This window comes from Enoplosus armatus, chromosome 1 (assembly GCF_043641665.1).
Source record: "Enoplosus armatus isolate fEnoArm2 chromosome 1, fEnoArm2.hap1, whole genome shotgun sequence".
In the NCBI taxonomy this organism is placed as follows: Eukaryota; Metazoa; Chordata; class Actinopteri; order Centrarchiformes; family Enoplosidae; genus Enoplosus; species Enoplosus armatus.
In genome coordinates this window covers 15,252,568-15,395,130 of record NC_092180.1, presented here as the reverse complement: position 1 = coordinate 15,395,130, position 142,563 = coordinate 15,252,568, and the positions used below count along the sequence as shown (strand labels likewise).

Below are 142,563 nucleotides of genomic sequence, written 5' to 3'. Positions count from 1 at the left end.
AAGTTAAAAACAAGAAAGTTTCACATTTCTCCCTGGCAGCACTTCCTCTGTACTGTCACTGTGGTCCTGTCCCAAACAACACCTCTTCTGATCAAATGCTTTAGGTAAGTAGGTATAAGCTGTTAGGGTGAGGGGTATGTTTATGTACCCAAATGATGATGGAGAAAGTGTTTTTATGCAGTCTGACAGAAAAACGTCTGCCTGTAAAGCTCTTTCAAAGAGCGATGATGCGCCTCTTATGCTAGGTCGAGTAATTGCTGCCACCCAGCGACCGTAAACAGTTACTGCACGTGGATTGACGTGACCTGTCAAAATATTAATTTACCCTGGGTACAGTAGCCTATGTATATCTTTTCTTGCATAGTCAGAGCTGCATCTCAACAGGCCCAAAGAAGTCTGGAGAAGATAAAGAATGGTTAGAAAAGGGAGGAGACACAGTAGTCATTACGTAGAATCAATTAATTAGGGATGATTGGGGTTTTGCACACAACAAGAGACATAAACTAGACTGTTCAAACTCACAGCCAAGGAATGCCTCGTAATCTCCAAAATCTCGTTCATCTGGACAGTAGTATGGAGATCTGGCAACGCGAGATTTGTATGGGCTCACAAATGCGCGAGCACTCACTCGTACGCAAGACGGCCACTGCCACGGCAGGTTCTGTTCACGTTACATTCAGAGTCCTCGTAAAAGGAAGCACTTCAATTTATCAACGATTTGAAGATGCAGCCAGCTATACACCCTACAAAGTTTTAGCCAATGTTTAAACGTTTGTTAAAAACGTGTATACACTCACTCTAATCTCGACTAATAGTTTATTAAATGGTATCATAACTCACAATATACCACATGCTACAACAGTCACTGCCCTGAGCTTTATATTCCGCCACCTCGCCGAGGACATAGGCAATGTTCGACCAAAAAAACAAAGTCTGAACTGTACTTCTGCCCATTAATAAATAAAATGACCACCGTCTGATGAGGTGGAAAATATTACAAATTTGGCTTTTTTAACGAATCATCAATTAATACCAGCGGAAATGTAGCAGTTGACATGTAACCTAGTCCTCCCAGTCACTAAATAACAATTGAAGAAATGTAGTTAGTTTAATATATATTAATATCTCGGATGGGTCACACATTTTTAATCTGGGTGATAGATTTTATAACCCAAAGAATACGAGTCTACCCAAACGCATCACCGTTGGTTTTCTACCGCCCCCTTGCTCTGCCTGAAAGCAATTCACTCTGATGACGTCACTCGCAGAGTTGTCATGGCGTCTTTGGGACCGAAGCTGCTGCTGCAATTTAGCTAAAATCTGTCGACAGTCTGTAAATCGAAATGGAGAAAAATGCGACCCTGCATCGAGACACTGACGGGAGCTCTTTGTGTGCCACGATCGCGGGGGAGATGGGCGATGTTACGACTGTCGTCGGAGTGAAAGGAACAGACGAGAAATGCAAGAATAGTGAGGCTTCTCTCAGTAACGTTACTTTGGTTAATGTTAGTTGTAATAACAGCACCGCAAATGTTAGTGCTCCCAGCGCCGTTAATGTCATTTCCAGTGCTGGGAAGTCTGGCGTGCCAGAAGTGATCGAAGTCCTCCCCGTGCAGGAGGTTAAGAAGACGGACACCGAGGCGAGCGGATCGTGGTCGGGGTCCGGGGATCAGATCAGTAACGGGATGGGGCATGACTCGGTGCTGGCTGCAGAAGATAGTGAGGGTGGTGCCTCAAAGTTAGTAAACAACAAAGTCGATGGCCCGTGCTCACCTCCCGCTAAGGAGAGCACAGATGTGCGGGCTGATGTTTTGGCTCGTGGAGAAAGTGAGCCGACAAAACTTGCCAAACCGACTCATCTGTGTCCGGACAATGCAATGACAGCAAACGTCAAGTCGGGGCTGTCCGGTGATCACACCTTATCGGAGGGATTGCCGAGTGGGAGTGACCCCGATCCCAGCCTCGGTGGAGAGTCCCGAAGCATAGATTCACTCGAGTCCTTCTCCAACCTCAACTCCTGCCCCAGCTCCGACCTGAACAGCGAGGGACTGGAGGACAGAGGATTGGCCCTGGCCCTGCAGAGCGAGTACGGGGCTGATGGGACAAAGACTGCGTGCGCTAAGGACCGGGCCGCCGGCCAGTCCATATACCACATTAAGTGGATCAAGTGGAGGGAGGAGAACACGCCGATCATCACCCAGAACGAGAACGGCCCCTGTCCATTACTGGCAATTATGAATGTCCTTCTGCTTGCATGGAAGGTGAAGGATCAATAGAAACTTGATTCTAACTTAATACAAATAGGCACATTATATAAAGGCGCGCTGAGCTCTATCAGCAGTTATTTTATGTGATTACATAACATTTAGATTTGCTAATGGTTAACATACCCATCTAACAATAGATATATCACTGAGTGCTAGTGCATCTCTATCCCTCAGCACTTCCTGTTATAAAATTAACCTCTGCCAAGACATGTGATTCCTCAATTTTAGCATTAGATATGTATTTATTTCAACATGTCAGTGCATGTTGAATGCTGGCAATGGGGTATGATGTGTTTTACAAAGTGTATCACATGAGTCCCAACAGCAAATAGTTTTGTCGTGTGTGGTTAACCTGTGTTGCAGTGCTTTGTTTGATAAATGGGTAATGCATTAATGTACAATGTGTGTTCATGTGTCTGTGTTGCAGGTTAAGATGCCACCTATGATGGAAATTATAACTGCTGAGCAACTGATGGAGTATCTTGGTGAGTGTTTGTAGCTTTTAAACCGATTGCACAAGAGCACAAGTGGATGCTGCACTTACCTCATTGAACCTGTCCCTCTTCTGCATGGCAACAAATGCCTGTTTTGTAACTTGCAGAAGATAACACATTTATAAAGTAGTTTACTACAATAGCAATATGTTGGCCTGATTTTACAGGGTCACACCAACTTGAATAAGTGTTGCCCCATGAGTCCACACTTGTAAACATACTAGCCGGTAAACCTACTGGCACTGGGTTGCAACAGCTTAGTAAACATTCTTGTGTTTCACGTCCTCTCAAATGAGCGGTTACATGAGCGGTTACATTCTTAAGGTCAGATATATATATATTTTCAGAGTCAACAGAGGAAGAGACCAGAACAGGGGAATCCCCCATGATCCAATCTTCGGCTGTTGCAAAGGAAATAGGAGCTATCTCCTCTCTCTGGCTGCCTCCTGCCCTTCATAACTAAAATGACTCTACAATATCAAAGTAGAGTATGTGATTACAGCAGGGGGTCTTCAGAAGTAGAGCCAGTCCTCGCTAGTGTCTTCTCTCAGCTCTATCAGTATCCACTTGCATGAGTAGACTAACATAATCCACATCCCAGCACTATATGTGAACTCTTTTATGGCGTAGGTCTTGGCCTTACTGGAATTATTGAACTTGTTTGCATCTATTGGCTACCATGGCTCCAACAGTGCTCTCATCTCTTTAAATCATAGTTAAATAATGAAGGAATTTCGCATTTCGTGTTGTCAGTATGTGCTTTTTCCCCCCTCCAGACCTCACTTTGTGCTTGTGTGTAATTACAGCACACCGAGTTAATCTAATATAATGTTCAGAGTCTGCTGGATAACTTCTAAACTCAGCACTGTTTGTCATAACACACAGACACAAACACAACAACAAACAAGATGTGGTGTTTTCAAAGTGGGTGGTGGTCGTCACTCAGCAGCTCAGCAGCACACAGTGTGGCACGAGAGTGATGCAGACAGATACAGATATTAAGGGGAGAACCAGGGGATGAGTGAGTCCACAGTTCACTGGAGTACAGAGCAGTGAGGGCTTTTCCCTGTCGTGGACATACTGTAGTAAAACCACTCAGCTGGCTGGCCCGCTGCTGGAAAAAAAATCTAGGATGACAGCATAGAAATCAAGTCAGAAGAGATTTTAAAACTGCAACCAGCAGCTAGTCTGTTGTTCAGTTCAAGAACGCATCCTAAAACTCAAGTTCATGTGTTCCACTGCAGAACACAGCTACAAAGAGTCTATGAGCCTGACTAGTGTATTTCATAAAGCATAGGTTTGTGTGCTAATTAAGAGTCAAACAAAACTCTGGTCACATTAACTGTATTTTGTGCATAGATAGGGTAGTTTAGGATTGGACAGTTATTTCTCACAGCAGGCACACAAAGAAATAATCGTGCCTTTCTAGGTCATTACAATTATAAAGCACTAAGTACAAGAAAAAAAAGCTTAAAGGCTTTTTTTTCCTGGATACACTCCATTCATTCTATTTGCTTGAGCAAAATACATATGAAAGCTTTTTTCTTTTTCTTTTTTGTCCATGTGTTGCTGTTTTTACTTAATGTAGCTGATGATGACAAGAGGTCGATGGCATTCCTCTACGTAACACTCAGGAAAAGTATGTGTTGACAGTGCAGCATGATACTCTCGCCAGTTCCTAATAAATTAATGACTCTCAGAGAAGCATTTTGAAAAATACTTGCACAAGAGTTTTAAAAGTAAAGAGTAGACTGCAATAAAACTTAAACAGCAATAACATGAATATATTTGCATAACGTCCTTTGTTTGTTGTTTGTTGTGCAGTCAACATATCTGCCAACATCTCTCTCCTTCTGTCACTCTGCAGGAGACTACATTCTGGAAACCAAGCCTAAAGAGATATCAGAGGCTCAGCGGCTAAACTATGAGCAGGTAAGGCCTGCCTAATCACAGTGGAATATTATTATTACACAGGCTTTGCTTATGTGTGTGTGCATTACTAAGCTGCTGACTGTTCATGGTACTTGAGGAGCACAGGGCTTTTGGGATGAACTCACTCCTCACTCTCTCTCCTCTCTCTCTGTAGGAACCATAATTGTGCAAGTTTATTATGAGCTCCCACTTTGTCTCATTGACGCACTCAAAATATCTCCGCCGTTCTCGCGGCCATTATTGATATATTTTCACTGCAGTAAACAAAGTGAGGTGCACACTGCTCTGATGTGCCACACACACACATTCAGTTTAGCTGCGAGCCTACTTTAAAGCGGGTTTGCACATTTGCATCGAGGTAGCAGATAAGGTCAGCGGATGTTCTGTAATATGGAAATAAGCATCGAGTTGATTGCAAACCACATAAAACTGCAGCTTAGCTTTTTCCCCACTGCTCTATAGGTTACATAAGATGTGTCTTGCGAGGCCCAGGGAACAACAGGGGTCAGGAGTGTCAGATTATGTTGTTTCACATGGCTGTGAATGCTTAGAGACGCATGGCTGGGTTCAGCTCCCGGCTATTACTGAGGCTGTGTGTGTGTGTGTGTGTGTGTGTGTGTGTGTGTGTGTGTGGCTCACCACGAGAGGCACTTGGAGATGTAGCTCCAGCTCCTGCTCCCTTGCTTCCTCCCATCTCCACTGCCTCTCCTCCTCTTGCGTGGCAGAGCACCAGCACATCTGTGAATGATTTGAAGCCACACTTGTCCCTCATTCAGAGAGGAGAAAAATAATGTGCCGTCGCCTCATACGAGCTCACTGCAACAGCCTTTCTAAATTTAAGTTGAGCTGAAATACAACCTCTTAAATAAATCAGTGGTGTCCTCTGCATGCACAGTTAAAGTAAGGGAGTGGTTAGAGTTCGTCTTGCATAGTTATTATGGCAGTCTAATCCTAGACACCGGCATGGGAGCTCTTTTGCATGTGGGTGTCCTCATGTCCGAGTGCTGTGGTTGACACAGTATGTGGAGACTACAGTGGGCAGGACTCCGGGATGCTGGAAGCTGGGATCTAAGAGAGAGCAAGTCTGAAAAGTGTTTATGTGTTTGTCAAACAAAAGGTGTCCTCTTCTTGATATCTTGGAGGGAGAGATGCTTTTTCACTGCTTATTGGATTGTAATGAGACCCAACTGAAGCCACCCTGACTTTGAAAAGAGCTGTAGGAGTTCATAAACAGAGTTAGTTCTATTTATAAATTCAGCTTAAAAAACATCATCTGTCACAGGAGACTATGAGGATTAAAATAGCAGTTGCATGGCTGCTCTTTAGCTATTGTTAAATATTTACTCGCCAGAGCTGTGGAAGTGAGAGTGTAGTTTTGCTCTGCTTTTGTCTCAGTGGAGCTCAACAGCACTCTTACAAGGCAATTCATCCATGATGGCTGTTCAACCACTGGAGGAAAGGGGTTGTCATGTTTAAGAAGCCTCTTTTGTTTTATTTTGGTGTCATTCACAGTGATGGCCGTTGTTCACAAATGTTTCTTAAACCTTTTCTTTTTTTTGCAAAGCAGATACAATCCCAACATGCTTTTCAAAGCACTGGTTGACGATGAATGAATGCAAAATCTGTTTGGTACACACCCTGGTAATCAAATTAAAGGCCCTCTAATTATCAGTCTACCTCTAACTGAGACGAAAACATGATGAGAAATTGCTGATGGTGATGTCAGAGACAAAGAAATGGTTTGTTTTCATGTTAGGACCACGAAAGCTCATAACGGGAGCGACTGTGCTATCAGTCGTGCAGGTTGTGGTGTTGGACACTGATTTAGTTCAAGCAGGGTCCACCTAATTAGAAGATGAGAGATTAAGCTATACACAAGGTTATCAGTTAGTTAGGTACACGTGTACAATGTAATGCAATCCATTACAATAGCTCCATTGCAAAGAAATGTATCGGGGTGGGGGGGGGGGGTGCCTTTATTGCAAGGGCCCTGGCTGGTACACATTCTACCAGGTGAGCTACCGGGGGCGCCCCAAGAAATGTATCTTTATGAAGCTTATAGTCAGTTTACGTTGACTGTGTCACAAAGGAGTTGGTTCACCTTTGCACACATTTTTAGGCTGCAGTCTATGTTGCTGTCTTGGATTGCATTATATTGAGAGGTGTTCTGTCCTCCTTATGTACGTAAATAGTGGCTGACAAACATTAGAAAGATAAGATTAGCTTGATGATTAAGCCAACAAAAATGTAGAGCAGTGACAGCTGCTGCAGTGTGCCAGGATTCATAAAAGTATGACCCACATTATGGGACATTACAGCCCTGTAAACCGTTCATTATTTACAGCTCCCACTGATGGGTCAGGGCATTATTTACTGGTTCACTTTTGTCCAGTGATTAATAGGTTGTTTTTAGGTTCATAGGTCTGCTGTATATATTTTGATACTTTTTATAGACATGAATGCTGACAAACTCATGAAGTTTGCTTCAACATGCACACACATTACAAATATCATACGACAGCTGCTTCCCCTAAAATGATTTTATTTAGCAATGGGACAAACTTTTATCACAGTATCAACCTTAGTATTTATTTCTCAATCAAAAACAGTTGCTCAATTGTGTTGCTTGGCAGAAAAAAAAAAATATTCACTTTCTTTTAAATAATCTTTCATAGCTTTATCATAGTTTGATTTCATGGCTGCATGTTTTCACTGCTACATGTGTGTTATCAACTGGGACTCTCTCTGAAGAATTGAAAGCTCTGTGAGAACCAAATCCCTCATCTTGGCACTGTGATGCCATATTCTGTCAACTACCAGTTAATTTCAAGTATTCAGGATTTTGTTTTTTAGGTAAATTTAGGGTGAAAGTCAACAGAGAGAGAGAAGCAGAGAGGCCTCCCCTCAGACACTTACGCTGAAGAGTGAAAGTAAAGATACGGAAAAGCCTCATGTTACACTGTAGAAATGCATCCAACACAAGCACAGATGAATTTCAGCAATGCAGTGCTAATCATCTGATCTCCGGGCGCTCATCTGCTGTCGGAGCCCTCTGCCCTAAAGTGAAGAGATGTGCTCCATTACACCGCCCTGCTAATCCCGCCATCACTGCTGCTCGTAAGCGTCCTAATCCACACACTCTGATGGGCCAGCTGAAGGCTTTTTACCTCCGCTCTCTGCGCCAAGCGTCGAAGCCGGAGTAGCTCACCCCTACAGGACGTACAGTATCTACCGTAAACTGCACACTGTACTGTGAACACATTTATTTTGAAACGACTGATTATGTGACATTTGCAGTCATTATACCCCTCACTGGACATGAAAGACGGTAAAAAAAACGATTCAGCCTTTGAGAAAGTCCACTTGAAACATTTTGAATGTGACATTTCATACTACGAACACACACAAAAGATTCACATTAACAATCATGATGTTTTTTTGACCAATAGCCAGTGTGTGAGCTGGTCAATATACTGTAGTTGAAATAAATATCTTGATTATCAGATTAATGACGTTCATATCACAATATGGCAAATGTATGAAATAACTTTATGTGTAGTGCATTGAGCTGTGTTCACACCAGACAAAACTCACACTGATGAAATAAACTCTTCCATAACTCATTCTGTAAGGTTTTCTTTACATTCTGCTTGGAATTATTTTGGACAGAATTAAAATGATGAATCAATATGACAATATGAAAGTCAATAAACGGTGATATTGAATTGTCATCCCACCCTGTTTCAAAGCTGGTAAACTGCAAATACATCTGCAGTTTGTAGACTCAGGTTTATCAGGTTTGTAAAGTGATTGGCTTTGCTCTTGGGTAATTTGTCTTTTTATCTCTGCCTTCTGTAGTAGTTTTATAGAGTTGAAATCAAAAGGAAATCACTTACAGCTACACTAGTAATAGAGTCGTAGGGCTCAGCTGCAAGGCTCATCATGATCTCAGAGTGAAATGGCAACAGAGGTTTTAGAGCCAGATGGGAAACATTGCTTTGAGGCTGAATGCAAGAATTAGTCTGTTTCGTTAGGTCTCAGGTGTGTGGGTGCATACATGTGACACACTGTACATGGCATACATATGATGTGATGTGTATTTTAAGTATTCTCTCTAATGCTCATACAGTTCAATAAAAGGTTGGTCCGCTGCTTATTCGAAATAAAGACATTTCTTTCTACATGTTTATATTTTTGGTAGCCTTTTAAACCTTTCCCTCTTCAAACCATTTGACATGTAAGCACATAAATGACAGAACTGATTAATTTGCTAAGCAAGGCATACAAGATGTGAAACAGGAGACTTTTCTAATTACGTTATTTCTTAAAAATTGCTACAAAGCAAAGTGTGCTGATATTTATTACCTATTTAAGTTTAGATTAAAATCCTGTTTTGTGTCATTTTCAAATTTGACCAATAAAATCAGTCTCACACACACACATTGGAAGCATGTGGACAGAAGAAGATCAAACCACCAACTTTACAATTAATGTCCAGTTGAATATTACTTAGTTCTGATTTCACTACCTCACATAACAAAGTTCTGATCAGTGTAAAAAGCAAAAAGCTGCAATGGAGTGGTATCTTTCTCAGTTCTGTTTGGCCGGAGAAGACAAATCCATTTAAAACCAATCCAATTAAAACCCACAGGAACCTTGTGGTAGATTTATTTTAATGAAACTTGTTAACACCCAGCAATTCGTACAACTGATGCGATTCTTCTCCTCGAGAGCATGAAAGCTGCTTTAAAAGAGAAAAACCTGCTGTGAGCTTTTGTGTCCTTGACACGTGGTTAAGATGAACTTCTCTTAGTTACTTGTATCCTTCTGTGTATGTGTGAGTGTGTGTGTGTGTGTGTGTTTAAGTTGTGTTTTGGGTTGATTTCTGTGGGGTTTATATGTCAATAAAAATAATGTATCCAAAAGAGAAAAACCTAAAGTAGGATATCTCTGTAAATAGTATGAGGTTTAGGGGAATCACAGTTGCAACAGTCAGCATTGACAACGTACAATGTGGAATTAAACACATAGAAAACACTGGAAAGATGGTGAAGCGCTGCTGGAATTGGCTGCAGAGATTTGGAGAAGATTCAGGCAGAGGTGTGTGTATGTGGGGGGGGTATCATGTGAAAAAGTGACATCAGTGCATACCTTCTACTACAGTGAGTCATCTCCTATCATCTGGACATAAATACATGACAAATCTTTTAAATTTGATAGTTTGTAACTTGCCAAAAAAAGTGAATAAAACGTGTTACCCATCTATTTAACTGAATTTATAGTTGTTCTGCTGAGAAAGTGTACTGACCTCTCTGTGTGCGGTTTGTTACAATGTGGAACAATTCTGTAACTTAATGTTTGAGCCTTGAGAAAGTATTTAAGAGGGCACTGATTTCTGTGGACCAACTTACAATATAATGCAATCATCTAAGTTAACAGACTTCACCCTTAAAATGGCCACAGAATCGAATCATCTGTCTTATATGACTGTACTAAAAATGGAACATTTCAGGGGCGACCTGGTCGAGTCCTGCTGAGGACCTTTAGCCGTTTTCAGGCAATGAGTATGTAACCTTGCTGGCTTCATCTATCTGTTAAAGTGATGGCAATTTGTCATTCAGACATAGGTGACTTTTAATGTTCCTTGCGGCTGCATTCAGACATGAATGCACATTTACAGAAACGTATTTTGCCGCGGAAGCCTTAATTAATGACCATTGTGTTGCATGTCATCTCTCCTCCTTCTCCCCTCTCATTTCCTGCCATGTCTCTACTGTCCACTATCAAAAATAAAGGTAGTCTTTATTGCAGGGCTATTGGATTGCATTATATTGTCAAGTGTTCCTGATATTTTGTCCACCTCTTGGTAATATTATCAAAGGGAAACAGAGCCTGAGAGCTTGCACAGAAATTGAATATCAAATGGTTCCCTGGCAGAGACTTTTCTCTTCCTGTGGTTGTAGGCTGATTAACAATAAGCAGAGCAAAACCAAATAAGTACAGAAAATATGAAAACACTCAACTTCAGTCACAGTGAAGTAACTATAAAGCAGAAATATTTGACAAAACCAAAGAGTGTGTGGAAGCATTTTTTTGTATTGTGCAGGAATAAATGGCACCTAATGGTTGCTTGTAACAGTCGAAAAATCAATCCCTGATAGCTCGAGCTGTGTTGACTGTGTGCAGACAACCAGGAGTAATGTAACACAGAACAACAGCTTTCAGTACATGAAGACAGCTGGATTGGACACAGCTTTTGGTTCTGTAAAGTGTTTAGAATACACAAACAAATATGTCTTCTTTTTTAAAAATGTATTTGTTTAAATAAACCTCAACGTTCACATAGTTTAATTCCTCTGCTTCATTGTCATCACACGGTTTTTAACAAAAATCTTGAATCATTGTCCTCCTTGTGTCCCAGAACATGAGTGATGCCATGGCAGTGTTGCACAAGCTGCAGACGGGTCTGGATGTGAACGTGAAGTTCACAGGGGTGCGAGTCTTCGAGTACACCCCAGAATGCATTGTGTTTGATCTGCTGGACATCCCTCTATACCACGGCTGGCTGGTTGACCCCCAGGTGAGATGGACCTTACTCATCACTGCCGTTTCTCTTTACCTCTTTGAAACCAACTTGTTTTATTGTCCTCCTGTCCATCCTCGACACGTCTCTGTCGAATTCACTACGAATGATGAAATCCTCTACCTGCCAGATTGCTGTCCCACCTGTAGTTTGGTTCATTGTTGATGTCTAGTTGTTTGTCTGTTTTGTATTAACCCTAACACATTACAAACAAACCAAGAGGTGTAATCATGAAGTCATATGCACTGACAGGTAACTCATTTAGTTTACTGGTGACTGAGCCTTACTGAGCTTTAATTGCGCCTTATGGTTTTATTTATCTTCTCTAGTGTCACAAAGAGGTCAGAAATAAATAGGTGGTTATGAGCATTATTAGTCATGATTGAAACTTAACCTCACATGGCATTTATGCTAGAAACAGGATGAAAACCTGGCATCTTGTGCCATATGGGCTGCATACAGTAGGTGCTGTAAAATAGTCTCTACATATTGCTCATTTAGCTGCCAAGCATACATGTTATCATGGTTACCAAATAATTTTGGATGATTATACAGGAGATCACTTACTTGACAGTTCCCACCATCAGAAGATGGGTTAATAACAGTTTAGCTTTTGAATTCATACTAATAACTACTACTACTACACAGTCCTGTGGTTGGACCGGTTTGAGTTCCCAACATAAACTAACATCTCCAGAGATCTCTTGGAAGCAGACCAATCCTTTTTAGGGGCTCTGTGTGCTGTAGTATCATTGAGTGCTCAAATGACAGCGTTCACACCACCCTAAATAAAGATAATTAATGGGTACCAGAGTAGGAATCAAGTTTACACAGCGAAAGTAGTTTCAGTATGAACCCCTTGTCTCCCAAATTTTTCTCTCTATTATAAATTTTGTATAAATCTACTACGGCTTTTAGTAAAACAGCAGCAAAGCTCTGTGAATGTTCTTTCCCACAGTTTTTTATCTTTGTTTGCAGATGCATGACATTGTCAAAGCAGTGGGCAACTGCAGCTACAACCAGCTGGTGGAGAAGATAATATCCTGCAAACAGTCAGACAACAGCGAGCTGGCAGGGGAAGGTGAGTGCTTTCTCTTCACTCTCTCTACTCTCTGACCTGCCTGACTCACCTCCTGTCTCCCCCTCATCTCTTCTTACGTACTTGGAGGTGGAGAAAAAAGAAACAAAGTCGTGCATTTTCTTTCAATTTTACATTTACACGTTGAGGTCGACTACCACCATCTTCTTTGTTTCATATCCAGCGGCACAAGTACAACATTAATTTAGTGGCACATTCATGACATGAGATGTGTTCACTGGACGTCCTGCTCAGAACCACAGACCTGAGTTCAAATAAAACTAGGACATGTGGCTACTCATCAAATGACCTACTTCCTCACAGCTCACAGTTTTCTTACCAGCTGTCAGTAACTTCTCCACTAGCAATATTTGCTCATCCAACACTGAGCTTCCTGAGTAGTTGTCAGCTGGGAGGCTGCCAAGTCAACACATCAAGGCCTCAGTCGATGATGATATTGATATGTGAGATTCACTCCATTCTATTGTATTTCTGCATCTGTAGCCTAGAAATTCCTTTAGGACTTGATTTAAGTGGTTTGATGTTGATGCTACCCATCACTGCTTGAAGAGATGAATTTGCAACCACCACAGGAACATCTGAGAAAACTAAACATCTCTTGAGTTTTGTTGTCATGGTTTAATGTGTGTTAAATATTTAATAGTAAGTATTCAATAGTTGGCTTTCCTTTCTCTAAAAGCTGTGGCTCATTGTAGGATCGACTGCCTCTCTGTCTGTTTGAGTCTCAAACTTGATTTTGTGGCTGTTTGCTCCAAATTGAATGCTGCTCTGTCTTACAGATGTCTCTCACCATCTGCCTCTCAGCCTATATTGAATTCACTATAGTAACTGTGAACTGTTCCAGCAGCACAGAGGCAGAACGTTCAAATAGCAGCGACAGACATTACGGCAAGGTTTCCAACATGCTTTCCAAATAGTGAGCTGTGTTCATGAATGAGTAAGGACTGCTCGGTTGTTGATTGTAGTGCGGATGACTCATCCAGCGGTCTGTGGTCTAACGATGAAAATATTTGTAAATCAAAAAGAGTTACGAGTAACAAATGAATGTCATAAGATAAATAAGTGATTATTAACAGGTGAAGATCACCAAAATAAAAGCATTGTAATTAACATAATATCACTCAGTTTGAAGTCCATTTTAAATCTGTCTGTATATTCGATAAAAAATACATAGGCTCAAAGCATAAACAAAGACACAATAAAATATTCAAGTAAGACTCATCATGGGTCCATGTTTCTGCATTTGCTAATCAATCACAAATTCGGTCTCTCCATCTTCGTTTTCCTGTATGTTTCTTCCTCCCCCTTCTCTCGGCTTAGGCATCGTGGCAGAGCAGTTTCTAAGCAGTACAGCCACCCAGCTGACGTACCATGGCTTGTGTGAGCTCACATCCACCGTACAGGAAGGAGAGCTCTGCGTCTTTTTCAGGAATAACCACTTCAGCACCATGATCAAATACAAGGTAAACACCAACACCTTCACAGTAAGTGTTGCCGTTATTTGCATGAGTTTGATTGAGAATAATGTGTGGAGCTCAATTTAGAAATTGCAGCAACTTAAATAGGTCAGGATGTGTTATGAACTGTCCCTCCAGTCAGTGGCAAGCACCTTGAAGCCCTTTACTTTTACAGGACAGTGACAATGTTTTGTATGTAATATTTTAATGGTGTTTTGACAGAAGCCTCCACCAGGTAAAAGTAGATTTCCTCCCGTTTCATTTCTAATGTTCGCACAGATAAAACTACCTTTTGCGGGGCACCTCGGCATACCATTAAGGCTGAGTCCCGGGCCCTTTGCTGCATGTCATCCTCTCTCTCTCCCTCTTCTGCCTTTCTTGTCTCTCTCTGCAGCTGTCAAAAATGCCTGAAAAATAATACTGAAAGAAAAAGCTACCTTTTGCACTCTTAAAAAGACTTCCCTATGTTTTGTCTGTGAGGTAAAGATGACGAAGTTGCTTTAATTAAATGCTTCTCTGTGGGCTATAGGCAACATTTGTAATTATTATTTGCAGCAGATTAAGAAAAATAACTAGTTATCAAGTGTTACCATCTACCTACCATCATTTCTTCTCTCTGTTTCTTCCCGCTCCGCTAAAGCTCAGTATTTATTAGCATAAAAATGTTCTTCAAACTGAGGAAAGCTACGTAGTTGCACGTGACAGATATTAGACCAATCACGACGTGCCTTTAAGAGGTCCCATTCAATACATACACGTCTGCATCCCATCTCTAGCACCCCCTGCCCACAGCTGGCTCGCATATCACTGCAGCTCCGACAGACCTTTCCTGTTATCTACAGGAAGGGAAGTGGAGCCTGCTCACTTTCATTTTGAACAGTACTCTATGGCTGCCAGTGTAAGCAAAGCTGCATGGATCACCTATAACCCCCAGACAAAGCAAGTCCAAGTTCTCAAGCTGCAGACTTTTACATGGACATGCACACACAATCATACATGATAAACAACCACATACAGATTGTGTACTATAATGTGACACTGATAGGATGTAATGTGTATGTGCTTGTTTCCTAGGGCCAGCTGTACCTCCTTGTTACAGACCAAGGTTTCCTTACAGAGGAGAAGGTTGTCTGGGAGAGTCTGCACAACGTTGACGGAGACGGCAACTTCTGTGATTCTGAGTTCCGGTTGCGGCCTCCGTCTGATCCAGAGACTGTGTACCGAGGCCAGCAGGATCAGATAGACCAGGTCTGAGCACTGATACAGGCAAGACTAGCAGAACCAGCAATTATCCACTCCAAAACCATGATGTGCTTAACCATTATGTGCTTTTCACACCATCAGTGTACCACAAAAAGGCCGGAATACAAGGCCAATAATGTCATATGGTCTTCACTGTACATCCCTTTAGTTACTTTACAGAAATTAGAGAAACACTGGAGGAAAGGCGAGACAAAAAGAAACCAAACACATGACATCAAATCCCTGGAAACAACCGGAAAAAAATCAACTGTGCACCATGCCAGGCTAAAAAAAAAGGAAAATAAGGGAAGTTCCTTAATAATAGATGTGTTATAGCTCCCCAAACACACACACGACAGCCTGAAAAGCACATGGCAGGGTTGCATGGCGCCCCCCTTCGTTCTCATCCATGCTTTGCTGTACCATACCGTCTCCACATTGGCCCCTAATGCATTGGCTCCCGTATGTCTCCCGTGCATTTTTTACTGGTTTCACAGCTGTCTTCTCATTGGTTGGCCAGAGTGGTCCAGACACAGAGCTAGCTGACAAACTGTCTGCGTTGCTCCCACACATACAGACTAGACAAGAGCATGGGGGCTATTACTTTTTATTCTCCCTGCTTACTCAGGCCCAGGCCTCCTTATCTACAAGAAAAATCTTTTCAGGCTATTGTCTGCACTCATAATCAATTCAGTAAGATTGGAGAAAACTTTGTAATGATCCCGGGGGGGAATTGGGGACTTTGCAGTGACAAAGTACATAACATAATAGAAGATTCTGAGTATAATACAATGAATAACACCAGTATGAGCGAAGCTTTGTTAACTGCCCCACAACTGATGACTACAAAAGGTATAATGAAGCAAATGAAAACTAATGAAGATGCACAAATGGCTCAGTTAATAATGAACTGTGGTTGTGGATTGCGGCTGTGCTTGCGTGGGGATTGGTCTGTGTGCAGTATAGGCTGAGGAATGACCAAGTTCAGCTGTTGCATAATCAGAGCACAGCATATACAGTTAAGCATCACATTGACGGCTTTGCTCCTAAATCATCAAGTCTCTCTCTCTCTCTCTCTCTCTCTCTCTCTCTCTCTCTGTGCATGGTCGTGCTTGTGCGTCAGGACTATCTGATGGCGCTGTCACTGCAGCAGGAGCAGCAAAGCCAGGACCTACAGTGGGAGCAACTCCCTGAAGGCATCAGCGACCTAGAGCTGGCAAAAAAGCTTCAAGAGGAGGAGGACAGACGAGCCTCCCAGTACTACCAGGAGCAAGAGCAGGAGCAGGCGGCGGCGGCGGCAGCAGCAGCAGCACAGGCACAGGTGGGGGGGGTGAGGGAGATGGGAGCAGGTGGGAGAGGGAGGAGAAGTAGGACTTGGAACAAATCTGGGGCATTTAATATAACATGGAGGGAAGATGTTGCCTTTTGGAAACAGATGGATGTATTCTTTTTGTCTTGTAACGCTGCCACCCTTCACTGGGAGGTATTATCCTTGGAACTGCTTTGGTGCTTAGGACAGTCATGACACCTTGTTGCAGATATGTGAGACACAGTATATTGATTCAATGGTTTATATAAAGCATATAATTAGAACCAATGTGGCGTTGCACTTTTTTAAGAAGCTTTTGGGTCATGTTAGCGTCTCTGAAAGAGCTCTCTTTTCTCTTATTTTTAAGAATCTTTTTACTTATCCTTTACAAATATGCATACCTTTTTCCATCATATATTTTTGAACAGCATGTAAAAAAACAGAATGTAGCAAAAAAGAAAGAAAAGAAACAAAAACAAAAAAACCTTTTTACACACACCTAAATAATGTATATTTAAAAGAAAGATTGTCAACAACTATCACATATACAAAATATTAACAGATATAACAGAGCATGCCTTTCACCTCTTATAAGGTTATGTTATATCTTATAAAGTTTGGTATTACATTTATATTCAAACATGACCTAATACTTCATTCATGAGGATCACCATATCTTAAATAAAGATTGAATGGTTTCCATGGTTCCAGATGTCTTCGTAAAAGCCAAATGTTTAACCCAGACAACTCCAGAGCAATAAGTATCCTGTAATATACACATATCTCATATTGGGCCCTGTTTGTGCAGCAGGGCCAGCAGGAGGCTGCAGAGGGAGACGAGGCAAACAGAGGAGGTGCAGGAGCAGGCGGAGCAGCAGCCGGCGCTGGGACAGCGGCGGCAGCAGCAGCAGCCGGAGCCACACCCAGCCCGGGAAAACAGTCCTCCAGCGGGGAGCGCAAAGCCAAGAAAGAATCGAAGGATAAAGACAAATGTGTTATTTTGTAACATACAGCGCGTCTGTGTGAGAGTGTGCGCGTTTGTGCATTTGCTTATCTGTGAGAAAGGGGACGGCATTTGTTTCTCCACGGACTGGACACACAACGCACAGCCCCCGCTTGGCGACAAACAAGGGAAGGAGACGTTTGAGGAGAGGTGCGACAAGACTAACAGAGGATTTGCTGTTTCCCAAACCACTGGTGCCTGCTATCCTCTATCCTCAGTGGAACCTGGACATCAGAGGAAGGGACACTACTACAACAACAACAACAACAACAACAACAACAACTACCCCTTATCTTTCATAGAGTCGGCCAAACTTTGTTACAAGTTGCACAGTGCACTATATTTGTGGTGTGGGGTCAAGTTTATTCGGGGTGGTATGTTTTATAGCAAAAGACATAATCTGCAGAAACAAAATGTCACACTGTCACCATGCCCCCCCCCCCCAAAAAAAAAAATCATTCATTTTTCATAATTGCAGCTTATAAGCTTTTTTGTATGTATCAATATTTACAAAACATAGACACATTTTTTTGGTTTTAGTTGAGTTTTTTAAGTTGAAGCCAAGATTAACATTTTATTTATGCGTCTGTGTAAGAGGTAGCTTTTGGGAGAGGTTTTATTTTTTTTCTGTAAGGTATTTGAGGTATTTCTCATAATATTACCTGTTGGAAATCAATGTAACACTATTTGTGTCCCCTCCGAAACACATGTACCCAAGGGTTAATTAATGCCAGATAGCTGCCAGATACTGTAGCTACGTGACAATACTCATCACAGCTTGCCCTGTTCAGATTTGCCTTACCAGAGTATGGCAGTGTTGTATTCTGCTCTGTTTGAATGTGAATGTGTGTTTGTTTTCATGTGTATGGTATGTACAGTACACGTGTGCTATGTTGGTATAATGGCATGTGCTATACATGTCTCATTTGCTGAGCATCGCTGATGTAACTAAGTTTCAATTTGGAAATAGCCTAAACTCTTACGCTGTATTAGTTAAGCTACAAATTTGAGACATTTAATGTCTTCTATGCTGTGATTCTATTTCACAAAAACTATGTTTGGGAAGGTCAAACTGAGAATAACATTTTAGATTTTGTGTCTGAATCTGATGTTGGTTCTGTGTGAGACACAACGAGCTTTTGGCAGATTAGACTTGTATTAGATGGCACCCAGTTTAGAGTGTATGGTAGTTCTGAAAGGCCCTTTTTTTTTTTTCTCACAGTCTCTTCTGGCAGCTTCCTGAAGAGATGCTGTGTGCGTGCAGGCACCATCATTTTCTCCTCTGTTAGGTTCTGGATGTAGAAGTTCCACTGCAGCCAGGTTTTTGAAAAGAAATACCACAGAATTCAGTAATGTGCATGTAATCTTCTTCTAAAGTAGTTCAATTCATATTTGTGGACATGTACTATTCTTTTCCACAAACCTGAATGTAAACCCCAAAATGTGTAACATCAAGATTTATAGCATGTTACAATGTTGGGATTCTGACTTGTTTCATGCTGTAGACATTTACATTAACCCCTCTGTCAAATTCAGGAGGGGGAAATGCATCTGTTATCTGTGGAGAATAAGGCTTGATAGTGATAGTTCACAAATGCAGATGTCCTGGGGGGTCATTGGATATACATTCTGAATACTGAAATTCTGTGGTATCACCTTTTGACTTGTGTGCATTTCACTGCAGCATTGAGCATGCAAACACATGATGTACATATTTACCTATTGCATTCTTATAATGGATTTAGCTAGTGGTTTGTGCCATTATTGTACCATGGGACTGCCTCCTGAGAAACTTTTCTATCTATACATTCCAAGTGGATGCCTTGACTCTAGCCTTCTGTTACAGACTGAGGGGGACAGTTGTCACAGGAGGTCTTTTGCAGTGCTTGTAAAGTGGTCTCCATTATTTTTGTTCAGTGAGAACAAATTCAATGTCAGGACAGGACGATTACATGGAGGCAGCAGGCTACCTACTGTGTGGGAACCCCTACTTATGGGCTTCATGTGATGGCTGGAGTTTGAGCTCCATGTTTGTTTGGCCCTAACAAGGCTGTGTTTTGTATATATATATAACGCCTTACAACATTTCAACATAATTTATAGGACAAAAAGGAAACAGGCGTATTACCAGAATGAGACAATCCATGCATTTTTCACACGAACATCAGAATTACTCTCAGGCCTTTTTTCTGAAGGGACATATCCTCGAGTGTCTTTTATGTATTGGCACAGTTCCTCGGCCTGTAGTCACTCTCTCAGTCACACCTTTTAAGTATCTGTATGTATACACACAACAACTATTTTGACACTTTGAAGGACTTAACACTATATTATTTAAGACCCTCATTGTTGAACTTCTCACTAAAAAAAAACAATGAATCAAGCTGCTCTTCTTGTGTAAACTTGGACTACCTGATAAAGAATAAAAACCTCCTTGGACAGGGTTAAGGAACATTGTTAATTATGTACACTTTTCATTGACTCCTAAGCAGTTTTTTTTTTTCTCCATGCAGCTTCAATAAATAACACATCATCATAAGGTGAAAGCAAGAAGGCAGCAGGGAGCCTTTCTAGCAACATTGTGCAATTTTTTTTTTGTCTGTCATTTGAGTTTCACCTCATTTGTGTCTCAGCCCATCAAGTGAATATGCTGATTAAACATTCCAGGGGAAGTTTAAAAAAAGGAGACTTCACTTCGGGCAGTTTGATGGAAGATTTAATGTTGGTTGGTGTTTGTATGAGTGAAAAGAGCACGGAGTGACACATGCCACACATTTTTATTATTATTATTATTATTATTTCAGATTTACTACTGTGCATTAGCTTGCTATCCCTAGTCATTATTACCAGAATTTGATATTTTTGTTATGTGTTTGTTTCACCCTAGTTCCTAAGATGAATTGATCAGAAGGATATTGTGTGTTCAGTGTCTCAAAGTGGTTTCTTGTCTGCCTTGTGAAAGTGATGGTGGGGTAAATGCTGTAAAATTGGTGGTTGTTGAACAAATAGTCGTTGTAATTGGTTTTGCACTGTTACATTGATATGCACTAACAGAAGAGAAACATACCTCATTTTATACAGAACATAAATTGTGCAAGAGTGCTATTGTTCTTTGGGTACCTTTTAAAAAAAACTGAATAATGGCCAAAAGAATTATCTCAGCCAGGTAGCGGTAGCTTAAGCCAGCTCAATAATATTAATTTGTAAAAAGAAAAAAAAAATTGAAAGGGCTGTTTAAATGTTTTGGCTTAAAATGAACGAGTGCATTTGTTTAAAAAAAAAAATAGTACCGCGTCAATAGAACTTGCTGCAAATTGATATATTCAGGTTAGTGGTACACCTATACCAGACAAAAGGCTACCAGTGCAAAGGCCTGAGTACCAGCACACTGCTCATAGATGATGAGGAAGATATGAATTACAACAATACATAGATGGGTGTCATTTGAATTGTCTAACGCAAGCAGTTTCTCTACAAAGTGCAGAAGAAAATATGTAGACAACACTGGTACTCGACCCAATCAGCAAAAAAAATGGTGTAGGTGCACCCCTAATTCAGGTAGTTCTTTTTCCAGTCCAGAGTCCATTGTTTAACTACACAACTTTTCAAATATGCTCAAACTTTTACAATCAAAACAGGGGGAAAGGTTGCTTTATAAGGCTCGAGTGTTGTCATCTATGTAGCAGAGGGAAATGTTCATTCTTGTCGTATGAGACACACATCCAGACTGCTGAACAATCTAAAGGGAGACATTTTCTTTAATGCAATATCAAACTCCCAGATTTTACTTTGTGGTGCATGTATAGTGTGGACTGAAAAGTTAGGCAGAGTAAAAATTTCTTATTAACTACCCCAAGAATATCATTTCCACTGTATGGCCCATTATGTTTATATTTCACATGAAACATACAAGCAAAAGGAAGGTGTTTGTGAATATGGGAGGTTACTCATTTGTGTTGATTTCAATGTTCATCTATTTACATAAATGACCAAATAATGTATGTAGCCTTTCACATTACAGTCACATAATGTATGTGGTGATATATATATAACAAAATGCCTTATAGACGAGGGACATTCAACCTGATTAGAAGTACCAGGATAATAAAATACTAAGATCAATAGTTGGCTTGTTGTTGTTTGTAATGAGCTCTGATCACTTTGAAGACAACCTGATGTATGTTTGATCTCACGGATCTTCTAAGAAATGTATGAAGTATAAAATTCAGTGTCAATGATTTAGTACAACTTTAAATCCACTGCATCCGATTCCTACTCCTAGTAAGCAATCAACCAATTTACTTTTAAGATAATTGTTTTTGCTGCATGCCTTTATTAAATGGTGAGAGTGGAGAGAGATAGGAAATATGGGGAAAGAGAGTAAGGGAATGACATGCAGCCTTTGAGCCCATGAGGTACAAACTGAGTCTGAGTGTCCTTGAAATGTCTCTAAAACTCTGAAATCTGTTGTAAAATTAAATGTATGTCTGGGGTCCCACAGATGACTGCAAATGTCAGAGAGGAAACTACATGGAAGTCCAAGGAAATGGTTGCAGAATCAGTATGAGTTTGGGGGGGGGGGGGGGGGGGGGTTACAGGAACACAAGGAATTTTTAGGAACATTTAGATTTAGCGAAACGTAGACCTGACCACGTACACTAACTGAAGAACTAATTAATAAGGAAGCTGACCAAAAACTTGAGGACCACTGACAAACTCAGCAGGAGACAAAGCTCTGACTTGCAAGGTTATGCAGGTTTTTGATTTACTAAAATGACTAAAGACATTGCCAATTGATTCTCTAGACAATTTAAGGGGTTTGAGCATTAATTACCAATATATATCTTTTAAAAACTCAGTCAAACATCTGCAAGTTATTTCCTAAATACAGTTCAGAAGATATACATTTTCTTTATGTCAATCCACAGGTCTGACCGCAGGCTTCCCAAGTGGTGACTGCCACTACTCACCAGTCTGGCAGCTACTTTTATGAACTGGAGAAGAGAATAGATTACCAAATGAACATAGCAGGCTATTTCCCTGGGGCCTTTGATAATCTGTCATTTGGTTTTTGGTAAATTGGTAAATTGATGTGCAACATGAAAGTACAATATCACGTGGTACTGCATTGTAACCTAAACTTGTGGCACTGTTTTATAATTAATCTAAATAGGTTAATCTGGCCGTGACTGGAGACAATGAGACTACTACAACAATCAGGACAAGTCATTCTTATCAGTTTTCTGTAGTTTAATCAAGCTTTATCAACCAGTTCTGACAGGTGCGTAGGTAGTGTGTGTGTGTGTGTGACAGTCTCATTACATGCAGTGCAGACCTGGAAGTCTCAGTCCAACTATAAAAAGGATAAAAAAATAAATAAAACTGAAATGACTGAAAAAGCAATATGGAAGTTTATGGTAAAGGTTTAGTCAGAAATGTCTGCTCCACTTCTGTCCTTTTGTAGTTTTAATCAAAGTGCAGATTTCATGCTGTGTACCACATTTTTCCCAACTCCTGCTTGTATCACATCCACACAAGCTGCCCCAATATCATGCGATTTACAAAATCATATTGTCTTCAAATTCAAACTTGAGGCTGTGAACTGACTGAAAAAGCCAGTCTACCAGGTGTGATCGATGCAGAATAACGGGAACGAAAATGAGAAAATATAAAAACCATGTGTTGTGGTCCTTCCAGAGACTGACACTGTTGAATGCCCTGCAGTAACAGACTTGAGTCTGGACTTGAGTCCAATTTTATTTCAGAGAAACAAGCCTGTATGAGATTCAACTCCTGGCCTATGAGAGGTTTTTTGCTACAATGCAGACTAGGTTGACACCATTTTAGCAAATGCAACTAATCTTTACAAAACCGGATATCCACACAAAGTATGACTTTTCAAAACAAATGAGTCCTATGGTTTCCTCACAGAGAAACATCCAAATGAGTGAAAGATCCCGGTCACTTTATGAGCTCTATAATACACTAAAATAAGAAATATTACACAGGAAAACTGAGTGTGACACTAGGCTATTGAAAATGTACATATAACACTCAATTAGAGGAGAAATTGACGTCACTTGAAAACTTGTTACAAAGACCTAGGGCTGTACAGTATCTTCCTAAATATAAGTAAAACATGTGCACAGGGTATTAATGGTAACAGCCGAACTGTCAGGAAAACCCTACACTGAGGTAAACACTTGTCTTTACAAAATAAAATAGCGTGATCAACCTCATGGCTACAATTGTGCCACCTAAAACAGTTGAAATTCTAAAAATAAAGAGTTCAGAAAAGTCTTCAAATGTTCAGGTGCTTTAAAGTGGCAGAATTTGGTTGCAGTCAGAACTGCCGCTGCGTTCCTTTGTAGGGCTTGAATCCACCCACATTGCCACCACTGGGAATGGAGTTGTTGGTGATCTGTACAATTCGGTTGAGTCCAGAGGAAGAGTGACTGCAGAAAGAGAAACAAAGTCTAAGACGGCTGGGATCGTCAGGGGTCATACTATTCAGTTTTGTTTGTAAATTTGGTATACCTGGAAGGAGCCATCATGCTGCCCCGGGTGTCTCCCATCCTGCGATTATCAGGGAAACCTCTTTCCTGGGAGCTTGATCCACCATGCCACTCCTTTCTCAGTCCCTGCTCCCTGCTGTGACGCTCCACCACGACCTGGCGGCCAGAGCTGAATGGCTGCAGAGACAGAGGAGGTTTGGAGTCAGGAGCCAGTCTATCAATTGTGAAATGGATGTTTGAGCTTCAGCTAAAGACTGAAACTTTGTTGTTAAAAACTATGGGCGTAGTAAAATATGACAAATTTTACACGTGAAAAAACGTAACCTTGCAGATTATAGGTCAATAAAACTGGCACATTAAGAAAATTTTCATTTCTAATGATGAGTAGAGTGCTAAGGATTATTTAAATCACAAGTTATCTGTTAAGATTTTTTTTTATTAATAATGCTTTTTACAAATTCCTACAGCTCAACATGTCTTCAAACTGCTTGTTTTGTCTGACTAACAGTTCAAAATTATTAAATTCAAAATGAGAAAAACAGAAATGCAGCAAATCCTCACATCTGAGAAATTAGAATCACTGAATGTTTGTAATTTTTGTTTGATAAATGACAAATTAATCGCAGATAAAAAATTGATGTCAACTCCCTTTCTGTCGATTGACAAAATCAATTACTACATTTTACAATAACAACATATTTGCACGACTTGTCAATATCCTGTACCATTAGTACAAGCGGATCTAAGAAATGCACCTGAACTCGTATTCAGAGGGTAAGCTGACCTGATCACTCATCACCATGGGTCTTCCTCCATCTCGATCATTAAAGCTGCTCCTACCACGGCTGCTCGAGGAGCCTCCTCTAAGTGTGGGGCCTGGGACATCTCTGCCGGATCGCTCTGCACGCATGCGCATAGGTCCTCTGCTCAACCCAGCGTTACTGCAGGCAAGACATAAAAAAAAAAAAAGAAAGAAAAAGAAATTAGATTTCACTTATGGGGGGGGGGGGGGGGGCAACTTGCTTCTTGTTCAAAAATTGCATTATTATTTACCGTATATCTCCCTTGTTGGTGTTTATCCCGCCATCATTCTTCCATCCATGCCCTCCATCCCTAGGTGAACGGTTGTGGGACATGCCAGGCATTGTAGCTCTGGCTCCCATAGGGCGATCGTGCATGGGCACAGGCCGTCTCTCATCTCTGTCTCTGCGGTCTGTGTCCCGGAGTTCGGTGCGTGGAGGAGGAGGTGGCTCAGCTCTACGGACTGTTTCAAAGTTCTTGGGGTAGCGCTCAAAGCCAGAGCCCTCTCTGTGAGGAGCAGGGCGACTCTTCTTCACCTCTGGCTCACTGTCAAACCGGTTACGTCTAAACAAAGACCAAAACGGGATTAGTCACAAAAAGTCAAATTAGCAATAAGCATAAAACAGCTAACCTGTTAGACCAGGAACCTGTTCGACCAGGAAGTACTGTGGACCAGAGGAGGATGCATGCAGTAGAACACAAGCTTATGTCTGTTCTGACATATTTCAAAAGCTTTCTTTTGCAGTTGATAACCCTCTTGGTCCACACAGGTTACCTTTTTACCAGTGCAGCAACAAATTGAGAAAACTCTGGGTAATCTTGTAGTGAATGTTACACTTATTTAATAATTAATCAAATACTAAATAAACAAAACAAACTTTCTATAGACCTGTCTCACAGCTGACTTGTTATTGTAGGTGTTCCCAATAATATTAACGATGGCTCTGTTCTATTCAAGTGCCCCATTAAGTCAGGACACAGTGTGACAATGAGCCAGCATTAACACAACCAGGACCCTAAACCTGAAGTGGCTAAATGGAATTCAACCATCATTATTATTAATTTACACAAGTGCTTTCTCTACTGTGACATGTCAAAATGTCTGCTATGAAAAGAGCCTCTTGTGCCTGATAATGTTGCCAAAATGAATAACTTCAGTTCCTACAGTTCAAACACTTGTACCTGTCATACGTGTTGGGCTGCTCGGCAGCAGCCTCTGGAAAGCGACCCCTCTCTCTGGGAGTGAAGTTTGAAAAGCGGTTCTGCGGTCGGTTATAGTTCGAGCCTTGGTTCAAACGGACATCAGAGTCTGACTGCATCTTCTTGTTGCCACTCCAATAGGGATCGTCTCTCCGGCTGAAACATTAAATACAGACATACCTCATGAGTCATGAGTTTGGATAGAAACACTTACGTTTATCACTCATCAGGTATTTGAAAACATTCAAGATATTTTGTGGTGTCGTTTATTTATAGGTTCTATTTAAACAACATTATGTGTGCTTAAAGAGAAAACTCATTAGGCCCTTGCAACAATTTTGGTCATAGTCACAGTACGAAACTGCTGAGGTCCAAACATTCAAATAGTGTATATACCCGTGTTCCACTTCTCGGCCTCTTTTGAGGTTGTTTCTCTTTTCTTGCTCATAACGGAGCTGCTCCTGCTGCCTTCGCAGCTCCTCACGTTCACGTGCCATGCGCTCTGCCTCTTTACGGCGTTCCTGAGAGAGGCAATATTAGAAAGCAATAATTAATTACTGAGAGACGTGGATATTGTTACACAATTACAAGCAGTAACAAAATCACATGAGTGGCTTTAACAACTTTCTGAAAACAACTTGAATGCATTTTAAAACAAGTGGCAAAAATGACAAGCCAAGTAATGACTAACAACTAATTCTTGGACATAGCTATGAATCCCCTTTTTCCTGCGGCACACCTGAAATCCTGGACTGTAACTGTTATTACAGCATTATTATTGATGTGGAAATGTATTTACTTTTACAAGAAGGTGACTTGTTCAAACTCGCTGTACCTGCTCAATACGGATTCTCTCTCTCTCAAGCCTCTCCCTCTCCAAACGCTCCCTTTCCAGTTTTTGTCTTTCCATCTCCAGTCTCTGGCGCTCCCGGAGCAGGTTCTCCCGTTCCTCGCGCTCCCGCAACAGACGGACACGCTCACGCTCGCGACGTTCCCGTTCGGCTATTTCACGCCGTCTAAAAACAAAAACAAAAAACCATCCGTCGTCTTAGAACTTTAGGACAATAAATAAAACATACATGTACCTCTTAATTTTAAATGTAGTGAATGTGTGAAGCTCAGGACTACCTGCGTAACTCTACGGCTCTGCGAACACGCTCCACACGAGCCATGCGTTCACGCATCCTCTGCTCCTTCATCTTCTCAAAAGGCAGTATGTCTTTCTCTTCCCCCTTGTGAGTAAAAGGTCGCTGTTTGTCTTTCATCATCTCTAACTATAATAAGAAATCAAAATTAAAGTTAAAAAAAAGCTCATAGGTGAAGCATGCTAAAGGCAAATGCTACGCTACATGTTCATAGAGTATCAAGAGTTTTATACCTCTTCAGGAGGAATCAACCATTTTGGCCGCCTTTGAACATTCATGTTGACAAAGGGCTGAAAAAAAATCAAACAGATTCTCATTTAACATCCTCTGATGACAAATATAAAATATGCTTTAAAATTATAATTAAATACAAATAAAGGTCTTACTTTATCAAAATACCTTCCCCTTCTGAAAGGTCTCATTTTGTTAAAATTAGAATCTCCTTTGGCATGATGTACCATCACCATCTTGCCAGGGCTCTTTGTCCCTAGAGAAAAATAAAAGTATTTAATATAATAATAATAATGAGACAGAACAGACATGCTTACTGAATGACTTGATTGGATTCTCTGAATTAGAGATGAGAAGAGGAACTAAACCTACTCCCATGTTTTCTGTCATCTTTCTTTGAAGAATCTTGTCCCGAGTTCGATGAAACAGAATCAGATTTTCCACTTCTGGCCTCCTGTTTCTTGGATAAATCTTTGTCCTTTTCTGAAAGTTTATCCAATTTCTTGTCTTCTTTTTTGTAAGATGGCTGTGCTCTACATATAAGGAGAACAAAAGGTTAAAAGTGCTTTCAATCAACAAGGATTAACTTTTCAACCTTTTCTGTCACCCACTTGTTAGTCAACTTTATCCCTGTGGAACTGCGCTTGTCACTTGATTTGCTGGAACATGCTTTGTCCTCTGCTTCCTTCTTTGAGCCCTCTTTTTTGAACGGATCATTTTTGGCCTGAAAAACAGCAGCAGTGAAATATAAAATGACACAGGCCCACAATTTTTTCCATGAATAACAGGTTAGTAGACCAATTGACTTGACATCTGCTAACTTACCCTTTCAACATATATCTGCTGTCCATGGAGCTCTGTACAGTCGAGGTGGGAGACACACCGTGTCACCTCTGTACTAGAAGACATCGTCACCAAGCCGTAACACTTTGAACCAGGACTGCGAGCATTTGTAACCACTTTGGCGCTCAAAACCTGTTGGCAACAAATTTATTTTCAATATTTTTCTACAACACTAAGCGTAAATATACGGTGGCATTTCAGACACCCCACCCCCTCGTGCACGTTATTTACCTTCCCGTATTTGCCAAACAGGTTCTTTAGATCAGCTGCTTTGGTGTTTGAAGACAGACCGCTCACCCATATGTTACGAGAAGAGCTGCTGTTGTTGTTACTGCTGACGACCCCTGATGTTTTCCAAAACACATTGGGTATAAAAAATATGGCATCAAGTTGAATCAAAAGAGAAAAGTGCTTCCCTGGGTTTCATATTTCTAACAACATTTGAATATAATAATTCTTACCCTTTTCATCTTTTGCAGCTTTTCCATCTCTGTCTCTTGAAGAGCTACAAAGCAAATGTTGCAACAACAAACAAAGGAAATGAGTGAAGGTAAACAAAACCCTGGTGTACAGAGAGCCATACATCTAGTGGAATAAAACACCATATTTTGGACTTTTCAGGAAAAAAAATCCTGTAGGCAAGGCGTAGATCTGAACCAATGTCTCAAAGGCTTCATTGCTTTTCCAGTGGTGAGATGGGTCAGGTTGTCAGCCAATTTATTCCCTGGACCAATGAAATCTTCGGAGGTTTGTTCAACTTCACAGCGAATCATTTGACCAAAAAGAAAAAAAAAAAAACACTGCCACTGCCATCACGGGGACTAATGCATTTTTATAATGCCTTGTGTAGAAACTGGAAAAGGCTTTAAAATTGCTGGAAAGGCCAAAGTAACAAAATAAGAGGTGTTTTCTCAGCTCCTGGTTAATGTCACAATTTAACCAACTTGAAAAAAACAAATCAAAGTAGTAAATGGCAGGATTAGGTACATCAGTGAACATTTCCCTTATGGCACAAAAAATCTTGAGGCTACCCACAATGTTGCGTTCTTAGTGAGCTGGACTTGGTAGTAGTATCAAAGAACTGACATAGAAAGACAAACCTCTTTGCTTGACCTGATGCCCCAGTAGTGGAGGGGCCTTTCTTCCCAGAATCCTTTTCTTTATCTCCCGTTTCAGCTTTCTTCAAGGCCTCTCTGCCGTCTTTCTTCGTGGGCTCACCCCTGGATCCGTCATCTTTCTTACCATCTTTGTGGCCCTCCGTCTCTTCCACCTTCATGTCATCATCTGGGCCCGTCTCAGCAGAGGCCTCTGGCTCATCAGTGCCCTTCTCGGCCTCTGGATCTGGAAGTTTCACATGTTTACCTGTTTCCAGGAGATCGTCACCATCAACATCTAGGGTGAGGGCATCTTCATTTGGGATTGAGACGGATAGATGATCGTCCTCAGCTTCTTTAGAGGAATTCATGGCTTCAGCATCCATCTCAGCCAGTTCGGTCTCCACCTCTGGCCCAGCCTCCCCATCCATCTCTGGGTCAGCGTCCTCATCCAGCTCTGGCTCTGCATCGACCTCAGCATCCACGTCTGGCTCAGCCTCCTCATCCACGTCTGCCTCAGCCTCCGCATCCACGTCTGGCTCTGAATCAGCCACAGCCGCCACAGCTTCTGGCTCTGGTTCAGCCTCAGCCAGGACCTCAGCCTCAGGCTGAGCGAGGCTGTCCTCACAGGGTGCTGGCTTAGAATTTTCACGAGTACCATCATCTGTATCAGTTACATCTGAGGGATTTAATAAGGATAAACATGGCAAAACACAACTTTTAACATTGACATGTCGCATGTTACTTGACCTAAAAAGTAGAATAGAAAGCACATTTAGTGTTAATGGTCATCGAGGGCGTAGACACCACAGGAAGACACAAAACACACAATCTTCACTGAAAATGGAGGATGATTCAGTGCTCTTCATTTCTTGACACATGTAAAGTACTTGAGTCACAATTCATACTCAATGTGCAGTTCCAGATGCTTCCTACAATGTGTGGGAGTTCTCCAGATGGGAATCGTGTGACAAAGTTCAAATGAGGAGGAACAACTCATCAGTTCATCCTTTTGTTTTTTCCGTAATACAAAATGCATCCCCAGCTGGTCAGTCCATGGAAAGACATCTGTGTTTAAGGCAATCTTCAGTATCTTCCATCATTTCTTCAATCATCAATGTCTTATCAGCACATTTCAGAACACTCATCAAATCCAACATGCTGTAATGTGTCCAGTCAACAGTAGACAACCGTGTACAAAAAACGTGTCCTGTTGGTCAACAACAGTCTTTCCCTGCCAGTCCCAGGCCATGCGGTATGTCATATCTTCACTGCACACAGGGGGCAGGGGGCAGTCAGCTGGCAGGAATATGTGCAATTCTGATGGTCTGCGATGAATGTATGAAGTCTCTTGATCTTTCAGTTGCCTCCTGACACAAGGCCTCTGTATCTTTACAAAGTGTTTCGAGGAGTCTAGTGGTCTTTTAGCTACCCGAATCCCACCTTCATTCACAGGCCAAGTATTCAGACCGACCCAGTGCACTTGTAGCTGGTCTGTCCACCAATGCTGTCAATCAAATTGTCATCAGGAAAGTGCAATGATCCTCGAGTTCTACAAGTTGTTGCTTCTTCCAATTCATTGGACATAAAATGTCAGCTTGTTTGTGAACCTTCACTCTTCGTTTCCCCGGGGAATGTAGGAAGTTGAAGACCAGAGGCAACGGAAATCCACTGAAGCAAACAGAACTTTACTTTTAAATGTTTTGAGTTACCCAAGGAAAGTGGGTATCTGAGTCAAGGCAACCCACATCCAATGATTCATGTGTGTACCAATTACATAAAACTTGAGTTGGTCTTCAGAAATGTCTTCATTAAGCATGTCCTTGGTGCTCCTTTTAGTGCATTGTGACCTAGATTGTGCAGTAGCTAGCAGAAGCATGAAATACCACTAGATGTAGGTTATGCATTCTACCAGGAGTTTCTTGTCATCATACGTGTTAGCTGTAAAAAAGAAACAACCTAATGTTAGCATTGGGCATTAGTGTGCCAGCATACATACCTTTTTCTGATTCGTACCCTTCCATTTCCTAGAAAAGAAAACAATGAGATGAGCTGACAAATATTTCAAATCAATAGGCACAGCAACAAAAGGTAGTTATATCTATGTGTACAGAAATAATTCACTGCAGTATTTCAGTGGTTTTCCTATATAAAGTAGGCTTCTATTTTATGAATCCATGAAGCTTTAATCAAATCTCACATCAAGGGCAAAAGATACTAAACTTTCAGATCTTCCAAATATTGCCTATAATACATAGGCAATGTTTTTTTCCCAAATCATTTTACAGAATCTCATGGAATAAGTTTTAGCCAATATAAATCAAGTTTGTGGCTTTGCATTCAGTTATAGCGTGTTAGATGGGACTGAGAAAAGGTCTGAATTACATGTGTGAGAACTTTGTACAATTTTTGTACAATTTCCCCCCCGAGGATCAATAAAGTATTTCTAATTCTGATTTGTAAACAATACTTCTAAGCCTGGTCAGCCTACGTCTTACAAGTATCTTAACAGCTTCCTGCCAACTCTATTTCACACTTTTCAGGCTTTGACTTCCTGCTCGCCACTCGAATGGACAGATGTTTGTGTGACCTCCCTTGGCAACCCAAACTTTTAAATATCAGGTTTGCCTTTACATAAACCATGGAAACAACTCTCATTAGGGTGGTCAGGCTCACACTTCATTAGAAACATTGGTTCAAAACAATCCACTGCTAACTGTTCATGCACAAGAACTCTCTACAAAGATGACATAAGATGCAATTTTAACGATCACGGTGAGAAATTATTATATTAATATCATGACATTTTAGCAGGAGAAGGCAAAGACAAAAAGCAACAGAGTTGTGGCAAACATTAACAACAGAAATGTATGCCACAGTCACCTTGGAAAACACATCTTCTTCCCCTGTGGTGTCTGCATCTGAGTCCACTCTTTTCCCTGAAAGGGAAAGTAAATAACAATTTAAAAATCAACATGAAAATAAGAGAACATATGGACTTCCTTAGCCGCCCTATCTCATCGATTCAATCAAAAGCATGATTACCTTTAACTTTTCCACCTTTCCGAGTTGATGCATCTGTTGAAAGTGGAATCTGAATGTTTTCTGAGTCACCACCTTCATCCTCAATGGCCTTAAAAAAGACAAGTAATTTAATTAATTAAAAAACAGTTTAAAAACCCCCAACACACATCATCCTTGTTGTTCATGTTGTCACCAATTGTCTAGTCAACTCCAAACTCATCTGACTGGCAAGACAGAATAAACTGTGTTCAGATTATTCAATGTACTTTCAAACAGGGATCTTCTCGCAGACTTCATTAAATGTCACTGAACCTTTTATCAAACCAGCAAACCGCACTAAATTGTTGTAACTTAGTGAACAATTTCATTTTTAACTCCAAAATGTATTCAATCTTAATTGCCAACCAGACTTATAGTTTCATCAACTGACAACAATTAATAGATAAACAGGGAACATATACATCCAAACCATGGATGTAACATGTCAGTTCCTCGTGATCAATCCAACAAATTAAAGTCCGAACATAGTTCTGCTGAACTTATATTATATGAACTGAAGATATAATCCACACTTAAATGAGGATGTGCGTGGTCCTCCACGCAGCAAACAATAAAGGTAACGTTACACTTCATTCCAACAAATGATCACGTGCGATCTGTTACTATCCAACACTGACACTAAGTGGTGAACTAATATGAGGTTGTTAAGCATTAAACGCTTAAAAAAAATCATATTCACATATCGTTTCAAGGCAGATAGCCTGCACAGGCCTTTCATGATTGTTACAGTTACATCTGAAATAATGTGTGTAATGTTAACGTTACAGCATCAATTTCTCCCAGTGCCGTTAATCATTCAAGTTAGTATAGCTAACGTTTCACTTTATACGACAAGTGTATTTGTAGCAATTTACGTGAGTTACATAGCCAAAAGCTAAACTGACTGAAGTCATCTCAACTGTTAACCCGACTAATGTAAGATAACCTAGCAGGAAACCTGTCACACCATAAAGCTAGCTAACGTTAGCCTTAGCAACTCTGCATCGCGTTCCCAGCTCAGTCACCCGTTCTTGCACAAATTAGCTTCGTTTTTTTGGTTACCTGTCTCAGTCTTGAAAGAAGAACGCTCTTTATGCCAGAAGTGTCCAAATTTCTTCGTTTGAGCTCGGATTTGAGATCAACAACTCTTAATTCTGATATTTTCTTACACTCCGTGGAAATGGCACCCGTCGCCATTTTACCTCAAGATTACTGAATCGTGCGCGCGCGCAGACTGTTTTCCCACCTTCTTCTTCGTTGTTTTTATTTGTCGTCATTAAATGTCGCAACGTCACCTACTGTGGTGGGGGAGCCAGTGAATTAATAAATGAAAACAAATCTGAGTCCCATAGCATATTTCAGGAACCAAATCTCTAACCGTTTCCAGTTTAAATGTCATTCATATAACGTCCATTTCCTAATTCAGTGGAGATTAAATCTGGGTAAACTGTATTCATCATAAGCGGTGGTCCCCATCAATGCAACACTGCAGCTTGTATGCATCACAGTTTCATAAGCAGGCAGTTAAAGCTGTTCCACTGCAAAGTTTCTAGTTTAATCTGATTTAATTTGAGTGCTTTGCAGAAGTAGCAAAGACACTTTCTTTATAGTTACACAGGCTTTGTGATTTATGGTGTGGAATATATAGCAAAGTACTGAAAATGTACTGTTCAAAGTGGCCTGCAGTTTCCTCCTTTCTTCAGCCCATATGTTAGTGCTCACATGTACCCAGCTGTTTACACAAACTATATACCGTTGCTTCTCTTGTTGATCTCATAAAACATTAAGGCTCACCTAATTTGGACCCAATCCTAAACTTGCCACACCAGCCTCAAACACTTACAGAGTATCTTCTTGTTACAATTCTGTACCCACCTTCAAGCTACCTCATCATTTCTATGTGTACATTTCCTTGATTAAACTTACACTTTGTTACAAGACAGAAATGTCTTCCCTCTTTCTCTCTGTCCTTTCATTGAACTTGATTTGTAGTCACATGATCATACTGAAACCTCACCTGCCCTTTATATTTTACAAAAGTGTGTGTGTTAATACCAGCAAGTAAAAGACATTACATCCAAAGGTAAACAGAGCAGTAGTGCCATCACTAAACCCAAAGCATTACTCTTCCCTTCATGTCTGAGTTAAGACATCCCTACAGCTTGCTTGGCTGATGATCTGATAATTCACAAGATAATTACTGGGATAGGAAATGTATTTAAACATTAGAAGTATATTTATATCTAAACAGTATTAAAATGAAACAATCTGAGAAGGGAAAACTGCTCTTTGATTGACCCGCTCACAATTTAATGTTTGCCAGTAAACATAACTAATGACTTCATCATTACTTCATCTGTGTCTTTATCAGTTTTTTTTAAAGACGTTCATATGGGAGAGCATTTTAACCATTCAGTGGTTATTAAGTGGCCTTCACTCTCATCTCAAATAATGATTCTTTGCAGTCTGGATGGGCATTGCTGGATTATGTATGTAAAATGTGAATAATTTACATTTGTGGGATTATCTATGCTACTCAGTGAGTGATTATGTGATTTCTGCTTTTCATTTATATATATACCCTGATTATTAGTATGAGGAAAACAGGATTAACATGTTATATGTATGCTATGTTCGTAATTCGTACAATTCCACATTCTTGATCTTGTATTTGGTGTTTTCCACGGGTTCTAGTTTCGTTTCCACACGTACTACCTATATCCGCTGGTGGGCGCGCTCGTATTTGGGATCGAGGATTTGGGGTTGAGGACGTTGATCCATGCAAACAATGATGCTTGAACTAACATCAGTACACGGGCGTTACAGACCTATAATCAAAACTCTCTTGTCGAAACGAAAGTGTTTGATAAGTGGGTGTCTACTAACAGTATTTTTATCAACACCTTCAGCTTTGAAATGTAAAAGGGATTAAAGTGAAACTGTCGCAAAGTGTCGTAAAGCAGTTGATGGCTGGCAGCGATCTGGCGCCCCCTTGCGGCGCTGAGGGCGACGACTGTGTTGTAGCCGTAGCCAGCGAACAGACGACCTGCTGGGTAAACAAGAGTGGATGCCTCGAAAGGCAGGAATGGCAACTTCGTCGAGGGCTAATAGTGAGACATTTCTATCTTGTCAAATAGAAACATAATAGAGAAGTCGTGCTACCTTTTAAGATTCGATAGGATTCCTCTGCGAGTCAAAATGGCTGAGTATAAGCGGGTATTTGATGAGTGAAGTGGGACTAGCCTTTATGTTAGCTTAGCTCGTAGCCGTCCAGGGCCCATTGCCTTCGATTTTGCTTCTCGGATCAGCTCGGGACTGTGTTGTCAGTTTCACAATCCCAGCCACTAACGTCCTCGGATCGCGATTTCTATGTAGGCCTGCCTAGTTGCAGTTAGGGTTAACATTTCGGTAACTGCCCGTTTTCAACGCTTGTCATTATTCCCCACAGGATTTAACCTCACATGTTGCAAAAAGGACGGTGACACATTTTGAAAAAAGGACTTAGACACAGGTACGTGTTGTCTTTGTTGTCTTCTGTCTGAGTATGTGTCAGGCTAGCTGGCTAGCTGTCCACTTTGGTTTCTCTCGATTCGTTATCACAATAATCCTAACATAAGTTACTAACATTGGATAGTCATATTTTTAGTGCTTCTCCATTAACACGAGTTTATCTGGCCTTAGTCACTACAGCAGCGTTTGTGGGACACAGGCAGCAGCCGAGCTTATTGTAATTGTTAACCGTTGTAGAAACTATGCTTAGCCTCAGTTTCACGCTCGATGCTGTCAAGCTAAATAAATCTATGAAGCTCTGTTGTTTGCTTGCCTAGTCACAGTGGTTGGTAGTCGTTTCACACACACAAAGTGAGTATCGTTAGCAGCAGCTCAGCAGTCCTGTCTCAGTCGTACATCTTGAATTGGTTCACTGTTGCCATTTCTGCTCCACCATATCTTTTCTGCTATAAGTAGCTGCGGCTGGTTCACTTGATAGCATCCGCATTATCTCTTACTTATCGTGATTTGGCCCTCTTGATGAGTATCATTGAAGCCTTGATGCATGGGGATTTTTACCTTCAGTCCTCTGAGGCCCCTGAATTCATGCTTGTCATTGCGCAGCTTTCTCTGTGGCATCTGAAGGACTCTCACTCTTCAGTGAGTTGTATATAATAGCAGAAAGAGCCTTGTGGCTTGTGTTATATGTTAAAAGCTTTACTACATTCTTTAGGAAAGCCCCCCCTGGCACCATCAACCTCATCAGCCCTATTTCACAAAAGTTGGAGCTTCAGGTCAAGTGACAACCGACATGTTACTCTGAAATGAGTTGTGAATGAATAATGAAATTACATTCCTTAGTGCGTTTGCAGTCTCCAATAGTATGTATAATGCAGTGCAACATACAGGAACATCATGAGCACCTGTATAATCGAATGCAGTCAAGTACAATTGCCCTGCAGCAAATACTAACAGGAATGTTGTTGTGTTACATATTTAGTGAGACAGTGCCAGAGAGGTGGAAAATGAAATCTACAGTAGTTTTTGTAGCTGTTCCCTGTATCGTAAAAAAGTCTATATGAGCCTTGAATTTACTAATAACTGAGGCCCCACAAAGAAATAAAATCTCTTAAATGCAGCAGTTGGATGTTTAAATTTGTACCATATTTGGCAGGCTTTGTTTATAAGAATTTTGGTGAAGATAAAATCACATATGGATGCTGACTGACGCTTTACATGTAGAGATACTTTTTCAAAGCAAGGCATCCAAATCTCTTAATGTTGAGAGTTATGTAGTCTTGGCGAACAATGTGGATGGGACTAGCAAAGTATTGGTTTTATTTTCTTGTGTTGTGTTACATCACTCATACTTCCAGATGGCCACATAGACGGGGTCGGTACAATATGTTCTTAAATCACCTGCTGAAATAGTAGTGCCATGATTTTGTTTTTCTGATTACATCATATCAAGAAGTGTGGTCGGCATGTTGCTGTGGGCGATATCAGCGTGTGCATATAGTGCATAAGCCTGCACTTGTGTAAATGTTCTTCACACAGTCCCTAATGTTATGTGACTAAACATCCATCAGTGAACATCACTGCAGATATGCACCGTCCTGTGTGATTAATGAAAGATTTTCATCACTCCAATTACTTTCTGAAACTTTTTGGAATCATATATATTCTTCTCAACTGCATGAACATTGTGCGTGTGTGTTTTTGCCTAACATACACAACTGGGATGTCCAAACCAATGTGTGGGATCAGTATCCAAGCATCTTTTAATGGATTAGTATTAGCTATATAAAGCCGGATCTATTACAGATTGTTGGTGTATTGTAAACCTTTGTAATCTGGGTACACCACATGAAAGAAGAAGAAAAAAGCTCAAATTTCACTCCATTATAACACAGGAATTGTTTCCTAACCCACAGCAATATCACGATATCTTGCCGATGATAATGATATCCCCATACGAGGCATATTAGATATGTGATGTATTTTAAGAAAGTAATCTACTTTACATCATTATATGTGTGTAACTGAGGAGTACATACCCTGAAAATAGCACAGTTTTCTTAAAAGCAGCAGTGAGTAATATACTAAGTTTATTCATTGCATTAGAAGGAGCTTTCAGTTTTATTGACAGCTGAGGGCACAGAGACTTTATTAGTACTGTAATCCTTGTCAATGCTAACAACACCACTGTTGGCTGGCAGAGGGTGTAGTAAGCCACGTACCTTCTGAAAATACACATGAAGTCTTAACATAGACGCAAACGTTTTGATGTATTTACGAAGAAGCGTGCATTTCGGCAATGCTGGAATTTGACGTTGTTCTGGGAGACCTTACACCGCTGTGAAAACTCTCCCACTGCAACATGTCTACAGAGTCTCCTGAGAGTTACTCGGTGCACACAAATATAGACAGAACTGTCCCAAAGTCATGACGTAAACATGAGAATCAGTCCTCTTTTGAGATCCCATTTTCATTTAGTCTGATTCATGCGTTGCCTGGAATCAACAATAAAGCAAACCCATCAGTATTGACTCAGCCATTACTTTTGACTCAGCCTGTGGGTATTTATTTTCTATCTTTAATCAGCAGCTGTGGGTCATGCTGTCTTAATTTGTACTAACAAACAGAATGACCACATTTAACACCATGAAAACATTAGGTGTGTTGTTCAGTGGTCAGTAAAATTCTGAAACTTTTATTTTTAGTCAAAAGCAAAACTGATATGCTCTGCTTTAAGTTTAAGTGTTTTCTAACTGATGTTGAAGAATTCAGTGTAGACAGCATAATGAGAACTACAATCATCACATTATCTGCATCATGGGAAAAAAAAAAATATAGATCTGGACAAATATTTAAACATAGATGACACATTTTTATAGACTTGTTAAAAAATTTATGCTCCTTGAATTGTCTTTATATTTCTTACCTTGCTTTTGCAGTTGCTTTTTTATTTTTATTAAATTGCTTTGCAACCTTTTAAGATTCCCTTGCAATTGTTACAAGTAGGGATAGGTATTATTATTATAGTCATTTAAATGTGTTGTCTTTTTTGTTATCAGTTACACTAGTCGTTTAAACTAGAGTTTAGAGTCGGGTAGGTTTTTCTTTAAAAGAAAATGCTTGTCATACCAATTTTGTCTCCATTTTAGGTGAGACTCGACCAAAGCCCAGTGATACCTGATGCTTTGGTAGTTTTGCCACTTCTTCTGTCCCTGCTAAATGTGAAGACAGACAGTTACATTTGGTAAAGGTTATTTAAATGATGTTTGTAATGATTTGATAGATGGAGTCAAATCGTATTTATAGCACATTGAAGCAGCGAACTAGCTGTGTGACTTGCTTTTGATTTATTGAACAGTTTATTCAGCATTGCATTTCATGGATGAATTGGATCATAGAATGTTTTTAGCTCATTGGTCAGACCCATATTTAGATGTGAACACTCTTTTGCTTTTTATTTTTTGTTGTGAAATTGGTCTTGATATGAAAGGCCTTGTGCTTGTGCAAAGTACCCTGTGCACCTGTAACTCTTTTCCTTTCTTCTTCTTTGATCAGGTTTTGTGCGATGCAGCGGATAGATGCCTAGGAACTGATGCGAGTGCACTTGGTGTTTGCCCTTTGAGGACGGACCTGCCACCATGAAGAGTGAGGTGCCATCTGAGGCCCCCAGCAGACAGGAGCATCTGAAGGAGCCACTAGTGAACCCAGAGCCCATGGAGGCAGCCAAAAGCTTCCCCAGCAACATGGAGGTGATTGGAAAGGCAGGCAGCGAATTTAAAACCCTGTGTGAGTCCAGGCATCTGCCCCTGAGGGACACAGGAACACACAGAGACTCAGAACGGAGCCTCCCTGGGCGTAGAAAAAGAAAAGGCCAACAGGCAGGGCCATCAGACTGCTCGCTGAAGGAGGGCCACATCAGTGAGAGTTCACTGGCCCCTCAGCGTCCCAGGGTAGAACTTTTACCGCACCCCAGTGAGGATGAACATAATCACGAGTCCTCTTTTAGTGACTGTGCTTCCTCCCCTTCCTCGAGCCTGCGATTCGGGGACTCGGACACTCTCAGCTCAGAGGACGAGGGGGAAGCTGGAGCAACAGGGGGCCAACACAAGGCTCCTGCCCTGACAACAGGAGGAGCCACTGGAGTTGGCCCTGTTCTGGGTCGAACTCGGGGGAGTCGCTCTCATAAGTGGGTGCGGTCTGAGGCTGAGCCAGTGCTGCTGAAGCGGCCGTGTCTGAGCAGCCGACGGCCTCTGCATAGGAAGCGCTTTGTGAAAACAGCTCCTGGAGGGGGTCAGCGGACTCAGAAGCAAAAGGAGCGTCTACTACTGCAGAGGAAGAAACGTGAAGTTATTGCACGTAGGAAGTATGCTCTACTCCATAGCACCAGTAGTTCCAGCGAGGAGCTGAGCAGTGACTCGTCCTCCCCCTCTTCTACCGAAGCAGAAGATGAGCTGTATGTAGATGTCAGCAGCACCAGCAGCCAGACCAACAGTGCTGCTGTTGCCACAGGTAATTATAAACCACCACTCGATTACAGTTGTATCTTTGTGTTGCATTGTGATCTCTGTATCTGTATCATATACAGCATGCAGCATTGTAAACCAACAGGGAAGGCTTCTGTAGCATAATATTGTGTCATCGCAGTCACCATAACACTGGACTACAGAAGCCAGCCTGTGTAGTCAGGATCAGGTATTATGTGTTTGTATCTGTAAGGCTATCAACATTCGTGTTGGAGTAGTTAAACTGTATTTATATATCTATTTTATTGAAAACCACTCAGTAAAAGAAAGTTTAGAGGGTTTCTACAGTATATAAAGGCCTTTTTAAACTACTATTATATTAACATGGTTTTAACAGATATCAACAGGAAGAATGGTACACAGAAATGTGGCCATTTATTTGTATGATTTTTTTGTGTAATTGTAAAAACAGGCAAAGAGGAGTACTATCACAGTTGTAACAGTATTTTGGAAACAGCTGTAAATGATATCTCCAAAAGCTCACAGGCACCAGGATCTCTAACGCCGCAGAAGAAAACCCAATTTGGCATGAATTAACATATTTTAATTGAAGCACATTGATGCAATGTGAATTAATATGCACTGAAAAGCAGAACAGAAAAACAGAAACGACTATGCTGGAGAAGAGGTCAACTAGTGTTGTGCAACTTTGCAACGAGAGCCCGCCTTCATTTTGATCACAAAAAAAGGTTGTTAGTGTAGTGTTTTTTTTTAGAATTTAAAAGACATTATGTATTGCATGTATTGTCACAATTGATTTAACTTTTAAGCCATAGACTTCCAGTTCCCTTCACTGTACAATCAGGAATTAATTGGCTGTAGCAGACGTGTGATGATGATAAACGATCTCGCTTACCGTGTGTTTACTGAAGCAGGACCAAGAGTCTACAGGTTTTCATTCCACACCAGGTGGTTTCATTCTGGCTCTCAACCTCAGAAGGGGAAGTAAACAGAGGACTCACCTTGTGTAGTGTTTGGCTGCATTGAAAACATGCTCACAAATAGCTCTTGTCCTCCATTTCACACGACAGCCTATTGCTGCTGTAGTGTGTTCCAGGTCCCCGAAAAAAATGTAATCAACCGCATTAAAGCTTTTGCCTTCAGTTTTCCATAAACACTATAAATGTCGCAACATAGATAAGAATATTGTCTGTATCTGTTTTTGCATTGGCTTTGGCACAGCTGATAAAGGAATAGCTTCTCCCCTCTGCTTTTCAGAGCCCACATTTGGCAGGTTGTAATGGAAACTGCAACCCTCTGTACCTGTTGGAACAACAGGTTTATGCAGCTCCTAAATCTAAACCATAGCTTTCTGCTCTCATTCTCACCAAAGTGGCACAGTCCAGTGTGCATATGAAGGACATCTTCTATTTGCTGATCTGAAATGTTCCAACATTTACAACAGCAGTCAGTTTATCATTTAAAAAAAGCCCCACCTTGGTTCTTCGCTTTCTTTATGTCTTTATAGCCTCAGCAATATTTCTGCTGCTGTGGCCCTAAGGGAGAATGGAAAGTTAGTTGTTGTGCCTCTATGGTGGGAGGCAGGTGGGAGAAAACTCCTTTGCATAAAAACAGCAGGTCTCGGAGGGAAAACAAGACATTTGTTTACGGCAGGGGAAAGCAAGGAGGCAAGCGATGAAACCTGCCTTCTAAATGCCCGGAGTTGGAGCAGGTGTGTGATGTAGCCAGGAGACGGTTTAATCCTGCCTCTAACCTGAGGTCAACAGAAGATATTAAATGGGAATAATCCTGGCTTCATCAGTAGCAGTTACAAAGGATGATTGTTCAGTCTTAAGCATATTGCATGTCCTCTTACTACCAACTGATCAAGTGACTACCTAGGTTGGACAGTAAGTTGTCACATAGGCCTCTGACATTCTTGTTCCAGCATTTGTTATATAGTCATGGTAGGAATACTAGTTGTAGCTATTGTTTACCTTACCAAAACATGGCACATATTAGTTACAATTCTCTGCAAGTTGGTGTTGTTGTTTGTGTAACCACATGAAGGCTTCAGTGCCAGGCAGCTCGATTTGCAGAGGGTGCTAAGCAGCAGTTCTCAGGAGACAGTTGGAATAGAAATCACGCTGGGGAATTATGAACTTCACTAGCATGGCAAGTCACCTAGTGATGTGCACAAAACACAGTCTACTCTACTGCAGCATAACGTTTTGTCACTTAATCATTCACACAAGTAATGTAGCAGTTACCTTAGATTTTTTTAATCTGTTATTTGCCTCTTAGACTCCAGAGCGTTGGATTTCCAGCTATCAATTGGATTTAGCAAAAGGTTTTGCTCACAGTCACTTTTCTGGTAAACCTGAACAAACACATCTAAATGTCCTGCCCTTATGTAGCTTGAAATAAGTTACATGTAGTATCTGCCACGAAAGGTTGGCTTAAGATTTAAATAGAAGGTTTAAGAATGTGGGAGAGAATTTGTAACTTTGGCTCATACACCAGATGCATGAGTCAGCAACTCTCACTTACACTGAGAAATTGTGACAATAATTAGAAACATGCATGAGACTGTAAGCACAAATAAACCTATATAGTCTGCGACATCATGCTGTATATTATCTTCATCTCTGGTGGCGACCAAAATGATAGATTTATGTCTTGGCTTAAACCCGTAGATTAAGCTGTGTGCAGTTATGAAAAAACACTATACAATCTATTCAGGGAGGCATTGCCCCCATTGCCATCCCATGGTCCATTAAGAAGGCTGAGAAGAATGATGTGTTTGTCTCAAATTAGTTTGTCATGACTTTAACTTGTTTGAGCAGTGCCTGTGATAAACTAGGCTCCTTGTGTGATGTGGGTGATGTGGGTGGCATTAATACACATGCAGAATGCAAGTATTGATGGGGATTATCATTGAGTTCATATGGTGAATTTAACTTTGAAATATAAATAACATATCACATCTCATTTTGAAATCTGAAGATTGTTTGACAGAATAGATGTAGTTGTAATTATGGCACAGTGCTGTTTCATGTATTTTAACGGCCCGTCTAAGGACGGGCATTGCAAATTAGCAGAGGCTATAAATGCTCTAGTGGGTGCCATTGGTTTATGCTACATGCTTGTCCCAATACAAATAAACATTGAATATATCATGAAATTGAAATCACGTGGAAAAACATTGGTGATGCAAATATGCAGTGTGACGCTTGAGTCTGTGAATGTTGCAGCCCCTGTGGTCTACATTTGTGCCCCAATATATGTACTTAAAAAATTGAGCACCCGTTTTATGAAAATTGTAATAATTTCCATCTAAAATATTTTAAAAATTTGTCTGTAATTATTGTCATTGAGAAAATAACTACCCTCCACGCTCTCCTTTCTGATCTCTCATTGCAACCATTTACTCTGAGCGAACACACCTGAGGGGGCCATCATGGTATTTAGTCCAAGCAGAGATGGAGTGAGATCTGTTGCACAAAAAAGGCAATTCCAGTGCAAACAGAGTTGAGCTCTGATGACCTATATTTCTCCTGTTAAACTGTTAGCCCGGTGATACTGCTGTTAGCATGATGAAACTGGAGAAATACTGTCTGACCACTTGCACAACCCGCTTGATTTTAGACTGAGAAATTGAAAAGAAAGGGAGCGCAGGTTTTTTGAAAATAAAAGCAGTGAAGTACATGTCTATGCTGTGTGAGAGTAAATGCATATGAAGGCATGCAGTGCACAAACTTGAATATGTTCGTCTGTTGTTTGTCCGTACTTAAAAACCACCACCATTTGTATGCATTAAACGATTCATCCAACTTTAACCTCCTAAGACCTGGCATCCACATGCGTGGGCATCACATTTTGGGTTATACCATAATACTTAATTCTGCTTATATGGAAATTGAAAATTGTCCCCGTATGCGGAACCACATCATGTCAACAGATGATGCTTAGTTTTTATACTTATCAGGTCCCAATAAGCCCAAATAGCAAAGAGAAATGAAGATAGAGCTTGGGTTTTAGGAGGTTAATGTGAACATTTGAAAGTGTCAAAATCCAATTAAGAGTGGTCAAAGAAGTAGAAGAAGAAGTACAAGCTACGAGTTTTAATTTCAAGTGTGTATTTTCTGTTAATTATATTGTAGTTGGATGCTTTCTTTGCCTTTGTCGTCAGATTGTATGGTGTATGTCAGAACTAACTTCAGCTGGTGTGTTCAGGTGCTCTGGATGAGGATGTGGTGGTGATTGAGGCGACTCCAGCTCCAGCTCCTGCTGTTCCTGCAAGCGAGGAGATCAACGTCACCTCAACAGACAGTGAGGTAGAGATCGTCACAGTCGGGGACGGTTTCAGGTAGGCATCATAGCTTTTTCAGCAAGCATTGAAATTATGTGCTTATGTGAATTTTATAAAATAGCTGTATATTATAACATTATCATCAATAATCATCACAACCCATCAGTGACAGTTACTGTCAGACTACTTGTACTGCTCCATGAGGATTGTAGGTCTCTCAGCACCCAAAACCCCAGTTATTATTGCCGGTGGGTTGGTGATGATTATGTTTACCCCCCCCCCCCAACTGCAACACATAGCAATTTCAGTCAAAGCCCTTTATAGTCATAGTATTTTCATCATGTTTGTTGCTCCAGCCATTTATCTGGTTAACCAATAGGCTACAGTGAATGTCAGCTATGTGTAGTTGATGCCAAGCGTATGGGGCTCTTTATCCATACTGTTGTAAACAAGCTAACATAGGATCTTGTATGATTTTTTTAATAAACAGTTTTTGGGTAGTAATTTTACAATTTTGTTTGATCACAAGGCCAGCAGCACAGTCAGAGAATATATTAATCCTAGGAATAATTTTACCACTGTGCAGGACATGTCGGCAGCCAAGATAAACATGTTGAGTGCATTTGTGAGTAAGTGTAAGTGTAGACATGCTAGACAACATTATTGGCTAGAAAAACTGAAGTATTTATGGTAACAACTTTTATAGCACTTTGTGAAACAACGTACAAAATGTTTTGCGACAGTGTCATAAACAAATTATACAGAAAAGGAGAAACTCTTGTTCAACATTGCAACAAGTGCAAGAGCAAGAGAGGTACAAAAGGCATTCAATAGGCCCTTTTCAGATCTGCAGGAGGTAAAAATTATTTCATGAAAGCTTGATTTAACAACTTTATTTTACCTCTGTCAATCCCTGACAGTAAATCTTATAAAACACCAAGATTAGGAGCATAGGATTTTACATTCAGGGACCAATATCCATGTTTTTTCTGTCTGTGAGAGAGTCAGTGAACCAAAAAGTGCTGCCAAAAACATCTGCAGCAATTGATATTAGCAAGAGATTATTGAAGCAAGGCTAGCAGGGTAATTTGGTCTCATCAGTTGATTCAGTTGTGTAGTATTTGCATAATAACAATAAAGGTGATAGTTTTCTTCTTATTTTCTTCTTATAAGACTAAAACAATTAGGACCTAATATTGAACCCTGAGGTACACCATGAGTATTAGCAAACAAGGACCTAAACTCACCTTTTTGAACCAAAACCGTCTCTCTTGAAAAGGCAGCTTTTGTAATGGTCCAATATTTTTTAATGGTTTTTAGTCCTGCTGTAACATAGTTTTGGGTTCCAGTAGGACAAGAAACGAACAGCTGATTGATGAAAGAGGACTTCATTTGCAGACCTGAAAAGTCATTAGCCAGAGCAGAAAGTATCAGAAATGTAGTTGTTTGTCAGGATTGTTCAGAGCAATTTGTTGTGTGGAATCAGGTTTGTTGGAGCCTGGGGCTGAGGACAAGCTTCTTCTCAGTATATTTTACATGACTGGTCATGTGGCGTTGTTCCCTTTTCTTTAGAGCATAAAGAACCCTCATTCCCTATACTACTATGGTTATGATATTTGTGGGTTGTTAGCTAGGAAGGTCTTTTGTCGTTTTACTCTTAAGTTGAAATGTTTTACTACTAATGTCTGCTTTTGGTGGGGTGCCATATGTGAACTTGGGTGTTAGTCAATAGCTTGTATATGAGCCTGTCACACTTGTGATTGCGCTCATGACCAAGCAACAAAAGGAAGCAGTGTATGTAGCAATATTCTGGTACACCCATGATTTTGGAACAAACTGCATTCGGGCGGATAGTGGAGAAGTGGATGATGGTGTGAGAGAAGTCGAAAAGTTTATATGGACATTTCAATTTTGTTTTTGTCTTAATTGGAATGTATTTTTACTTGAATCAATGAACATAGAAAAAGTGTGAAGGGTAATTTTGTTGTATGCCACTCACATATTAAAACCATATGTTACCATTATTCGTTTATTACTTGGTAATTAACAATAACAGAGACCATGAAGAACAAGTGCCACAGGAAGTGAAACACATTTGATATTTATTATTCTAAGTTAAAATAACCATACAAGTGTGTGGAAGGGCCCATTTACTAGAAATCAGGTATATTTTGAATTCCTGCTAAATCATTTTCCAGGACATATCATAATGTTTTTAATGTAATTTCTGTTATGTATGAAAATTAGTTTGTTGAGGCTTGAAACAAGCAGGAGTTAGATAATCCTTTTCAGTAAACATTGTTATTAATCGCCTGTGAGTGACTCATACCACCTTGTGTGAATAGTTGTGAGCTAATCCTACGTGACCTATATTAAAATACTATACCAGAACTTTATGCTAAATCCATATCATGGCTACCATATCATCGTATCTACCACATAGCACTAACTGGTATTGTCCACTTTAAAGTACCTGGTTTAATAGGGTAGTTGATATAACTGAAATATGCAGAGGATTAATGAGTGGACAATCGAGGAATTGGAACATAGCGCTCTGTTTCTCTGAGAACTGCTAAATATTTACAGTGTGAAAGCAATACATTTACAAAAGATAGCTCCCACTGTCATTCTCTGCAGCCCACTCCATTTTCCTCACCCCACTGAGAATCTTATTTCCCCATCCTCATAATATGACTTCCCGTCTCAATACTCCCTTAATTCCTCATGTAGGCGATTATGCATCTCAATTCACAAACCTCTGCCTCTGTGTTACCTCTATCTGTATCCCCTTTTTATTGTTGTTCATTCTTCCCTACCTTATGTGTAATCTGAAAATAGTTCCTGGAAGTTATTGCACCAAACTGGGAATGCCATGGCTTGTCAAACAGGCCTGTTTTCCTGACTTTCAAAGATGTCCTGGCTCGCTAGAGAATGTAGGGATGAGCCTCCATGAAGTGGGGGATGGGCAGCAGGGGAGCAGGAGGGCGGGGAATCAAAGAACAACAGAATGAGCTGTGAAAGCTTTGTTTACACTGCCAGTGGCCCGATTTGTGAATGGGTGTTTGTTGTAGATGATATTTACACTCCGTTGCCAGTTTATTAGGTACACCTAGCTGAAACCAATGCAGTCCAATACAACAGTCCAGCAATGAATCCTGCCTTCATGAGGGTTGTAAGAGAGGTGTTGATTCCTCTTTATCATTTTGGAAGATGTGGTGCTGTTGAATTGTATTGCTTTATACTGACAGGTGTTTCTTTTATTTTGTCCCACCCATTCATATCAATGAGGGTAGTAAAACAGAAACACTTCTCAACTGGCAACTGAGTGTATATTGCTCTATATAATTCAGCTGCACAGAGCACATGAAGCCTCAAGTAGGCCTACATTAATATAGAAAAGTCTCTCCTTTCCTTTGGTCTTGTGTGTGTCTAGTAGTATTTTCTGTCATGTCTGTGGACAGAGGAGTGTCTTTCTGTAACTAGTTGTGGACAGTCCTTCTTTATCCCTAGCTTGTACAAAATGTGGAAGTTCAAATACACTTTTCAACCAACAGCAGCACTTTAGGGACATGGTGCAAAATGTTACAGAAATCAGGGCAAACCAGCCATTTTTAACCCAAACCCTCTCTTCACACATTGCTCAGTGACATGCTGTCAGTGTCAATCTTTTAATTTGAATTGCTGGCTGTTATTGACTGTTTTTGACTGTTTGCTCCACAGTTTGCTCACTTGTGAAGCAGTGCAGAGAACATTCCAGTGTTTTAACAGTGCACTGTGGGGCGTGTTTGGCAGCAGGTTTGCCCAGAGCGCAGTGAGTTACAATAAACAAGGATTATGTAGCTGATATGGATCAATTGAAAAAAAGGCTTTGATCAGTCCCTGCCCTGATTCTGCATATCAGCTCAGGACATAGGTAGTAGTAGGGTCACAAAACGTTTTGAATGTCATTAGACTTTCTGTGACTACAACACACGCTGTCATCCATGTTTAAAATAGTAATGTTGTTTAAGATGGCTAAAAACAAACAGGTATGAAAGTCTCTTGCATTGTATGACTGATCCACAAACATATCGGAGCAACCTAAAATACAAGCTGGAGTTTAAACAGACGTTCAACTTAAAATCTACCCAAATTTAACTTGAACAAAATATATGACAGCCTTCGTTGCCTTAAACAAAAATTTCAGATTACATTTTCTTTTGATCGTTATCATTTTTTATAATCTCTGCCTTTATTTATACTTAATATATTTTGAACATATATTTTCAAAATGTCTCTCTTGCAAAATTTACTATATCAACATAAAGGGCTTGCATGCAGCTCTGTAATTATAATGATATATTTTCTCTCTATTAGATAAAGGGATAAGCATCAGATCAGTACTCCTTATATCAGCCGGTTCTCTACTCAGTGCTGAGAGTTAGAAAGGGACATCATTGTATACTTAATTGTGAAGACAAACTCGATACTTTCATCAGTGCAGAGCATGATCCCTCAAATTAACTCCCCAACCAGCAGTTTACTCTATATTACCACAGAGCTCAGCCCTCGGTCCTCAGCGCTCCTCTGATCCCCGGGGGCATGTGGCTCACATCATGTTGGCTTGGCACAACCTCAGCTTTGCCAAGACACCCATTCCCATAGTGCTCATGTTTACAATGTACTGTTTTCCTCTTGGCTACCCCCCTCTCACTCCCCACCCTCAGGGGGTCATGGTGGTAAACAGATATTTACAAAATAATCCCAGGTCTACTTAATTAGGAACCCCTCCCTAGTGGCTAGTCCTGTACCCTGGGATCAACCCAGAGCTGAGGAGCCCGGCCAATTAGACCCCAACACAACCACCGTGCGCCCCCCTCTGCTCACCACCATCATTGCTATGTGTTTTGTGGGTAAGTGTGTGCATGTGTATTTAGAGATTTGTGAAATATGAAAGTTAATAAGCTTCCTCTTTTATTCCACTTGCATTGTGCAGCATGTCTCGCAGGAAATTGAATTGGATGCAGACAGTATGAGCTAATGGGAATCCCCCTTATCACAAACAGCAGTGAGAAAGGCATTTCCTGCGTTAAAACACATCTGAGGAATGTGATCAAAGCCGAACTCTTCCGGCATTTAGCGTTCTGCATAACGAGGAATAGATCAGTTTTAACCAGCCCATAACATTACGTACTATTATTTATGAATTTACACTTATAGCCTTTGAACTCCTGTACTCACATTTGATAATCAACAACTAAGACACCAAACATTTTTGTTCCATTATTCAAGTTATTGAAATACGAAATCATAAAAAAAACAAAAAACAATTTGTGTGAGTTTTTTCTCTTGTTTCTGTTATTGCAAATTTTATTAAGTCCATCTGTTCCTTGTACCCACGTCTTCCTGTTTATAGTGACATGTAGCTTGAAGGTCAGGGAAACACCCGAGCAGGTTGCCAGGCGGTCACAAGGCTAACATATTACTTTACATAATTCACCAAGAGCCAGTTTAAAGTTCCCAATTCTCCTGACCTGTCTTGTCTGTGGCCTGCGGGAATCCCATGCAAACACAGGCAGAAAAATCATTCCAGTAAGGAGTTATTGAATCACTTGATCATTTCTATGATAATGTCATTTAATTAATACAAATCACTGAGCTAGTCTATAATTTAGTTTGGCTCACCAAAACCTCCATAGTTATAGAATATGATGAAGTTGTGGTTAACAGGGCAGTGTGTTTGGCACTTGATGTGCAGCCTTTTCTCTCTCATCCTGTCCATTTTTTTTTAAACGCTCTCAGGGAACAGTAGTGAAATCCCCTAGCCACAAAGCTCCATGGTATCCAGCTTTACGGCACTCCCATACAGTCTCTAGCCTCTTGTCCCTCGGGCTCATCCCTCCTCCCTCTGATCACCTGGCTTTACGGCACTGTGGGGGAATTGTGGCTATTCCCTGGCCTCTCACTCCAGTCTCAGAGAGCAAGGGGGGCAGAGCGACAGGAGCCTTTTGAGAGAGAAAATTAAAAAGAAGAAAAGAGGAAGGGTCGAAGGCAGGGCAAGAATGGTGTAGAGCATTCGAGCGAGATATAGGAAGAAGGAATGTGGGTGGAAAGAGTGATGAGATTTAGATGGAGGTGGTGGGGCGGTTGTGGATGCAGAGCTCCATGATAGCATCTGTAGTTTCTGGCTTAATTCCTTTTAAACAAAGCTGAATTTCGGCATGTACCAATCGAAACATTTAATGGTTGTATTGTTTTTCACTCTTTTCAGCTATATCAGGTCTTTCTGAGATGTGCAAGATCTTGGTTGATCTTATTACAAATGCAATTGTAAACACTAAACAAGGGCTGTATAAGTAATTGCATAAAGATCGATCACCATGTTAGTTCCCAAAATGAAATAAACTGCATCAAGTGTGATATTGTGGCTATTTCCTTCGCAAAAGGCAAATGTCACACATGACCTAATTGACTGACACACAAGCAAATTTCAAAACAGTTTTTTAGAGACTGCAGTAGAAACTACTATATTCACTAGGTAGTAAGACCAGCTCTAAATGCTTTTGTCAGACTTGTCCAGTGTTGCTTCCTCGCCCACCTTTGCACCAGCAGCCTTTTGTCAAAGCAGCCACTGTCCTGGAAATGAGCTGGAGGGTCTGGCTCTGGCGAAGCAAATGCTTCACTGAGCTGTGAGAATATTCCTGGTGAGACAGGCAGTCCTGTATTGCAGTTGGCTATAATAGGTTTTTTATGTCCATGTGTCTACAGGTCACGCTCAGTGGGGGGTCTTGGCAGGATTTGGGCTAATAGTTGCTCCCAGAATCGTCTCCAGGAGCCGCGTGGACGTCACAGACTCTCCACGGTCATCCAACCACTGCGTCAGAATGCTGGGGAGGTGGTGGACCTCACTGTCGATGAAGATGGTAAGAATAAACATAGTAGAAAGTCCTTCATCTGTGTCTGTTTAAAGGATAACTATGCATCAAAGGTTTCAACACAGGTCTCATTTTTCAAGTTATCTGCCACCTCCCAGCTGTGAAGCCTTGATATCTTGTTATGTCTTCTGTTGCATATATGTGAAGGTCATAGAAGCTATTCTTCTGTGACATGAAAACCTATCTATTATCCTTATTCTCAGATGTGTCATAACTATCAGCCACGAAGAGGAAATGTTTTAAGTGATATTCATACAGTGAAATTCATGACATTAGCGCCAATGTGATGAAATACATCTCAGCAACTTTAATGTCACAAAGGTTGACATGGAGCAACCTGTTTGGGCACAGACCTTCACGTTAAGCCACACACCAAATCTCTTACATCTTTTTCTTAATTTAGACATGAGACAGGAGCTTTATCGAGGGAGTAATGAGCCAAAATTCAAAATGACCCTAACCCTGTTTACTAAAAGAATAACGTGCATGTTATTGAACATCAGTATTATAATAATACAAGATGTTAACATGCAGGAGTTAGCAAGAATGCTAATTTACATCCATAGTCCCTAGGCAGGTAACAGAAAGAGAAACATTACAAGTAACAATATACAATCTACAAGTAGAAAAAAGTGTATTAAGTTACTTTTGCAACATGTCAAATTAAAAGTGATCACAGTTCTGGTTTATCTTTGTGGTTTATCTACCTACATATCTTCTTATATGTAAGTACTTAAAATCAACTAATAAAACGATAATGCGTTGTTACGATGCTTTATATATGAATTTTAATGTGCATCAATTAACCACTCAGTGATAAGAATAGAGTTTGTTGCTCTACATTAACCATTACCATTATCCTCCATTAACCTTAAGCAGCTTGTACCATATTTATTTGGATTTCTTTTCACATTGCACACAAGCGCTTTATATTCTGTAAAATGGAGGACTGCTTTGTAACCTCAGGCATTTGTGTGACTTAAGTCCAATGTCAGTGTCTTTATCAGCCCACGCCCACGACAGATAGCAAAATGGTAGAGCACAGAGTATTAGAGTATTTGCATTTCTTAGGAGAAAGAGGGGAAATTAATTTGTGAATATGAAAAGCCGATGGAGTGCACACACTAGAATGCTAATAAGGTTTGCTCTTCTCCTCGGCTGCTGAGAATCAGCAGACAAGTACACACATGCTGCAGTCCATGCTAGGATCCTTTCTTTCCCAGGCAAAGTGTCAAGTTGAGTTTTAGGTGGATTGTGAAAATCACGTCTTTTTATCTACAAGTATCAACTGGTACATCTACATGTTGTCATATTACATTCATAAGGCTTTGTTAGCTGTTTGTGTAAATTCATTTGAAAACTAATGTAGCATTGGGTGATGATTTGGGTAACAAAACACACAGTCAGACCCCAGCGACAGACCCCTCTCCTATGAAATATTTACAAATGAAAATTAGCTCTCTCTCTGATTAAGTTGTCATTAATCCATCTTTTCTAAATGATGACCTTTTTTCCTCCTCAGATCTCTCAGTCGTACCAACCACCTCTGGCAGCGTTCACCCTCAAACAGTCAGGTCGTCTTCGTCATCATCTTCCCATCATGCCTCTACCTCAGAGCTCAATGATGCCCCAGGCCCTTCCACTAGCTGCCCAGGCTCAATACCTGAAAGTATGCACACACAGAGGCCAAGTGGCTCTACTCGCACAGCCACAGAGGGTAAGACAGGACATGGCATGTTGAAACCAGCTGCTGGTCTATGTTGTGTAGTAATTTTTCTTGTTTTTATGCCCTCTAAAGTGCTAACCTGCTGTCTCATCCTATATTTTTCCTAATCATGTATCTTACTCCCATCAGATGATGGCAGACCAGGTTTGTCAGGTACAGCAGGAGAGAACGCAGGCACGGCCATGCCCAGACTGCCGTCCTGCTGTCAGCAGCACTCCCCATGTGGAGGGCCCTCCCCTAGTCACCTGTCCCTGAGCCACTCCCATTCAAGCTGCTTGCAGGCGTCGTCCTCTCAGCAGACCAGTGGCTCTCAGCACGGCCATGGTCACGGCCACAGCAACGCTCACCACTTCATCCATCACCCAGCACCACTGCCCTTTCAAGAGCCGAGCTGCCCTGTGGAGCGACCCAGTGCTCTGCCCGCCCCCTGCGCTGTCGTCAGCAGCAGCAGCAACAACAGTAGTAGCAGCAACACAGGCCTCTACCATGACCAGGTATCCCCATGCTGCATTCAATACCACCATACGGTTGTATATAGTTACATATATACGATTTGAATGATTCCAGTAGGTGTGACTATATAAGCATTGTACTTAAACCTGGTATCATTGGCCGACACATTCATTACAGGCACCAATAGCAGCCGATGGTGGCCATGATTTAATACTATGTTAACTTTGTCAAAGCATCATCCCACCATCCTCCCTCTCAGTTAGTGAAGGTCATGGTCACAACACTTGTCACTCATCAAAAGTGTCTCTCTTTATCTCGAAACAGCTTTTAGCTAGAGACTAAGTGCAACAGAATAAACAAATGTTCCTCCTATATATTTTTTTTCACTCAAAGAAAAATACAGGAGTGAAAAGAAGGTTTCAGTGGACATGGTTTATGACTTGAATTGTGTATGACTGGTGCGTGACTGTATTTGAACTCTGGGAAAATGTTCTCAAAGGAAGACTCATTTTGTATTCCACAGGAGAAGTTTGTCCCCCTTCTTTCTGTAACATCTCCGCCTTCCTTCCACAGCAAACTCTGCCAGTGGACCTGAGCAACAGCAGTGTTCGGAGTGGTGTAAACAACGGGGCTAGTTTCCATGGCAGCACCTCGGCCTTTGACCCGTGCTGCCCAGGCTCCACCTCACGGCCCCCTGCCTACGTTTCCCAGGCCACCCCTGGGCCCAGCCAGCCAGCTGTGGTGGATTCGTTCAGCTCCTCCATGGTGGCTCAGCCCCAGCCACAAACACAACCCCAGCCCTGCAGACATTACATGCACCCCTCCTGTTAGTACATCGCCTTCATGCAGTACACGACACCAGACGTTCACCATTTCAAATCAGAATTTTAAATTCCTATTGAAATCACATTTACTCATCCCTTTTTGTAAAAATAATATCAACGTGTTTTTAAAATGTATCGTTAGTTTAGGCTGCAGGGGCGAGTCAGTGTCTGTGTGAATGAGAGACAAAGTAAACAAACTTGCACTGCAGACTTGCTGTTGGCTCAATGTGCTCTGCCTATGATTGAATGCTGACGTCACTGCATTATGCAAGATTTGATTGGCTGTATTTATATCTACGTAGACGGATACCTTAGTGGTATTCCGTGGAATTGATGCAAATCTATGGGGTGCCATCATGAAACCAAAAAACCTAGAATCTAAATTTCCCCCTTTTGGTTTCTGCCTTTTTTTCTCAAAGGAAAACACAACAGGTTTGCAGAGCGGATATGTATGCTATAGCAGACAAAACAAAATGCCATTTAATATCAGTTGGGCTTCAAGTGTCAGCATTTGGAAAATTCTCTCATTTGCACAGTACTTGTGAAAATTGGCAGACAGCTGCACTCCTAAAACCTAATGCTAATAGTAATTAAACTGAGCCTGATGGTTAATGTGCCAAGTGCTGTGGGAACAGTACCAGGCAGAAGTAGTTAATGGCTCCCTCTACTCAGAATAGCTCAGTATGGAGAGTGAAGCGGCGTGACAAGGCTCCCTGGTGGGGATGTAGTAAGAGAGTTAGTTGCTGCTGGTGCCCACGCTCACCTCTCTCCCTCTCCTGCCTCTCCTCCTCGCTTTACTGCTGCTCAGACATGTAGCAAGAAGAAGTAAAACAAAAAATGGATGAAATGGATGACTCACAGTAGTGAACTCAGATTGTTTAGTCATATTAATAAGAGAAGGCTTGTGTCGACAACAAATAAAAATGCTACAAAGGCATCATCTGTAACATGATGAGCCAAGATGTTCGTCCGCTGGCTTAAAGTGCAAATGTAAAACTCTTTCACCCACATTTTGTCTGATGCCGGAGGTGAAACATAACAAAGTTTTTGTTGTTTCCTAAAACAATAAGTCTGGTGACATTGCATGTTTATGTTAACAAATCCCATAAAATTACCAACACCAAAAACAAATGGATCCTGTTTGCAAATGTTGCCTTTGTAGCCAAAGCCTGATGTAGCTTAATCCTCTGTGTGCCACAGAGCTCCATTGTTGTCCAAAAACAACTGTGGAAGAAATAAAACATCACGCTCAACCAAAGCCAGCAAGAGGGAGCTGGGGATCCAAACATGATTGAAAACACATCACTGAGCCACACTGTTGTACTGGCTGACATGTTTCTTGGTAACAATGAACACGGATGCAGTTTGTTTTGAGTCACCTTCCTGCTGCCGAAAATACTCACTGATGCCTTTTTAAAAATGAAAGTATACATTTATGACCTTCCGTAAGAACAAATGGGTTTGGGCTGAGTGCCACAGAAAAGTCGGAAAGTATTGACACTCAGATTCACACATTGTTGGATTTGGTCTTTCCGTGGGATTTGTTAACAATGGCAAAAAGATCTGTTATTATTATCTGTATTCTTGTCTTTCAATTTTTCAAGATGTTTTACTTAATATTTTCCCCTTTTCTTTTTCCTCAAACCCAGATGGCCCTCTAGCACGCTCACTGCATCATCAGCCCTCCTCCGCCTGTCCTCATTCCCATGGGAACCCCCAACTTGCACCTCAGCCCCCTCCACAAGGTGATTATGTCATTCCCCACACTGTCACCTTTCATCCGCCACTGCCATCCCACCCTTCAGGCCACGCCGTGCCCCCTGCCCCTCCCCCTCCCATGTCTACCCACCACCTCTCTAGTTCAAGTGCCCCACTGGCCCAGCACCTGCCTGCGGACCACCAGACCCTGCCACACCATATACCGGCACTGGGGGCCTCTGTGCAGAGGCTCCATCAACACGAGATGCTGCAGAGGATGGAGGTGCAGAGGCGCCGGATGATGCAGCACCCCACGTGAGTACCACCATCACCCAGCCATTTTTTTCCTCATCATGAGTGTTCATATTAGTGTAAAAGATAAAACTCCTGTGTTTTTTCTTTCCCCGCAGACGAGCACATGAGCGTCCGCCTCCACACCCCCACAGAATGCACCCCAACTACGGCCATGGACACCACATCCATGTGCCACAAACTATGTCTTCCCTCCCTCGCCAGCCTGAGCAGAGAACAGCATGGTCAGTATCAGAGGCAGTGAGGCGTGGCAGATGGCTGGTTTTACTCCTAATTTAACCCAAGTTTAATGTCAGCTATCAAATATTAAACATTTTTAATGCGTCTTGTACGGTTCCTTGGTTTAGAGAATGATGACTGATGGCTTGTTGTGCGTTTGTCAACAGGGAGCTTGGCATCGAGGCTGGAGTGACTGTGGCACCGTACCCTTCAGGGCACCTGCACTCTCACCTGCCTCACTACCACCCTCCCCCCAGACTGCACCACTTCCCCATCCCCTTCATGGTGAGAGAAACCCTCAGCACACATGCATACATTAGCATAAATGAGGAAGAATCACTTTTATACGAAGCCTGGCTTAGATTAATGGTGTTGGCCCCTTATTTATAACATCAGTTATTTCAAGGATGGTTTGGTGAACCACATGAATAATGCATTAGCAATTAATAGTAGCTCATCAGGCATTTCAAGTGCACACTCAACAAATCCACAAGCCTTGAGACAGATCCTGCACAAATATAGTCAACAGTTTCCTGATGTTATTGCTTTTTATTTCCTTGGTCACCCTCAAACATCCAAACATTAGTTGTTGTCTACAATCAGTTCTCCTCTGTAGCATCAATGCAAGTCCACATAAAGTCAGGCAGCTGCTTTTCAAATGTTTTGAGCACATCCACAGTTCATCACAGCGTGCATGCTGAGAATTAGGGGGTAGAGAAGTAGAACCAAAAGATATGCATGTGAATTTTGATGAACAGTCTCAGCAGAGTTCATTAGTTTTCATTTCTATCTATGACCTTCATCATTACATATTTGCCATGTGAACACATTCAGTGGTCCCTCTAATTTGTTTTTAAAATATGTAATGTAACATGTAATACGTACAGTTTACACAGAAATTCGGATTAATCAGAATTTGACAAAATGTCAGTTAAGCAGGGTAAAGATACATTTAAAGTGACTATGATCTATATTTTTATAATAACTAAAGAAAAAAAAAGTCACAATGTGAAAGGGGACGTTTGTAGTGATGAACCTACAGAGAATTATTACTCTAATCTGCATTTTTCCGGCTTGCAACTGCTTTTTGTTTACTCTTACAGCTCTCATAGTGTCATTTTTGGCAGACACAGTTAGCGACTAGCTGCTGAACATAGTGGAGCATTTAGTCGCTAAAGAGCCAGATATTTTTATACTATGACAGAGCTGAAAGAAGAGTGAGTATTGGACTTATATTCATCAGGTGGACACAAACACGACTTCAAATAAACAATAATGTTGCTCTGTAACTGCCAGATGTGTAAATTAGCAACTGTTTGCTAACACCAACACCGTATCAACTTAAAAGGCGATGGTACTTTGGCGATTGTTTCCGCTGCTCCAAGTAGCCAAAAAATATGAATTTCAGGTTTAATGTTATTTTCTGAGAAAATGTATCCCTCTCTCTATAAGAAGCTCATTCCAGGCAAACACAGGCGTACAAGTAGTAATACGACATAGCTCAAAGTCAAATGACTCAGCCACTAATAGCATACATTATATTGAACTCTCACCAGAAGCTTAAGACTCAAATACAATAAGGTCTGTCAAAAGTGTGAAATTATGAAATGAAAAATGTATAGGAGCCCTTTGATCCAGAAGGATTAAGTGCATTCATTTATGAGAGGGACATGAGGGAGATTATTCTGAGAAAACGTTGTCCTGAAGTTAAGCAAAATGTTTTCTTTTGTCCCTCACAGCACACTGGCATATCTGAAGTGACCTACCCGCACATTCGGTACATCTCATCTAGAATGACTGGCTTTGGAAGAACCTATGAGGTGAGGACTGTGTTTTACTGTTGCTAAATTTGTTTTTCATTCATCATTATTAATGTTACATTTGCACATTATAACAGTAGTATTAATATACTGTCATCGGTATAGAAGGAGAAAGCAGGATTTAGTACTACAGATTTAATACTACTCAAGGTCCACTTGCTCACTTTTTCCAGAGCATTCAATAGCATCTCATGGTTTTCATCAGAAGATGGAGTTGGTTCCGTTTAACGTCTTGTTAAACTCAAGGCAGCTGTGACTCTGTTGGCAGAGCAGATCGGCCATTAATCATAGTGTTGGCGGTTTGATCCCCAAGCTCTGGAGATCATTGGCTTTTTTTTTATAAACAAGTCTAACTCGCCGTGTCTCAGGGTTCAGCCACTAAATTATTGAATGAAAAGCCATCTGCCCAGGTGTGCTGCAGTTTGCCTAAATGTGTCAGTCGTTCTCATAGCGGTGTGTTTCTACTCCCTCCATTCAGGACCTGCTGCATTTAGAGGAACGACTGGGGACTGTGAACCGAGGAGCCTCTCAGGGAACCATAGAGAGGTGCACTTACCCACACAAGTACAAAAAGGTGAGGACTTGTGTGAGAGTGTGTGTGAGTGTGTGTGTAGCTATGGATATATTGTTCATAGGATTTTGTAGATACTGTATATAGTTGTGCATGTCTGTTACAGTTCATTCTGGGACAGAGTGCGCAGTGGTCTTTTGTGCTCTTTTCGAACGTCTGATGTTTTTCCAACATTTAGCTAATTACTGTAGTGTGTGAGATTGCAGCTGTGAAGACATTGTTTGGGGGAAAGTTTCCTTAGAGGTTTCCAAATGTATCTAAATAAGCAATCTAACACCCTGCCACCCAATACAGAAGGTGTTGGAGAGAGACATTGACCAACAGTTAACCCCTGAAGCTTGGGCATCTATTGGGAAAAATATGCACGCAACCCCAGAATCGGTGAGAAATAATGAACAAATCAATTTGGAAACATGTCTCTGCTCACATGTACAGTAGATGTTAGTATTAGTCTTGGGGGCCAGGGAATTCGGCTCTAGAATAACTTTGATTTGGATAACTTTGATTTGTTTAGCATAGAGACGACAGATAGAAAGTTTTTTTCTGTTTTCAGGACAAAATGACCATTCTCTCTGTCCCCAAAAGAGTTTTCTGTTGAAGTGTTTGTTCTAAACATAGCTGCCTCTTTATAGGCAATACTATATTTTTATGCAAATGTAACATGTATTTGTAATGATAGTGTTTTAGTTGAGCAGTTTAATATGTTTAACAGAGAGTGGATTAATAGGATTGTTAACCAAATGTAATGAGTCTGCTGAGGCAGCTTTACTGGTCGATGCTGCATATCAAAAGTCATGTTTCTAAATGTTTCTCGCAAACAGAGAAAGCTGCATGGTAAGCAAGACGAAGATGAGGGGGCAGATGAAGACACAGAAGAAAAATGCACCATCTGTCTGTCGATACTGGAGGAGGGGGAGGACGTCAGGTAAAGGGCTCCCCTCCTGGGTGTTTGCGCTGTTTGTCGCTCACAGTTTTGAGAGTGTTTAATTATGCTTCCAGGGGCGTGTCTGTGAGAGTGTGAACACAGACACGTGAGATGGCAGCTTGTTTCATTTTGCCTCCATCTCTCGAGATATATCTTTTTTTTAAAAACCCAAAGGGACAGTAATCAGCAGAAAACCCCAGAGTGCCTTAAAATTACCGGCCTCATGGAATTGCTTTTTGGCACTCACTCAGGTTTTCTGCCCTCTGTTGGTATAAAAGGAAGTGAGGAGTGTCACGTTAGATTTTTTACCTTGTTTGTTTGTTTGTTTGTAAATAATTTAGCAAAAACCTCAAACAGTCATCTCCTATAGGAATTTCAATGATTTTGAGTTTAAACATTTCCCATTTCCAAACTGTAACACACTGTATGATCATATTCTGGTAAAACAGATAAAACAGGTTTTACACATTTTTGCTAGAATCAGATGTTCTTCACTCCACTAGTTTGAAGTTTTAATGTTTTTCTAATCGCTAAACTTAAAAATGCTAATTAGGGAGGTATCTCATCGCTTGTGTTATCATTTTTACTTATTAAAGTTGTGGGACAGGCTCTGGAAGGAAAGCTCCACTGAGTAGCTTTGTCTGCACTGAGTAAAGGCAGCAGTCCTAGGACATTTTTATAGGATAAGGTTGGAGATATTCTATATTTTATTGTCTACAAATCCCATGAAAAGGGTTAGGGTCAAAACCGACAATGTGTTAGACAGTCTCTCAGTACTTTCGGTTTACTCTACCCTGTCTGTGGCACTCAGCCCCAAAGTCCATTTGTTCCTACTAAAGATGAAAATCTTGAAAATAACTGTCACAAATATTATTTTTTTAAAGGCTCAGTAATTTCCTAAAGTAGCTGGGCACTGCAGTTTGTAACAAATGTTTCTCAAAAATGGACAAATTGTGTATTGGGAACTATTTTCAGCTGTGGATTTGGTGCATTAGTGAGTATTTACAGCTGCAGGACCGTATATGTGGGATGCACAGGCAATACGTGGTCAAAGATCAATTCATGATTGATTTCACTCTTTTCATGGGATCATGTTGACAATAAGAAAAACATAGAATATCCTTTAAACAGGGATAATCAGTCATTACGTCGTGGTGACAAAAACACAACAGATGAAGACTAGGAGAAGAGCTGGACCACGCTGTGTCCTGCTGATCATAAAAGAGAGGCACACCATGTATGTAGGTTGATTTAAAAAAAAAAAAAAAAAAAGTTTTCAAAATTCTGTTGTCAACATTTCTCGTCTCTTCTGCCTCTGCGTTTCCAGACGTCTACCATGTATGCACCTCTTCCATCAGCTGTGTGTGGATCAGTGGCTCCTCACCAATAAGAAGTGCCCCATCTGCAGAGTGGACATTGAGGCGCAGTTGTCTGCTGAGAGTTGATGCTGTTTTTCTAACAACCCCTTTTGTTGAAAATTTTATTTTGAGATCATTATTAATTTTCTCTTCAGTACTGCAGTCAACCAAAGATGGCATGAATTACCTGCGCAGCTCTACTACGAGAAAATAAAATAAAAAAAACACCTGACAAAAAAGCATTGAGCCTAGAGTGCCAGCTATCACATATTACTACAACAGCTAGAATTCTCCATTAAGGGTTTAAGATTTTATTGTATTTATAAAGCTTTTATGTAGCTTTTTTGATTGTTTCCTCAAGTGTCATTTTTTGTTTTGTTTCTCTGCATGTTTCCTTGCAATGCATTTCTTTGCACATATAACGTGGGCTTAACACGGCCTAACAACTTGCAGGTGAGGATAGCTGCTCTAGTAAACATGCATTTCTGTAAACCTAATGCCTTGCTTTACTAGAATAGAATGTCAGCCTCCGGTTTGGAAATAAAAAAAAAACATTGCAGGATTCATTTTTACCAATCATTGTATTGATTAGTTTATGTTTAGAAGATGTGGATTGTTAGTGAAAGATGTTTTTTTAAGTAAATCAAGACATTCCTAACTAGGGAAACATGTTAACAGATCAGCTGCTGTATTAGTGCACACCCAGTATTTCTAGAGTGGAAATAAACTCCAATGTTCACCTCACTCCCAGAATATGCACATGCTTTGCTACGATTACACCTCCCTCCAGCACCTTCATTTGACTTAAACACCGTTATCACCGCCATCCGATGTATCTTAAGAGAACAAGAAAAAGAATGTCACGTCCCTCTCTTGACTGTTCTTTCTAAACTGAACGATTGTTGGGATCTGCTGTGAAACTTTTCTTCATTTTGTTGTGTGTGTGGGGGGGGGGGGGGGGGGGTTCCTCCCTACAAGACGGGCCTGTGATGGTTAACTAGGTTTTTGTGAGATGATCTCAGCTCTACATGTGTGTAAGGAATTTCACATGAGCCTGCGACCTGGGATCATTTTGTCAATTTGATACTGGCAGTGACGTTTGACTTTAATTTCCTGTGTGTGTGTGTGTGTGTGTGTGTGTGTGTGTGTGTGTGTGTGTGTGTGTGTGTGTGTGTGTGTGTGTGTGTGTGTGTGTGTGTGTGTGTGTGTGTGTGTGTGTGTGTGTGTGTGTGTGTTCAGAGGGAAATACACAGCTCAATTTGGGATAAATATTTACTGTTCGTTCTCACACTTCAAACCATTTTATCCACCCTCCCTTTTGTCTCTCTGTAGTTGAGCAGCAGCGTCCACTTTGGCTACTGCGGAAAGAAAAACACTAATACTGTTGACTAACTCACTCGCATAGACTTGCACAAGAGAGAAAAAGGTAGGAGAATAGTAGTGAATATGACACTGCACTGAGGCCATGTATTTCCACTCTGATGAATATTAAAAAAAGAAAAGAAGAAAAACATATTTTGAATGGAGTGTTGAAATGCAGTACTTAAAGCAGGTATCCATGCATTCATTGACTTAAAGGCACCAGGATCATATGTGGGATTTATATTAGTTTTAAAAAAAATAATATTAATAAACTTGGATAACTCTTGATTGAGTCTTTTCCTTGTCCTCTTTTTGAAGATCAGATGTTTGAGTGAATATTGGCTTCTTGATGAAATAATGCTATTTTATGAAATGTCATTGAGAACATTGGCTGACTTAAAAGGTGATGAATCTGGATCAATTCATGAATATAATGAATGTAGAGTTTTAACACATCTGTCACATCTGTAAAACATCATGAGCTTGTTCAAATAAGCACTGAAAACGGTGTGATCAGATGCTTCCCATATTAAAGGCCATAACATAGAAAAATAATTCAGGATTTTGTACGATATATTTTCTCTTGCAATAATGTCCTATGACATGTATTTTTAAGATTACACAATTTCAGTTCCAGTTTCCTTGTACTTGTTTTACTTTATTTTAGTCAAATAAAGTAAAGGGGTGGGGGGGCAAAGATTAGAAGAAAAGCATTGCTTTGTGTAGTAGAAGTATGTTTTTCTGCCCTTGTGGTAATAATCTTGCAAGCCCTTTGCATTTATCTTGAGACCCCTTGTCGGGGTCACAGGTTGCGAACCACTGCTTTAGATTAAGTACTGAGGAAATTGAACATTTTAATATAGCGTGTATTCATGCTTCCGATATTCGACTATTTCAGTTATATCATCATATTCCCTCATTTAGATTTAATTTCCAATCAAAATGTCAACCAAATGAGTCAAATAATTGTAATAATAACTATAAAATAAATTAATGACATTTTTTTAATGGTGCTTCTCATGACCTTTTTTCTTTGTTTTAATGAAGATTGGTTTGTAATGCCAGTTTCTCCTTCTAATCAATAAATAAAGGACCCACTAAAATAGCCAAAGATCTGTGTATGAAGAAAGCCTCCACCTGTATAACTTCTATTATTAAGTCAACTTAATCCTTTATTTTCAAAGCACTCTCCTGTCACGCTGAGATGATCACCAGAGAGAGAAGAGGCAACAGAAAGCGATTCACCTCCCGTGCTTTATATGGCTGAAAATGTAGCTACAACAAAACTGAATGTTGGCTTAAAAGGTAGTTAAGGTAAAAGAAAACTCTTCAAATGTTTCATTCAATCTGCAGCAGTTCTGATCACTGAGACATCGGAGATACATTCAAGGATTTGATCAGCGATGGGCCCAATGAGGTCAGCTTTCTGAGGTGAAATAAAGGTTATGGTTCCGCAGTCCAGGCTGATGTTCACAGAGAATACATAATAAAAGTATAGATGGTTCAGGGTAATAAATAGGAATGTAAAAAATAGGTTAGCTGAGGAATGAATTCAAATGAAACCTGAAGTTTAAAACATCAGTCATAACACAAGATGCAGTACCTCCTGCAGCCACGGGGTGGAGAAGTAAGACTAGAGGGGCTGTGCCAAATCAAGTCTTTGAGCAAAGATGTGACAATGAATGAACAACAAAGACAAATGTTTGTTGATTTCCTTAGATCCATGATACAAACAGCCTGTGATGTGCTGCCCTCAACCTTAAGAACATATTGTGACAAAGTAACATGTAAACAAAACCACGTGTCAGGTTTCTGGTGGCAGCAACTGATAAGGCACATACAGCAATAATTTAGTGATGTTTAGGAGATGTAAATGACCCTTATAATAATAATAATAATAATGATACAAAATTTTTCTGTACGTTTGGTTCAGCAAAACTGGAAATACTGCAGCTTCAGGTCTGGGTTAAGAGGAGATGTTAGAGGCTGGGAAATATGAGCAAAAGTACTGAAGGTGTACTATGTGTATTATAATCCCATTAGAGATCTGACCTTGATTTATGGTTCACTACACAGCTGTAGGATTCACGTATGCCACAAATAATGCAACAGTAGTGGCATCATTGGTGCACTGCAGCAGGTGAACAGCCAGAGCAAATGAACAGTCTGCACCCAGCTACTGTTTTATGTCAGTGTGCTTTGGGAGCGGGAATCATTTAATGGTTTTTAAGGCACTTTTAGAAGAATGTGGGGAGGATGGAAACCCAGTGTGGTCTAAACTGCCCTGATGCTTAGAAAAAACCTTTTTCACAGCAGACATTTCAACCTATCATACTAGGAAAAGCCCAGGTGTTACTAATAACATTAACAATGGCTCTTCATGGCACTTTAACAGGTGTAAATAATCACATTAACTGCATTAACTGATGGCTGTCAGTCGGTTAATTTGAGTATTTACACCTGTGCTTTTCCTACTGCAGCATGTCAAAATGTCTGCCATGAAAAAAAAATGTAATGTTCATTGGAAATAAAATGCCTTTATCAGCTTAGTGAAAGGAGTCACATTAAGCTAGATAAAAAAATATATATATTATATATATATATATATATATATATATATCAATGTATTCTGTAGACATTTTTGCCCCCATTATTGTTGGATTATTGTTGAACCAAAAAGTCCAAGAAACAAAGCTCTGCGAGGACAGTTCCCACAATGAATAATAAATGAATAATAAATAAGACGCTGAGAATCTGTATGTTTTCTTAAAACTTGGGGATTTAGAGACCTGGAATGCATTTTACATTATATAGTTTCAACATATACACCCAGTGGTGTCTTTTTTAGACTTCAATCTGACCATTTTAGTCCAAAAAAAAGAAAGAAATGCAAAAATCATAAAAATACAATTCAGTACTTTCATTGATTTCCTCTCCAGACGTTTATTCCTGAATGCAGAAAGACCAATCATGTAGGGAAGCTATTGTGGCACTTCTTCTAAATAAACAATTACCTTCATCAAACGATGTATTTTAACAGTTAAATTAATTCTTGGGGAAAAAACAACTAAATAGCTAAAGTAGCTTAGAAATAGCTTAGCAATAAATGACACAATATTTACTGGGGTTTGGTCAAAATGTATCTGTTGGAGTTACTTGAACTTGTGATCTCAGTACTTCTTGGACTGCATGGCATGTGAACGTGGTAATAAACATAAACATCAGAGTGATCGTTGTTCATTTAATGACTTCTCTGATAATAAAACAAAACAAAGCAGTTTAATATACAATATTACATGCTTTATTAAAAGACTCATCTACTGTTTTGTATTGCACAAGGATGTTTTCAACCATCCAAGATCAAACTATATTTGTTGATGCAGAAGATCTATGACAGTTCCCAGCAGTTTTCACTGACTAGAGCGTAATGTTGTTATTTGATTAAAAAAAAAAGACTAAGGAATGTGTAAGTAATGCAACAGCAGTGCAAAAGAGATGTGCAGAAACAGCCGAGCAGAACCAAAAGGAATTCTTTGTAGTGCCACAGAAAAATGTCAACACATTTCTTTGACCTAAAACAACTTTTGCACTTGACAAAACAAAAATCCATTCACCCAAGTCTGTGATAACCATTATTATCTATGTGTAGCTGAACTGGAAATAAAGCAGCCCCGTGAGTATCAAAAGCAGTGAGAATAACAGAATACTAAGATCCTTCAAAGAAAACACAAAAACAATTAATTTAAAATCTAACCAACGACAGGCGTACTCCTAAATATGAACACATATACAGAATCAGATCTAAACATGCCTGTGTTATCATTTCATGTAAACAAATTATTCTCCTCAGTAACTCGGCTTATTGCTAGCTTGGCAACCTGTCCTTCATTGACTTGACTTACTGGCTGTGGCATGAACGAGTGACGGTGTCTGTGTCCAAGGTAGTACCTGTACCAATAAAGTGCTAATACACCACAGACAGCATGCTCAGGTTACAGTATGCGTGGCCTCTACTCTGTGTCGAAAATATACTGTTGTGATAGAAAAACAAAAACAACAAAAACTAATAAAAATGAAGGTGGTTTTCCAGGTGATTCACCACTTGCCCTCTGAATTTTTTTTGTGGATGTGGAATATTAAAATTTGATGTTGCTTTGGTATTTAAAATCATTAAAAATCACAGTGTGATCATTTACTGAAACTCTGTTCCCTGTAAAGTAATTACAGTTCTGCACCAAAATAAATATTCCTGGTAAAGCAGCAGTCACTTCAGTTTTGACACTGAGACGACCGCCTTTGATTCAGCATTCAAACCTTCATCTAAAAAACGATGTGTTGAGAATAAAACTCACAGCCTGGTCCCACAGATTAAGCATACTTCATTCCAGCGCTTCAAAATGTTTGAGCTCAAATCCTCAGCAAGATATAAATGACAGTAAGGGGAACACAGAAAGCTATAAATACAATAAATAGTTTTGTTCGGTACTCAAAGGGACTGTGGAGGAAAACAGACCCCCCCGGGGTCAAACAGTCTATAAAGCAGAGCCTCGGTTTCAAGCCGGTCGGTCTTTTAGGCCTGGTGGTGTAACCGAGAGTTACATTCGCTTACTACAAAAGGCAGTAGTGAAGGAAGTGTGAGTTTCTCTCCATGAGGAATCTCACGGTGCTTCTCTCTCTCTCTCTCTGACTGTAAGCTCCATCCCGTCCTCTGAGAGGGTCAGCAGGGACGCAGCAGGCTCTCCTACTCCTCCTCCTCGTGCTGTAAACCGGCAGCTCCTAGATCTTGGTGACGTAGTTGTTGGGGAAAAGTCCCTGCTTTCCTCGAAGTCGTCCTGTCCACCACCCGGATGCGTCTAACCAACAGACACGACTGGATTAGTTTCCCATTTCAAGCCGACATCTGACTGTGATCTTCACAAAAATGATGCAGATTAAAAGCAAGCGGTCTAAAGGCCGTCTTGTCGTGCGCTCACCCTCTTTGATGATGTCGATAACGTCATCAGCGTTGAAGCTGAGCTCGTCTGTGTCCTGAGCGTCGTAGGCGTACAAAGCTTTGCACTGGGGCACCTGGGGTTTGGGTTTGGGTGCAGGTTTGGGTCGTCCTCCTCCCGGCTGAGGCCTGCTGGCTGATGGTCTGTGGGCTCTGAGACATGATAAGAAAAAAAAAAGAGAAACCACACGACTGTCAACATCTGCAGGAGGGTCTTACAGAAACAAATCAGTTCACTGTGCTGCAGCGGCTGTGAAGGTAAGACAGAAGAAGCTGTTTTTAGGTGAGGTGTGTTTTATGGGATATTACACTTTTAACAAAGTACATCCCAAAAATATGTGTGCACGCATAATCACCATCTTGTTTTTATAAAAAAAAAACATTTGACTCCAATTTGATGATTTAGATTTTTCCACAGCTGTCAGAAGCACATTGTGACCAAGTTAAAAAAGTTTTATTTCCACCTGACAGCAGCTGTAAATCTTACTGGATGAATGTGCATCAGGGAGCATAAAGAAATACTTTGTGTTGAAAATTCTGCATTTGAACAAAATGCAGTTGTTTGCAAATCAGCTATAAGATGGTGATTGAGCACACACTTCATCTTTCACAAATGAACTGAGACTAAAACTTTCAGAGCAGAGAGTGTTGATCCAGAGTCAGCGGTACCTTTAAGAGCTCTTTTTTCAAATGATTTTTTAACACAATGCCAAATCTAATAATAAAGACTGAGAGTGAACAACTTAACTCAACTGCTCAACTAACTGAGGATCAAATAACTTATTGAGTTTAAGTTTCATCTCTTTAATAACACAGATCCCTGATTAAAATGAGCCATCAGCGGAGGAGCGCAGCAGGGATTCTTTCACTACAAAAACTCTTTTGAGGATCTTTCATTACAGAAATGGAAGATCTGTCACATCAAGATGAATTGTGAAAGAATTCCCATTTGATATCAAAGAAAGAAATTGAGCAGCAGCAGAAAATGAAATATTAGTCGGGCTCCTTTAGCGAGTTTGAACTTCTTTGCAGTCAAAAAACCAAAATGTACAAAAGAAAAAGCATCAACGTGTCCTGGAGCTGAAAGCTTTTCTAGTCCTAAACCGCCACCAAAAAAACACTGCAAACACTCCAACTCACATTCCTCCATTTGAAGCTGGCCGTCTGTCTCCATTACTACAAAAGAATAAATTATCCAGATTATGCCAAATTACAGAAACACAAGTGTGTGTGTGTGTGTGTGTGTGTGTGTATGAGTGTGTGTTTATGGTACCTGAGGCCATATAAAAATTGTCCATGTGACGTGAGACACTGTAACCATACTGCCTAAAAACCATATCACAGTCAGCAGTTATGCTGTTAACTATATTATTAAACAATACACAAAAATATATATCAAATATAAATGATCTTATGTGTGTAAATGCATTTATTTATACAGAGTAGACACAAGAATGTAAGCACCGAATAGGAAAGGGATTTAGGTGAGAACTAACCTAATCACATCTATAAACACGGCCACAAAGTTGAGCCATATTAGGCTGAATGATAATTAGTGTGATAATAGCTGACGTAGCAGCATACGTCAGCTCGTTCACATGTGAGTCATACTGTAGTGCAAATAGGAAAAGGGGGTCTGGTCTTTTGGGAAAAGTTCAGAGTTAAAACACCACAGAACCAACAAACTGAGTTCTGGTGCAGAAAAATTTGCTCACTAGCTGGCAGCTAAACTGCAAAACTGCGATTTTGGAGACTTCTCCCTTTGACATATTAAACTATTAGGAGGAGTTGTCACAGGATTAAACTGTGTTATTTTGTTTGTGTGGTCTGTGCATTTTGCTTTCACTGTGTCTGTGTCAGTTTCTCACCCTGCGGCTCCCTGATCAGGGACTTTCAGACAGTCCAGGTTGGGCTGCGGCCGGCTGCCGCCTCGCTCCGTCAGCTGGTTAATGTTGCTGGGCAGGAAGGGGCGTGTTGCGTTGCCATGCGAGGGATGCCTCTGGTTGTGGTGCTGTGAGTTCCTCTGATTGGCTGCGTGGTTGGTGTTTTTAAGGCCACCATTCTGGTGAGCAACTGCATAAAAAAAACAAAAAACAGAGATAAAAGAAGATAAAGATGGGTCCTGCTGTGTTTTAGTCCACATGGATGTAAGAAAAGGCTGTTCAAATCCTGTGAGGTGGTTGGTGTAAACGCTGTACCTGGAGGTCCCGGTGCAGCCCGTGAGGGGATGTTCTGGTGAGTTCTGGACATATTGGGGCGACCCTGAGCGAAGCTCTTCCTGGTGGGGCCTGAGGAGGAGATAAATATACAACAAAGACATTTGGAAAGACATAACACGTAGATTAAAGAAGAAAATACAATCTTAGCTGAAAGAACTAAAGAGGGGATGAAGTGATGACTAATATTTCAAGCTCTATCTCTAATGGATGTGTCTACTTTAGAGAAGAATGATGAATGCGTTATAAAATTTGTGTTAAACTGAATTTAAACGATTATTCCACAGAGATGACCCTCACAGACTAACATTAGCTGTAGGCTATTCTAAAGGCTAAACTAAATAAAATTAACTTCTGCAAACAAAAGTGAGATTTGATCTGTTTTTTTCATTATAAAAATATAGTAATAAAAAAATATAAGTGTATCAATATTGGCTCCCACGCCTTTCTCTTTTCTTTCTCTATAAATACACCATAAATTAAGCTACATGTACTTATATATACATAAGTATGTATATATGAACTCATGACTCCACAGCTCAGGTGTATGTTATCACAGCTCAGAGTGAGAACAGGTCATTTCTGAACTTTAGGCCTGTTAATACTCACGTGTATTCTTCGGGAGCCCGGGGCCGACGCTGACCTGCAGAGATTTGCTCGAGGGCTTCAGTACGGGCATGTCTCCCTGACCCTGGACAAACAGGACCTGCCGGGAGCCGCCCCCACTCAAGAAGCCCCAGTTCTCCTTCTTCAACTTCATCTCCAGTCTGAAGGGGGAGAAAAATGTAGTTTTATAGTGCTCAAGCCAAAGTTACATTCTTTTTAAATGGTCCCTGTGGCTTCATTAGGATATTATTTTCTGTCTGACCCTGAATCTATTTAGCGTTTACTTACGTGTTACTAAACTTGAGTGGTAGCTTCCTCTGGGTTTTCTCCTCAAACCTGCGAGACAGTAAGCTGATGAACTCCGTCTTAAAGACACACTCCAGCAGGCTGTCGTACTCCTGCTCATGCAGGATCATGAAGTCATCCTGCATTGTGCTGGAAAAAACAAACAAAACACAAACAGAACATTTATTGAGATACAACATTTAAAATGAAAGTGAAACAAACGTCTCTGAGAAATAATACATTCACAAGATTGTCTTTTTTTGATTTTGTAAAGACACTTTAACCGTTCTGCTTTGATGGAAGTCAAGATGGAGAGTCAGAATCATCTTTCACATTTGCATAGAAAGAGAGAGGGCCTCACAAAGCAGCTCACATCTGAAGCAGGAAGACAGCTTGTGCCCTGTAACCCACACAAGGATACTTTGTTCCTCCCAGTGAAGTGGAGTTTTTTTCTGATGAGCTTTTTACAACTCCTGCTTTCGCTCATTGCACCACCTGGTCCATATTACCCCACTGACTCAAAAGCCACATGCTCGCACCAACAGTTCTGTGATTTCTACCTCTAAAACAAGTTATACGGCGTTCCCCTCGACAACAAAGACCCCTCGAGTCTTTCAGTTCCTTTTATTTTTCTATTTCTATTTTCTATTTAAACTACTCTATGTTCCTTAATGAGGATGTTTTTTACAGCGTGTTATTTCAGCAACATTTCTGAGATGTGGACCAAACTGCTTTCAGTCAGACCTGCGCACACAAAAGGGACAGATGTGTATACAAGAGGTGGGTTTAATACACTCCACATGTTTTCAATGTCCCTCGTGTGACATTTACAGGAACATGGGAACTTGTGTGATTGGAAATCCAGACTGTGGCTTTGAAGTGGATTCATGACTTTCAGCATTGCAATGTCTACAGATTATATGGCGGGCCCCTGCAAAACAATCTGCCTGTGCTGCATGTCAAGCAGCTATTGTCTTGTTTTGGAAACAACTCATTACCGACTGGTACCTTCCTGTACTCGTACAAACAGATTTGTTTCTTAATATGCTCACAGCACATTTCAGAAAAATCTTGCGCCCTGTGTATGTAGTGAAAACAGGACATTCAATGGCAGCATTGCTGTGTGATGATTTGTCTGTGTGGTCATCAGCACCCATAATGCCTGTGGAGAGCTCTGGGTCCCAGTGAATTCCCAGTTTATTTATTTTTATTTTTGCTTTTATTAAATAGTGGCAGCTGAAGAGAGACTCAGACTCAGACTAAGTAAGTTGTTTTATATCTCTTTTTCAAGGGAAGCCCGGGCCAAGAGACATGCTGAGAAACAACATGTAGGAGCAGACAATGCACGAGGTAAAATATCAAAAAAGCAATTACACCAGAGTACATTGCCGGATAATGCAGGTCATGGAACACAGGTTTTTTATACATATGTTTTATTGGTTTCCCTGCAATATGCTCTTTCAATCAGGAACCTCTTTTGACAAAGACTGGAAAACCACCTGAATTAACATAATCTGAAACATACTGAAAGAAACATTCTTGTTGAAAGAAACCTAAATGTGAATGCGGCAGGAGTTAGATTTGCTGGAGGTGGGGCAGCAGCAGCAGCAGGATGAAGCGTTTAAAGTTGACTTATGAAGATAGAGTGAGCACCAAATTTGTTTATATGGACGTTTTTTATTTGAAACATGTGGTCCTGAATGCTTGAACTGCATGTGGAACATGTGACTACAAAATGACTTCTGTGCCTGCTTGAACAACCATTTAAACCTAAAGGACTAAAATACTTGAGCATAACTCAAGTGTCAAGAGCAAAAGTAACTGAATGCAACAGTGGAAAGCTATTGTAAGAACCTGTATTCCCACTCCTGCCAGGGAGTCGATGTTGACACCTGATACAGATGTTATATTACTTGAAACATCACAACCCAGTTTGTCCTACATTTGAGGGAATGTGTACTGAAAGGCACTTTGTACCTGAGAGACACTGCCAAGATCTTCTCCACATCCACCCGCCTCTTCAGCACCTCTGTCACCTGCCCTTTCTCTGGTCCCTGTTTCACCTTTTCTCTTCCAATCAGGTACACGGACTTTGGGGTCAGGATCAAGTCCCTCTTGATCCCCTAAACAAAGCAGAAAAAAACAGAAGAACTCCATAAATGTTTTGTCAGCTGTTTAGCCACAGAGACTGGCTGCAGACTGAAGGAGACCAACCTTGAAGCGGCGGTCATATTTTGTGACTTTGTCTGCAAAGTCGATCTTTTCTCTCTTGGCCAGGAACTGCCGGAGCTCAGGCCTGTCATCCATACCCAGGTAGTCACCTACAAAGTTTCTGTTGAGGCTGTGTCGCCGCCTCTCCTTCCGGTTCAACAGCAGGTCAGACGCTAGATAAACCCAGAGAGAGAGAGAGAGTGAGAGAGAGAGACCGAGGCAGACAGGACAGACAAATAAAGCTGTAAAGATGTCACTCACCTTCTTCCCTCATCTGGACATACTTCTTGCGGGCCACGTATTTCCTCCAGGCTCTTTGGATGGTCCTGGCGTAGCCGTCAAACTTGCGCTCCCTCGTCTCTTCCAGCAGAAAGAGCTGCGAACGCAAACAAAGAGAAACAGCACGGCATGCAGTCAGAGACGGGCATACCTCAGTGCACAAACCCAAACACACCTGAACAGAGTGAATGGAAGGAATGACTGCACGCACATACTGAACATGCCTGCGTACAGCCAGATATCTGCCATCACTGATAATGTTTAGATTTCTGTTGCTTTTCAGTGTGAGAATGAAGGTTTGAGTCTGAACTACGGTGCAGGCAGTTTGGTTGGACTGTTGGCAACAAACCATTTAGTACTCGAATCAATATGGTCCTGCCGGTTACTGCTCTGCTGAGCTGTAGAGCAACAACGTACAAACCGTGATGTATGTGACAATAAGAGACGACTTCAACACCAAAACAATGTCATTTTTTGGAACTAAAGCTACAACGTCAATTCTGTGTTTTTGAGGTCAGAACTTGGACACTAAAAAGCTACTTCAGTCATCTGCTCTTACCAAAATGATTCGTCCTGTTCATACTGGTCATTAAGAGATCTCTTCCTGATGTGTTTCTAATGGAAGTGGTGGGGGACAAAACCCACAGTCCTCATATACTGTGCAAAAATATATTATTAATCAAATCAAGTGGGTATCTTCTAAAGTTAGAGTCTCTTTGTGTTTCCTTGCTGAGATGCATTGGAGGGACAGTAATACAAAGAGGGAGTTTCATAGTAAACAGATTGTAACTTTGGAAGATACTGACTTGATTTGACAAACTCAGACTGCTGAAGTCACACATTAACGTCAGATATACTTTGGAATATATCTGGAATATGTTGGTTAAGGATTTTCTATTGGCCGATTTGAACAGGAGGAATGATTACGAGTATTGTTTTGAGACAGACTTGAAGAAAATGTGGACCTATCCTTTAATGCAGGATAATTTATTGGTGCTTTGTATTAGGTTTACAGGAAAATTGTTAAGTGTTTGATTTGTTTGTACAATGTTTTTGTCCTGTATAATCTTCATAGACACATTGCTCCATATTGTTCTGTATAGTTAATACAGGCTTACCAGTATACACATAAAAAAAACAACTTTTGGTTGTTATGTCATTTCACCACTTCCTGCACAAGGAGCTGACTCTGGGCCAAGAGACCACCAGTCTTCTCACCAGTCTATGTCATTTCCTGATGGGCCTCTAAACACGCAATCACACTCTCTGCCCTCTCCCTCCCAGACTAAACATCCTGCCCACTGCTCTAACAGGCCTGGCATCGACACGGCCGGCCACAAACAACACCGCAGCACAACACACCAGATCAAACTTCAGCCACTAAAGCTGGAAGGGAGAAAAATGCACCAAGTCACCGATTGAGAGAGTGACACCATGAAATCACTGAGGCTGAGAAAAGTGATTCAACTTCCCAGGTGACAAATCCAACCACAAACAGCAGGCGGGGTTTTGGTTTATGTTGCTACTTCCTGATGTCTTTGTTACAAAAACATCTGACTGGCACTTCAAACCAAAGCATTATTAGGTCTGCACTAATGATTATTTTCATTATAAATAAATAAATTCACTCATTTGTGAATTGATTAATTGATTAAACAGTTAGTCTGAAACACTTTACTTTACCCTATTTAGCATTTATTAGCACGATACAAACATCTAATAAATGGTTTATAACACATTACAATGTGGTTGTGAGTAGATATTAGTGTCTATTCATGTATTTGTCAACAACTATAACTCCCATAAGTGGAGGCTGCTGTATAAACAGTTAATTAATGACAATATAGTAAAACACAGGTATATTCATATAAAATATGTCTTCATAGGAGACATTATGATTTCTGACAAATACTGTACATTAATAAAAATAAACTTATAGCTTGTTACAACTACATTATAGTTTGTTACAAACTGTTCATTAAATGTTTATATACTTCTTATAAATGATAAATATGGGGGCCATTTAGTCGATGAAATGAACGACATCTTCAAATGACTTGTTTTGTCCAACAGAAAAGATTTACAACACAAAACTGAAGGTTATTTCTTCAATTTTCCTTGAAGAATTAACCTAGACAATTAACTGATTATCAGAATTGTTGCCGATTTCTTTCTGATGGTCCACTAATGGAAAAATAATTTCAGCCCTTATCACTATCATAACTGTGACAAACATATATATACAGAAAACGTCAAAAAAGTTACCATGTTAGTAAATGGCAAAATAGATCATAACAATTCACTTTTAAATGAAATCACATCTGAATGACAACTCTCTGTAGTCTTCACTCGGCCTCAACGCAACACTTAGTGAGCCACCGTTCATCCATCACCACTTCGAAGGAGAGACTCTTCTCCAACATCTGGCTTGGCGTCGAACAAACTTCACTTATTACATCCAACAGAAAAAAAGCTCTTCAGTCATTCGACTAATTAGCTGGTGTCAGTGTCTTATCAGACAGAGAGGCTTGTTTTGAGAAGCCTGGCAGCTCATTTCAGCGGTCCACCCTGTGTGATATTTGCGTTTCATTAGCACACCTCAATGACTTGGACTCTCAGTCTGGCAGTGTGGGGGATGGGGGGCTCTTGGCGTACACGGCTGCAATGAATAAGTAAAGGCATTCAGGATCAGCTGTAAGGCCTGAATTAAAACTGAGATGTCTGTGTATTAGCCTCTAAACATAAATCTGTGTGTGTGTGTGTGTGTGTGTGTGTGTGTGTGTGTGTGTGTGTGTGTGTGTGTGTGTGTGTGCGCACTTGCATGCTCATTCGTGCGTGATGTGTACAAATGTTAATAAGTGAGAGCACGGGCTTCACACAAGTGCTGCTTTCATAGGAATCATGAAAAAAAAAAGTAGTTATGGTGGAAAAAAGACAAGCCTTTACGATGTCCCCCCAAACTCTGCAACCACAGCCTGTACTTGTGTTTTAGTTCCAGAGCGGTGTTGACTCAGTGCTGACGTGGTGCAAGGGTCGGGTTCAATCTCCTCCCCTACAACAGGGATTCGAGCATGATTTGGGACACTAGTGCCCTTTTATGGTGTTTAGGACAAAAATGGTGAGTTCAGTTTTTTCCCTAACAAAAAGGCTTTTTGCACGCCAGCAGACATTCTGACATGTGATTTCAGTTCTACGTCTGCACAAGGACAACATATGAAGAAGTTGGGCTGCAAGTTTTTTTGCTTCGTCTTACATTTTCCTGGATGGCTTTCTTAGAGAGATGAGGTGTTATAATGGGCAAAGACTAAGCAAAAGAGCAGGATGTGACAGTCTGAAGGCGAGACAGATGTCAAAACATACCGACTCGGGGGCTTTAATGAAGATCTTGGTGCGACCAAGCTGGAACTGATCCTGGTCCATGTTGACAGACCGTAAGAGATGAAGGACGCCTTGTTTCTCGTCTCCTCGCCATGTTGGCCAGGACTCTTTGGTCAGGATGGCGTACCTGAGGACCAGAGAGTTTAGCAGAGATAAAGCGCTATACATAAGAAGGGGCGGGTGCAGGGGTTTGGATGGGGGGTTATTTACATAACATGACACAGATTTCAAGCTGGACAAACTTTAATGTTGATGTTATAACAATCCAACATTTTCCCTGCCGCTAAACTCAGGGTGTTTACCAATCTGATACCAGTGCTCTCTTTTTCCCAAATTAATAATCTGTATAATCACTGTGTGAAACTCAGTGAAACCATTTTGACAGTAACATGAGGCCAATGTCATAATATTTTATAATTCAGAGAAACCATATTTAATGTGGATCAGTCACATCATGGCTGGCACTCAATCTGCTTAATAAGGTCAGGATCAGGTGCAGAAACCTATCAGGCGCAACCCTGTGTGTGTATGAACCAAATCAAAGTCAAAAATAAATATGACCTCACTGTGAGCCGGAGGCGTGTTACCTGTTGAGGAACTTCCTGAAGACTCTGCGGTAGGCGTAGCCAGCACGCCTCACCCTGATGTTTTCCTTCAGACCCAGGTACTCCACTTGGTGCTTTACTCTTAAAATAGAAAAAAAAAGACCCAGGATCAACATTAGGATAAAATTAACAACCTTTGCCCACATAATTACTTGAATGATAGTCAATTATCAAAATTGTTGGCAATTAATTTTATGTCGATCGACTGATCGTTTCAGCTTTAAATTGGAGTAAAACTCAGCATGTACTCATACATGCTGACTGACTGATTGACTCCTCCGAATGTGGTGTTGTATTGGTGGAAGTTTATGTTTGCTGTTTTTTTTCCTTCAGTTTTTATCACATTTGTGTTGCATTTAATTATTAAAAATGAGAATAAAGCAGTTAATACCATAAGACATAAAAAAGATAACATCTTTGTCTTTAAGGGGATCAAGTCTGCAACACATGTCTATATCTACAGCAGAAAAAAAAACATTGCCACGTAATTTACTTTGATTTATAACCACAACTAGCTTGCATTTTACTATCGGTGGTTAGAGTTATCAGCTATCAACTTTAACTCAAATATCTTTTACCAGGTCTATGGCACATGAAGGTCCCACTCCACTACCGGAAGGGATAATCACAGGTCATTGTATGCAAAGCAGCTGCGTTTTGCTAACTTTTTCCTCAGACAAAGACCTTAAGCACTACTTAGTACACTCAGACTTCCTGTGAAAACAGCAGATCCGGTGCTAATTAATGAGCCACCCTGCACCCGACTCACAACAGGAAGGTCAAAGGCTCTGAACAATACAGCAGCACTCTGCAGCTGAACATGTAATGCCCAGATCCTGTGAGCGGGGAAGAAAGAGCGGGAAACTGAAACAAAGGGCTAAAGAGGGGGGAACACGTCTCACATGACTTCTTCAGACGGACCGAAAACATCCAAAAAAGAGAAAAAAGACAGAACGGGTGGAGGCAGAACAGATCAGAACAATGATCCAGTGTTTACTTTATGTGTGAGAATAGTTAGAGACCCGCGAAAGTGACATTTTGGACTTAAATGAAAGAGAGATTGTACAAAATATCAGTGATGATGATGAGTGATATGTCAGCTGGATGTTACAAGAACAAAGGTGGCACTGATTTTGTTTGCAGTCACTTTGGATGCATATTTATTGTCGGCACTTGTCACTTCTCAGTATTATCTGTTTTAACAGCAGCATAATATATTTCCTGTTCAAGGTAGATTTTTTTTGTCTCTATTTCAGCCAATTTTCTATTATTTCACCCTTATTCATATATCATAAATATATCAGATTGTTGTCAATTTCTCTGTGTTAATTGCTACTGGGGATTTTAAGTTTTACAAAAACAAATGTAACTTTTTTAAAACTTAAAATCAATTTTTTTTTCTTTACACGCTGTGTAAAATGTAAGGATATTTTAAAAGAATGAACAATACAGCAGATGTAATTGGCTGTCACAAAGCATACATAGACAAATCATGTGTTCACTTGAAAGCTACTCTTAAATGTTACTCTCACACTTAGAGTAAATAACTTGATAAATGTGTCACTCAGAAAATGTGTTTTTTTACTCTTAATTGTTAAGTGTTTGACACATACAGGCTCTGGATGGTTGGAGACATGGTGACTGTGAGGGCGACAGTGAGTCACTTACCGGCTCTCTTCCCAGTCTCTGGGCTTCTTGGTTTCATTAGGTTTGATGCAACGGATGTAGTGCGGAGTACATTTCATCAGTGTGCTCACCAAATCATTGGCTTGTCTCTAAAGGGTGGAGTAAGAGCAAAGATAAAGAAAGGGGGGTGAGGGAGGGGGGGGTAAGATGAAGATGAGACTGATGGTCATAATCATGAAAACCCAAAATGCTGTGACTGAATGACTGGCCCGTTATTGACTGACCGCTGAAGGACACTTCACTGAACAGCAAACACACACATTATCTTTTCCCACAGCGACCCTGATAACGAAGAGGAACAGGTACATACTGTACACACACACACACACACACACACACACACACTTTGCTAAACACACACCTTTATTTTGCTGCCTGCAGTTGTGGGTCGACCCTTCTTTTCAGCGTTGAGGTTTTCTGGAAACAGTGCTCTGATGAAGGCTCTGTTAGAGGACAAAAGGTGAGGAGACTGGGAGTTAGGATTGACATATCATCCTCGTACCAACAAAAAACAAGTGTTGTAGACCTGAAAAAAAAGTTGAGTTTCCCTGGCAGCCAAAAGCAAAAATGCAGGTAATGATTAAAGAACCAAGGACCTTTGACTAAGGTCACTGGTTTAAATTCCTGAAGCACTTGGGAAGGTCTGAGTTGGGGGCTGGGGGGAAACAAGAGATGTGTATGTGCACATTGTGCTGTATTTGTGCAAACCTCCCCAAATTGTTGCAAATACAACACGCTTGGTTAAATAAAATAATGAATTACTTTTGATTTAAATTTGGCCTCTTGCCCTAGAAGAGGAGAAAAGGATCCTAGAAAAGGACATGAACTAACTCTCCTTTTTTCGATGGGTCGTAGCTTTTTCTAAAACCAACAATTGGTAACTTGTTTTTATGCAGTCCTTTATTGCTTTTCTCCAAAATACAGAGAGAGAAACAAAACACCAGTACTAATATCCAGTAACTTTGACATTAAACCTCTCACTTTCTCCCAAATGGATGAATAAACAGACAATAACAACATATTGGTCAACCAGTGCTGATCTACACTCCCTCCAGCAAGATTACTGGATCCCAGTCAATTTGGATTTCATGGAATAACATTTTTTTTTCTAATCCTAAACTTACAATTTATAGCTGTGGTGTTTTATTACATCATCATCATCATCATCAGTACATTATGATGTGTTGCTGCAGGTCTGAATGTAGCAGATATTTGTGAAGTTTCCACATCTTTCTCAAGACTCAGGACACTAATTTCAAGGATATCCTAAAGGAAAGCAGCTCAGGTTTGTATTTTTAGTTTATAGATATAAAACACATGAGTTAACTTTTTATATTTTTATAGAACTTGATATATAGCAGTAAAATAGAGGACAGCGGGGGTTTTAATTGTGACAGAGGTACATTTAAAGCCATCTGCAGCTGTGGACTGAGCCATGATGTATCAGCAAGCTCCTGTATTATGGAAAAGTGCTACACCCACTTTTTGTGAAGGAGTAGAAGCTTTTCCGCGAGGTCGAATGACGCACGTTTTACTCAGAGCTGTAAATTGAAATTAACAATGATATCTTGTAGGTTTTCTAAGCAGTTATGCTGTAAATTCACTTGATGTCAATGATTTATTTAAAGGCTACACATCAGGATTGCCTAGATTATCTGATGAATGAAAACATAATGTAAAGTCATGATCTTCACTTTTGTGATCAGCACACGTGTCATTTGGGCACAAAGTATTTGGCTCCTTTTGAACTGTGTTGGCTGCTTTTGCTTTGAAAGCTCACATAAAATTGTGGTGACTGTCAGGCCTGGTCTAAAGCTGACATGTACTGCTGCTTAGCATTCGACTTATTTCAACTTGCTCCTGTCGCCGCCTTTGCTGTTTATTATTTGATTGGTTCACGGTGCTTTTTCATGTTTTTTTAAATTCCATCCCCTTTCTGGCTTTCTCCCACATTGGTATTTGTTTGGTTTGAAACATCTGACTCAAGGCTATGGACACAGAAGAAAGGATCAGCAGGTTGTATGTACACGTCTGCTAATACTGTCCAGCTGACAATACTGGTCATTCCTTTCTACTCCATTCAGACCTGCTGCTCTGAGGAATGAGGCTGCTTCCTTCCTTCTCAGGCTTCCTTTATGCGTTACTGTGCCAAACTCTTTTATCTACGTGTGTATACTGTACTGCATATGTTTGTGTATTTGTACAGTGCATGTATATATTTTCCAGCACGTGTCTGAATGAGATTTTGACATAACCTCCTTTCATGCCTCACAAAACATGCACACAAAAGGGGGGCAAGCAGTGGCTGAGGCCTGCAGGGGTTACACAGACAATGCAGGCTGTTTGCACAGATGGCCACTTTGACACAAAGAAAGCTCAAGAAACCAAAACACAGGGGGACCAGACTCCACAATGTAGCCCCGCGGGGAGACTGCACTTGTAATGCCAAACTGGGTAGACCCCAAAAGCAGCATATCTGGACAGACGCTAGATGTGATTCAGGGCGAAGGGCATGACATAACCCAGTCCTGCACACTTCTGCTACGTCCCCCCATCTGAAACTCTCATTCAGATGTGTTCAATTATAACCATATGCATCACAATAGAAGACTTTAAGTGAGCACCACAGAAATCCTCACCACATGTCGGTGCAATGTCTAAATAGGAGTTACTTACATTTCACTGCTCTGCATCAACTCAATGAGGTCAGTAAAAAGGACGTCTCGGTTCCTCTCGCAGAAACCCTCTGCGTCGTAGGACACCTGGAGGACGGACATACAAAAAGATTTCTAAAGAGTCATAACTATCAAAGAGGGCGAGGTTGACCTGGTTGAAACCTCCAACAAAATGAAAGGGGACACCTGTGTGAAAGTAAAAAATTGTGACTGATATTCTGGCCAAAATCAATGGCTTGAATTTTACGGGAAAAGAAAATGGACCACTGCAGATCCAAACTTTACACCACCAAGGATTAGCTTCCCTATAAAACCGGCAGCAGTTTAAAAGTGTATAAATTAACCATGTTATTTCTGCTATACTGTGGGCCAAGACTGGAGGAATGTTTCGAGCCCGGTCATGGGAGCCCCTCAAGTCTTTATGGCACGGCTCATTAAGTGTGCGGCATGTGTGCCAGGCTGAGGCCACCACACATCTGGAGAATGACACGGGACAACCTCGGCCCAGACCACCAGAAAAGAAAATCAATGCGAAAAAAACCCAAAAGACGTCTGATGAACTGTAATGTATAAATTGAATAAGGCTGATTTAACATGTATGACGTTGTTAGACACTGTTACATAAGCAAACCATAAATAGACAAAGACAGAGTTAGTTTAGATGGGAAAAACTTAAAAGGACAAAGATGACGACACCGACTCCAGAATTAAAGTACCAGCTGTGTAAAGGGTATTTATGACAGATCATACAACAGGAACAGCTCCCATACCAACACCATAAAAAATGACATTTTAATAACTTTCCAAAAGTTGCTGTCAGCTCCCTGCTGCATAACATGACTGTTTACAGTTTATACCATGGCAAAGACAAGTGCATGAAGGTCACTGTAAAACCTATACTGAATGCTGCAATCTTTCTCTTTTGTGAACCAAGGCATACAAGCATCGGTAAATATAAAAAATATGTTTTTCTGTGTGTGTTCGAAAAACTTTAGATACACTTCTTGCCAGAATTCATAAATGTTTATATCCGGACCTGATATGAGATATGAGCTGGACAACTGGACCAAAGTCCTCTGAAAACGTATGCAGCACTTTAACTGAGTGCACTCAGACTGACCTTGCCGGCGTAGTGGTGGATGATGAAGCCCTGGTTCCAGCTGTTGAAGTGTTCGTGGGTGTTGATCTGGACTCGGAGCTTCTGTAGCATGGTCTGGTCGGCTCCCTCGCCCACCGCGTGCATGGTGGCGCATACATCATCCAAGATGCTCATGATGCCAGGAGGATTCTGGGATCACAAGGAAAACATTTTGTATTCATTATCATCACAGTTTGACACTTGTATAGATTGTGAAGTTGATAGATTATTCATTTTTGACCTTTTCTCTGTTAGATTTGCATGTCCAATTGGAATATCCACTCCATGTGTACTACAGCTGGAAGAATTGGTTCCAACTTCCTTGTGATTACTTCCTGGTTTTCTCAGTCTTTTATGATAGTAAATTGAATATCTTTGGGGTTTGGACTGAGGGTTGGATGAAACAAGATATTTGAAGATGTTGCCTTTGCCTCTGGAAAATTGTGATGGAAATTTGTCACTATTTTCTGCCATTTTATAGACCACACGATTGGTTATTTGATCATGAAAATAATTGTTAGTTGCAGCCCTAATGTGTTAGAAGTTGATAACTAATAGCAAGTAAAATGAGAAATGTGACATTATAAAATATCATGGTAAGGTTCACTTCGTTTACAAGCACAAATTATATGTATTAAACTATATCTTAACATAGTTACAAACAAGAATCTTCACTTTTTGACACCAACTAAGCATCTACAGGTGATGTGAAAGCTGCAGTACAAAAGCTATGAATTGTATAAGCTGTAACTCTAACAGTGGAGCAGCTTCAGCACAGCCTCTCTCTCTCATACATTGCTCCATTATGTTCTCAGTTGATCAGTGGCCTTCAGTTTGCACAGTGGTAACAGTGTCTCTAACTCAAAGAGCACAAGCCTCTGTTTAAAAGACACATGTAAAGTTGTCACTGGATTAACTAAAGTGGGTCTGGTGTAAAGAGCTGAACTGTCAGGCACCGATACAGATCCCCTGCTCCTCTCAGATGGAGGCTTGTTTCAAAGCCCTTGTTGTAGATTTCATGGATTAGACCTCTCAGTGGGACAGATAAATCAAATTAAGAGGCATGTCGGCACGTTTGAGGATATTAAGCTGCAAGTCGGGGCAACAGAGCAGAAACTTGGCGGAAGCTTGAAACTCAGTTTACAACAAGAGGTTGTATCATAGATTTCAAAGAAATCTGGCCATAGACTAGCTTTCCACCACGTGGTTTTTGGTGCTGATCTGGACCATATTTCTTTTTTTTTTTTTACATTTTCTATTTATAGTTTGTTTTGTTTTTTATATTTGTGTCTTTGCATGTTGTTTATGACTTGTCCAGGGTGTACCCCGCCTCTCGCCCAATGTCAGCTGGGATTGGCTCCAGCCCCCCGTGACCCTGCTAGGGATAAGCATTTACTGAAAATGGATGGATGAATGTTGTTTATGACAGAATATAATGAAGTCAGATTAAATTTGTTGACATTTCAAAATAGGGTATTTTTAATACATTTGTACTATTTTCTAAAGAACCATAACAAATCTACCACATGTATCATTAGAGCTGCACCAAACTATTATTTTCCTTATTGATTCATCTGCCAGTGACCTTCTTGATTAACCAATTCCTCTTTTGGTTTATAAAATGTCATATGTGTTTTTGATGAATTTCCAGATGCATATGCATATTTTCTATTATTCATTTTAAAGATTGTGACTCCCTCGGTGGGAGTTCCTCCTGCTGACAGTGCACACTTTTTAGTTTGTTTACTTTAATATTTATTTATGGTTCATTATATTGTTTACTTTGCTCTCGATGAGATCACAGACAATCTTGTTGTTGAAGTACTCAATCTGAGTCCACTTGATGCCCTCCTGCACATACTCCTCCTACAAAGAGAGACATGAACAGAGCTTAGAGTCAGAATATAAAACATCTAATGAGGCTGGAAAAAAAAACAGACCAAATGCAGACTGTGGAGGAACTTTACCTGCTCTGCCTTCAGAGTCAGCTCAATGAATATCTGCTGCAGTTTCTCATTCACAAAGTTGATGCAGAACTGTTCAAATCCATTTTTCTGATGAAGAGACAACATGGTCAATAAAATCCATACAGACTAAATGAGTTTTATCTTCAGTAGAGTATGGATATCCTCTAAGCTCAATGGGTTTTGTTTGGAGTTATACACAGGCTGCCTAGTAATAAAGGAAGGGACCCATTGTGCAATTCACAGCACATACACTGGAGCTTCAGCCTGAGCCTTTTGTGATGGTGGTCTGCATCTTCCTGTCTGTCAACCTTTTCTTACATTGTGTTTACAAAGAGAAAACCTTCAAACTAAAAAACAGACAGAGCTGGTGGAGCTGATTAGATACTGTTCACAGTGGATAATGTTATTTAGTGTCATGGTACACACTAATAATCTGTACTTGATATTAGGAATCTAGGGCTCTTGCAAATCAAAATAATACAAAAAAACACCTCCATTTAGTTTGTCCAATCCTATCAACAAGTCAAGGACTAAACAGGAAGCAAACTAAACAAACAAGTAATCAGATTAGAAAAAGCACGTTGAGGTCTGCTGTCTCAATCAGGAGATAGAACTTAATCCACATACTCTATAAATTAGTCTTATCCTTTGTGTTTAATCTGTTTAAATGCTCAAAGTTAATACCTGTTAATCTAATTTATGTGTTGCTGCAGAGTTAAATTCCAGTAGCCATGTGTCAGCCTGTGAAACGGCCAAAAACACTTACTTGGAAAATTTCAAATCCATAAATGTCCAATACGCCGATGTTAAACTCCTGATGATCTTTCACCATGGCTTTGTTGATGGACTGAAATCAAAGTGTCACCAAAATAAAGGTTTATTATAGGTTAAACACAGTTTTGTTACTTATGACAGTTTTGTATGTATATAAAGATGTACTGAAGTCTAAAACTGTACAAACATGCAATCATACCTCAACCAGGAAGTCAAACACTCGTGCATGCAGGGCTTTGGTGAGGGCGTCACGCGTGTAACACGCCTGCTCCACGTTCAGCGTCACGTCGATGGACTCCACCGCATTTCCCCACTTGCTGTCCATCTTCCGGCTCGTCAGTTTCTCCTTCAGGCGGTTCTGGTCAATTCCAAGCAGAAACGCAGGAAAGGCTAGAACTGTTAAAAGACAGAAGATAGAGAACAGAAGGAGGACGGAAGAAATGTTACCCATTTTTCATTTAAGAAAAACCTTAAAGAGTGTGTTCGCTCAGCTGGAATATCTGCATGTTACAGCACAGGACAGTCATTATGATTCTGCATGCATTCATATGGACAATGGGAAACTGTAATTGGCTTTTTTTCCTTCATCTTCAGACATTTTATAGATTGAATTATGAATCGAGGAAATAATCTGCAGATTAATCCATAATGAATATAACATACTGTTATGGTATATTAAGTTGTGGCTGTACTATTAAGATAAACGGAGAAATAAAGCAGGATGTTAGTAATGGATCCTGCTCTGAAACAGCAAAGAGACATTTCTCTGAAAACCAGTATGCAAATCAACGTGCAGGATTGCATTCATTCGAAAGGCAGCCTCATGTAACCTTTGCATAGCAGAGAGAACCACTGCAAATCCAGTGCTCCAATATACCTTTTGCACCACATTTACTTTTATCAATCAGTGATAAAGTCTCACCAATCAGAAAGGCTTCTACTGATAATCACAATGCATGCAATTATGGTGTAAAGCCACAAAATTGGAGCAATTCTGTGGCTGAACCGCTGAAACAAAACATCCTCTGGAGGGAATTCAGAGCAGGTGAGCTTTGAATTGTAGCTGAATGTAAAATAAAAGAATAGTATTTGGGCTAACCCTTGAAAGTAAGAGTGTTGAGAACACCGCAGATCATTTGTCCCGACCTGGCGTTGATATTCTCCCTTGAGAGCCCCTCCCTGCCTTATTACAGTGACTCACTTCCCCTAAAAGGAAATGGCTCTCAGGCCTGCAGACTCACTGTGTCTGGGAATGCATTAGACCACTGCAGTAGCTCCCCTTATGGGAAATAAGGGTGTGACTGACCATACGCCTGCTTGAATAATGAGGAAAAGTCATTCTTTGGTTCGGCAGGAAAAGTATGGATTGTATACTACGGCCTGGAGGATTTACAAAGGCTGCGTGTGTGAACTTCGGGAACAGAAAATTTGTTAGTCAAAGTGGCAGCGGATAGTGAGAGGAATAGGAGGGAGTGTTGTCAGGACAGAGGTTTGTGAAGCATGTGGCTTCACTCATCCCATGAGATGTGACACACACAATGATCCTGTCACTCATTGCTTCACTTCTACAATATTAACTTGGCTTCACTTGAAATGAAAACAATGTTTAAAGTTTTGGATATTTGCATGTTTAAGTTCAGGTGTGGGACTTTTTCTTTAGTCATGGTGATGCAGCCTAAAGAAATAAAGCAAACTTGAGGCAGGAAAGACAAAAATAAAATGACCAGATCCATTGTCATAATGGATGAGATTTTCCTGGTGAGATCGTCACACTTTCATTGCTTGTTAAGCGCAGGACTATTTTGCAACTGGGCGCAGTGACCTCTTTGTGCAGCAGTCTATGTGCTAAGCTAAGCTAAACTAACCTTACAGACATGAGAGTGGTACTGGTCTTCTCATCTAACTCCCAGCAAAAAATCTAATAAAAGTATTCCTGTAAAGAACCATGTCAACCTAATAGAACCACTGGTGCAGATTAATTAGATCAGGTCCATTGCAAACTCATGTTTTGCAGATAAGGCTTCTTCAAACAAACCTAACTTTAGTTTAAATTCTCTTCAAGATGTTTCCAAAGTTTCCAAAGGTTTCATGTTGAATGATGCAGCTATAAATGCCAAATTGTGCATGCCAAACCTAAAAATAGCGCTCCTATTAAAAGGCCTAAGAGCCTAAAATAGTCCTTTTTACAAAACAACACGTCACTGTCAGGATCAAGTTACGTTTAACTAAATAGTGCCGCGACCAGCCAAATAATGTCCAAATGATTTATATAAGTAGTCTCAGCATTTCTTTCAACGAGAGATGACGTACTGACTCTTCTTGCTGAGTGCAAGTCGATGTCTATGTGAACCTGGCTGGTGAGGCTTCATATGGGGAGCAGGGGTCTGAATCTGTGCAACACACTGCAGTTAAAGTGAGACTGGAGGGAACAGGAAAGGCAGAGATTATGGAGTGCCGCTGTTGCGTCTGCACAGAACAGACCAAGGCTTTGTATGCTGGCAACTGAACTCTCATCTGCATCATACAGACACAGCATGAGAAGGAAGGAGAAAGGAAAAGAAAAAAGAAGAGAAGAATAAAACGAGGCAGGAGAAGGCTAGGGGACAGAAGGAGAAGTATTTTTCCAAGTAATTTTAGTCTCTGACGAAATACAGTTATGTCCAGACCTTCAATAATGGCGTTTTATTTTCTGGTAATCTAGCATGGCCTGGATTACTCCAGACAGTTGGCTGTAGCCCTGCATTAACACAATAAAACTTTAGGGAGTGAAAGTGGTGAGAGAGAAATATCCTCCAAAACCAACCAGAGTAGGGCAGCTCGGGACACTGAAGAGAGGAGAAACATTCAGAAAGGCAAGAACACAATGAAAAGAATGAAACTGAATTCACCACAAACCAGTCTCAACCTGGACTTCAGCAGCTTTGTCTTCAGCCTCAGTCATAACCATAAAACTGTATCTGCGTCTTTTTAGCCAAGCTAGCAACGTGACCCTATGGATGGAAATGTTGGTCATCCACCACTTTGATCCAGACTGAAATATCTCAGCAACTATTGGATAGATTGCCGTGATACATTCATGGTCCGCAGAGGATGAATCCTACTGACTTTGATCCCCTAACTCCTGTTCTCAATATCTAGACAACTAGCTATCAAATGGACTGGCACAAAATCTGGTACAGACATTCATGTTATCCAGAGGATGAATCACAATAACTCTGGTGATTTCCTGACTTTTCATCTAGCGCCATCATCAGGTCAAAGTTTGTAAATAAATGTGTCTTGTCTTGTTTGTTATAACTTGATTTTTTTTTTTAATGCCTTATATTCCTTGGAAATTTCTACCCGCCTACAACTTAAAAAGCTGTTTCTCTCTGATCAGGTTGAACAACAACATGCTAGCCACACCACTGTTCTGAAGGGGAGTGAAATAATGTCGGAGAGTTAAAATAAATAGCAGTTAACTCCTTTTCCCGTCCACACACACAGTTAACTGATAGTGTAATAGTTTTTTTTGTCCGAGACAATAGCTATCGATTGCCAGGATAAACCTAAAAAGGATTATTTTTGTCTGTCCTTCCCAGCTAAATATTAAACAGCAAACTAAAAACAGCATTTTCATAAAAGTTTTAGTGTGAGCTTTGTTTGTTGCTACCTGGTGTGAACCACATAAAGCACAAGACCGGACAGTGCTCAGCTCTTTTGTGAACAGGTTCTGGTGTGAGCCTACTTACACTCTTCACTCTCCACGGCAGCATAGTTGCCTGCTTCCTTGAAAGTGATGTTTCCCAGGTGCAGGACTCCAGCCACAATCTGAAGCACCATGGCGCGGTCCTCCGCTGAGATGCCAATCACGTCCATGGCATGCTGGGAAAGCAAAAGAAAGATGGTACTAAATCAGGGCCGCAGTGTGGGTTTACTCACTCCTGTGGTACCTAGCTTGTGTTCTCTAATTACTCCTGTTGCGGTCTCACTGGTAAACAAAAACAGGAGGAGATCGTTGGAAAAGAAAACAAAAGAGGACTGGTAGGGAGAGAGAGAAGAGACTGTGAGCCACATGAACACTGGTATGAGATTCATAGACATACACAACACCACTGAAGGTGATGGGGTTATTGCCAGTTAAACTGAAGGAGTCAGGCTGTACCATTGTCTCCTGGAAGTCGCTCTTGTCATTGATGTCGTCCACTTTGTAGGAACCAGACTGATTGAGGTAAGTGTAGTAATCCAGGCTTGTGATTCCCAGGCTGCTCTTCTGCTCTCCACTGGCTCCTTCTATCAACTGTGGAGCAGAAATGAATATATGTGTATTGTAGATGCAGCAATAGACACGCTTTTGCACAAAGCCTGTGTGTAGTATGTCCTTTTTATACATTTTCATGTTATATTTATATGCTTTGCTCCACTTTGCACTGCAGAAAACTGCACTATGGTAAGACTGAACTTCTATCTCTTCCAGGGACCTCGAGCCATCCACAATGAAAACAGACTGACCCTCTTCCTGCAGCCAAATGGCACGTCCGACCAAATGTGTCCTGAAATCCCCTCACAGGCCCTCTTCACGGGCCAAACGTGCCCCGTTCGCTCTTCAGCTCGACAAAATGAGTCTCACCTGATAGAATATATGGAAACTCCTCTCTCCAGGATTCCTCATGACGACACGTGACTTCTCCAGGAGGAAGTTGGAGATTTTCCCTCCGTCTGGTTCGCCACCGGAGCTGAACTGGATCTCAAAGTATTTCCCCTGATGGATCAAAGCATGTTTGCCTTTCAGTAACGGAGTGGGCTGCAATAAAGCTTAAAGCCGGAGCTATAAGATCTAAAATACTGCCACCTGGCAGTTCTGGGGTTGCTAGTGACGTGTGTGTACATTTATATAAAAATCTGATCCTGCTTTTTGTCTTGCTCTCTTCTCCAGACGAGCCTGTAATGTAATATTTGTTCCAGTCCCAAAAGCGAACAGAGACACTATTTATTCAAAGACAGTACCTCAAAAGTAGTGATCTCAGGCCATTGGTGCCAAACCAAATTCATTTCCCCAAAACTGGATCTAAAAATATCCCAACCACTGAGACAATACTGCTTTGTATGCTTTGTATGCTAACCTGAACACTTAACCAATAGACTCAGCTGAAAATGATCTGAGGGAAGACATTTTCTAAAAATGTGCCTTAATTTTAAGTCCCTTTGTAAGCAGTAGAGGATGTGCCTCAGTGGTTCTGCATGTATGTCTTTCTGTGCAGTGTGTCCTTACAGCATAGCGCTGGTTAACCAGGACACACATGAGGTTTGCCTCCTCATGCAATAAAACAGAAAACAGGAGAAAAGCTGTTGCTGCAAATCTTTGTTTTCAAAAGTCTCAGCTTGGATCCAAAAGGTGAGCCACAGAAAAGTTGAGTCCTCAAATTATTCCGCAGTAAGTAGTACCTACTGCATGTATTTATGTCTGAGCGGCACAGTTAAGGATTTGCAATGTGAGTGGGTTATTCTAATTTTGTCTATGTAATGATTTCCCAGAGTCGTCCTCACTTATACTGCAGATATGTGTCCTTGGAGGAAGATTTTCAAATTCACTCTCCTGTTTTAACTTTTTCCCACTCTTTGAAATGGACTTTCATATGTTTTCTTTGGTTAACAAGGACCAGTTATGAATCCAGCCGCAATGTTAGGCACAAATCAGAAATGGAAGCCTTACAAATCTGCTGGAGTTGTTGTTCCTCACAGTCTTGGCGTTGCCGAAGGCCTCTAGCAGGGGGTTGGACTGCAGGATGATGTCTTTGACGTGCTGCGAGGAAACAGAGGCAACGAGCTGTTAGCTACGTCATGGGCAGACTGTACTGCAGGTAGAGATACTGCACACTTCACGCCCTCACTGACAGGCTGGTGTGTACCTCTCTGGAACTTTCCACTCAAATATGAGCACACACACACACACACACACACACACACACACACACACACACACACACACACACACACACACACACACACACACACACACACACACACACACACACACACACACACACACACATCTACAGACAGACACACAAAGTCTGGAGGACATTATCTTTCCTGTGAGCCATCTGCATGTCAGAAACACATGAGTTTTAAATCGGTACAGCAGACAGAGCTATTCCCACTTCCATTATTATACACAGAAGTTAAGTGGAAGTTATTTCTTGGACTAAACATAGTCCTGAATGAAAGGAAAAAATAAACACTGTACTTCACACTTCAAGCTATTTATAGATCCATACAGCTATTAGTTTAGTACTTTATCACATGTTACCCATCCAAGGGAACCCTCCCACACTAATATATTTTAGATTGGATTTGATTTATTGTGGAGCTTCAAAACACCCTGAACCAAAGGGAGAACAACTTAAAGTGAGAACACATTTCCAACATGGTCTTAAGATGTTAAAATCAATATTCTATGTCTGAAACTTTGATTATCTTTGTGTTAATTATGTATGAATATGAATAGATATTAGTCTTTGTGAAGATGACAAAGCTCAGACAGATGAACAAATATGTTCGGAGGACAGGGAGTTATTATCTATTCAAAACTATTCTCACACACGTGTGAACGCACACCATAAACACATTGCATAAGAATGCATGTGCTGTACTGAGCACAATGTGTTCAAAGCTGAAGGGAGCTATGTGAACTGGAAGTGATGGTGAACGGGAGCTGGAAGAGGTGGAGACAAAGTGTGTGTGTGCATGTGTGTGTGTGTGTGTGTGTATCCACTGTAACGGCCACATTTGTTTAAACAAACAACCAAGAGAGTTATTTTCATAACTAGCTTTAAGAGACATTTATACTGTACAACTCTGAACACTCAAAACAATAATGATGCTATAAAAGTATAACACACAGGATTTACTGTTAAATCTAAAGCCTGAAGATGATTTATAACGCTGCCTTGGTGGAAGGAGCTCTGTGGGGATTAAATATAAAAATCCCACTGCCATCATGGTGCAGGCATTTCCTCATCAAACTTTAGATCTTTATCGAGCTTAGGAACTGGACATCTGCTGGTTTGGGGGGGCTGCCAGATGGCTGAGGGGGGCTGGGCAAACAAGAGGCTGCTAATGGGCTGATAATGGGGTATAAGGATGAGGATGATAAGAGGAAGATTGGGTCTAAGGAGAGGAATATGTGCAGGAATGAAGTGGCAACAAGTTTGGTTTCATACAAGTCTTCAGTGATATTACTTAACTTGCACAGTTTGTGAATGATTCTACAAGTAAAATGGCAAAATAAAATCTAAAAAAATATTATGATATTGATGTAGAAGGATACCCATTCATTTGAAAATGTTACACAGTCAAATTCATTTCCACTCCATTGAATATATGGTAATACAAATAATGACAGAAAAGGCATCCACCTTTTCTCATCGTTTTACATAAAGCTTTAGATCCAGCAGATGCAACAAGACTTTATTTTGTGAGCTGTGATCTTTATGTGTTTTCACTTTTAACTTATATCCCTGTGAGTTCTTTATACTTAATAATAAAAAGTGAATACTTATTAAAATCTTATTTAAATTCAATCAGAACACAAAATGCCATCATATCTCTTTCTGAAATTACGTATTGCCCAGTTATCATTTCATTTATGCAGCTCAACATCTCAAAACTCTCAACCGTCTCATGCATCTATTACATACTGTACCTGAAGAAAGAAAAGCAGCTCCTCTCACCTGTACTTTGGGTCCGCCCCCTGACACTCTGGAGATGTAGCCCATGATATATTTGGCTGCCACTGTCTTCCCAGCTCCGCTCTCTCCACTGAAAAACAGCGATAAAGATTTGAGCACATGCTTTCTCATACATGCAATCTGAGCGTCTGAGTCAAATTCAAATCCACCTGAAGCATTGACTAATGGCATGTGACACCTGAATACATGCTCAGACCTCAAGTTAAGTGATTCATGCAGACCTGGGTGGTTGTTTGGTATTTTAAACCTTCTGTGTGGACAACCAGTGAGTTATGTGCTTTCAGCGACTGCACATGCATGTTCACAGTGCCACTGTTTTCAAGTTGCTACCACTGGCCGAAACAAATACTTTGTATTGATGGATACATTGTGCTTTTAGCTTGTTGATTAATCTAATGCTTAAATATATGTATCACAGCCACCTGCATGTGGTTTGGTGTCCAACAATTAGCATGTTGAGGAAGATCTCGGCCCAAAATGTCCCTGCACTGAGTAATATTTTCTGCATAAGTCAGGGTGTGCAGACTTTTCAGTTTGTCTTAGCTATCGGTTTTGAAGTTTTAGCACCTTACACCTTCCATTTCATAGAAGAAGAAGAAGAAAGTTGAGCAGGTATCCTCACATTCATGTTCAAAAGAGAGAAACAAAGAGAAATAAGATAAATAATACCGTATATCTTTTAAGTTGTAGGTGGTTTGTTTACATGTGTTTTGTCAGAACACACAGCAGCAAACCGGATGTTTTGAGGTACTATGTGTGGTAAACACATTTCCAGGTCCAGCCAGTCAAGATAGTAAATGTACATATTGTTTATTCAGCTGGTCAAAATCCTGCTTTAAACCAAGCCACAACTATTGATCTTATTCATAATTAGGCATGTGTTGGTGTGCGCGTCTGTGTTTTCTGTGCGCATGTTTCCATCTGCAGAGCAAAGATGACGGGAACTCATCAGCGATAATGAAACCTGCTGAATAAACAGGTGGAATCCCAGATCCTGCTTCATGTGTGCACACTCGATTCACTGTGCAAACCAAAGCGTGTTCTGTGCAACTAGAAGCAAATTTCACCTCAGAGGCTCAGTGTGTGTTAGGCCACAGCACATCTGGGCAGACGAGTGCTGCAGCAATAAGGACATTAATTCTGTTTTGTCACATTCACAGATTTCCCCCCTCATCTCTTTCCCCTCACCCTACACTTGCCTATTTTCCTCCTTGCCTTTCACTTTGCCAGTGTCATACTTATTTTGACACATGTGGTTTGGCAGTGGAGTCTGTTTTTTTCTTTCTGTGCCTTAAAGTAGAGTCAGGTTGGTAATGCCTCTGTGAGAAACACAGCTGTTGACTGGCTGAGGCTGCCAGAGGAAGTCATGGGAGCCACTCTATTACACAGCAGTCTCTATATGGTTGTGACCCTCCCCCTATATACCTCCTCATTTCTTCCAAATCCTTGCATTGCATTGTCTGGGCTACCTCAACTAAAACCTCCAGAGCTCCATCTGAGAGCATTGTTTCTCCTCATGAAAGTTATTCTCTGAAGAGCTATTTTCAACACAAGCCGCAGCAGGAGTTTGAGTTTTGAGCCCCCGAATGGGCGAGACTCATTGTTGTGACGCTGAAATGCTGAAGGCATTGTTAACTTCCGCAGAGATTTATTAACCAAACAAGGACATGAGTTAAACAATGCAATGCAGAGGCACAGAGGTTTAAGCATTAACTTTCATAAATCATTACTGACATCAGCTATGAGAAGGATGCACAGTCAACACTGATTTCTAGTTTTGGTGGTTTTAAAATCTATTAAAGGCGCACTGCATTCCCACAGAACAAGCTGAAGTTTCTTCTGTGATAATGCGAGTGTCTTCTTCTTTTTGTATTCAAGCTACGGGAGCCTGTGTCCATCTGTTTTAAGGCCCAATTTAACAGTCGAGAAGAAGTTGAGGAATCAACATCTTGATAGGATGAATCAAAGTGTCAAACTGTTAGGAGTGCGGATACCATCTGGGCTTTCAAAAATGGTACTGTGCAGAGTAGAGTAGGGCTTCATATGACATATGGTATAGTGACACAGGTTTAGTAGCAGAAGTGTTAATCCATGTTGCTCTCACCTCCTTTTATTATTGTCTGACACACGCTCTAAAGTTCATCTGCTGCATGTCAAGCCAGTAGGAGTAAGACGTCTGACTGTTGGTACAATACAATGTCTGAACTGGTGAGCAGGCCATTTCAAAGCAGCACAATCAATCGTCCATTTAGCCTGAAATAGTTTATTTGCTGCCCTCAGCTCCTTGTAGAGGAAGGAGAAACAAAACAGGAGTGTATGACATCATGTGCAGCAGCTGTGGGCAACACTACCTCGGTGAAACAGCAAGGACTCTGAACAAGAGACTGAAGCAAAACCAGTCACAGCATCAACTGGGATGGGATCAAAGTCATCGACCAAGAGTTAGTCGACAGGTGAGGAAGGAGAAAAAATTGCTTTTTTGTAGGATTAGGTTTAAAGAGCTGTTGTTCAGGTGACATGTTGACTGAAAGACTGAAACTTAAGCCTGCTTCGAGGGACAGAAAACCACAGCTCTCTGTCAAACTTAGCGATTGTATGCATCTGATCTTTGCTATGAACAGATGTGAAGTGGCTGGTTCTCGGATGACAAAAGTTTTGGTTGAGCCTTTGAAAGAGGTCGCGGCTCTGTTTTAATCCAATAGTTTGATGAGGAGTGCAGAACTGTTAACACCAATGCATCCCTTTAATATCTGATCCAGATGTGTGGGGATAGCTACATCAGTCACATGCAGTAATAAGCAGATGGCAAGCAGATAAACTAAATAGATAAGAAAAAGATCGTAATTACCAAGAGGAGAATAGTCAAGAATAGTCATAACTGTTCTCCCACTTCACCCAGAATTCCCCTTACGGTTAATTCACACATTTTCTTAGTAAATGTGAAAAAGCGCTAACACAGGCCAATGCTGACCACACTGCCTGGCCAGCAGTTCACAGCAGCCTTTGTTTGCCGAGACCTGGTTCATCATAAAACCACTTCCACGCTTTTGTTTGCTGATTTAGTCAATCACAAAATCCACCTCAGTGCCTTTATGTGGGAAACTGAACTAGCAACTGCTGGCTGTCCAAACAACGGGCGAAAGTGCTGAAGCAGGGGTCATTCATCATGAGGTAAGCACTATAGTAACCGCGCTGCTCAGGTGACTGGGCCATAGGATAAAGCCCCAATCATGACACCACACTTTTCTCTCTGCAGCTTTGTAGCTCAAAAACACTCACCAGCAAACTCAAAAAGGCTGTAAAAGTAACAAAAACTGAGTGATTCTGGGCCAAGAATCACGCAGGTGTTCTTCCTGGTTTTTCTTTTCTTTTTAAAGACAACTTTTTCATATTTGAGCATTTTTTCCCCTTACTTTGTATTTCACAGAAGCTGAAAATGAAAAGCTGGAAAAACACCAAAGAAACAACGTCACTTTCAGTCAGTCAGCTGTAGCAAATGATGCAGTGGAACCTGTTCTGTTCTCCTGTTCCCCTCCCAGCTATTATCATGCCCTGCACAGTTGCACTTCAGCGCTCACAGATCACATTGTACACACTACCATCTCCAGCCTTTGTCTCAACCTCTCTCCCATCCAGGACATTTAGAGGTTTTGCATGCTTTTACATATTTTGGTTGTCACATGACATTAGTCCATGATGTGTAAAGAAGGCGGAGAATGATATGCGATTCTTACCTGATGATGACACACTGGTTCTCACTGTCAATCATCATGTTTCTGTACATGTTATCTGCCAGAGCGTATATGTGAGGAGGGTTCTCATACTGAGCCTGAGAGATGACAAGATAATTTAAGTTAAAATCAGTAGTAAAACAGCTTTTGTAAAAACATTGTAGAGGTTGTTAATCCAAAATTAAAGCCAGGAACACATTAAAGGACATGTCTGGTGATATTCTATATGTTTCGTATTGTCAACAAATCTCATGAAAAGACCAAAACCATTAATTAATTAAACCAACAATTAATTAAGTATTGTCTGTGTAGCCAAAGTCTAATACAGCTCATTCCTCTGTGTCCTAGACCCCCATTGTTGTCCAAGAACTATTAAAAACACATCAATTAGCCAAACTGTTGCACTGGGTGACATATTCCTTCATTATGATGAACATGGACACTGTAGTTTATTTTTAGTCAATCCCACATACAGTACATCGTGCTGTAAATACTCACTAGAGCACCAAATGCGTATTAATCCGCTGCTGAAAATAGTCCTCAACAAATGCACTATTTCCTCCTGTTTGATTATCATTTGCTAAAAACTACAGTGCCCAGCTGTTTTAGGAGATCACTGAAAGTTAGAAAGTATTGAGAGATGGATTAACACATGGTTGGTTTTGATCTTCTCATTGGGTTTGTTGACCTTAAAATATATAGAACAATTTATATATTAACCCCACTTTGACTTACTTTCAAGATGGTGAAAAGTTTGCACTGATCTGGCAGATCTGTTGCCCTCCATTAGAGCAACCAAGTCGGCGCCTTCATTATTGTTTCCAACTATTCTGAACAAATCTGAACTCTTCCCTGTAGTTTGAGGTGATAACGCTAAGCAAATCTGAACCTGGTGCACTTATATACAACTATATAATCCGCCAAATTGTTAGATTTGGCATGTGTGATGCTGAGTGTTTTCACAGTCAGATTTTAAAAGTCTTTCAGTGTGTTCCTGGCTTAAGGAGACAAGCCCACTCTCAGCAGGCCGGCCAAGAGAGGAGGCAGACTTCGAACAGGCTGTTCTGTGAAGGTACTGCCAAGCCTTCTCAATGGTTGAGTCAAGTTTCTGACAGCAACATCTGCGCCAGCCCGCTGGAAAGTTCGCACTGCAACTAACCCAGTTCATTTCAAAGCTTTTGTCCTTCACACTGTTGCCATCTTAAACCCCCAGACACATCAGTACTTTTGCAGTATGTGAGTTTTCCGGTTGGAGTCTTTCAGACAACAGAAGCCATTTAAAATGTGTTCACAGGTCATATAGTATCCTACTTACTGCGCCCTGATACATCTCAACTTCTTTTTCTCCAAAGTATGGCATCTGCTTGAAAGGGTTGATGGAGATCAGCACAGGACCGATATATGTCTGATTAGTTTATATATTAAAGATCATACAGAGAAGGCAAACAAATCACACCAAATTAAAATCACCTCTTATTGGAAGAGCAAAAGTTGTGTATAAATTGTAAAAACGTTCCCCTTTAATGGTAACAGAGTTTCAAAACATCTTTACAAAATTATAAAACTGTACAGGAAATAAATGACTTAATCCAAGGCAGCCATGATGTCAATAAAGTGCAACAGTGCAGCAGTGGAGTATTTGGTGATCAGGCCTGTGGCTAAATAAGTATCCAGTGCTTACAGATGATAGAGAATAGACGGGCCATGTAACACTGTGAGGTTTTATGCCCTGAAGCCAAAATGCCGCTCAAGGCAAATAAAGCTGCTATTGTGGGTGGCCTACAGTGACCCACAGCCTTGGCAAGGAGACCTCACAGTTACGTCTATTTATTGACCCAAATCAAAAGGCCTGACTCAGAGAGGTCGAACCTACAACTGCCAGCATTTACTAAACTTCATAATCCTGAGCACTGCCCGAGCGTGGATGAAGTTTATGTAATGAGCTGCTTTGTGAACGCTCAGCATTTGCTTTTCAAAGGGGTTATTCATTCATTCATTGACTAATTTCACATCATGAACAGCTTTATGTGTGTTTGTATGTGTGTGTGTGTGTGTGTGTGTGTGTGTGTGTGTGTGTGTGTGTGTAGCCACAGCTGCACTTTAGAAACCTGAACCTAGCATTTGTGTGATGTACTGTATGAAAAAGATAGCTCTCAGCGCACCATTAAAAAAAAAAAGAAAGCAGCAATGCTCTGATTCAAATGCAATCTGCTATTTCTCACACCAGTTTGTTCACATTTTGCACCACAGTGAGATAAAACTAGAGTAAATCTGACTTTGGTGAAGGAGCAGGAGTTATAGGTCTGGGTGGAGGGGCGTACAGCGGGGCCCTTTGCCCCCTGCACACGGCAGAGTCTCACTGAGCTATTACTCACTGCTACAATGACGCTGTGAATGACCATTCAGCTGCCATATTCTGGGAATAGCAGGGATGAGACGGCGCTCTGCTATTTCTCGCCGGGTTGTGAACTGCAATTGCGAGCAAAGGATACAAAGATGTAGTCATCCATGTATCTCTTCTTGAGGTTGTCCACGATGGCGTCCTCATTGATCTTGCTGAGCAGCACCATGTCGTCCACTCCACTGTGTTTGACATTGTGGCTCTGCCAGTGGTACCGGTAGTGGCCCCGGCTCCCCTGCAACAAAACACATACAATGTACAATTGTTAGTTCTCTCAGAAAAGACACAATGAGATGGCGTGGACTAATCGAGAGTCTGACATCGAAGTGACACAAACGCAAACAAATGAACTGTGGCTTTAAATCACACTCAGAGGATGGGGTTGTGTGGTTTTATCACACTGTTGTGATAATCAGACAAGATGAAAACCAAGGCGAAAATGGTTATTATTACAGCAACAAAAAGTCCAAGTGTGTACATTTTCTGATCCTGACAGCATGATGAGCTGTGTTTTCTTTGAAATAGTGCAAGGTCAGATTCCCAAAAGTGCTTTGTGTTATTTCTCCAAGTGTTAAAGATGCTCTGACCAAACTTTTATCCACATCCTAACAATCTGGTTTCTCCCTACATTCCTGTTTTTGTTTTAGCTGAGTGAGTCTCCGGAGAACTGAGGTCATTCATCATGCGCTATGAGTCAGTGTTGTCTGGCTACTGTGGACGAGGGTCACAATGTGCTGTGAGTCTCTTTCTCCTGGACGGAGAACCACTCAAAGCCACAGAGAGCATCCAGAACATTAGTCAACACACGAGTTAACTCTTGACTTCCTCCGTCTTTAGTGACGAAGTGTGGGCAGAGGAAGGAGCAGAGTGGCAATCTAAACAACACCATCAAGGCAAAAAAAAAAAAAAAAAAGTCATTCAGTAATAAAAACATCAAGATACTGTACTTTATGTACCAGAATTGTATAGATAATATATTATTTTAAAAACATATTACTTATCTATATTTCTAGCCATGCTACAGGCATAGTCATTTGGTCCAGACTGAAAGATCGCAACAACTACTGAATGGATTGCAATGAAATGTACAAACATTCGTGGCCCCTGATTCAATAGGTCAAATTTTCAATTTGTCCAATTCTTGGGTTTATGACCAAAAACCTGCAAAACTTGTGTTCATCCAAACACCAAATACTGTGAGTAAGAAAACAATAAATACAGTGTGTTGCTCTTACAGATAGAAGGAGAAACAAAAACAGCAAAGAGGCAAAACCCTGGTAATATCTAGGATCACAAAGTAACACTACAGAACAGAATAAACCAGTGGAAAGTCATTTTGCATTAAGTAATTAACTCTAAATTACTTAGCCAAGGAGGAGGGCCAGCAAGCTTTTAATATCCTCCAGGGTGACTTTATTCTTTACAACAGCAAAATTAAAACCACTTTACAGACTCAGTCATAGCATGGGAGATGATGAAGAATGTTAACAGCTTTTCAGCTTAAATCAGTGTGTATTTTCCCTCAGGAGGGAAGCAGCAAATTATAGCTTGATTAATTCTCCAGATCACATCCATTAACATGTTTTACTGCTTTTTTTAGGTGCGGCGGAGGGAGATGCTGACTTCCTTCCTTCCTTAGCGAGGATGACACAGTGATGTCACTCTCAGAGACAAAAACACCACGTGACAAATGAGTGAGAGGAGAGTTTAAAGAATTAATGTTGTGTAGAAGGAGAAGACACAAAGAGAAACAGACGAAACCACACAAACATACTTGAACACTTGTTGCATCATTTAGTGTTTTATAGATAGTGGTGGAAAACACAAAGCGTCACACCAAAAATCTGCCTTCAAGTCAAGTCAATTTTGCTTTTATAGCCCAAAGTCACAAATCTGCCTCAAAGGGCTCTCGAATCTAGTTACAACACTTAAGACCCTTGATTCGGATAAGAAAAAACACCCAAAAATGGAAAAAGGGGGAGAAACCTCAAGAAGAGCCACAGAGAAGAAATCCCTCTTTCAGGATGAAACAGACATTCAATAGTTGTCGTTTATACAGAGTAGGCCAAAGAAGAGGTAGTAGCATTACAATATGAAGACACAAAATGACAACATTAAGTAAATGAAGCACATCACATATAATATTAGGCAAATAAGTAGGCGTAATAAGAGAATAAAAAGATAGTTTGAGTGTTTGGATTGAAGATTGTGGATGTGAACGTTGAGTAACAGTTTTAAGGGCACTACCATGCAAGAAAAGCCCATAACCTACTCGGGATATACAGTAAGGTTTTCACCAACAAGCTGATCCTCCAGAATAGATTTGTGTTTATTTGAATGTATTTGTCCTCTGAGGGGCTGACTGGGCCTCAATGACATCCAGAACCCTGTATTCACTGTTCTTTATATCACTCATAAACTACAATGTTCCTTTTATTCAGGCAATTGCTAGTTATCCTTTTCTTGCCACCTACTTATTCAAAGAAGTACTTTGACAGATGAGAAACTTTTCTCTGAAAGCACATGTTAAGAGAGAGTGCTGGCCCAACCACAGAGTCTAAACAATTGAACATGCTATATTTAACCTCTCTCTGCTATGTCTGGAATGAAAGTGTGCAGATTCAAGAAGGGAGAGGTAATAAGCTCGAGACGTAGGAGGTAAACGTCAAAGATTCTGAGGATTGTTTCATCTGTTTTGATTTAGGCCTTGTTTAATGAGGCAAGAGCTCTAAGAAAATATTCTTACGTGTAGCAGCGGACTAAAGGAGTAGCTGCACAGGGAAGGAGGGCTGCACACATACACACAAAGATGTCTGGGAGGTGCCTGAAACAACCACACTCCTCTGCTGCTGGCTGCTGAGCAGCACCACAGCAGCCAGGGGTGGAGGGTCGCTATACTCAAGTGATTGTAGTCGGGGTGTTGGGGAGGAGGGTCATTTCCCCTATAAAGATTTCTGTTCTCACAACACAGTCATGATTTGCACTCACAGCAGAATGTCCTTTTATAAATGATTTAGAGATCACCCTTTTCCTATAAATTTTTACTGAATTCTGGAAACGAGCTTAACCCAATGAGGTAGTGGCTACTCAGTAACTTCTGTATTTCTTTTTTTTAAACCTATAGAAACACTGTGATGTTACTGAAGTATGCAGCCGTTGTATATGCATAGTACACAATACACAACTTTATTTAGGCCTATAAGGGGAATTGGGCATATTTGTTGAGGCAGTACAGCACCCAACAAGACATGTACTATACATTGAGCATAAGAAAAGATGTAAAAAAAAAAAATAACACACAACACCTAACGTTAAATTGCCAGAATACAGCAAATTGTTTTCAGTAAACACTTACAGGCAGCTAATTAATGCCAGCAAGGGAGGATTCGCTCACAAAGAAGTGTCCAAGTAGGTGAAGTAAGTGTGTCACTGGTTTCAAAAAGAACCAAAGTCCTTCCATTTCAAACGAGCAATCCTCCAGCAAATGTCATTTTATATGCATCCATATAAAATGAAAATTGCTTGTTGAATATGTTCTGATCCAGTAGATTGTGTGACTGTGATTTTCTCACATTTAGTTGTATTTTATAAGTTTAATGATAAGATGATCCCATTGTCTCAGATTAAAATCTGAGACACTGAAGGCCTGTTGGAGGCGTCATAGTGTACACACACACAAACACACACACACACACACACACACACAGACACACAGACACAAGGGACATCTGGCACAACTTGAGTCTATGGTGGCCATAACAACACCATCACCATGGAGCCACAGACTTCCTCCTGTGCACAGCAAACACACAGACATTAATGAACCGAGCATCTGACACTACACACTTACATATCATGTTTGGTAGCAGTTTGATCTAACTATATGATATTTTGACAGATACCGTAACAACAGTTATTAACGGAAGTATAAAAGAAATCGGAGAAAACAGTTCAGACTTGATTAGTTTTCCCTCTGAGGATCAAACATAATTAGATCATTAATATCATGCAACCCAACTATGGGACCAGACCTTTTCCCAGAAGTTAATACAAAGGAATTTCAATACCAGTCTTGATCCATAAGCCCAGGGTTTCCCTTCATGCAAATACCATTACCATATATGGAGAGTGCAGAGCAGCTCTGGCTCGAGGTACAGGAAATGGCTGGGTTTGATTCAGTATCATAAGCGGTACTTTTCCCCTCATTTCTCCCTTCTGTGCCGTTCTCCTTTTCCACACCAGGCTTTGACACACAGTCCACCATGTGTTAGGACTACATTTCTGCTCTGCCCTGTGAGGCAAATCTGGATGAACGCCATGAGAACGAATTCCTCTCTTCTAAAATAAGAAGTAACTAAAGTCGTTAATCACTCTGAGCCAAAAGTCTGGTGAAATCACACAACTTCGATATAAGCAAATGACTGAGGAAAAATATGTAAAGCCAAACACATGCGGTGAAGGTAAATCGAATACTGGTCAAATAACTGAACAACCAAGGGCTCATTTGTGCCACAAACAGGCTGGGTTTCTGTTCAGGACCACTTTAAGTCTCCTGGTTGTCATCTTCAGATTAGAAAAGCCATTTTTAATGAGGCAAAGTATATCCTTCTGCAGGATATGTTAGTTGAAGCCTCTGGAGCTAAATCTAGCTTAAGAACACAGCCATCTTAGTGCTACAAGGCAGACTAATACTGTAGCTTATGTACTGAAAGTGACTAGAGGAAAAAGCCCTGAGCATTTCAGTGGATGTGACTTTAACTTCTGCCTGGAACGGCCTGCTTTAGGAGAGACCCCATGTCTGATAAGCCCTCATGTATTAGATTAGCGGTGCCACCATGTACCAGCTTACTTGACCTGATTTCTAAAGTAAATGCTGCCTTAAAATGTCAAGTTCCAAAAACGTTCCCATCATAAACACAATGTTCAAACATTATAGATTTGACAATATACACACACAGTACATGTTTTTGTTGTGTTAAATATCAAACCTCATCTCTACTTGGTTAGAAAAGCTAAAGAGCAACTGGTGGTCAAAGAAAAGATGATGCTCCGTTTAGAGATGGCTGTGGATGTAGGGCACTGATTAACAACAGCAGATGTGATGGCTATTTCCAAATTATTATCAGTGCTCGCCAATGACTGTGTGATGAAAAGGTTGCTGGTGAAAAGAGCCAAGGACAAAGACCCAAGTAATCTAATTTGGTAAACATGTGTCACAAATTAAAGCACAAATTAGGGATAATTCCAGTCATGGCTGATGAGGCCAAAGAGTTTCCAAAGGGACTCTCAGTGCCATGAAATTCGTTTTGTTTGTTGTTGTTTTTTTGCTAACCAAAAGCTGGAGGAATTTTATAAATGTTCCAATTTAGACATTACATTTTTGTAATTGTTTTAATGGGTGTTGACTATAAAGTATTTTTATCATTAACGGCCCCATCGGTGGTCCAAATGTAGACTAAAGGGTCGCCTCGTCATTAAGTTAAACTTATTATTATGCAGACTAACACTAGACAACCATGATATTCAGGTTATTAATGTTCCCTGATGATGTTAAATGTTTGAGGTTAAATTTTGTGAAACACACACAGCGTTTATTTTTCATCAAGAAGAACGCCTCCATTTGTATAGTCTAGAAGTAGTCTAGAAATGACTGATTTGGCCTTGGACTGTTATGTGCATCTAAATGTTGAAGAACACAACTTGCTTCTACTCCATTTCATTTAAGTCTGAAACATCTCTCCCATTACTCAGAGGATTAAAATGAATTTGATTAGAAGAAGAAGAAGAAGAAGAAGAAGAAGAAGAAGAAGAAGAAGAAGTTGGGCTCACCATCTATAATCACAGTAAAAACACTGCTCTTTCAATGGAGAAGTGAATGAAGGGAAATATGTCATGATATGCTCAGATAATACAGTACATCACAAAGCTGTTATTCCCCGATGCTTGTTGGAGATCACAGTGTGGTGTGACACATAGAAAGATATTTGTGTTGATGCAGCAAGCAGGCAGAACACTCAGGCTTCATGCACCATACCAGCCCATTAACTGCAAATCATGTCTTCATTACGCGACTGATGACCATTTTCCAAAGCATACCATAAGCATTTTAATTGATTTCCTACCTGTTCATTGCAGTTCATTTCAGAACAGTAAAATCACTGTAGACAATCCCTCATAATGAACACTGAGTCAGCTTTATTTTGTTACATAATTGTCACACAGTAATGTTCTGTAGCCACGAGCAGGAAAACCGATCCTCAATGATAGGTTCAAACATTGTCCTCCAACTTGAGAATAACTTGTATGCAAAGACAACCAAATTCACATTGTCCTTTTCATGATGTTCCTGTCCACTTATTGTTTGTCTCCCTGGGTTTACTTCTAAACAATCCTGAAACCTGGAGACCCTACAGTATGAATGCAATGCTTTTTGAAGTTGACTCTCTAATCATCAGATTTATGAGCTTCCTTGAATGCAACGAGGACTACTTTTCAAAACAGTCCCTGCTCGCAACTGTGTTATCACACAGCCATATGGTATCTATTGTAACAAAAAAAGGGCCCTAATGTCTGCTTTGATAGATTACCTATCTCGAGACAGTCAAACCTCTGCAAGTTCGTTGCTATACCAAAAGAGAGAGAGCGAGAGCAAAACATATGGTATGCTTCAGAAAATGGTATGTTGTAAAGAACTGTATATATATAATGCGCAGTAAGCTGTCTGATCTGATCCTATCTGAGTGTTTTTGTATGTCTCAAACGGTAAACATGGGATTTTTATGACATGAGTGACTCTTTAGGTCGAGTACTACTACTGGACACAATTTCAAACTACTAAAAGGGCTATAATTGCGACAGACTGTCCACTCCTGAGCTGTGCCAAAGGAAGTAAGGAAATAACTCCAACACACATTTCACGCCTATAATGTGTGGGTTGATTTTGACAGATTTTCTCCCCCATACTCCTCGTTGGAATCCAAAACATATCTAGTTTGATCTAAACTAAACAGAGCTTAAGGAGGTATTACTCTCTAAACAGCAATTCCACCTGGTCTCTGTTGCTTGCGTTTACACTCTGGCCAAGATCACTCACTGTCTGTAATCGGACCAGATGCAGATAAAACTGCTGACTGAGGTAGTTGGCCTTTCCAAGAGGGGAGGGAGAATATAAACAAGGCCGGGAGACAGAGTAGAACCTCTAATAGTAGTGTGTGTGTGTGTGTGTGTGTGTGTGTGTGTGGTGTCAGAGGAGCAATGACCCACAGTGTGAGAGAATCTGATCCGGTCTGAACTTCTGAGGGATGGGATGCTTATTAAGGTCACCCTGAGCCCTGTACACAACACACACACACACACACACACACACACACACACACACACACACACACACACACACACACACACACACACACACACACACACACACACACTTCTTGCTCTAAAGTGATGGATGTTGAAAACTCCAGATGAGGCTGGAACTTGATTAAAGAGTAAATCCACACAGAATGACACAGAGCGGAAAACTGTTGCTGCACAACTCTCTTTAAACTGAAACTGTTGATAAATGACGGGCCTCTGGTCACACTAAAGATGGGAAATGTGTGTGTGTGTTTGTGTGCGTGTGTAGATTTTCATTTTGGCCATATCCCTCCACAATTGGCGTTGTTAGTCTGCAAATTTGAGGCATGCAACTGTTTTTTTACTGTGTTAAACCCTGAAAGTGCATGACATCCATTCAACTTTGAATAACAACCTGTTATGTTAAATCCAACTTCTGTTGCTTGTTGACTAAAGCTTGTTTGTAGAAGGAAATCCACATGTTGTGCTGCTGCAACCAGTGTGCAGTCACATATGGCTCAAAGCCACACAGAGCAGGAAGAAAGAAAGCTACCTGTTGCATCACCTGCCAAGACACTGTGGAGAAATGTCTGTGTGATCTGTTCTGATCATATGGAGAAACATGTAGCTTGAAGCCTCAAATGTAAAACTCTGACAACTCTCTTTGAACATCTTATTTTACCACTTGTTAGTAATCAGTCCGGTATGAAAAATGTCCCCATAAAAACTTAAATCAATATTTCATTGCGTTGGCAGCTAAACTTATCACCTCATGGCTCCACAGCCAAATGACCCATTGATTGTCTGACAGGCCTCAGATTTGACGTCACAGCAACAGCACAAATTCAAGAGTACACTCTCAGATATCTAACTTAAGGAAAGAGTAGTAAACATTCCCACGCATTGACTGGGACACAGAAATAATAATATGTGACTTCTTAGAATGGATGGCATTCCCCCTTTCAGCCCTAAAACACAGCCACAATGCCAGCGGCTTGCCTCCAAACAAACGGCGAGTCAGCAAAGCAGCGACTGCAGTGATCCGAGCCAACGCTCATCAGACTTGTCTTGTCAATCAAAACAGCTCTGACCTGGCAATTATTGTGACATACTGGTGGCAATCATTTCTTATGAATGCAAAGAACCAACGTCACTGGAAATGAGGCCTTCACAGGAAATCTATGGAAATGTGAGTAATATTGAATATAAACCTTTTTCCTGCACATACAGTAAAAGACAGTGACGAGCTGAAACCGCAAGTTCTCTTGGCATCTTTGCACTTCAGTGGTGACAGTGGTCACTTGCATGTAATTGGGACACAGCATAAATAATGCAGACCAACCAGCCTTGTTCTCTGTTTCCACATCTAGATTTATCACGCTGTGATGGATCTGAGCTGCTTGAGGTCACATACAAAAGGAAGAATGAAGACAAATATATCATTCTGCTAGGATTTGGTAACATGAGCAATGACTGGTTGGAATGGTGTTATAATGCTCTGCCTGCCTGCAGGGCAGGGCTGAGCACCATCCTTCCCAGCAAAAGAGGACATAATGGTCGAGTGTAAACAGATACTGGATGACTTTTAACACATCTCAGACTGAACTACACAAAGTTTCAGCTTTACAGTGGCAGCACTTTTCTTTATCCGAGCACAGTAAAACCATGGAAACTTGAGAGCTGCTGATTTTAAACATCTCACATTGAATCGGTGGATGAACAGCAACAAGGCCGCTTATAAAATATAATATCAAAGACAGTGTGGTTTGGGGTGGAATTCAGCTGAAATTCTAGACAAGCGACGTGTCACAAAGTACTGTATTTTCTCTTTAAAGCAGCCTCAGTAGTGGCTGAATGTAAACAAACCATCCGCAGTGGAAACTCATTCATAGCCGTGCCCTGTGCCACAACAGGGCTGCAGTCTCAAATTTCAATCAATGAAATCCAAACCAGCATCTTCCCTAGTAGCCACTGAACACACGCAAATACATGTTAAGACACAAATTGCAGACTTTTAAACTGACTAGGGAGGAGAAGCTTGACAGAGTGAATCATGTGTAACAACGAAGCAGTATTTAGTTAAAATGCCACCAAACCTGGGAGGGCTTTCTGTGTTTCTCACGATTCATGAATTATTTTTAATGCATCCATCACGTCTCAGAAGGTAAAATGAGAATCGTGGACTCATCAAATTTGAGTTTTGACAAATAAATTGAGCCGAAAAAGACAAAATCTGGCATTTAGAGAAGAAAGACTGCTTCCAGCTGAATCAGAGCGTTTGTGTCCCAGAACAGATTCCGTTGCTTCTGTTTTGTTTTTTGCAAATAATAATATCTGTCTTAAAAACAGATAAACTAGAAATGGACCTCCAAGTCTCTGATAAACACACCAAATTATAAGAATTCTTTCGCTGTGTGTCAAAACAGCTTGGGTCTGAATACAGCGCTTAAAGGCTAACATTGGTCAAAGGTGCCTCACATTACAGTGAGAAAGGTCACTCAAGGTCAGACAAGGTCAGCCCTGTGCTTTAACCTAAGAGCGTAACCTACTAACGCTTATTCTCCAGAGAGTTTTTAGTTTGTCAAACTATAGGAGGCTCTATTAAGAGAACCAATAGAACTATGATATGACAGCATGACGATACTGTAGTTAATCATTCTTGAAGCTAAAAAAAGCTTTGGACTGCATATTTATAACAGTGACAACAAGTGCATTAGTGTTTTCTCCTGCACATTCATTGGGTAAAGGGGTGTGGTGCATGTATATAATGAATGGGAGTTTAATAACACTGACTTTATCAGCTCCACCAAAGTGAATGCAGTAATAATATAGCTAAAAGAATGACTCAGCTGTTAAACTCATGCACCGACAGCACATAATATCACTGAGCTGCTTCCAGTGTGTGGTGAACTGAGAACCAGCCTGCACTGGTTGATGATGCATACTGTAACTCCCCTAATTAAAGAGGAGTGCTGAAAGTGTTCAACAAAAATACACAAAAGAGCTGTGTGCTTACAGATGTGTTCATCCTGAGTATCTAAAAAACAAGGCAAGAAATGTCTGTTTCTTTGATAAAGGACTCTTAATTACAGGTGGTGACTTAAAACAAGTGCATCAAAGTTTGCCTACACCTTGATTTGCTTCTTTGGTTTCATATCAGTGATGTATCTGTCTTTTATGAACAATGACAAGCTTCCTGAGTGCAGGAAAGGAAACGCTGGATTCCAATCAGAAGGGTTCATTGCTAAATCATACAGTTTAGTGGAAAGAAAAGCAAAGTGAAAGGACATCCACCACCATAAGAGTCGATTAGTCCAGAGAGCAATTAAAACTGAGCAGATAGACACGCTGTGCATACTATATTACAAATAGGCACATTAGCTGCTAACATACAGTAACCTTTATTAGAGACATTATTTCTCATTGTGACATTTTCTAAAGTAAACAGTAAGTTCAATTGCAATTAAACCTCACATAAATCAATATTTGCAATGTCAAACATATCTTGCTGTTCATCACAGTTATTAAGAATAAAATATGAAAATAACTTCTTGTGATATACCACAAACAAAGACATTTGTTTTATTAATTTTATTGTGACTGTAGTTGCTGCAAGTAATCACTTCTGCTGTCGGGAATACGACAGAAACAGCCAAACCCAACGGTGATCGTGTCCCGTGTCAATATTTGTTTTGGCCTGTGATATTGTATTCAGAAAAAGACAAAAATCCACATGGAGAATAAAAGTGATAACACGATAGTGATGACCCATATTGATAACTTTGATACTGACTACTGCATGACACGGAGCAGCCAGCCAATTGATTAATATGACACTCTAAGGAAAAGGATCATGTGGTCTCTGTCTTTCAACTACAGCAGGAATCTAAACTAATGTCCTCTCTATTAATGCTAAGTTATACTCTAGTGAACATGTATAGTACACTGTAAATCTAGTGTATGGATGAAAATAACCTCAAGTTCAAGAGGATACTATTCTGACACTCCAGTCACTACATGATTCCTCAGGGAGAAATGCAGTGACTCAGCCCTGCCATGGGACATGTGCCAAAAAAGACAACTAATTCAAACCAGCTAATTTTGACTTTGTTTCCAGTCAGTTAATTCAAGTCTTTCTAAAGAAACACAGCAGCTGACAAGCCTTTTAAAAGCTTTGACTCAAGTCTCCATTGATCACTGTCTACCATTCTGTGAGTTTTTCCCACGTGGTCTGTGTCAAAAATATACAAGTACAGCTTGATATTTTGTGGATATCACTGTAAGATAATAATCTCAACACCTTACAATTGCCCTTCAATAAATAAAAGTCCCATTTTAACTGATTTTGAATTAAAACAACCCATTTTGACTCATTCCTAATTCAGCAGAGCTAATAGCTACCGAAGAAAAATACTTTAAGAATAACAAAAATGACACTCAACACAACCCAGCTTCTTGTAAGCTCAAAATCACACTTGTCTCTTCATGATGTTTTAATTCCCTGTGCCAGTACAAAGTCTCTGTGAGGAAGTAAGGTTAAACAAAGGCAATCTACAGGCCAAACCTACTGCAACTGATAACATAAAGACAAATGAGGTTTCCACTGGACAGAGTAAGAGGGCCGCCACTGACTCAGAGGCCCAACACTGGCTGGCATGTGGCAATGGGAAACTATCAGAGCAGATAACCCGAGCTCAGCTGTAAGAGTCTGACTTTGTTCTCTGTCCACCCTGAGGGACGTCATACATGCAAACAGGCAGCTATGACTGGACACTGTTGGGTCCATGATCTAAGAACAAGGAAAATAAACTAAACAAACATTAAAAGGACGTTACATAGAGTTAAACTTACAGGATTATGTTGACACAGAAAAGGTTCATTTATTCATAGGCAGTTGAGAAAAGAGAAGTGGTCTGTTCAGGCGTTGAGCAGCTTTTTAAAATGTAATACAATGACCTTCAGCACAGACACTATGATACCAAAGATAATTCATCAACTGTTATCAAACAATTCCATCTACTGGAATGCAGACTTCACTTCTACTAGTATGATGGGCATGCTCAACCGTGAGTAAACACAAATCCTGAACAGCTACAGATACAGCTGTGCTTAATGGGACCACTAAGTTCAATTTAAAAGTCAAACATGTTGAATTAAGATAAATGCTAAAGTTAGCATGCTGACATGCTCATAATGACAATGCTAACATGCTAATGTTAAGCAGGTATAATGTTTATCATGTTTGCCATCTAATTTAGCATGTTAGCATGCTAATGTTTGCTAATTAGCACTAAACACAAAGTGCAGCTGAGGCTGATGGGAATGTGATTAGTTCTGCAGGTATTCGGTCATGAACCAAAGTATCGGGCAAATAAGAAATTTTGACCTGATGATGGTGCTAGATGAAAAGTAAAGGGATCACCAGAGTTTTAACAATTAATCCTGAGGCGGATATGAATGTGTGTAGTAAATGTCATGGCAACTGATCTAATAGTTGTTGAGACATTTCACTCTAAAGCACCAATGTCAACTTAATGGTGGCGCTAGAGGAACAGTCAGGGAATCACAGAAGTCACAAGGATTCACCTTCTGGTCACCATCATGAATATCTGCACCACATTTTATGGCAATCCATCCAATAGTTATTGAGATATTTCAGTCTGGACCAACCCACTGACCATAGAGCCACCATGGAGCATGGCTAAAAACGTGATTACACACTTCAGCTGTTGTGTGATTACATTTATACCCCATGATAAATATTACAGCTGTGTAATTATCAGCCAGACAGGAACAAGTCCAGCTAACCTTGGAGAAATGGTGTCACACGGCGCTCTGTTCAGTTGCTTTGTGAATGACCTTTGATCAGCTGAAGTAGCTGCATCCTCTTCCCATCATTCACAATGAAAACACAGTGGCTGAGACTACAGCACCAGAACTACAGCAGAGCAGAGAAGTAGACGAGTAAACGAGTAGAGGAAAGGGAACTACAAGGCTTCCCTGGTTGGTCATTTTGAAAACAAGGCTGAGGCAAAGATACAGAGCCAAACTGTGCAGCTACACAGTACTCTTGGCCACAGGAGATGTAGAACACTCTGCTCAGGGGACGCAGTCAACAAACTCACAAGGAAAGAAAACCGCTGTATCATGTTTCACAGTTACAAGAATACTGGAGGCCTTGATGTCACCAATGGACAACTCACTGATGAAACATGAATATGAAAATATGCTTTCATTGTATGTGACAACACCCACCAATGATAATTATTAGCCATCATATGTAGATAAATACAAGGTCCTATGTTTAACTCATTCAGGATAAAACCAAATCAGAACCAAAGGGTGTCATCCCACCTTGTCTTGCATCCCTAATGTTTAATTTGTCAGAGCTGACTGCTACTGTATAACAATAAACAAATAAAGAAGAAATGACTCCAACCAAAATGTCAGTAATACAGCCTCTTGAATCATGTGTACAGAGGGACTGTGCAGGAAGATATAGTGCTTTAATATATAAAAAAAGGTTTTGGTGCATGAACATTTTTCATCACTGGATGTGCTCATCTACAACACAATCTAAAGCAGCACCACATGAATAGTACATAGTACCGCATCTGCTTGCAATAAATTAAAAGATTAAATAATAAAAGTAATGGAAATGTTGCATTTGAAAACAAAAACAAGAGTTGCAAAGAGAAGTCAAACCAGATTTGACTCAAGTGCAGACCCATACAAAGTGAAAAGCTCACAAACTTCGTGGTAGTAGTCAACTTGAATTTACAATGTGCCATTTATATGCTTCTCTTATGCAGAATGATTTACAACAAGTGCAACAGTAGAAGAAGAAGAAGAAGTCAACACTCATGAGGTCCATCATCACACAGCAAAGCAGTGAAAACACAGTTGCAGCTTTGTAACAAAGACGTATGGCACTGATCAAGAGGAGTGTGTGAGTGTACTGAACCACAGCGACAAGCCTAACGAGTTCCCCAGGTCCACAGAATGGGTGTTCGTCCTGTTTTCAGAGAGAGGGCTTGAATTCCTGAGCAAATCTCTACAGCAGTGATCAGTTTGAAAATGGAGCGCGAGCTTTGAAATGAAGGGAGAGGGGGGTTACTCAGTACGCACCTCCCTGTAGGAGAAACTAATGCAAACCATCTGCTGTCATACCGACTTGCTATTCAGCATCTGGCAGAGAAGGAACCAGTGAGCGATGCTGGTGTCTGCTATTCCAGACAGTTAGGATGACAATCAGACTATTTTCTCTCTCTTCTACTCTCTACATTAGCCAATACTCTCCTTAACCTCATCTAAAATTAAAAAAAAAAACTATAAAGACAAAACATAGGTTTTCATTTATTTTGACCAAATCTTAGAAGCAGTTCTTGAAACTTCCTTTTATTTCTTAGATGTTAACTTTTATCCATCAGCACCATTATATTCATAATTCTGCCATCGCTGGACAGTATTTTCTGCTGTCATTCGAGTTGCCTCACAAGAAGAAAAGAGCTGTTCATTCACTCTAAAATTAGGGCAACAATATGAGGCAAATACACAAAAATACTGCAGTAAAAATTCCAACTTTAACAGAGTGTGTAAGTGATAACAACTCCACAAAAGCATTATTAAAGCAGGAATGTTGAAGGAATGTATTACATTTTTTGCTTATAAGTTTTAGTCGCAGCTCAAGTGTAAAAACTCAGTTGTGCTACCTGCATATTATGCAACCTTTGTCCTTTGGGTTTGTCTCTGGGCAACCTGACCTACAGGTTCAATACAACACTTTAGGTGGCAGAATGTTAACAGGTTTCAGTCCTACCTGTTTTAAATAGACATTGTTTGTGTGTATGTGAACAAAGCAACAGGTTTGAAGATGACATAATGCATGAAACATACTGTACACAAACATTATTTAACGTGAAGGATGTTTGCTTGTTCTGGTAATTCAGTGTTGAGGGTTTTCTTTATTTTCCTGAAGGTAAATTTAAAGCCAAAACAAATATATATTTTGTGTTCTTGAGGCAAATAACAACACCTTTAGTTTAAAAGTGATGTCTCCAATAACAAAGAAGTAGTCCTATTGTCAAATTCAAATAAAAATGTGTTAACAAGCTGCATCACAACAGTATTATTGTGTTCAACAGCCAAAGTGGGAACTCTGCCACAGAAGACTGTCTTGAGGAATTGTTGCCAAAACAGAAGGACGAGGCCACACAACGTCCTCCACAACTTAGCTCTAGGTGTGTCTGCTGCAGGGATGACATTCAGTAACCAGGAAAAACCTGTAATGCACACACACAACAACAAGCTGCACATACAGTACACACACTCCACCTGACACTTGCTCATTGGCTAACCAACTGGTTTTTAAAAGGGGCTGTACCGAATCCACATAACTAATGTTTTTAAGTAACATATCTCTCTGGGTGTCACTCAGAAAAGTCAAATTCAACAGCTCTGGGTCAGTGCTTTCTAATTACTTTTCCTCGAGCCCATAAAAAGTATATGACTGTCAGGACGAAGACAGAAAAGGAGAGAGTCAGACTGAGGTGACTTTTACTGATTGTGGGATTGATGATAAATATGGGCCGAATAATACCACAAAAAGGCACCCTACATAATGAAAGAAATGCCAACAAATATCACCTAGAACATAGCTTTTCTCATTTTCCACAACAAAGCAACAATAAAGCAATCTGTCAAGCAAACTCACAGAAACTGTTTAGATTTGGTTAATGAAAAAAGTGTGAAGAGACAACCATAACAGAACTCCAAATAATTAAAACACATCTTTAATATTTGGTACTTATTAAATGGAATACTGTCGACTATGTATTGATTACACATGTGGGGTTTTTACAGCTACTGGGCCATAAAGGCAGCAACAGAGCCGCTGTGTTAAATATTTGGATTATATTGACTGTGTCACAGTATCTCAGCCAGTGTAAACATCGCTCACCATCCTCTGCCTTCAGTCGCAGTCTTCTCTGTCGTATTCCTCGCGATCCAGTATTGGTGCGAACCTCAGTGAAGTTCACACTGTTTCAGAAAGAAACAACTCTAGTTGCTGAACCTAAAGCCAGAGGACACAATCCAAGTTTACACAAGATATTCCCGATAACCTCCTGGAAGCATGGATGCGGCTTCTCAGCGGTGCCCTCCGTCCATTGTGCAGACAGATCTGAGTCCGACACTGACAGCAGCTGAGCGGCGTTCAAACTGCGAGTTGGATGGTTAATGTACGGAGGGAGCAGTGCCCTCAAAAGTCGGCTCTAAAACATAACACAGGAAACTGAGCCACAAGGTCCAATCAAATGGCGCTGAACGCGGGATGTACTTAAATATTCATTAGTTGCTGGGAGTGAAACAACTGGGCATGCGCAGCTTTGGGGCTCCCTAACAACAGACTCAAATACAAGTAGCCAAAATTATCTCAGCGTCAGTCCCTTTATAAACCTGAGCTCTCTTTTCACTGACAGCACAGTACATCCCCAACGTACATTAATGTAGGTTACATTGTAAAAACTATTTCCTTAGTAGTTTCTGCTGTTTTTACTTGCCCCCTCTCTCTTGTTTGTGCATAGCAACCATCCATAACTCTTTTATACCAACATTTATCAAACCTTATTGCACGTTTGTCTTTATGTGCTTTAAAATGTAACTTGTTTTAAGCCCTTTAGCTTCTGTCAAGTTAAACAGTGACCAACAGGAGTCATGTTTAAGTGCAACTGATATTTCCATGCCGTTTGCAGTATCCAAGTTGATACAAGTTTGTGAAAGAACAATATTAGAGGGCATTTTCCTTTTTACACGCTGCATGTGGAAGAACTTCATACACGGACGGGAGATCCCAGCGTCTCAGTATCACTGGCATACAGGCCTCCTTTGATTTATAACAGTGTTTATCTTCTTCCTCCAAAGGTAGTCCCCAAATTCTGAGCAGTAATTCAGTCCTACTCTCTCCTCAGAGAGATAAAATGCAACTCAAATGCCTTTTGAAGTGCATGGGTGGCACTGGTATCCACTTCTCACAACAAGTCTCCAGCCAGACTGAGGCTCGTCTTGAAATGATGTTGGGCGGTGAGGCGACTCTCTGGGTGTAACCTGTCTAACAGGCTGCCTCTGTACCCAGTAGACACGTGTGTGTGTGTGTGTGTGTGTGTGTGTGTGTGTGTGTGTGTGTGCGGGTGTGTGTGTGTTGTTATCATATTTTAGATATACTTTTACATCACAAGACTGACTACAAGATGAACATTAAAACCAATGTGAATTGCTCACCAGAACATATTGAGGACTCACTTGTATTAAATATAACCGCCTAGTATTTATCATGTGAAAGTGAAGAAAAACAGTGTATCCACTTGTATTGACAGAAGCAAATAAATGACTAGCACATAAATAGAGCATTTATAATGTATGCATAATAGATACACAAGAGTCATAGAGCTTTGGCGTTACTTTTGGTGCAGTGTTTTGTCAACACCCAGTGGACATTGTAGGACAACACATGCACAGCACGGCATTTACCAAGAGCATTATGCAGGTGTTCAACAGAGTCAGAATCACTGTTTATTATCAACATGCTGGCACTCTTTTAGCATTTTGTCTCTATATCTACTTTCAGACTTAAAGTACTTCACTTATGTAATTCCAGCATACAACGATGATGTCATGTGGGGATGTTCGACTTCTATACATCTTAACATGTTTTTGGTTACAACTGATTTTTAGATTTCATTGTGTGTCGTGCATCAGATCAGATTTTAGGCAGAATTTTCATTGTTTCATTATAAATATAATCTCTGCCCTAAGAAATATTTTTGGCTGAACAGACATGCTACAAAGCAGTGAGGCAGCACTGACAATCCTAATAATATTTCAGGTTAGTCTGTTGTCCCTGTGCAATACTAACCTCATATAATTTCAGAACTGTCCTTCCATTCCTCATCTGTCCACCAGGCACCCTCCTCTGCCCATCACCTGTCCCTGCCTGCACACCTGTTCCTACTTACTGCATCAAACCCCAGTTTAAATGTCTGCCACTTTCTCTTCTGCCAGATCATCAGACTGTAAGCATGCCTTCAAAACCTGAGTAAAGACTATTTTACTCCTATCCGCCATTGTCTCCTGAGACTGCTTTCGGCTCAACTTGTGAGTGTGTTGCTGTGATGCTAAACACAACACAAATGGGGAAAATAATGTACAGGAAAGTTGGTACCTTGGTATATGTAAACAATGTGTTTGAGAATTTAGCTCATGAGCTGTACCTTTTAAATTTGACATGAGAGGTTGCACTATGTGAGAATGAACTCGTTACTGACTGAATATAAAGACTGATTTCTCAGTTTTGTCATACTAGATGACTGAAATGTGTGACACATTTATGGTTGAAATGTTATGGCAAATGTTTGGAATATTTTCCTTACTTTACCTTTTCCGTCTTAACCATTCAACTGAAATTAACTGAACTTTTTAATAAATTTAAATTCTGTGCAAAAATAATGAGATTCATAAAGCTTTGTGAGCAAATTAACTACTGATGCTGAAGTATTTCAGTGTCTTCAAAATAAATATTATCATTCAAGGATGGTGCCAACGTGGTTTAGAAAACTATTATTAATTTATCTGATAATCCTAAACTTCAACAGTTGAACTGGTGTCTCTTGGGACCCCTGTTTTATGATTTAATGTGGATAGATGTGGTGTTATAATTACCAGAATGATACTGTTTTCCAATAGCCTACCCTTATTTAGTGCACAGCCCAAAGGCTCCAGTAATGAACCAATAGTGACATCTAGTGCATAAAATCTACTAAGGTAAACGTATTTCTGTTGGAAATTCAACCTTGTTTTATTTAGTTTTCTTTATCTGCCCTTAATTTGCTATTGCTCAGTGGTAAATCTTTGGTTTGTTAGTGTACTGTGAGTACACCTGTAGGCCTACCTATGTGGGTTGTGTTTGACTCATCAAATTGTAGTTTTATTTGGACAATCTGTCAAATGAAATACATAATATTGCTATGAATCTAATTTTGTTGTTCCCACAAGAGTTTGTATATTTTGTGAAATAAAGTTACTTTAAAAAAAACATGACACACGCCGCAAGACTCTAGTTTTGTCAACGTCTAATGGGAGTTGTAGTCCACGGGTGGTGTACTTGATGAACGCTAACAAAATAATCGTTGTTTTATATTTAAAACAAGGTTATCAATATTTACTATCATGTGCAGTGCTAGATATCTATTTGGCTTAGAATATCGGCAGAGTTCCCCAGTATCCCGTTTCAGCTTTTCAGAAAGTTTGATGACAGAAAGTCTCGGTACAAAAATACAGCTCAACAGCCGAGCCCGGAAGTAGGGCGGGACCTCGGCTCTTTATAAACATGGCCGTTAAGTCCTTCACAGCATCAGGTACTGCGTTTGGCTGAATTTGTTAGACTTTCAGGAAGTCACTGAGGGTAACTAAGACAGTAACAGGTGGAAAGAAGATGTAGACACACAACGGGCGCCTCTAATTATTTTCATTGTGTTATCTCTGCGCGTGGACGGCATTTATAAACTTCATGTAGTACTTTATGCTAGCTAGCTAGCCAAGCTAACGCCGACGTCTCAACGTTAACTTCTGTCAACTTTTTCAACCAGCTAAACGAGCATAATCTGCTACTTGACGGCTTATCGAAATGGAGGAGTGCCGTCGCTGGCCCAGGCTGTCTCGATGAATATTTTACACACGGACGTCTCGGATTTACTCAGCTAAGAGCTGACCTAAACTTTCTTAAAGGCTCCTTTTGGGTTGTTTTTTTCCACTGGCAGCAGCCAAGCGCTTGCCAGTCGCCCGTTTAGGAACATCACTGAGAGGGCGGACATAAACAATGTTTTCTGTCAAACCCATGAAACCAACCTTCAAGTGTTATCTTCCTCCTGTGCAGGTATGTATTTGCTTGTGTCTGATAACAGCAGAGAGTGTGCGTTTCACGGTGGATTCTCACGATACCGTGTCAAATATTTTCTTGAATTAATAAAGGCTGAAGTTGTCCTGACTGGGGTGCTGCGGAAGGAAACTTGATGTTTGACGTGTGGTCAAGATTATAGGAAGAGATAGCCCGAAAAAGAGGTGCAATCTGTAAGCAGCCCCACTGACGTCCTGCTGTGTTGATCGGAATCACCAAACACACAAAAAAAGTTGTAACATTTAGAGTTTCATAGCAGAAGCATTTAACCAGATTGCTTTTAGCGTCTTCGCAGTTAATATCAAATGAAATGTCACTGTCTAGAAGTCGCAATATTTTATACCTACTGTTGTTTAATTTGGAGAATTGGAGAAACCTGTATGGTGAATCTGATACCATTATGAAAAAGAGAATAATTACTCTATTACAGTAATTTGGCATCCTCTGTGTGGGAATGGGCTCGTATTTGCCGTGTTTTGCCTTCAAGTGTTTGCGCTTCTCCAGACAGCCATTCAAAGGGTTTGCTTACAGACGCTGGTGCAACAACCCAAACAAAACCAAGTGTTTGTACAGGCAAGGTCAAGACTAGAGTTGGGAAGTTTTATTGAATTTAGATAACATTTTAACATTGGCGTTTTGCTTTTGAAAACGGATTGTAGTTCAATCATCATATGTCATGGGCATGCTCTGGTCTTGGTAATCATTTAAAAATTGTAAACTGCGAATAAAGGTTATACTGATTACTTAATTACTTATTTCAGTCCAGGTAAATGCTTCCAAGCTAGCACTACATGCACAACAAACATTGCAGTTATTGCACATTTATGAGGGAATATCAATGATACCAGATTCCTACATGCCCACGCCAAACACTCTTAAAGCTGAAAGTCAGCACTTTAACCTCATAGTCATTCATTCACTTGAAGTCAGTGTGCTGGAGTAGAGCCAATAATGAAAATCACATGACTGTCCAAATGCTTATGGGCTGTCACTGTATCTGCAAGTGTGAGCAGTATTTGGGGGTACAGTATTAATAGCATTAGGCTAGTTGACTGCTGTGTATCTTTTGGTTCCTTCTAGTTTTGTAAACAACTTTCAACAGGCTTGTCATCGCTTACTGCATGTTGTAAGTGTTTATGCAACATTAATTCTGCAACAGGATGTTCAACGTGGTTGTATGGTGGCCAGGGTTGAATCTTTGCCAGCCCTAATACAATTCTCTTTTTTTTTAATCAGTTGTACACTTATATTTCATGCTTTGTAAGCAACGCAAGGACACATTTGAGTGGTAATATTCTAGCCCCTCTACATTGTAATGACACATTATTGCCATTATTCATTAACCATATGACAAGCTAGTGTTTAACTAACTCTGATGTGTCTTGTGCTTTTTCTGTAGACTGATGTTAAGAAAACTATTGAACCTCCCATTAGAAAGTTGGAGCCTAAGTTACTTCAAGGTAAGTCTATTTTCTGCATTATCTGAAGAATAGTTGGCACCAAATAAAAGTTTTAACTGAACGAAACCCATCTGTTTGATCGAAAGCAGATCAGACATTCTTGCTGTACTGACATTTTATTTAGACATTATGTTATTAACCAGACAAAAGACTGTATTTACCTTTACACAGTATCAGATAAACCATATCCACCCCAGCAGACTTGTACTTTGGCAAAAAGGCCTATAGTTTGTCATTTAATTTATGTTGTAATAAATAGAGAAAGCAGTGTCTTTAGCCTGGTTCCAGACTTCTTCATCAGTGCCCACATCTCCATTTTGTTTTCAGTGCTTCGAACGAATCATTAAGTCAGAACAAAAATGACAATTAAGCCTGATTGTCCCACCTAAACTGTCCAGGAAGGTGTCTGAGTAGTTAGTTTGGAATTAATTACTATTTCAACATGGCTGACAGAAACCTGTTCTCAAAAGTAGTCAGCCCAATTTACACTGAAATTTAGATATCTGTGATGGCTCTGAGGCGTTAACTGTCAACCTCAGCGACGGGCTGTCAGAGTTCAACACAAAGCCTCTAAAACAGAGAATTGGGTATGTTACTTCCTTTTGTCCTGTTTGCAACACTGTGAGTCAATGTTGCATTTCCTTAGATTACTATACACTCTCAAAGTATTTGTCCATGAAAGCCTACATGAAGCTCATTTTGTGGACTTGGATAATAAATCATCCTATTTTTGTTTTACATAGCTCATAGTGTTTAGTCAGACTGGTCAAACCAGCATTTCAGCTCAGGCAAAAATGCGTCATTCCTTCTCAGCCTAAGATAATGCAAGTAACTTACAAATTGCCTTTAATCTGATCTTATTTCCTTATTTCAGCTTTTTGAATACAAAAAAACAGGAACTTAATCCAATTCGTCAGTGTCTGACAGCATTATTAGGAGCATTGGTAATCTGCAATTGTTTCTCAAACATCAGTGTATTTGTCAATCAGTGGCACCCTAATTTGAACTATTGCAGGTGATGTAACAGGCTTTTGTTCAGTTGTTTTCTTTGCTGATTCTCCACAATGCGAGTGCATCCTCTCATGAGGATTTAGAAGCATCACCTTGCCAACAATATTTGCATGAGCAGCAGTTTAGTGCTCTTTGCAGCTCAGGTCCTCTCAGTCACCTTGGTGTCTCAACCTCTCACTGGTGGAAAGTTACCTTTTTACAGGAATCAACGGCTTTAAAATAATAAATCATAAAAGTAATTTTGAATAGGGAATTCTTAATTAATTCTTAATTATCTCAAGCTGTGCCAATCAATGTATGTTTTCCTGTTATTGCGTGAAAGTCTTCAGTATAGCTAGTTCAATAATTGCAGTAGCAAGTCTTCATTTCAATGATTTATTCTGCTTCAGGTCTGAGCAGCTGACTTGGGAGCCTCGTGGGAGTGGCTCGACACACCCTTTGCATAGTGTTACATTGTGTTTTATTTGGAGTAAATATACAGCGATGTCCTCCATAAAAGTAAAATAACTCGTAAGACATAAATTAGTTGTTGTTTGTCTGTTTTACATCTTTTTATGGTTTCTTTAGAGCCACTCTTTAAAAAAATGTTCATTTGCAAACCTGCTGTACTTTAGTGAAGTGTGTTTTATTCAGGTCAAACTCGACATGAACATTTTAATTGACTACCTGTTAAATGGCTAGTGAAACAAACTATTCATCCCCGTTGTCGCTCCTTTCACATCTTGATATTGGAGCCAGACAGACGAACAGGTTTCATTGTCAGCTTACTTGTTTTTAACTTGCTGAACATTTGCTGCTCGCTGCTCTGAAACAGTCCTTTGATGTGACGGTCTGTAGGACTCCACCCTGCTGCCCCAGTTCTCATCTTATAAAAACCCTGGGGAAACTTTTTATAGCCGCATTCTTGTCTACGCATTAATCGTTTTGTGATCATGTTAAGAGGCAAGAGTCATGTTACTCATAAGATAGTATATGAAAAGCTGCCTCATTAGCCTAAAGTAAAATATAAATTAATAATACTATAATGTGACTTGCATGTGGCAGAGCTGAAGGGGGTTACTGTCCCACTTGTCATTACAGAAACTTTGGACGTTTGCAGGGCCTTTTCTGCTCAACAGAAAACTTGAGAAAAGTAGCTTCAGCTTTTTAAAATCATTTAGCTATTGGTTTTGCAACACAGCCTTTCACAATCATGCCACTCTTATAGGAAAGCATTCAAGATGAGATGTGTGTAAGTGGTTGCATACCTATTGATATATAAAGATTTGGGTGTTATACCGTGTCTGCTTTTGGAGAATCACCAAATTTATCACTGAAATGTTGTCAGGCTTTTTAGGCCTTTTATAGGCCTTTCTTTTGCACTGGGCAATTAGGTTCAGAGGTTATGTGTAATGTTCGTTTTCATGTTAGCCTTAAGCATAGCAGGATTCTCCATTATTTAGGAAGCTTGTGAAATGTGTTTGTCATTTACTTTCCTGCTCCTAAAAACAGCACAGAGGTTCATCAGTTAAATCGGTTGTTGATTAGTAGATATCAGGGATTCACTTGTTTTTTAAAAGTAATATTTTCAGTTATTTTGTAGTAGTCTATTTATTGCTGTACTTGGCAGTATATATGGTTAAATGTTTGAAGCAACAACAGCAAAGATGAGGGTAGAAAGATGGAGAAGGAAAATTACAGTAAGAAATCATCTAAACTATGTTTGAATCTTTGTCATATTTAATAACAACAATTCATGCAACAAAATGAGGATCTTCAGTATATTTAATTGTAAAGCAATGTTTGTAAGTTAGAGGCTCTTTTACTATTACAAGTTTCTTTTTCTGAAAACATTAGATATTTTAACAAATTCATACACATTAGTAATCATTGGATACCAGTGGGATTTCATTCACTCGTTTGTCTGGTAACGGGTTGCCTCTGAATTCATTGCAGAAACTCAAGCACTAGTATGTTCAGATAAAGTCAAACCAACTGATCTTCATCTTCTTTACTCTGCCTTTTGTAATCTTCACTTGCTGCATTCTTCCTAGAACGGTAGTGGTAGACTGTAGGTTTTACACTTGCGTGTTGTTTTTCTCTCACTTGTTTGTCACCAGGGGAGATAGTTGTTAATGAGGTGAACTTTGTGAGGAAGTGCATCAGCGCTGAAAGCAGCCAGGATGACCTTTGGGGGAAGCTGATTTGCACCAACTTTAAGGTCTCCTTCATCCCTCAAGATGCTCCACCTAAACAGGTATTTGTGTAGACTGACTTTAAAACAGTAAAACTATGCTGTTTTGAATATTTAGCTAGCCTTAGTCATAGGTAAAATATAAAATGCCATTGGTTTGATGTTCTGTCATTATGATACCATAGGTGTCGAAAACCAAAACCTATTTGTAACTTCCTCATACAGTTCTTAAAAATTTTTATTTTTATTTTTGTTTAAGTTTTATCAGGCTTGAAACAAAGAATGGCCTTCCATGGCTCCAGTTTTAGCTTTATATTTGTGAAATCTATTCAGCTACTTTTCAGCATACTGCTGAATAGCTTAAATACTTGTATTTCCACTGCCATGTTTGTATGTGCAGTGCATCTGGCAAGGAGGAAGGAAAACTTGTGTACTTTCCTGCACTTTGTCACATTGTCGGTGATATCGCACAAGAAGTGAGAGAACAGACGTCATTTCCAGATATGCAGTGGATTGTTGCCATAATAACAAAATGGAACTGGATCACTACTCACTCTGAGCGGATCAACTTGATCTACCCACCAGTGTTTGAGACAATATTTCAGTGAGTTATGGGTGTAATATAATGTCAACAGGATGTCAAACATGCTTTTTTTATGTACCATAGAAGTCCAAGTTGTCCCACCTCCTGCTGGGAGAGCACGACATCCCTCTCACCTGTCTGGAGCAAGTAGTAACAGGTACATCTGGTGCCAACATTCGTGTGGCAAACCTTCTATTTTATTTAATTTTTTGAAAGTATTCTGCAGGTTTGCTATTGTCATGGCAGACGTTCACCTACTGACTTCCACATGTGGAAATATGGTTACCTGAGCCCAAATGTTTGTCACAAAATTCGTCATTTTGTTTAATACCCCAGACTGTTCATTTCCTAATGCTATTCACAAATAAAAGCGAGTATAAGCATTTTGAAACTGTATTCAGCAGATGATTAGTCTCTTGCCCAATCAAATTTCTATACATTGAATAATTGATCAATCGACTGTTTCAGCATCCTTACCCAGTCATTTTACGACCTGCGAACAGAATTAAAGTTTGATGGGCCCCTCATTAATCTTTGACAGCTTGGGGCGACTGGTCTCGTTTGTTGTTCTTTTCTGGTCAGCAATCTGATAACAAGTGATGTCACAGCTAAAGCAGTGATTAGTGGTGGTGCAGCCGGGCCGGGATTAGCCTTGTTTATATATCTCATTGCTGTCGATTGCTGACAATGCAAGGGCAACTGCCCGGAGCAAGGTTTGTTGTGTTACAGTGATGAAGCATGAGGCTTTGTTTTACCCAGCTTGTTTTTGACCCGTTTGACCTGGGCTACTAAAGACAACATTATCATTATGGGATTTGCACAAGTATAGGAGCATTAAGATATATGTTTAGTGTTTTGTTGTTCACATTTATACCTGTTGTGTCCTAAGGGGATTTTTTAAAATTCAATCTTACATCTCTCTGCATTGGCACCTGCATTAGTGGAAGTTTTCTAGTTGTGTTTTGTGTTTGTTCCTCTCAGTAAATGATACAAAGGGGAAGAAGAAAGTGTTGGGTTCAAACCAAAAGCTGAAGTTCAACCCCACAGAGCTAATCCTCTACTGCAAAGACTTGCGCATCATAAGGTTCTGCTTTGATGAGGCTGGGCCTGAGAGTGCCAAAAAGGTGAGCGATACTTAATTTTCCCATCTTTTAAAAATATCAGATAAATGCTTGTCAGACTCTCACCAACTTTAGGTCCAGGTGGGCCATGAGCTGAGTAAATGCAATAAAAAAAATTAAAAAAAAGTAAAATAGATAAAAATAAAATAATAAAACATATTCTGATCGCAGTTTAAGGACATTAAAGCCACTATGTGTAAAGTTTGAACATGTCTCATTTCTGACTTTGGTGCCCTCAGTGGTCAAATAAAGAAATGCATGCTGCTACGCCACTTCTCCCATGGATTTGGCCCAGGGACACTGAGATGAATGGGCTGTACGCAACATTGATGGCACCAATTTTCACCGCAATTGGCTGATTTGTGTGCAAAGGAAAACTTGCTATCACAATAATTTGGAAGAATCCCAAAAAGATTCTACACATGGTGGCTTTAACTTGTGTCTTAATACCATACCTCCAAATGACTAATTGCTCACTATTAACCATTCCCCTTTTCTCAGTTTCCCCTGCCCGTTTCACTGTTAGTTGTCGCTGACTAAACTTTTCCTTCTTGACTGTGTGAGCTCACTACATACACACACTCAGTTTCAGTGCTATGACCCCTTCCTCAGCGACAAGGATATTTATATCATGCAAACTTTCATGCGCTACTCTCTTACCCTCTATCTGAACGGAAGTTCTCATAAGCTTCTCAAGCGTTTTCAGTTTAGCCATTAACCAGACAATGAATAAGAGACATTGAGAACAATGCTCATTCAAGGCAAAGGAAATTGAGAATGATCCTGATTGTAGGAACAACTGGCAGAGTGCCTCTGACTCATCTGCTGCACTGAGAGATTGAATGGACAGATGTTTCATTCTTCAAATTAGAACTCAGTTGAGGGACCTGTTAGCCAGTGTGATTTTTAAAGTAGCCATAGATTAAAAATGCTGTGTTGTGTCAAGTAACAAATGAAATACCTCAATACCAGTATATACTGGTATAATATGTTGATATTTTGGGGATGACTAGTGGTGTTTTTAGTAAATAATCGCACACAAGGGAAATTAAAGGAAGTGCTTATAATGTAGATAGTGACATTAGTCAGTTGTGCAGTGGGTTGAGCTGTCGTGGTAACTAGCTGTGGGCTTTGGCTGAATTTACCAAGACTTTCTGGCCCTTGTATTACATTTTGGGAAAGAAATCAAACCAGGAAGTTGTCACCTTGGACAGAACCAGCCAAGCCCTGGGAACATGTGACTGCTTGAGGTATACTTAACCAACTCAAAACACAGCTAACAGTAACCAAACAAACATTCAGCACTCTCACGCTCTGTAAGCACAGATGTTGAGTTGAAAACATTGTGGTATCTGTAGTTGTAGAAGTCCTGGAAATAAATGTGTATTTGTGAATTATGTGCAAAAGGTCTTCAGGAGCTATTGGCTCCCTGCAGTCTCACTACATGACCCATGAGAGTTAGGCAGCTGTATATCTCTTTACAGTGTGCCAATGAAATGTACATGAATGTACGCGGTTACATGTCTGATCTCCTTCCATGTCATCTGGGAGCAATTTTTGTGTAGGAGCTCCACATACCTGCAGCACATTTGGCTAACAGCATTACAATATGGCACTGCATTGAATAGAGCCTTATGGCCAGTGTTACAAGTCTCTGTTTAATTTATTTCAAAATGCAGTATTAATTATTTGATGTACTCTGCTGCTTACAACAGAATGTGGGAGGTTGATAATGTAAAGAGCACCGGAATAGAAATGAGTCTGCCCTCCCTCACTTCCCTTGTGAAGTTTATATATGGACACTATGTATGTAATTACAGTGTGAACCTAAAACGGGGCTCAGTTCCTTTTTTTTTTTTCTTTGTGACATATGGAATTAAGCCAGCCTATAATAGCTTATTTTGCCATAGGAAATTACAGAGTTGGCTGCAGCCTTGTCTACACATACTCACACACACACACACTTTTTGTGTGTCCTCTCGTGTTATTCACAGCTTTACTACTGAATGGACGGCTTTGTGTGACTCCAGTGGAGCCACAGAGAGATTCAGTCCTGTAAACCCAGAGCAGTAGGCTGTCAGTTAAACATTTGCTTTCCCAGGTTTCACTTGTTCTCGTGTTTGTATGGTTAAATAACTTCCCCCTTAGTTCTTTTTAGCACTCTGAGTGAACCTGAGTTGGCAAGCTGAATAGATGTGATGAAACCTAATCTGCCTTTTTAATGTTTAATTGATTCTTCCATTCAGCTGTACTTATATTGTATTGTACTGTATGTCCCATAAAAGTACTTCTCTTTTTATTCCAGGTTTGCCTTGCTATTGCCCACTATTCCCATCCAGCTGATCTTCAACTGCTGTTTGGCTTTGAGTATCAAGGGCGGCGATACCATGAATCTAAAGGTACACATACAGCATGCCATATTTCTTTTATTGCAGCTAAAAGACATAACATGTTTTTTTGAAACTGTAACCCACATTTAAGAATTATGAATTCCAAATTTGACTATACATGTGCAACAAATCATCTCAAAGTGTATCTGTATTCCCAGGGGAGCGAGTCAATGGCTCCACTCCTCGAGGAGGATTACGGACCCCCATTTTTGACCGTCCATCAGACTGGGATCGGGAGATCAAGAGAACAGGGGCATCGGAGTGGAGGGTGTGCTCCATCAACGAGAGTTATGCTATCTCACAAAGGTTTCCAGCTCATGTTGTTTGTTGTCGGCATTTTATGATGGGCGTCATAGGTAGAGCATGTCTGTAGCTCCTTCTGTTGCCCTTAGTCGTCATGGACACTGTAAATTCCACCCTTTACTCATACTTGGTATGTTTTGGCAAAACAGTATGTTTACACTGTAAGCTTTTTTACTCACTTCATGGGTGACTTAAGGAAAAAACTTTGTGAATGTCTCACTGTAACGTGCAAGTCTATTTTGGACACATCTAAGTTCAGTGGTGACATCATGGTGGGTTTCAAAGTAAGGATTGTTCTCTTTTATGTGGAATTTGAGAAAAGACTCAAAATTACATAATAGTAGCTTGCACCAAACTGTACACATCACATGGGGCTAAAACAATACTTACAGTACACTCTGATTCAGTTTTCCCTCAATCAAAAAAAACAAAAAACAACCTCTCTGCTAAAGATACTCACCAGCTTAGATATTTGGAACAGGCACAGCAAAACAAATCCAGTGCTAACAAGTTATTTACAGTACAACAACCGAGGGTTTCAGTACCGTCGGTATAACAGTATTGGATGTCGGCATGAAGCAACACACTTGGTTTATTCATATGAAAAACATGGGCATGAGTAAGTGATACAATATGTAAGGAGTATAGCCTAAAGGTTAATTTTCTGTTAACTTTTAGGATGTCACTTTCTGACTGTAAAACTGGAAGTTGTATTAAAATACATATTTTCCTGTTTTGTTTTTTTTCTTTTTTTAAATGGTGTCTGGTGTTTGATTCCTGTGTAACACCAGTCTTTCTCTAACTCTTTAGTCTTCCAGAGTACATTGTGGTCCCAGTTTCTCTGGCAGATCAGGATCTAAAGCAGTATTCCATATTCTTCACTGATCAGCGGATCCCTGTGAGTACTTTGGCTCTGATATCTCCATTAAATGGTGTGCTGTCAAATTTAGGAGTACTTTTTCATTTATCCCTTTCAGTTATTTATTGTTATTCCTATAATGTTGTTTTGTTCGCACATTTAAGGACCACCAATGGATTCATTTGTTCATTTGTTCATTCTCAGCTGATTCCAAGTAGTGTCCAGTTTGATTGATCAGAGTGTCCCCGTTATTTGCCCACCGATCCATGTCTGATTTATGTGCATTCTTCGTTGTAGCTCTGGTGCTGGAATCACCGAAATGGAAGTGCTCTTGTCCGCATGGCCAGCATAAGTGATCCAGTACAGCAGAGGAAGATTGATCAGAGGTACTGCAAAACATGTATTAAATGTGTTGTTTCTACGCTCTCTGTTTCATATTGAAATTCAGTGGCAGCCAGCAGATGTTCAACTGCAGCAGTGGAATAGTGTTGAGATTAGTCATAATCTTATATAAATCAAAACGTATATATTTTTTAGTCCAGGTTAATTAAGCCGTTTTATACTAATGTTCTGATTATTCAAATGATGTGTTGTTTTGTTGTTGCTATGGATGTTTTAAGATAATCTCTAATCCAGTCATGTGTGTCTATCTTGTGTTGCGGTAGGGTCTTCAATGCCATCACAAAAAGCCACCCACAGCGCAGTGAAGTCGTCAGGTCCGATCTAGACAAGTGTCTGCCTAACATCCAGGACATACAGAGTGCCTTTGTTAAAGTCAGGCAGATCTGTGTCATAGGTAAGCCTCATTGCAACATTCAACTGTAACGGTAAATAACCAGTAGTATTCAACCTCTGTGGAAATACTGAATATCTTAATGCACATTCCTTTCGAGTAGAAATGGTTGTGGATGGCTTGTGTATGGTTTAATAGGTGTGCAAATGACTGTTTTGATTGTGTGCAGATCCTTTTGAGGAGTCTGAGGAGAGGTGGCTTTCATCTATTGAGAACTCAAGATGGCTGGAGCACGTCAGGTATGTGAACAACCTGACACTGCATAATAGCTCTATAAACTACCAAAATGTTTTGTCTTGCCTTTGATAAGATACATTTACACATCTTACATAAGATATTATATATTGTTTTATTTGTGGACTACATTTGTTAGTGTTGTATCTGTGGAAGTACATTGTATGTCATCTGTAATATTTCTATGTTTCTTAGTGTAAATATACGCTCATGAGAGTTACTAGTTCAGACAGCATGATTGTTCGGCCTTGAAATCTATGGTCTGTTTTCTGTCATCTGCTTGTCTGGTCAGTAATTAGTCCACAAGCACAAAAAGGACTTAAAAAGAATTTATTAATATCTTGCCAGGACCACTGATACTTTACTTTGGTACACCGTATAAAGTTATGAGTGCTGAGTTGGTTACTTAGATAGTACTACAAGTCAGTTAACATTTATGTTCTGTTTGTTCTGTTTCTGTTTGTGCCGCAAGGGCTTTCCTGAAACACTCAGCTGAGATCGTGTACAACTTGGATGGAAGGAATGCTTCAGTCATTCTCCAAGGTAAAACTCTCTCTTTTTAAGTTGTCTTTGTCAGTCATTAGTCCCGATAGTGAACTTAACTTTTGATTTTATTAGCCCAACATTTGTGATACTGGACCAACGTTCGGCTTCAAACACGTTGCACACCAGCCAAAATGCATTTAAATGATTGTGATCAAATTAGAATCATTACTATATTATAGCCATACAGCTGTCCTTGCAAACAGTGTCTTGCTCTTTTTTTCCCACCTGTACAGAGGAAGAAGACAGAGACCTGAACTGTGTAGTGTCCTCCTTAGTGCAACTCATGTTGGACCCTCAGTATCGCAGCCTCATTGGCTTTCAGACTTTGGTGCAAAAGGAGTGGGTGATGGCTGGCCATCGCTTCTTGGACAGATGCAACCACTTGAAGAAGAATGACAAAGAGGAGGTGTTTGTCTGACAGTAAATATCCCAGTCCCAGACCTAATATATTCGGCAAGGCACTTATGCTTCTTGTTGTTTGTTTCTCTCACTCAAGTCCCCGTTGTTCATGCTGTTCCTGGACTGCGTGTGGCAGATGATGAACCAGTACCCAGCAGCATTCGAGTTCACAGAGGCTTATCTGACAGTACTGAGTGATAGTATGTGGATCCCACTCTTCAGTACTTTCCTCTTCAATTCTCCCAAACAGCGTGCCCAGCACTTGATGGTGAGGGATGCATACAAATTGAATAAATATATTTATACATGGAAGTTCCACAGTGAGCAATGCATTTTGTTATAACCTTGTGTACCAAATGCAAAAGATTTGACCATAATCCTGAGTATATGTTTAACTATTTAAAATCAGATTGGGTTGATATGTAAAAAAGCCGTATGTGTGTGTGTCAGTGGTCCAAGAAGAATAAAAAACATGTTATAATTCCAGGTGATAGCATATAACAAAGCAACATGTTGTTGTGGTATAATTTCATGTCAAAGACTATAATTTCCTTCTGTGTGTGTGTGATAATTGACAGGAAAGAGTGCAACGTAATGCCGACAGATAAGGAAACATTTAGCTTGTGGTCAGGAAAGTAACAATACATCTGACAAAAGCAAATTATGACAGTTGTGGGTTTTTGTTTACCTGTTGTTTTCTTCATTGTGGACAATAATGTTTTCTGTGTAATACTATGTATAGAGCATGAATAACCTTGTGCTTATTCTACAGGACTTTGCCAAGAATAAAGCCATCCCTCAAGGAGAAGACCAGGCTGTGTATTTCCCTCCTGTTTGGGACTGGTCACAGCAGTTCAGCACCAAAGACCAAACCCTCTTTAACAACCCCATGTATGTAGGCAAAGGAGCTGCCTGTGTTCAGAATGGGGAAGTGAAAACCTTCAGACGCACGAAGGTACATGAGACACTGCGCTTCACATGTTTGTAGCAGCACGTTGTTTTAAGTGTATGCTCTCTTCTTTTACTCCCTTGGATATATAACACACACTTTCAACCTTAGTTTAATAGTTTTCACTCCATGTTGAATTTGTTCAAGTACTTCTCAGAGTTTGTTTACAGAGTTTGTGCTTTTCTTGTCTTTTGTGGGGTAGGTATCACAGAGTGCAAATACAGAGTAGCTGCCTCTTTAATTTAAGGTGCTTAACACTCCATAGCCTTCTTATTTTAAAGCTCAGTTTAGGATCAATAATGATGTGTAGGTATTTTCGAAATAGGCTGCCTCAATCCTCAAGCTGGCAGGTATTACTATTTTTCACATGTATTTTTGCTGAAATACACACAATTTCTGATGGAGTAAATGTTTAGCATGAGCAATCCACCCAGTCAGCAGTTTTGTTTATTGAGGCTGGGATTTTATGTTGTTTTTCGTGTCATCAGCAACTTCAGGAAAGGCACAGAAGCTGTACTGTATGTAGCTGTATTACACGGGAAATAAGTTTTTCCACAAGTTGTAGGTTTTAGGATCATGAGGATTTTGATTACGCAGGTGGAGATTCTCTAATTGAGAATGTGGAACGAGTGAGTTTGGTAGTCCAGCCTGCTGCTGCAGCCTGTCACAGAGATAGTTGTGTCTAGTGAAAATAATCTAACGCTGTATTCTTCCTCCACCAGAAAACCTACAGTTCCACATTGAGAGGAACACCTGCATCTCTGCGTAATGGACTGAAGGGTGGAGAGGATACATTGCCGCGACGAGGCTCTCTGCTGTCGGAGCTGAAGCCTGATTTCTCACCAGTGAAAGACGAAAGCCCGTCAGAGCGCTTCTTCAGGGACTGGTTCTCTCGACCTGCTGACCAGCAGGGCATCCTGCTTCCCCTGCTCATGCCCTCACACGTGGCTCTCTGGAAGCTCTACTTTCTACGCTGGGTTCCTGAAGCCTGCATTCCCAAAGGAGGCCCCATAACCGCCTACCACAAGCTCTCCCAACTGGTCGATGAAATTGAGATACTACAGAGCCATCTCAGGCAGTATAAGGGACCCAGTCCAGATAGCACGCCACTCCCCAGTCCAAGTGGGCCCCCTTCAGACCAAAGAAGGATGTATTTTAAGGCCTGTTCCCCACATGACCCCTCTACACCTCCAGACTTCCTTACCTCCTCTTTTCCTTTCACCCCAGTGGGCAACCTGTGCCGCCGCGGTATCCATGGGACGCCCATTAGCAAATTTCTGAATGGGGCGAGGATCTGGCTCTCTACAGAGACTCTCGCCAATGACGCTCTCTGAGGCTGTGGAGCTTTAGGGCTCCCTTTTCTCAGCTTAGTACAGATTTGTTTAACAATTAATCAACTTATTTTCTATTGCCTCTTTCTTAAATACCAAGAAGGAAAATGAGAAATAGAAAAATTTAACTTTGGACTTCTGATTTTGTATGATTTATAAGCTAGAATTTGCACCGTTGACGCTGCATCAAAATCTGAGGTAATTTCTAAACTGAAGTGTCATCTACAGGTTATTGTCCATTACAGTTGAAGAATTAACTGAAGCACATCCTCCTTATTGGCCAGTGAGTTGATACTGCGAGGCCTCCTCTGACTGTGAAAGATCATCGTACTTTTATCATAGATGTATTTTCTTATTTGCCTCAGCTTAGGTTGTAGGATTTAGCTAAGCTAACTAGCATACTGTATGACTTACACAGAGGATGCTTTTGAAAACTAATCCAAATAGTAATGCTTGAAATTAGAAAAGGCCTGTTTTTATTGCAGCAGCAATGATGCATTTCACTGAACACTGATTTCCAATTACTCAATTTGCTTGTACCTTCCAGGAAATGTAATTGAAGATAGTATTTTACCTATTTTTTATTTCAGAAAGAGGAACAGAAAATAACACTGCTAACAAGAATGATACTATGTGGAGGAAGGATCTGGCCTGGTTGAATGTAATGGGGCGTTTCTTTTTTTTTGCACAAACTTAATGCTATTTGTTCCCATAGTGCCCATATTTTAATGGTTGTGTTGGGGTTTCACTGTAAGTAGCAAATAGTGTGATTTCAGGGTCTTACTTTGTAGATTTACTCTATTTTTGAAGCAGAGAAAAGGACCTATATTTTTAGTCTCATAAAGCAGGTAATACCTGGAGTAGTGGAGCTGTGAGGACTTCAATCTGTGGTAGATACTTCCTCTTCTCTTTTGAAGGGGTTTTATTCAACTTTTATAGAGGCCTTCTGGTAAGGCACTGAGGAGAAACTATTCAGACGAGCATTAGCTGAATGGGTAAATATTTGAAAGCAAAGGGACGGACAAGGGCTTTGACTCAAACCAGTCTCTAGTTTAGTACGTAGTGGATTGGTTTTCAGGCACTGAAGTTACTGATCCAATGAACCAGACAGTGAAGGGTCGGTGACGAGTGACACAGTTTCAGGGCAGCACATGAGCAAACATGACCAGTAAATCATCTGGATGGCAAGTGTCAGAAATACACCTTGTGTGTACTTTTGACATTTCAAAATAAAATGACAATAAAGGTCAGTTGTCAGCTAGAAGTACAGTCCACAAAGGCTGTTTAAAGAAAAGCCGGATGCTTGTACAGAGGGAAAAGGATTGAACACATTAACGGTATACTGTTAAACATACTGTATGTAGCTGTAACAATACTTACATTTGTAATAACATTTGTTCCTGTTTCCAGATAATGCTAGAGGAATAGAATAGTAGAAAACAAGCAGTGAAGTTACCTTACGTCCAGTCAGGATAGTGATAGTGAGGTTAGGGCGTAAAGATTTTTTTTTATGATGCAATCACAGGCTTTTCTAGGGAGCTAAACTTCCACTGTGCTGCAAAGATTTTGACATGTTTACTACCTGCTAAACTAGAGTGGTTTGAGGGGAATGGGTCAGTCATCCCCTTTTAAAACTGGTGAGAAACTAGCACTGTGTAATATTGTAATGTCTTAAGTAACAGTACAGCATTTAATATAAAAGCAATTTGTAATTTAAAATACAAGTCCACTGGACAGACTCAATACCTGTCCTATTACACAGGAGCAGTGATGCTTAGATGCTAGATTGGCTAGTTTCCACTGGTATCCAGATAAACGTGTGATTCTTTGGCAATAACTAGTTCAGGTGTTTTTTGGTATAGATGTGTATAGTGTGAGTGCAGAACCTGCTCTCCCAAATGCTATTAATTGCACATTTTACTCAGTATATAGGATAATTTGTTTTAAGGTGGTTGTTGAATATAATTTTGGCAAATATTATAAATACTGTATATGCTTGAAATCTTCCAATTAATATTTTTGATTAATGGTACTAAATAACTTTTATCCTTGACTTAGTCTTTATATTTTCTGGAGAGATATTTATATGCTGTGTTTTTCCACTAATTCACAATGTTGCACTCTGCTGTAATTGCATGATGACTGTGCCTCCGCTGTGGCACCGTTTGATATTGATTAGCAGCAGATGTATTTATTCAGTTATGCAAATGTTCTCTAAGAGGGATGCAATTTCTACTGTACATCCCCTGTGCCTTTTTGGGAAGATTTACCATTTTTGCATCTATATTCTAAATCTGTTGACTTATTTTAGTTTTAACTTTTGATTAATCAATTCTGTAAATCTAGTTAAATTCAGAGGTACTGCACTGAAGCTGTTTTAGTAAGGCTCAAATGTGTACCAGTAACCAATCATTACACTATTTTTCAAATGAATTTGCGTTCTGGCCTTTATTTCACTGTGTTCTGGCTTATGAAAATCCACTGATTTTGTCTATTAACCTCAGGCAGTATAACCCTCCTCCCCATGTATCAAATTATGTGAAAAATATGCCAAAAAGCCTCTCACACAGAGCTTTTATTATAGGTGATGGGTAGCAGTTCATTACTGCCAAGTGAAGAAAACACCGCTGTTGGTTCCAGGCTCACCTGCAAAATAACAATAGACATATTAACAAAGATTCCTGGTACCAAGTGATGATTATAATCAATAATAATGATATAAATCCTATATACCAAGTATTTTGTCCAATAAGATTCCAATTTTGTATTTCCTCTCTAAAAAAATATTATATCCCAATAAAGAACAGTAGTAACATGTTGTATACATAATGATACCTCCTGTAGTAAACAAATGATAGGGAGGAAGAGAAAATCGCCATAAGAATTAAAGGCAGGAGAATTGATCTCTGAAGGTCTGGGCTTGTATTGATCAGATATAAATATCGCAATATAGAAAACATGCTCTAACTTTTTCATATTTGTGCAAAGTTGCCCTAACACGGATATTCATGTTTAACATACTCTAAACAAAACGCATATGAACTCTCAATGGCTCAACATGAATTTTTATCAGACACAGCCACAGGGTGAACCGCACTTCCTTGCTGAGATAAAGGCTGTCTTTTGGGGTCAGACTTGCTCTGAGAACTACTGTGTCTGTCCTAAAGTGGGACACCTTGCTAGAAATGTTTAACTTAAGAGCTTACAGTATTTTGAGTGTTTGAAAATAAATGCAATAATAGTATATCTATTTTTGAGTTGCACAGTGTTGAAGCAGATAGTTAGTTAGATAGTTAGTTTATAAGTAATTTACGTTTTTTACATAACCCTTCAACTGTATGCAAGATGAGCTCACTGGAAAGAATAATATCGCAGGATGAATCCTTTCAGATACAGTGCATTTTGGGTTGCTTTAAGGCTAATGAATGATTGAAATTGAAAAGTGTTTAACACTGGTGCAGAGGGTAAGAATAATGTTTAGTTCCTTATTGTTGTATAAGAACTTTATGTTTATAATATAGCATTATTGTAGGATGTTAATGTAACCAAATCTAATCAAATACAATCTTACTTAAGTAAAACAAAACAGGCAACCTGTAACTTTCATTTTGTTTTCCTTTCAGAGTCACTAATTGCTGATAAAATGACTACGTGGAATGGAAGAGCAATGTCACAGATGATAATGATTAATCACATCCTCTGTTTAGATTTCACATCACTCAACTCTTTTGCAGACAGCACAATGCACAGTGCCCTTGAAGGAGCTGTCACTGCACACATGATTAAGGCTAATACACATTTTTCACAGCAGATATTTTGACAGATCATAGCAGTAAAAGCACAGGTGTAACAAATAATACTGACATTGGTTATGTTCTATTGTAGTGTCTCATTAAACCCTGCAAGTGAGCCAAAGCTAGATTACTTGCAAATTTGCACCACTCAAGTACAATAAAAATCTAGTTTAAGACTGTATTACATGTTGTACTCATATGGTGCATATTCTTAAATATAGTTTTATGTAATCATATTACCCCAAAGGAATTGACACACAGAAAACCTGAAGCCAAGTAACCCTTTAGTGCACTTGGCTCCAGCTCCCCCTACTGTATACAATTTCACAATGCACATTTGATGCATTTAAACAAACTCCATTATTTTTTGTTTTGTTTTATTTGACTAACGTTACATTTGGTGTTGGAGCTGTTCATTAAGTTAGTTTCTACTATCTTTCTGATAGAAAAGCACATGGCCTGCGAGTTTCTGTTAAAAAGAGATTGAGAGCATTATATCTGTATTGTAGTTTAATGTAGGTAGGACAAAACGTTACAAAAGAGTAAAGCGTAACCGTAGTGTGCACATTTACTCCTGGGTGTACGTGCTAAACATTTGTGGATGAAAAAACAGGAAATTGAATAAACTTGGTGACGTCATTGGTGAGCGCCTCTGCTGGCCTTCGAAATGGGCTCGACTCCTTAGCCTTGATTTCTTCAATTGTCCCTCTGCATATCAACCTTTTATGAAGAAAAGCGTGTTCGCGATGACATTTGGAGGTACGTCTACACAACGAGACAAAGCAGAGACCTGTTTGATGGGCATTCTGCGCATTGCCATGCTAGTTGTGAGCAGATGTGAGTCGAGCAGGACTGGAGTCAGTTCATGTAGTTAGCTAGTTGTAGCTGTGTTAGCCATGTAGCTAACTAGCCGGAACCTCTGGGCTGGTGCCCAGTGATAAATTATAGTGATATCTAAATGGCCTCATATAACATTAGCTACCTTTTGAACCCACCATTTACGTTTAGTGTTAGTCTACGAGGTGTCATGCTGTCACTTTCCTGTGTTTACGGGAAAATGATGACTCCAAGTTGCTAGCTAACTTTAGCCAAGTCAGCCACTAGCTAACGGTAAACAGTTACTCTAAAGTGAAGTGTAGCGGTAACTGGAAGAAAACTCTCACTTGTAACTAAATTTATAAAGCAGAGAATTCCTATCTAGTGCTTTTCAGGGGTTTGTTTCAGGAAGTAGGCTTACTGAGTTTTCTGGACAACTGTGCTGAGTGAAACCAGGAACCCACTCGAGTCTGAATCATGATGTAAAAAAAAAAAAAAGCTGTTAAAGTTACGATGAATAAGTAAACCTGCTTCCTGGGACACGCCCAAGAACTTCGATTCGTGTTAGCGCAAGATGAATCCACATGTTTATTCACCTCTGTTGAATGAGATGGGACTTTACAGTAAAACCTTAACTCTCTGTAGTAAAAAAGAAAAAGGCCAACAGGACTTAGTGGACCAGTCACAGCTGTACTGGAGCACGTTTCTCATTGTTATGTTAGAATAGAATTGATTTACGTTCAGCTAAACCGAGAGTTAATGGTGGTGGTGTCAGTGATTATTATGGTGCAGTATTTGTAGATCTACAGTCAGTGTAACCAAGATACAGTTCTTTACTTGTACCCACAAATTTCTTGAGTGTACTTTTTAATTTTTTTTTACTGGAATTACATCCTGCAGATCACGATGAACCACATCTTAGCTTCTTGCATTGTACTAGGAAAAGCTGTCATCGTGAATTTAGATAATTTAGATGTTGGGGGTCTTATGAAGTGGGTTGGGAAATATATGGAATATATATGATACTGTCAGACAGTGTGGAATAAGAGTGTTTTTCTAACCTTAAAGCCTCTAAAAGGAGAAATAAAAGGGAATACCTGGATGTAAAGGCATGTGTGAATTGGGCGAGGGAATCACAGGTCTGATTGAGTCATGACACTATAACAATTTGTTGCCCTTGATTGCAATATAATTACTGTACATTTAATTCTGTAATATGTGGTATATTGCAAGACCGTTTTCCACAATACATTACAATACATTACAACTCTATACGAAAACAAACACCCAAAAGACCCAAATACGTTTTTAAAAAGCAGCAATGAATTACATATTGTCTTTATTCACAGCTTTATGAAGTGCTTTTAGTTTTATAGTTTTATAGACTGCTGTGATGAACTGGTGTGTACTAAAGTGCATATTGTCAGACTTTTTAACACACTCAGCAACATGAACATGTGAGCCATTATTTAAATGTCAAACAACCATAAACTGGCAAAAGGCCGAGCTGCCAGAGAACCGAACAGTTCAGAGTTCAAGTATGTGCAGTAAAATGACACACGCACTAACTAAACAAAATGAGTGTCCTTGATTAGAAAATCACCTTCATCACAATCATCTTATATCTTGGTTAGGTGAGGTTCATATTTTTGCTGCTACAAGTAAACTCGGCAACAACATTTTCTGTCAGTTTCTGTCTACAGTGACAGATGAGTGTGGCTGCACCATTAATACTTCCCATCTGTGGTTCAGCATAACACAATCTGTCATTGACCATAAATAATTCTCTCACAAACCTGAAACTAAAGATTTTATAATTTTATTATTTTCATCTGATTTGTCTATTATTTGTGTAGTAATAATTTTAGCACTTTTAGCAATTGGAATTGTGCTTATAGATCCTTTTTTGTTTTTTCCAGGTGAATTGGCAGACGAGGTCAGCCAGGTGATTTCAGAACTGGTTCCTGTGCGGGCTGACTGGCTTGCAAGTTTCAGTTCCTGTGCAGTACAGTAAAGCTACTCGCTTGGTCAGAGGATTGCAATGAAACCAGCTCAGGAGCGCAACCAGGAGTGCCTGCCTCCTAAGAAGAGGGACCTCCCAGTTAGTAACAGCAGTGGAGCTGGAGGGACAGGGGGAGTCGGGGCAGGAGGGGGAGGTGGTGGCAGTGGAGGTGGCGGTAGTGCTGGTGGTGGTATTGGAGAAGATGAAGTGGTTTCTATCCAGAACTCTGCAGCCAACAGTGACACTCAGGGAGGGACCCCATCTGGAGAGTGGCTGCGAGCTCAGCCGGGGCTTCATTACGGAGTGGATAATTCTGATGGCATACCGGCGGTGCCCGTTGATCAGTACAGTATGCTCTACAAAGTTGCTCTTCCATCTGTTACCTACTCGTCTGCCAGTCTTCACCCAGTGTTAAGCCACATTTCTCCAGCCTACACTGTACACTCTCCTCTCCTGCAGCATCCAGGCCTTTCCTATCCTCCACTTGGTTATGCCCAGATCCCTCATTCCTCTCTCCAGTTTGTTGGTTCCCCTTATGCAGCGGTACCTTACGCTCTACCCCCTGGCTTTGTCCCGGGATCATTAATCTCTCCCTCAGGCACCATTCCTCAGCCCCATGCTGTGTCCCACCTTGTTCCCTATCCATCTGTCATACAGGAAGGTGTTGTTTCCCCACCTCCCCAGGCCCAGGTAGCTGCTCATACCTTTGCCAAAGTTGCAGCTTCCAGCGGTGTCCCGCTGATGTTGTCTTCAGAGCAAGCTGCCCAGCAGCACCTTGGCACTGTAGGAGTCCTCTCTGCAACAGAGGTCAGCTCTCGAGGGATGCCAGTCTTCTACCACCCTCAGGGCGCCAGGGCTGCCACTGCCACCAGAGACCCCCACAGTGCCCAGCAGGAGAATGAACCAGAGATGAATGGAGGAGATAAAGAGCAGGGAGCCAGGGAGGTTGTACTAGACTCGGCCTATACTGCCAGAAATGCACGTCTGCTGCAGGTGGCATCCAGCTCTGCAGCGCAGGAGCACAGCCAAGACAGAGGCCTGCAGAACCGAAGGCTGGAAGAGAGGAGCTCACCTGGCCAGCGCAGCTCTCCAGACAGCGACCTGGAGGTAGGACACACTGATGGCCTCCTAACTTTTAGCAGTAAACTGGTGATAGAAACATCCATGTAAATGCTAACCTTGCTCCCTTCGTTCGTGGAATGATGTTACATATTGCAGCTTATATGTTGAGTAAAGGTTGTGTAAAAAGATGGAGAAACCACATTACTTGTTCATTAATACCCATAGCTTAGTTTTTTAAATGTTTTTCCATGTGTGAAAGTGTCACCTGATACAAAGAAAATCATATCATTCAACATGGCAAGCAACAGCAGCATGACCAACATTTGTGGAGCAACATTTTTGAAACAATGCTTATATTGATCAAGGAATAAAATGTATTTAAAAATATTTTTCATCAAGTTGTAGGGTATTAGAATAATTTGAGTTCATGGCTTTACATGGTTACTCACAGGAGTCTGCTTTTGGTGTGCATGTAAATGTAGTCATAGTATTCATAGTGATCTGGCCTTACGGTAGAGTAATTCTGTGTTTTAATTGCACACCTTCTTACCTCAGTATTTCTAAGACTTAATAGCCCGTGTTAATTTTAGACTCTACTTCCTTCCTTAATTGTGTGCTGTGGGTCCGTAGGTAATCGGGCAATCACTCACAACCAGACAATTGCTACTTTGTGCCAAAGCTATGCTATTTGTGGTTGCATGGAGATGCTCAGTGAAGCCCTCAGTGCTTCTTTTGTGATGGTGTGCAGGGGGAAGGAAGCATGTTGATTCCTTAATAAGTAAAATAGCTTCCGTCCTGTTGGTTTGTGCTGGCTGGCATCATTGTCAGCTAATCAATTATTTCAACCAACCAAATAGGGAGAAATGCTAACAACACCAAATAAAGGTCATTGCGAGTAGCTCCAGACTGTCTTGTTATCTTAGGAAAATGTTTTAAAATAAGGAAATTTGATGAGAAGAGTGATGTTAAAATGTATTATTGACTGATTCACACAGATATTTTATACTTAAATGCTGTAATTCAGGCTGCTGTGGGA

The 142,563-nt window shown here is 40.4% G+C and overlaps 6 protein-coding genes across 14 annotated transcripts in view; 4 read left to right on the top strand and 2 right to left on the bottom strand.

Moving 5' to 3' along the window:
• The first annotated feature begins 1,343 nt into the window (after positions 1-1,343).
• mindy2 (MINDY lysine 48 deubiquitinase 2) lies at positions 1,344-17,389 on the top strand. 4 transcript variants are annotated; one of them, XM_070905169.1, is made up of 9 exons: positions 1,344-2,261; positions 2,695-2,752; positions 4,629-4,693; positions 11,115-11,273; positions 12,255-12,357; positions 13,696-13,838; positions 14,907-15,080; positions 16,198-16,389; positions 17,195-17,389. In XM_070905169.1, the coding sequence occupies exons 1-9, from the start codon at positions 1,344-1,346 to the stop codon at positions 17,387-17,389; spliced, it is 2,007 nt and encodes a 668-aa protein (XP_070761270.1). The 4 variants fall into 4 exon arrangements, with proteins under 4 accessions (XP_070761270.1, XP_070761262.1, XP_070761252.1 ...); XM_070905161.1 differs by having other exon boundaries at positions 16,198-16,395; positions 17,192-17,389; XM_070905151.1 differs by having other exon boundaries at positions 16,198-16,404.
• Positions 17,390-22,791: 5,402 nt separating this feature from the next.
• Positions 22,792-33,475, bottom strand: sltm (SAFB-like, transcription modulator). Of its 2 annotated transcripts, XM_070925682.1 has the most exons (21): positions 33,341-33,475; positions 32,261-32,348; positions 32,099-32,154; positions 31,215-31,242; positions 29,812-29,894; positions 29,222-29,730; positions 28,583-28,626; positions 28,353-28,465; positions 28,104-28,253; positions 27,890-28,002; positions 27,651-27,811; positions 27,434-27,534; positions 27,281-27,337; positions 27,031-27,176; positions 26,738-26,918; positions 26,299-26,423; positions 25,885-26,058; positions 24,955-25,266; positions 24,686-24,824; positions 23,924-24,078; positions 22,792-23,841 (listed from the first exon to the last, which is right to left on the bottom strand). In XM_070925682.1, exons 1-21 carry the CDS (start codon positions 33,473-33,475, stop codon positions 23,730-23,732), a joined length of 2,982 nt encoding a protein of 993 aa, XP_070781783.1. In that variant the 3' UTR covers positions 22,792-23,729. The 2 variants fall into 2 exon arrangements, with proteins under 2 accessions (XP_070781783.1, XP_070781698.1); XM_070925597.1 differs by having other exon boundaries at positions 24,686-24,842; positions 29,222-29,894.
• A 2,252-nt stretch (positions 33,476-35,727) lies between these two features.
• On the top strand, positions 35,728-62,124 carry rnf111 (ring finger protein 111). 2 transcript variants are annotated; one of them, XM_070901785.1, is made up of 15 exons: positions 35,728-35,789; positions 39,341-40,294; positions 44,485-44,617; positions 51,308-51,462; positions 52,997-53,191; positions 53,330-53,694; positions 54,227-54,479; positions 56,127-56,490; positions 56,586-56,711; positions 56,874-56,991; positions 58,446-58,526; positions 59,005-59,100; positions 59,392-59,478; positions 59,919-60,022; positions 61,350-62,124. In XM_070901785.1, the coding sequence occupies exons 2-15, from the start codon at positions 39,424-39,426 to the stop codon at positions 61,465-61,467; spliced, it is 3,066 nt and encodes a 1,021-aa protein (XP_070757886.1). In that variant the 5' UTR covers positions 35,728-35,789; positions 39,341-39,423; the 3' UTR covers positions 61,468-62,124. The 2 variants fall into 2 exon arrangements, with proteins under 2 accessions (XP_070757886.1, XP_070757887.1); XM_070901786.1 differs by lacking the exon at positions 59,392-59,478.
• Positions 62,125-65,969: 3,845 nt separating this feature from the next.
• myo1ea (myosin IEa) lies at positions 65,970-115,990 on the bottom strand. Of its 2 annotated transcripts, XM_070925212.1 has the most exons (29): positions 115,712-115,990; positions 99,506-99,649; positions 98,329-98,418; positions 97,017-97,111; positions 93,265-93,352; positions 91,245-91,334; positions 90,162-90,293; positions 89,697-89,831; positions 89,284-89,416; positions 85,752-85,948; positions 85,545-85,625; positions 84,779-84,865; positions 84,594-84,677; positions 82,794-82,961; positions 81,675-81,760; positions 79,360-79,441; positions 78,981-79,087; positions 77,295-77,393; positions 76,690-76,834; positions 73,312-73,426; positions 73,054-73,223; positions 72,817-72,962; positions 70,843-70,989; positions 70,558-70,715; positions 69,931-70,020; positions 69,601-69,805; positions 68,873-68,908; positions 67,716-67,885; positions 65,970-67,595 (listed from the first exon to the last, which is right to left on the bottom strand). In XM_070925212.1, exons 1-29 carry the CDS (start codon positions 115,712-115,714, stop codon positions 67,519-67,521), a joined length of 3,360 nt encoding a protein of 1,119 aa, XP_070781313.1. In that variant the 5' UTR covers positions 115,715-115,990; the 3' UTR covers positions 65,970-67,518. The 2 variants fall into 2 exon arrangements, with proteins under 2 accessions (XP_070781313.1, XP_070781378.1); XM_070925277.1 differs by lacking the exon at positions 68,873-68,908.
• A 3,168-nt stretch (positions 115,991-119,158) lies between these two features.
• mtmr10 (myotubularin related protein 10) lies at positions 119,159-136,286 on the top strand. 3 transcript variants are annotated; one of them, XM_070904930.1, is made up of 17 exons: positions 119,159-119,680; positions 121,101-121,161; positions 124,272-124,408; positions 125,013-125,085; positions 125,910-126,052; positions 128,355-128,448; positions 128,485-128,500; positions 128,581-128,745; positions 129,553-129,640; positions 129,899-129,987; positions 130,267-130,397; positions 130,564-130,633; positions 131,101-131,171; positions 131,408-131,580; positions 131,671-131,841; positions 132,346-132,528; positions 133,245-136,286. In XM_070904930.1, the coding sequence occupies exons 1-17, from the start codon at positions 119,624-119,626 to the stop codon at positions 133,854-133,856; spliced, it is 2,334 nt and encodes a 777-aa protein (XP_070761031.1). In that variant the 5' UTR covers positions 119,159-119,623; the 3' UTR covers positions 133,857-136,286. The 3 variants fall into 3 exon arrangements, with proteins under 3 accessions (XP_070761031.1, XP_070761039.1, XP_070761023.1); XM_070904938.1 differs by lacking the exon at positions 128,485-128,500 and having other exon boundaries at positions 128,598-128,745; positions 131,710-131,841; XM_070904922.1 differs by lacking the exon at positions 128,485-128,500 and having other exon boundaries at positions 128,598-128,745.
• A 4,218-nt stretch (positions 136,287-140,504) lies between these two features.
• Positions 140,505-142,563, top strand: part of atxn1l (ataxin 1-like) — a 3,726-nt gene continuing 1,667 nt past the window's right edge. The window contains exon 1 of the mRNA XM_070910481.1: positions 140,505-141,572. Within this exon, the coding sequence (XP_070766582.1) occupies positions 140,505-141,572 (1,068 nt within the window). The remainder of the gene's footprint in view (positions 141,573-142,563) is intronic.

Bases quoted from the DNA above. Each gene is read 5' to 3' on its own strand.
- sltm (XM_070925597.1), bottom strand. From the start codon at position 33,475: ATGGCGACGGGTGCCATTTCCACGGAGTGTAAGAAAATATCAGAATTA. The intron at 28,466-28,582 runs GTAAGAATTATT...GGAAAACATCAG, and splicing joins AGCTGCAAAAGATGAAAAGG to GGGTCGTCAGCAGTAACAAC. The intron at 25,267-25,884 runs GTACAAGTGTTT...GTCTTTGTTTAG, and splicing joins CAGCCCAACACGTATGACAG to ACGTAACCGGTTTGACAGTG.
- myo1ea (XM_070925212.1), bottom strand. The intron at 82,962-84,593 runs GTAAACAATATA...TTGTGATCCCAG, and splicing joins GTGATCTCATCGAGAGCAAA to AATCCTCCTGGCATCATGAG. The intron at 77,394-78,980 runs GTAAGTGACTCA...TTCTATTTTAAG, and splicing joins AGAGACTGGGAAGAGAGCCG to AGTAAAGCACCAAGTGGAGT.
- mindy2 (XM_070905151.1), top strand. From the start codon at position 1,344: ATGGAGAAAAATGCGACCCTGCATCGAGACACTGACGGGAGCTCTTTG. The intron at 12,358-13,695 runs GTGAGTGCTTTC...CTCTCGGCTTAG, and splicing joins CAGCGAGCTGGCAGGGGAAG to GCATCGTGGCAGAGCAGTTT. The intron at 15,081-16,197 runs GTCTGAGCACTG...CTTGTGCGTCAG, and splicing joins AGCAGGATCAGATAGACCAG to GACTATCTGATGGCGCTGTC.
- mtmr10 (XM_070904930.1), top strand. From the start codon at position 119,624: ATGTTTTCTGTCAAACCCATGAAACCAACCTTCAAGTGTTATCTTCCT. The intron at 124,409-125,012 runs GTATTTGTGTAG...TATGTACCATAG, and splicing joins AAGATGCTCCACCTAAACAG to AAGTCCAAGTTGTCCCACCT. The intron at 131,842-132,345 runs GTGAGGGATGCA...CTTATTCTACAG, and splicing joins AGCGTGCCCAGCACTTGATG to GACTTTGCCAAGAATAAAGC.
- rnf111 (XM_070901785.1), top strand. From the start codon at position 39,424: ATGAAGAGTGAGGTGCCATCTGAGGCCCCCAGCAGACAGGAGCATCTG. The intron at 51,463-52,996 runs GTAAGAATAAAC...TTTCCTCCTCAG, and splicing joins CCTCACTGTCGATGAAGATG to ATCTCTCAGTCGTACCAACC. The intron at 53,192-53,329 runs GTAAGACAGGAC...TACTCCCATCAG, and splicing joins TACTCGCACAGCCACAGAGG to ATGATGGCAGACCAGGTTTG.